Raw genomic sequence first — 144,179 nt, 5'->3', positions numbered from 1 at the left:
TAGCTGGAGGGAACTGTTATTGCACTCTGGGTAACATGGGTTTGATTAGTAGTCTCAGTGCTGGCGGAACTGGCTGTGGATGGATGGGAGTGCCCATCTGAGATTGGCTTACTCATTGTTAGAGAAGGAAGATTGTTTAAATTCTGCCACTGGAGTAAAGCTCTGGGAAAGGTCCAGTATTGCATTCCAGTATCAATGGTCTAGGCACCCATAGACATGATCCTTTCCTGAGGATGTGTGAACTTGGTCTGAATGTCTTGGGTGTGCAAACGTACTTGGCATTGGTAGGTAGCATGGACAGGTACTGATGTGTGCCTTTAGGCTGATGGGAGAAGGGCCGTTAGCAGTGTCAGTCTCCTTACCTGTATGATGGTGGGTATGGTCAGTGGCCCATGCTGCTTCTCCTTCCTGGAATCTTTGGGTGCCAGAAAGGGGAAGGAAGGATTTAATAGCTACAGTATTTGGGGCAAGGCTTGATGATGGTGATGAGGGAATGGGACTCGAGGAAAACATAAAGGATTAAGGCTCTGTAATGAGCTTTATCCTGTATTGCTGGGTTTGAGGTTCTCCATGTCCATTTGATGCTTTGCCTTTCTGAGCAAGTCATCCACCCAGTGCTCTAAGTTACCTCTGAAAAAGAGGGTATTTGGTGACCTTACTCATTTAACAAGACGTGCTTCATTTGTGCATCTTTGCATGAGTTATTTTGTGTTGTAGCTGACTGCCACATATTCAAGGGTTTTGATCATGACATTATGCACTGTGCATCTGCAAATGTTCTTTTAGTCTGTAATGTCAAGTAAAGTTTCAACAACATGTTGAATGAATTTTCTCCAGTGTTTGTTTAATAAGAAAAATTGTCCTACTTGCATACTAAACTTCTGATTTGAGGCGTCTAATGTGTTAGAATAACTACAAGTTGGAGTTATTCTGGAATCTGGAGCAAAAGCTGTTTTTAAGCAGGCTGCTAAATGAATGTGTGCTCAACTGTCATATATACCACCTAAGAGTACCCTGTAATAGAAGTACAAATATGTCATTTGATAATTTCTGCTCCATACCAGTTTATAGGTGAGCAGCTGTCTATGTGGTGGGGTGAGGGTGTAGAAATGAAGTGGAAGCAGAATGTTGGATAAGGTACTACTAAATAATCGGTGGCAGAGAGCCAGGTGATGGAAGGTTGCAACTGTACTGTTTACAAGAGTGCTAGAGGGAGTAAAATCCATGCTTTTAGACTATTCTGAATATCCTTTCTTATGATACTGTTCCTAGATAGACATTGCTCAGCTGTATCTCAACAAGAGGATAGAAAAACTAGTGGTGTCATTAAATCATAGTGCGTTATTGGTCAAATTTGTTTATTAATTTACTCAATTCCACTTGCAAAGCAAAGAATATATTTCCAGCCCTCTCAATGTTTTCACTGCAAAGTGTTTACATTGTTATGTTTTAATAGTTTTGTACTCCCGGGACCCATGGCACAGAGGGATGAAATCCTAACTGCACCCTGGGCAACCTGTGTTTGACAAATGGCATGGGCACTGGATGGACGGGGGAAGGATGGTAGTGAGAGGCCAACACTGGCTTGTCCATTCTGGATGCATTGGTGATATCTGCAGGAATGTCACTGTAGCAGCACAGCATGAAGAGCTCAGTGTACTCACTCTGCAACAAGTGTGCCACGTAGGACGATTCCCATTCATGGGAGTGGGTGTGTACCTACAAAGTATACCTATATATATATATGTGTGTACCTATAGTGACACCCACAGCTTTTGAATGGATAGGGAATAGGATGAGAATAGGACAGTCCACAGACTAGCCTACTCCCACACACCTGACTCTCACCTCCACCTGGGGAATGAATGGGCTGGAGAGCTCTCACCTTGATGAAGGAAAGAACATGTCATTTGTGTACAGGAATGGAAACTTGCAGATAATGTGGACCAAAGAAATTATTTTTCTGGATGTTTGTATTCTTTTCTTATCTGTCTTAATTAGTGGGGCAGTCGATCTGTCTTCCTGGCAAGGCATTTGATTATGGTACCACAGAAAAGGTCAGTGAGCAAATTAGATCAACAAGTGCTTAGGAAATAGCATGAGTACAGCACTAACATGGAAAAAGGGACACAGACATCATAGTAAATGGGGACCACCCAGGTACAAAGATGGGTACCAGAAGGATATCATGTGGGAGCCTTTACATTTAGGTTTACCTTTTTCATTATCTCTATAAGTGACTTTATGAAATTTTTTAAAAGAAGGGTGTGCGTTTCTGATGACAACTCAATATATGCCACAGAGCTGATGCAGAATAAGTTATGCAAAGGATGGGGAGAGACTTGATGAAGTTGGAGACATGGTTTAAACACAGAAGCTTGAATTCTTTGCTAAAACGCTTAATAACTAATGTATGTAAGAAGCAGAAACCCAAGGAGGGAGAACAAAGTTTGGGGGAAATGGTAACCTAGTAACACTTCACTTGACTAAGGCAACTTAAGGAGATAAGATTAGTTAAAGCTGATAATGTAGTGAGAAAGCAGGAAGGAAGGAAGGTTGGGTAGGTGGGATATAGAGGGACAGCAGGAAGGAAGGTTGGGTAGGTGGGATATAGAGGGACAGCCATCATAAATAGAAAACAAGAAGCCTGCAGTCCCTCTCTGTAGTTTGTAACATTCATTCTTGAGTACTGAATATAACTTTGGGTACCTCATCAGAGTGACAGCACAGACAGGACAGAAGTTCTCAGGACAGCAAGAATAGTGGTGTATGGTCTGTGCCAGAATTCATATAAAGAGAGATGCGGGAGACCGATTAAAAAAAAAAATGTAATTCATAGTGTTGGCTTATTACTGGGCATATGATCATAGGAGGTTACTAGCCTAATGACCCTAGGGCCCTTACAACCCTAGCCAAGTTTTACTCTTATTTCCATGATCAGCACCTATCATCCCTGTCCAATAGAGTCATGGGTGGAGCCCCTGGGGTAAATTTACGGTTACCCATCCAGTTGTCCAAATTGCGTTTGAAGAGGGACAATGAGGTGCTCTGCTTGATATGAAGTGGGAGTCTGTTCCAAAGGTGTGGTAAACCTCTGGGAGACTATCTGTCCCTCTGGCAGGTTCTATTAATGTCTCTTACCAGGTTAAGGCCATTAAAGCGAGTAACCCATATACCATTTGACTTACGGTTATGCAGCATTTCCAATAAATCAGGGTCAAAGATTGCCTTATATGGAAGGCAGAGATTGCCTCTGAGTAGTCTGTATGAGACAGAATAAAGTGACAGTGATTTCAGATGATCCTCATAGGATAGATGGTGAAGACCTTGAATTTTCCTTGTGAGGAACCTTTGTGGTCTCTCCAGTTGCTTTAGGTGCTTAGAAAGGTACAAACTAAAAGGGGCATTATACTTCATTCATTATTGGCTCGATGAGGGAAGAGTACAGGGAGGTCATAACTTCCTGAAATCTTAAAGAAGGGCGAACATGGTGAAGTAAAGAGTAAGAAAACACAATTTGGGGATATGAGATGGGTGGTTAATGGAGACTTAGGAAGTACTGCACATATAGGGAGATGGGTGAATGAAGCAACTCTTCCGAGCGAATGATTTGGTCAGAAAAGTAACATATCCGTTCAGCAGGACATATGATAGACATGAGGCAATTCATACAGTACTGGGACTTGTTCTTTAAGTAATGACTTGCCAAAGTAAGTCAAATGCTCCCTTATCCTTGCAGGTTAGAGTTTGCTTTCAACTAGGGGGGGTTAGTTATTTGTTTAGTTGTTTGCTTGTTAACCAGTGTAAGCAATGATCTCACTGCACTATTTTCAGACTCTGTCTGTCCTTTACTTTAGGTGCCATACATTATAATGCAGAGACTGTAGTTGTAGTGCCATCTAGTAATTTGTTTCAATGCTGCCTTATCTTTACATGTACTCCCGTATCCTACATTAATGTGTTTTAAGTTTGCTGCCACTTTCAGTATGTATATGTAATTCTTGTTTTTCGTCTGTGTGTACGAGGGTAGAAATTTCAGTATTAACCATGACTAAACATTTTCTTTTAGGTAATTCCATATATTTTGTTATTGCCCATAAACCGCAATTTTGTTTTTACAGCTTTTAGTACTTTTATGCCAATATCACATTTTGATATTAGCACATTGCCTGCTCTTTGCTTATTGCATATAGACATTCAAACAGGATAGACTAGGGCTTCATACCAAATGCAGTGAATCTCTAGTCTCATAAAACTAGTCTGATACTGATGTTTGCAGTCACCATATATTCCTAGCTTCTAACCATTGTTGCTTGCTGCAAGATTTACTTAACTACAGGTTCACTAACTCTTAAGTTTTTAATGTTTCCAGCTAACACAGAGGAGTAAGGCTGTGAGGTCTTAATGGGCTGTTTTCTAGGAAGGTATACACGTAGACAAAACCAATACATGAAGAGGCATTAGACATGACGTGCCTTAAAGAAGAACTTTTACGGAGATGGATTCAATATGAAGGGTCATGTAACATACTGACTTCAGTTATCAGTAACTCCTTTTAAAGGCACGGTTGCCTTTTTACTTGTCATATTCATATATATGATACATACCCTAATTTTAAGACCGAAATACACTCACAAACCCATATACATATTACTTACACTATTTTCAAATGTACTATTACTATATTGTGGGTGTCATGTGATGTACTTGGATGCATTTGACCAAAGCAGATATTTCATGTGATATTTTTGAGGAACATACAGGAAATTTGTAAGCTGAGCACAATCATGTGGAACTTTTTTTTTTATATCCACCTTCCTTATCTTAAATAGCTATGTACTGGAGTTTGAACAGTATTGTCCCTTACAGCAGCTCATATATTTGATGGAATCTTATCAGGATCTTTTCCGTGCTTGATGCTAACCAAACATTTTGGCTGAAGAAGTTAATGCTATAAAGCTTTCAGTCTTTGAGGAATTATCTCCTACAGACATATTTTCACTTTGAAAAGGTGGTGAAGATTTCTCTGGCTTTGGCACTTTAGATAATTCACTGATTCAAGATGTAGAAGGCTCAGATCTGCAAAAATATATAAAAATACTAATATTGGTGACTGTGTAGATTTTTTCATACCCAGTGTAAGTGATGTGGCTATGGGCTTGAAGCACACTGCAAAACTGTTAGGCGAGTCAGTAGACTCTGTACAAGTTGCAACCATTTCTCAAATGTGTAAAAATTGAAATAAATTGTTGCATCTTGATCCATATGCATTAGAAACAAAGGAGTACAACAAAGAAGAAAAGCTTGAGTGGAGTGAATGCACTTCATACTGGAAGTCGCAGTTGCAATGATATTTTTTCTGGTCAGAAATTCTAATGATTAAAGCATGGCATTTAAGCATGAATACAGTTTATAGTAAATCACAGACTCTTTCTGATGATATGTACAAGTGTCCATGCACTTTTTTGAACAGTTAAGGGCACAGCTGATGGCTATTAGACACTGCTTGACTGCAGGTACCAGTGAAGTTACTGTTACTAGTAGTGTCCTTGGAAAAGTGCTTTCAGGAGCAAACATGTTGTATCGTAAAGCATTTTATTCAGTGGTTAAAATAATTCTATACTGTGCTACTTGCTAACAGAGAATGTATGTATCAAAGATAGAGTAGTAAATCTGATTATATGGAAAAGGCACTAAATCAAACCATGCTCATTGCCCCAAACAAGTACAAAAGACAGCTCACAATTAATGCACTATGCTACTGTAACATGCACTTTTGTCAAGATCAATAAACTGTGTATTAGATTATAAAGGGATGGTAGCAGCAGATGTGATAAGGATTCTCATTAGTACTTCATTAAAAGTTAAAATGTATTACTCCCCAAATTACTGAATATGTATTTGTTGACAGTTACAGATATCTTACAAAAATTCTGATTTTGTTTACTGGTTGGGCTGTATACAAGAACTGTATCTCGGTAACATTCCTCCATGGGCAATACCCAATATCGCATGTTCCAGGAAAAGTTTTTGTTGTGGTTAGAGCAAGAAATGAGCAATAGATGAAGCATGTGGAAAGCTGTATGAGTCAACAGTGCAAACATGCCTAGTAACAGGAAGCAGGACAAATTGCGAATAGCTATTGATCCTTAGGATTTAAACAGATGGCTGAAAAGGGAATAGCACCTGGTTTAAACAATTGTAGAGGCTGCTGCAACTATGTTTAAAGCTAAGCTCTTTTCTGTGCTTGATGCTAACGAAAGATTTTGGCTGAATAGGTTGGAAGAGGCTAGCTCTAATTCGTGGACATTCTGTACACATGTGGATACAGACTCTGAAGTTGGTGTTTAGAATCTCTTCTGCTCCTGAATTTCTTTTGACAGCTGTGGTTGCAATGATTTTAGTGTTGGTTAGTGCAGTCAGTATAATTAATAATCTAATGATAATTGCTCAGCCACACAGCAATATAACTTCATCATCTTCCTACCTAATTTCCATAGATATTACATATCAAGTTTTTCCAAAACAAGAAACCTTTTTCAATTTCTTCCAAACTTTCCAAATACATAGTCACCAGCAGCTATTATTCCTTTATGGCGACATTCATCCTAATCCAGGCCCAAACAACTACCACCTTACTTATCCCCTCAATAAACCAAGCTAATTCTATAAATCCTGCCACCAATCCAAATTCTCTCCAGATAGCCCACCTAAATATTCGCAGCCTGAATAATAAAATAACCCAACTGCATGCCCTTCTTGACCTATATTCCTTCGATATCTTATGCCTAACTGAAACCTGGCTAAAAGCAGAAACCAAGGATAATGACATATTACCACCAGGATATAACATCATTAGACTTGACCGTCACATCAAAAAGGGTGGAGGTGTAGCTATACTTTACAAAACTGAATTACTCGTTACCCTACTAGATACCAAACCACCTTCACAAAGTAATAGTGAAATCTTAAACACCAAACTACAAGTTAATACAAATAAATCAATTTATATCATTTGCTGTTACATCCCCTCAGGTAACAATATTAATACCCTTGAAAGCATACTGAGCTGGCTCTCAACCTCCTTCCCCCAGGAAACTGTACTACTAGGAGACTTTAATATTGATTGGAATTGTTGTATTTCCCAAAATCCTACTTCTCACATAAACCTCTATGGCTTTAATCAAACCATTACCATCCCCACTCTAAACAAAACCAGCTCCAAACAGAGCACCCTGGACTGGATTCTAGTAAATAGCAACCCTATGACTTATATCATAGGCACACTACATGATAATATCAATGACCATCTAATCACTTTTATCACCAGACAAAAAAGCCCTATCTCCAATAATACACAATTCAGAAGTACCAGGAACAAAACCAATTTCAACCAAACTAACTTCCAATTAGAACTCAAAGCTTGTAATTGGTCTCCCCTAAAATACTTACCTCTTGATGAGGCAGTTTTATACTTTAACGACAAATTCCTTCAAATTCTCAACCATCATGCCCCCACTAGATTAATTAAAATCAAAGCAAAGCCTGCTCCTTGGCTAACCAAAGAGACCAAACAAAAAATGTTACTTAGAAATAGAACATGGGACAAATGGCGTAGTACTAAAAACACTTCTGACCACCAAACCTTTAAACAACTTAGAAATGAAACAAAGAAACTAATATTCCTTGATTAAAAAAAAAATTATTATTGGAAATTCCAACACACAATGCCAAAACCCTCAGAAATTCTGGGCAGGTATCAACAAACTACTACATCCAGGTAATTCTAAAACCCCTACTCCTTCTAACCACACTCAGAATACACCTAACCAAATTGCTGATACTTTCAATAAATTTTTCTCAGACACTGTTACTTCCCTAGCTTCAACCTTATCTCCTCAGTCCACACAAGCACCTTACTCCCTTAACAAAAATCCCCCCTTTCAAACTGCAACCAGTCTTGACAGATCTCAACTATACCCTACTTATGAAATTTAAACGTTGTACCCCCTCGGCTGACCTCCTCCCAGCTGAGTACCTTCAAATTGCAGCCAAAGTACTTGCCTTTCCTGTCTCCATTTTAATTAATCAAACCATAACTAAAGGCTTTATCCCAACCCTCTGGAAAGTCTCTCTTATCGTTCCACTTCATAAGGGTGGTAATGCTAACGAGCTCTCCAACTTCCATCCCATAGCCTTACTTTCTCCATTAGCTAAAATCATGGAAAGATGTGTACATAGGCAATTACTTGACCATCTTCTCCAAAACAATTGCCTAGCAGACTGCCAACACGGTTTTAGACCTTATCACAGCACTACTACTGTGCTCTTGTCATTCACTGACCATATTAATAAAAATCGGAACAACAACTTGATGTCCTCAGCTCTATTCTTAGACCTCTCTAAGGCCTTTGATATGGTCAACCATACTCTTACTAAACATCCTTAAATCTTTTGCTTTGGACACTCAGGCTATCCAGTGGTTTAATTCCTACTTAGAAAACAGTCAGCAAGCAGTTCTTTGGGAAAATCACATATCATCTCTTCTTCCCATCAAAATAGGAGTGCCACAAGGCTCAATACTGGGACCTCTCCTCTTTTCTATTTTTATTAACAACCTAAATAAGTCCCTTCCACAAGCCATCTGTATTCAATATGCCGATGACTCAACACTGATATGTTCAGCATCCTCCCCAGTTGAGCTTCAGACTACTACACAAAAAGTCTTCACAGCAGCCGAAAACTGGTTCTGTCAATATTGCTTCTTACTGAATCCCAAAAAGACTAAATTATTACTTTTTACACCTTCACAGAAGTCATCTTCTTTTACCTTCAATATAACTTCTAACAATGGCACGATAATATCCACTGACTCTACTACTAAACTTCTAGGTGTTACAATAGACCACAATCTCAACTTTGATTCACATATTAACTTAACCATCAAGTCAGTCAATAGAAAACTTGGCTCTCTCTATAGGCTTAAACCCTTCCTTACTGCCTCAGCCAGAAGTACTATCGCACAAACGCACCTACTCTCTATCCTTTATGCCTCACCGATTTTTACAAACTTATCTAAATCTAATTTCAATAAACTAGCAACGTCATATAACAATATAGCCAGGTTTGCGACAGGAGCCCCTTTTTGCACCCATCATTGCTCTAATCTTAAACAACTAGGCTGGCTGGAATTACAAAATCAAATAAGACTACAGCAACTAACTATCACCCACAAAATCTTCTATCAGCCTTCTAATACCACAATACGTAGTACCCTTATTACTCCTTATAAAAACCTCTCTTCCTTGCGCTCTGCCACCAAGCTACTAGCTGCCTCCTATAAATCCAACAACAAAGATGGGGACTGTTTGGACAATCTGGAACAAGCGTCTAAGCAAACTTACTGCAATTACTTATTTACCCACTTTCAAGAAGCATCTAAAAACTTTGCTTAATTCCCAATGGCTCTGTCCTTGTACTAACCCTGACTAAACTTTTTATTCCCTCTACCTTATCTTAGTCATTCAAATCTTTACTAGGTTTCTGCAGTGCTATTGTTTTTCTACTCTCTATCAATTCCACTGAACAAAAAAAAAAAAAAAAAAACTGTTTTTTTTTCCACCTATTGTATTTTCTTGGTTATGCTTATGAAACAGTTTATGTACTACTTTTCCATTTGTAAAAATATTTCTTTTTTGTATAACAAGTGGTGTTCTGTATTACTCTTTTTCCTGGAGCTTTTCTCCCCGGGCCTCTACTGAAAATGGACATGTATCCAGCTAGACTAGCCCGGTCAACAAATGTAAAATAAATAAATAAATAAAAAATCTACTGTTTATAGAGTTACAAAGTTGGATCATAACATGCATGTTATTAGGTTGCTAAAAAGCCTGAAGCTGAACAAAAGTAAATGTCAAATCTGTGTAAGTTCTCTAATTTGGGTTGTATGAAAGAAGGAAAAGCTTTCTCAAATGTGATTTTGACAGAACCGCCGTGAATGTGTAAATGATTCATAACTCATATTTTGCAGATCTCTGCTTTGTTTTCCCGTCATTTTCATTTCTATCCTGTATTTTACTCATTTCCAGTTCTTCAGTCACGACGTTTAAGCTGCATGCTTGAAAGGTCAAGTGCTTTATCATGTGACAAGTCAGCTTCTGTTAGTAATCTGCTAATGACATATTTTTGTTTATAAACAGCTATATTTATTCAACACATGGTTGATTTAACATAAACATAAATACATTAATAATAATGAAAGACACAGTAATGCTTTCCTTAACCTTATACATGATTATACACAGTTTCCATCATAGCTCTGTTATTTTATTATTATACATTAGAACATAAGATTCTTATTTTGCAGCATGTCTGAAACCTGACTTTCAAGGTAGAAATCTTGAGTTTTGTCTTTCTCATCAAGGTTCCATTAATTTTATAAACCCACTTCCCAGGGTGAATGTCACAGTGGTAGCAAGCTGAGCAGCACAGCTCAGACTTTTCCATCCCACACAACAGTTTATAAATCATCACGATGGTGCACAGGCATTCTCAGCCCTTTTGAGAGAGATTACTCCAAAATGCCATGGGTCTGCCCCATGGCCTCCTTCAGAGGGATATTCCTGGTATAGATCCTGCAGAAAGATGTCTGAAGGGTAGCCTCAGTAAATGTCCAAATCACCTCAACTGATTTGAACTGTTCCATGGCTAGGATGGAATTTGTATTGTTCCTTCTGAGTTAGAAAGTCAGCTATCGGATGGAGTTTCTTTTTCAGCATCCTGCTTAGGTTTCCATAGGAAGGACAAAGGAGTGTGATCTTTATTGAGCCGAAATACATCCTAGGCTCTCCTTTTTGAAAATGGGGACCGGGTACTACTGTTTACCAGTCTAGAGGTATTTTTCCACTTTGCATGCAACATTAAAAAAGCACGTTAAACATGACAAAATAACATCTACTTCTGAGGAGATCTTACCAACTCATGCAGCCCTGACAGTCTTGGTATTTAGTCACTACATGACCTCATCCACATAATTCCTCTGGGAAGACAATAACATTTGGCACTGTCTTCCCAGAGGAAGGCATGTCAGTCTGGTTCAGGAATTCCTGAAAGAGCTCCTTCTGTTTCCTGACAGACTCCCCTGTCAATGTCGGTATTTCTTCACCCTTGCTGAGAATCGACGTGATGATGCCCCATTCACCCTTCCTGAGTCATCAGAATGTTTGCTGAATGGTTTTGAAGCTGTCTGATGGTCATTCTCCATGGCATCACTGAATCCCTCCTTCATCTGTGGCGACTTCATTAGATGCTTTCTGGTATGTCAGTGTCTATTCGATTAAATCTTGAGCCTCTTTCGAGTACTGAATGCACAGCCTCTTTTGTAGCTTGACCGCTTCTCTGTCTGCTGGTGACTTCGCACAGCAGGTACTGTGAATACAAACATGACAAGCACCAGTCACCTTTTGGCCACAGCTCCTTGCCACTGCCTCAACTTCTGAGATCTTGAACATTGAATAAGGGAGAAGGTGTTATGGAGGTAGGAGTTGAACTCTTCCCATACAGAAGCATCTGATAGGCATTCCCAGGACACTTTCATTGCCTGTTTGAATTTTCTGGATTTGTCCAGTCACCACCCTTTCTATCTGACCCAGATTACCACTGGATATTGAACAACTGACAACTAAACACTTCTCTTTACCTAGTTGTCTAAAATATATGGTAGGTGTAGTGAAGCAGCTAAAAAGTCAACCAAGACCCTTATTCCAAAGTGTTCTAGTAGCAGATGCTCTTATGAGAAGCATAATTTGTGTTCAAACATTGTATTTGTTGTGGACAGTTTGACTTTTACAGAAGTTCAATAACAATTTGACATTCTGTTTTTAGATCATGGAGGCCATTCTTCTTAATTAGGCAATCCATGCAATCCATGAATCCCCATCAGTCTCCACTTGAATATTAAAATCTCCCAGTAGCACTACAATCAGTGGGTGGTGCCTTACTGAGCACCACTGCTATGTGTAGGACTATAGAGTCAGTAGGTGGTACCTTGTCAAACATTACATCCACGGACAGGGCTGCAGAGTCGATAGGTAGTAGCTTATTAATCACCACACACAAGCGCATGTACACACAGTCTCCAAGAAGGCTGAATACACTAATTATATGCACCTATCAAGATATTCCTTTCTAAAATTTGCAGATGCATTTAAGTGAGATTTGCCTTCGCTGGTATAAACTGCAGCTTTATAGTAGCCAGCTATGGGATTGTGAGTATCCCCACTCTTAGCTGAAGCCTCTACTGAAGAGCAGCTCAAGCATAGTTCAGAAAACACCCTTTTTTACACAAACAACATTAACTTGTTCACAATTATAAACCTTGTACATCACATATTGTCCTTTGTACAATTATCATCAATTCAACATTACATGAAGTGATCAATTCCTGCCTTCCCTTAAACATCACTCCTCCTCCAAAATATTGTTTTGCATATATTGCTCCCACAATTGTGAAAAAATACCCATGATTTACAACTCTGGTTCGAAAATCAGTGCTTTTTATAGGGGGAAAGACCAACTAGAGCTTGGTGATACTTCTCCGGCACAATCCAGAGTTCCTTTCTCAGCACTCCACATTCCAAGAGTCAGCTTCTGTTGTCCTCCCCTATTCATCTTAATCTATCATACTCCTGCCTACCTGATGACTGGAGTCAAACATGGCTCTGCAGCCTTGCTTTGGACCATTGTGGAGAACACAAAACCTTAATAGTGTATCTTTGCATTAGTCAAAATGTTTCACTGGCAGCATAATTTGACGCTGCTCATCATTCTGACAGCCCTGGAAGACTGGCCAAATGGTGTTTACCTGACAATAGTTAACATGTATTGGACTATGCTGGAGCTATTGTTGCTGCAGTTATCAGGTATGTGTTTAAGTCAATTCCATTTGTAAGGCTTGGTCAGTGCTCTCCTTGATCCCCACTCTGTCTTAAGCAGAAAGTAGGTGCAGTGGGTAAGGAGGGTGGCAGATGGCTCTGCAAGCATAATTAACCATCTCTATTTGCACATCACTCTGTATTTGTTTCTTTACTTATCTATCAAGCAAGGTAGCTAATCTAATCCATTTATGTTTAAATTAATGTAGGACTGTGTGCGGAGAAAAAATGCCAGCATGGTTGCCAAGCAGCAGACAACACTGTATGCTTGTATAACTGTCTGAGTTGCACTAGTGTATAGTTTGGTGTTCTCTAGGGTTACCTTGCATTGCAGGTGGTTAAGACCACTCAGTGGCTCCATTTATATTTTGTGATTCCTTAAGGTTAAATGTATTTAAGGCATCAATTGTTGCATGCCGGTGGCATGAAAGAGCGTAACACACTTAAGAGAAGTTCACTCAAAGTGAACTACTGCTGAAGCTTCAGAGATGTTCATAGTTGTAACGGACATTTCTGGATGCACACTGAAGTGCAGCATAAGTATTGTTGTCTCACTGGAATGTGAAAAAATATGATGTTCACAAATGCATTCTTTGGCAATCGCTTTTCACTATAAAATATACAAGAATGTAAAAACTGGGACTGGAATTTTGACCTTTTCATTGAAAACTAGAAACAAAACTGGGCTGCTATTGTACATAGATGTAATACAGTAGAGGTGTCCTGAAGTTATTTGTAAAATGTAGAAAACAGGTTAAATGGATCAAAAGTTTAAACAAAATAAAACTGTAAGTGCTGCCAATGTAATTTTAATTCTGACACCGTGTCGTCTGTGTATACCTGAAAAGTATGCACATAGTCAAGATGAATGAGTGAAGCAGTATTAGATTTGATGTGCATGCAACAAGAAAGTTTTGCGAACTACTCAAATGAGACAGGTTACTCAACACACAGATCCCAATATCCACAGCACCTTTTGAAGACAATTATCTATTTACAAATATGTCAAGAGGTTTAATAACTAAAACAGAGACAAGACATGGTATGAACCCCATGAGGTCTGTATTCCAGCAGATTTCCTCAAACCTTGTGTGTACAGCATGAAATACCTGTAACTATACCTATCTCGTTAGACTTTGTAGGTGTGTGTGTGTGTGTGTGTGTGTGTGTGTGTGTGTGTGTGTGTGTGTGTGTGTGTGTGTGTATATATATATATATATATATATATATATATATATATATATATATATATATATATATATATATATCTATATATATATAAATAAAATATGGGTCCACTTTTAAATATCGTTTTCTCGAGTTTTAAAATAATGGACCCAAAACATTAAGATTTCAGTATCTCAACATTTAAAAGTGGAAAAAAAGACCGACAGCTAAACTAAAGTGTTTGCAGGGGGGCAAGCCCCTTACACCCCCCCACTTAAATATACCAACTCCGAGATTGCGCTACAGTGAAGAGAATGGTAATGCTCCTGTGGCACTTACCATTCTCTTCACTGTAGCACGATCTCGGTGTTGATACATTTAAGTAGGGTGGTGCAAGGGGCTCTGTCCCCCTGCAAACACTTTGTTTTAGGTCATTTGTGGGGTTTTTTTTTCACTTTTAAATGTCGAGATACCGAAATCACGGTGTTTTGGGTTCGGGATTTAAAAGTGGACCCGTATGTGTGTGTGTATATATATATATATATATATATATATATATATATATATATATATATATATATATATATATATCTATATAAAGAGCTATACCAATACGCTATCCTGTCTTGAGACGCCTGTAGTCCTCACAACTGGTACCAAGAAAGATAAGAACTTAAATTTCACGAAAGTTACTGTATAAAACTTCTTTTAATAAAATAACAAAAGCACATGAACAGCACGATTTAAACACATGAATCGCACAAATTGAATTCAGTTAAGAGCTTTCACCCGCTGTATTACGGCCTTCCTCAGAACTGAATATCATCATAAAAACGGTAACAATTTAAAAACTTTTTGGCGCCAATAACTGGGCTACAATTTAAAGTAACAGACACATACCTAATAATATAACAGTAACCAATATCCTAATATGTCACACTCTACCTAAATGAATAAATTAAAAACATAATACTCTTTGCGGTAATCAACTATAAATATTAAGCAGTGGTTTAATAGAAACAAAATCGTTTAATCCTGGAAACGTTGAAGCATCAGTTAACAACTGCCACCACATTTCTTTGTATAACAAAGTTGTTTTGAAACCTCCACCCCTGGGATTAGTCTTAACACTGTCTATTATAGCAAATTTAAATATATGACTAACACAGAATCTTTGAATATGCCTATACAAGGCATTTTTCTCATCCTTCTTCTTTATGCAATATAAATAGTCATAGATCCGCTTATTGAACTGCCTTTCTGTCTTTCCTATGTAAAAGGCCATACATATACAGCAATTAGCGATGTATATTATGCCTTTGGATTTGCAGTTCCCTTGCTTAAATTTTATGTCAGTCTTATTAATATTATTTAATTTTAAACCTTCACCTTCATTAATGGTGTGGCATAAATTACACATGCCACACTTCTTAGTATGTCTACTAATAAGATTTGGACCTAATGGACCTCTTTCCAAGTATTTTTTGATATTTGGCCCCATTTTGTTTACAAATAAAGGGTAACATCCCACAATCTTCCTAACCTCTTCATCAGCCAAAATTATTTTCCAATTCGATGTCATAATGTCTTTAATTTTAAATGAATAAGGTCCATATTGTATGACACAAGCTCTACTAAAATTTATTGGTCTCACTACCAGTTTGTTAGAACAATCACCTCCATATTCATTGTTATTTACATTTAAACCTAATAATGGGACATATTTACTTCCCCACTCCTTTTCCACCTGCTTTTTTTACTTTAAACATCATTCGAGCATCATAACCTCTTTCAAGAAATAGTGGTGTGATAAATTCGGTTTCTTCCACCATATAAAGAAGTCATTCTTATGGCTCTGATTAGTTGCCCCCTAAATATATTCATTAACAATTTTTTGGGGTGGTTGCCAGAATATTCAAGGTAGTTGTTTGAAAATGTACTTTTCCTGTATATTCTCGACTGAAAGTTTTTCCCATCTTTGTAAATCCAGGTGTCTAAATACGCCAAACCATCCTTACTGTTTTTAGAAGTAAATTTCAAATAATTACTACTAGAATTTATATATGTTAAGAATCCCTGGAGATTTTCCAAGGTACCTTCCCATAAAATGTAGATGTCATTCAAAAACCTTGAATAGTACTTGATGTATTTCATATATACACTCTGGAATATTATGGATTCTTCCCATTCCAACATTACCAGGTTTGCAAAAATGGGGGCACAAGCCACCCCCATTGCTACACCCCTGGTCTGTTTAAAGTACTCCTCTTCATAAAAAAATATAATTATGTTCAAGGACTATACTCATCGTATCTATGAGAAGGCACGCTTTATCCCATTCAATTTCAGCATACTTGTAGGTGCTGTCAGCAAATGCATTTAAACCCTCAGTTTTCGGTATACAAGAAAATAAGTCGATAACATCAATGGTGACAAATGTGATGTCTTCCTTATATAAATTGATGGGAAAGTTTTTCAAAAATTCCCATGAATCTTTCACAAGATGTGGAATTTTGTTATATATATGTTTCAAAGAGACATCTACTGCAACTCCCAAGGGGAAGGTTTTGGACCGACTACTGGATACTATGGGACAAAATGACGGGTCGACTATCTGTTTATGGATTTTTGGAATACCCACCAAAGAAGCAACTACTGGATGTTCAACTTTCAAATAATTGTAGTTATCAGTAGTTATCCGGTTATCTATCCAAAATTCTTCAATATGTAAATCAATTTTTATATACGCTACATTGAATTCATTTAAAGAAACTGTTTCATAGTTTCCTGATGAATGTAGTATATCAAAAATTTTGGAAGCATATATGATATTGTCAGAAATCATAATACCTCCCCCTTTGTCAGGTTTCATTACTCGGATGGTTTTGTCATTCCTCATGTCATTCAACAATTTTATTTCTTCTCCTGATAGGTTGGACTTCAATTTTCTGTCACCTATCTTATTCTGTAATTCATATATCTGTTTAATAACCACTTTATCATATATTGAGATTGTCTGATTCATCGGTGGCATGAAACTACTTTTCTTTTTTAATACTTGAGTATTTTTGTCTAAATTAAAAGATTGTCCATCTAAGGTGGTCCTATTAAAATTTCGGAACATCACTGCCAAATTTAATTTCCTGATATATAGTTTAATTTCACTAAGGCAATCAACTATTTTGAAAGTAGTAGTTGGTACATATTTCATACCTTTGGAAAAAAAGCTGAAAATGAGTTGGGTTAAGAGGGAGCTCTGTATAGTTGTATATTTTGAAATTTTTATAACAATTGATAACACCATCCTTAATGATAGTGGGCTCATCACTCCTAAACAAGTTAAACACATCCTTGTGAGCCTCTCTTATTGGGGTCACCAATTGTTGTTGAATTTCATATTCCTCTGTGTATTGCCGTTTTGATGGTATTGTTATTTCTTCCAATCCCCCCCCCCCATTTCCAGTCTCTCTGATAGTTTTGTTGCCCTCTGTCCCGAAAATTTGAAAACATTTTCCCTTGTTGAGAATAGTCGTTGTGAACAACCTGAGTAGTGTTATAGCTTGGATCAAAATGTTTTTTTGTCCCAACTATACACTATACCTTTCTTATATTGTTCCTTATCGCTTTGTAATTTTTTGTTTTTCCTACTGTGTGCTTTTTTGCTGTTTAGCGTCAGCTATATTAAATTGTTTAATATATACATTTTACCACTGCAGGAATAATACATCCTTTACAATCAAATCGTTTAACTTTTCTACTTCATGCATCATTTTCACCAACTTTTCATCATTGTATTTAATCAGCTTCTCCATAAATTGAATACCTATCTGGTAAAAAAAACATTGAAATCAGCTTTTATGTCATCATTTAAAACCAAACCCATTGGGTGTTTGAAAAATCTCAACCCCATGGGTACTATACCAGACTTGTTGCATTTCGATAAATACGCATTGTCCAGTTTCACACTATTGATATTGTTAAGTTTCTTGCCCAATGTATAGATAAAATCCTTCAAAGTTCCCTTCGGTAAAATTTCTGTATTAGTAGTGTCTAAATGATTCTTAGTTTCAAATCCACAGTTATTCTCCATTGAAAGTTGAACGTCCAGTAGTTGTTTCTTTAGTGGGTATTCCAAAAATCCATAAACAGATAGTCGACCCGCCATTTTGTCCCATAGTATCCGGTAGTTGGTCCAAAACCTTCCCCTTGGGAGTTGCAGTAGATGTCTCTTTGAAACATATATATAACAAAATTCCACATCTTGTGAAAGATTCATGGGAGTTTTTGAAAAACTTTCCCATCAATTTATATAAGGAAGACATCACATTTGTCATTGATGTTATCGACTTATTTTCTTGTATACCGAAAACTGAGGGTTTAAATGCATTTGCTGACAGCATCTATAAGTATGCTGAAATTGAATGGGATAAAGCATGCCTTCTCATAGATATGATGAGTATAGTCCTTGAACATAATTATATTTTTTACGAAGAGGAGTACTTTAAACAGACCAGGGTGTAGCAATGGGGGCGGCTAGTGCCCCCATTTTTGCAAACCTGGTAATGTTGGAATGGGAAGAATCCATGATATTCCAGAGTGTATATATGAAATACATCAAGTACTATTCAAAGTTTTTGGATGACATCTACATTTTATGGGAAGGTACCTTGGAAAATTTCCAGGAATTCTTAACATATATAAATTCTAGTAGTAATTATTTGAAATTTACTTCTAAAAACAGTAAGGATGGTTTGGCGTATTTAGACAACTAGATTTACAAAGATGGGAAAAACTTTCAGTCGAGAATATACAGGAAAAGTACATTTTCAAACAACTACCTTGAGTATTCTAGCAACCACCCCAAAAAATTGTTAATGAATATATTTAGGGGGCAACTAATTAGAGCCATAGGGATGACTTCTTTGTATAGTGATATGGTGGAAGAAACCAAATTTATCACATCACTATTTCTTGAAAGAGGTTATGATGCTTGAATGATGTTTAAAGTAAAAAAGCAGGTGGAAAAGTTAACAGGTAGTGAGACCAATAAATTTTAGTAGAGCTTGTGTCATACAATATGGACCTTATTCATTTAAAATTAAAGACATTATGGCATTGAATTGGAAAATAATTTTGGCTGATGAAGAGGTTAGGAAGATTGTGGGATGTTACCCTTTATTTGTAAACAAAATGTGGCCAAATTCCAAAAAATACTTGGAAAGAGGTCCATTAGGCCCAAATCTTATTAGTAGACATACTAAGAAGTGTGGCATGTGTAATTTATGCCACACCATTAATGAAGGTAAAGGTTTAAAATGAAATAATATTAATAAGACTGACATAAAATTTAAGAAAGGGAACTGCAAATCCAAAGGCATAATATACATCGCTAATTGCTGTATATGTATGGCCTTTTACATAGGAAAGACAGAAAGGCAGTTCAATAAGCAGATCTATGACCATTTATATTGCATAAAGAAGGATGAGAAAAATGCCTTGTATAGGCATATTCAAAGATTCGGTGTTAGTCATATATTTAAATTTGCTATAATAGACAGTGTTAAGATTAATCCCAGGGGTGAAGATTTCAAAACAACTTTGTTATACAAAGAAATGTGGTGGCAGTTGTTAACTGATGCTTCAACGTTTCCGGGATTAAACGATTTTGTTTCTGTTAAACCACTGGTTAATATTTATAGTTGATTACCACAAAGAGTATTATGTTTTTAATTTTATTCTTTTAGGTAGAGTGTGACATATTAGGATATTGGTTACTGTTATATTATTAGGTATGTGTCTGTTACTTTAAATTGTAGCCCAGTTATTGGTTCTAAAAAGTTTTAAAATTGTTACCGTTTTTATGATTATATTCATTTCTGAGGAAGCCCGTAATACAGTGGGTGAAAGCGCTTAACTGAATTCAATTTGTTAGATTCATGTGTTTAAATCGTGCTGTTCATGTGCTTTTGTTATTTTATTAAAAGAAGTTTTATACAGTAACTTTCTTGAAATTTAAGTTCTCATCTTCCTTGGTACCAGTTGTGAGGACTACAGGTGTCTCAAGACCGGATAGCGTATTGGTATAGCTCTTTCCTTCATTTGGTTCAGTTGTCTTGGATACACCAAACCGTTGTTTATATATATATATATATATATATATATATATATATATATATATATATATATATATAAAATCTGGGTTACCTTTACATTATCGAACGTTCAAATGTTCGACAGTTATATGGCCAAAACCATATCACCAGACATTCAAGGCAGGCAGTCTGTTTCCAGTTGAAAATCCTTTATTAAGTTTATTTATTTATTATATTATTATTATATTATATATTGTATTATTATTATTATTATTATTATTATTATTATCATTTTATTTATTATTATTTAATTAATAAAGGATTTTTGACTGGAAACAGACTGCCTGCCTTGTTTGGATTGCTTTCGAATACTTATTAATTCTGTACAATATTTCAAATTATATATTTTTTTTTTTTTTTTTTTACTTAAGACTAGTTTAAGTTCGCTACTTCTACTACTATTGTCTGATATGATTAATATACAGTTATTAACTAGAGATATATGGAATGAAAATCTTCCACACAGAGAAGTTTCTTACACTGTTTTGTTTTTAGACCCACTGTTTAGTGTGTTATTTGCAACTTCGGGGATACCACGGAGATTGCTTGTTTTTTTTAATAGTACAAATTAAAAGCAAAAATCATTGTACATATTGAAATGTAATCAACACCAATGTGTTTCACAGAAAGCCACAGTTCTGAGTTGCTACAGAACCACAAAAATAGCCAAATATGTAGTGCCAAGGCTACAGGAAATAGCATGCTGTACGAAAGCTACAGATAATGGTGACATGCAGTGCCAAGGCTGGAAGTAATGGTGACATGCAGTGCCATGGCTATGGAAAATGGTGATGTGCAGTCCCAAGGCTACAGGAAATGGCAACATACAGTGCCAAGGCTACAGGAATTGGTGACATACAGTGCCAAGGCTGCGGGAAGTGGTGACATGCAGTGCTAAGGCTACAGGAATTGGTGACATGCAGTGCCATGGCTACAGGAAATGCTGACATGCGTGCCAAGGCTACAGGAAGCGGTAACGTGCAGTGCCATGGCTACAGGAATTGGTGACATTCAGTGCCAAGGCTATAGGAATTGGTGACATTCAGTGCCAAGGCTACAGGAACTGGTGACATACAGTGCCACGACTACAGGAATTGGTGACATGCAGTGCCAAGGCTACCAGTTTTAGAATGGACTTATCATGCATATAAAACAGTAGTGGAAAGTATCTTTATACTCAAGTAGATGTACGATACCTGCAGAAAACATTCCAGTCATTCTACATGTGTATACCAAACTACCACTGTTCCACTAATTTGCCTTCACTCTGGTTAAGCACTAAGGTATAAAAATACGATTTTAGTATTTATTACTATTGGAAAACTGCGACAATCCTGCCATTATTATACCAGTAATGCAGGACATTTTATACAGTGAGAATTGGCTTTTCTGGCTATAAACCTCTCTATATTCTCTGCAGATCCTCTGATATAGGAGGGGTATTACAATTCCTTAACCCATTCTGTCATTCAAAGGATAAAATAATCCATTCTCCAGTGATTGCTCTGATTCCCAGTGACCGTTGTTGCCCCTTCACTCAACAGTCAGTCAAAAAAGCAAACACTTTATTCTAATGTCAAAATAGTTTGGGTAGTGGGTAGGTATAGTAAAATGTTGCCCATTTTTGTTTTTTTTGTGTTTCAGTCTTTTATTTTCAAATTTCTTTTCCATACTGATACTGTTTTCCATCTTGCAAATCAACAAAGACTGGTGTCCTAACAACTTATAGGCCATATAACCAAATATATTTTAATGTTACCCAAAAAGAAAGGCTCGTGTGCACAGAAGTTCATGGTGTTGGCCCTGTTTGCCATTATTCTCTGATGTACTCGGCAATTCTTCACATTGAGACACACCGTGGTGTACATTAGTAACCGTTACCCCAAGTGTGATGTGTGCAGGAAAAATGCTAAATGGAATCATGCCCACTTAAAGAGCTCAAACTATAATTCTTTAAGTTGGAAAATGCACTTAGAAAATGCTGGACTGTCAAACAGAAACTATAGCAATTGACCAAGCATCTCCTTCAAACAAAATTTTATTTGCAACACAGAAAATATGCAGTGGTAGCTCCTTTGCACCATGGTGCTTAATTTACAGTTGTTTTATGCATTAACTGTGGACATTAGCTGTAGTATTCCATCTGTACAAATGGGGCAAGACTGGCATTTTTGGACCTGTTGAATGACACTAATGGTTGTCTCTCTCTCTATAATTTTCAAAGGGCATCCACACATGTCACCACTTCCTTTTATTTCATCTTATCTGTGATTTTCACTGTGGTAACAACCTTTTCGTTGGTTCACCAGGTTGTTCTAAACTTTGGTTAAGAGTGGGTGCAGTAATTGTTGTGGTGTGGTGTTAGCTGTTCAGTCAAGGAAACATCCTTGAAATTAATAAATCATTCTATTTCCCTCATAAATAATGTCTAGAAAAACTCCTATGATGTGAAGAGTTTGAAGATGCTTTTCTGCCTGATTTGATAAAAATAGTTCACTAACAGTTCAGATGTATTTTATCCAGTCTCCACTCTGCATTTCTTGGTCAGGTGGTTAGACTGCATAAAATTCACTGTTTTCACACAAAACTTTCACTAGTAACTGAAGGCAAATCTGGACCCCCCCCCCAAGCTGGTGTTCCTGGAAGCAGATGCACACACAATAGTAAATATGCTTTTATTAGAAATGTATTTCAGATACAGTAAAGTAACTTTTGGAGTATTTATAAGACAGTAGCTTCAGGTGAAATACCGGGTCATTCTGTGTTTGAGAAAGGGTAAAATTATAGGATAAGCGGATTCAAAGATGGCTGCCAGATAGAAAGCACACATTTCTGCCTGCTCTCAAAAATACAAGTCAATCTAATCAAATCAGTTGTGACTACTATATTGAATCGAATCAAAAAGCATTAAGGAACATAAGGGGATTCGTAAATTTACTTACCGGATCTTCAGTTTCCGGGGAAAAAAAAACTTGGATGAACAAATCTCCAATACACAGTGGCACAGTGGTGATCCTGGTTACATGTGCTTGGGCCTACCAATCTTCAAAAATTGCCTAATTAAACAAACAAATAAAAAATCCTTTCTAATCAAAATGGAACAAATGGAGCAACAAACTACTAAATCTAGATTCTCTCTAACTCTCCAGAAAAAGAGGTTTCCTCAAAAAGACAAAAAACAAACTACAATCTGAAGCAACTAAACAGATTCAAATGAACAGCCACTCACACTAGAGGACTTCAAAGAAGATCTAATCCCACTTCAGTCAGAAATACAAACATTCTCTACAAAGCTAACAGCATTCGGAAACAACCTGGAATGCATGATGACAAGAATAGAGCAAAATGAAGCTAAAATACTAAATAATGAGATGAAAATACAATAACTACAAAATGAGGCCTCAGAAAGAGACACCATCATCACAGAAATGAAAGAGAAAATTATTGACCTGGAAGCAAGAGCCAGACGAAATAACATCTTAATTAGAGGAATACCGGAGAAATATGATCAATCACAGCTACTTGGAATTGCAAAAGAAATCATTGACAATGTACTTGGAAAATAAAGATATATCTAAAAAGACTGAAATTGAGAGAATACACAGAGCACTTAGGAAAGCCCAATTATCGGATACTCAGAGACAAGTTTATGCTAGAATCCTAAATGCTGATCATGCACAATCTATAATTGTAAATGCCAAAAAAAAGAAGAGAATCACATGGAATGGCTATAGAATAACCATAGCACAAGATCTACCACTTCCAATTAAGCAGTCAAGACAAGCCCTGTCACCCTTCTGTAGTTACTTGTTAAATAAAAATATTAAATTTCAAATGAAATATCCGGCGACCCTTTGCTTCCAACAAAATAATGTCAACTATTCGATAAAGACTGTGCAAGAAGCCAAATCAACATTTTCAAGTGTCTTTAAAGAACTACCTTCAAATACAGCTTAATTTTAACTCTCCAGCTGAACCTTGTCTAGTGATGGTCATTCGATGCACACTGCTGCTGTTTTAAGGTAACAAATAATCCTTGAAACCGGATTAAGTTGTAATTTTCTACTCAGCGTCTCAAAATTCCACATTTGGGCCTAGATTACAAAGCAAACGATCAAACTCTACCCTCTGACCTCGCAAACTACATCCAGGTTAAATATCGCATCACATCAACCCAAAGAATAATGGTTCCAGAATTACAGCATCTCATTAAAAACAATGTGCAAAAAAGAAAGAATACGGAAAATAAAATAAAATAAATCTGCTTCAAACTCCCTATGATTGCTGAATCAAACTAGAATGGAAGCTCAACTCAAACATTATATTTTAATTAATCTGCCTTAAGTAACAGCTTGACAATAACAATATAACACTACTCTCTTATACTAAAATGAATTTCATCAGGATAAAAATAATGTAAACATTGCACATTTGAACAATAACTACATAAGGACTTCAACGAGGATTATAGCGTATCCTTAAACTAACTCAGACATCAAGCCACTCTCGCTTAAAGTACAAACAATCTAAGAACTGTAACTGAAACAAAATGCCGACAGCTTGGATGAGCAACTGTGCACTTGTATTTAATCTTAGTACAATGTTGTTCTTTTACTCTTAAACCTGGCGACTGCAAAAGCAAATGTTCTTAATAAACAGCAACAACATTTATAGTTACTGTAACTTTTAATTTCAGGTGCAGGTTTGTTCTAATTTCTTAGTGTGTCAACATCTGCTGCTAGTAGCATTCTATGAAAATCGAGAGGTCTACAACAAAAACGCTTATTCTGGTATTGTGACTTACACATTTTGGGTTAAAATCATCCCACTGCCTTAGACCGTAATCTTTGAGTATGTTTCTATGCCACAAACACTAACAAAATACTAAAAACCTTTGAGACTCTCCAAAAGAATATCGGCAAGGCAATTAACAGCTAAACTGCCGGACGACAGAACTCAAGCAAGCAATGTTTTCTTTTTCCCTCGTTCCATAAGCTGAGAAAATAGCACAGTTCTAACTTAATTAAAAATAATATGCCAGAAATTTTGATTAATCAGCGCATACCTGTCATGAATGAAGGAGGTGTAGCTCTTTATCCTAGAATCCGCACAGACTTGTGTACAGTAGTCGAGCAGCGTGTTGAGTGTGCTAATTGGTCTCTGAGGCTCTCCCTTCCTTCTGGGTTCACAAAGAATATCGAGCATAGCTTTGCCCCTCTGTCAAGCTTCATTGCGAAGTGACGCAATTTTGGAAGTCAGAAAGGCGTGGTTTTCACTGGCTGACGGCAGTTTTTTAAATAGTGCGTAGCAGCATGGTCATGACGCTGTGAGGCATTCAGGCTCAATGTCTTGTTTTTTTGCGGCCACCATGAGATGTCCCATGCTCTAATTCAAATATAAAGAAGATAATGAATACATAGGGCAAACTGGAAGGAGGAAAAAGGTGTATTTTAAGGAAAAGGAAGAAATTAAGAGTAAAATTAATCCCCACTACTGCCTCACTAAGGTACAGAAATGGTTTTGAATTGTGACACTGCTAATCCAGTTTCATGTTTTCAGAATAATAGAGGTTTACCTACAGAGCACAGGATCAAATAACCAAAGAAGAAAAAGCTAGCCATTAGCATTGGTATATTTGGAAATTAGAAAAGTGCATATAACATTATGGCACACAAGCACTTCTTAAAGAAAATCAAATAGGGAGACCTTAATGATCCACAAAACAACTGCATTAAGAGTATAATGTCATATATAAGAGATGCTAGAAGCATTACTGACACTCCATGGATGTAAAAAAACAAATACATCATTAATCAACAGCTCATGAGACTTTAACAGAACTTTTTAATATAAAATCTCAACAAACAATCCTTTATTTGTAAATTCCTATACATCTCTCTACATGCTTCTTGGTAATGTCTCACGCTGCAGGAAAAATGACTTGTATAGAGAAACAGCTGAGATTAAAATATTTGATACTACATGGTGCTCTGAAAGGGCACTTGATGTTAAAATGAATCTTAAAAGTATGTAACTTTTTTTTTTTTAATCTTTTGATTTTAAATGCGTTAGTTATTAGTAAATGATATTTTAATGATAAAATAGTTACTAGTTAAACATTACTGTTCTCATGACATACTAATTGAATATTTCTTTTGAAGTAATTTATTTTGCATATTTTACAGAGATGTTTACCAAAAATGTTAGTTTTACTACCAAGTATTGCATTAGAATAATTGGATAATATGTATATGTATGGCAAACTAAGACAAATTACTTCGAGGACGGAATAACATACATTAATCAGTATAAAATATATATAGTGCATAAAACAACTTTAGTATCCTTTTAGACGATATATCACAATTGAGTTATCTGGTTTAAGAGTGGACAATACCTACACTAATACTATTTTAAATAATACCTGGATTTTGCTGTAGTTGGGTCCAAAGATTAGGGAAAGGAAGAAAGGAAGCAGAGAAATAGTGTGTACTGAACTATTCATGGCCTAAGACTTGACTGTCCATATGAATCAAAGATTGTTAATGTTATAACAGGGCGGACAAGATAGGTGTTGTATAAAATACAAAACAGTCTCTTACATTACTTGATCGGGTTAATGGTCTAAGTATCATCCTTTGAACTGAGCTAATTTTATTTTTCAATGAATCAATAAAACTAGTATATAATTAATACACAATAAGCAAATGCAGGCATGGAAGCTAGTATTGTGCTGAATGTCTGATGGATCTTAGAATAACAATAGGCTTTTGTAATATAGTTGGGATTGTATATATGTTTTTATTACCTCTTACAGATAAAAGAAGTTTTGTGGATATGCACGGGTGGGGTCTGCAAGGGGCGGGTTGTCGCTCATTAACTCTTATACTGTCATTAACATTACACTACATTCTCCACACTGTACACTTAAACATACTTATCATTCACACAGGAAAGCTAAAACTCACCTTATATACTGTATTAGCTTTCAAACCCAAATGGTAGTAAAATGACATTAAAGACAAAATGATGTTTCTGGAATCATGGAACGTTAAAGGTCTCAAAAGTTAATCCTACATTTAATATATAAATCTGATGCTAATGTAACGTTTATTCAGGAAACACATATGACTAAAGCTCAATGGGTAAAGGAAGCAAAAAAGAAATGGGTAAAATCAATCATAGCTGCTGGAAACAATGCTGGAGTAGCAATAATAGTTAAAAATTCTTTCATTGGTACTATAAAAGCAAGCGAATGCGACCCCAATGGCAGGTGGTGTTATTTAGAATGTTTCCTTCCCTCTTTCAATAGAAAAATTGTAATATTAAATGTATACGGTCCTTGTATGCACCAGAATGAGTTCATTTATGATATATCCTCAATCCTAGAAAAATTTCCAAATCATCTATACTTAATAGGAGGCGATTGGAATATGACTACCAGACCTGAACTAGACAGAACAAATAAAGATAATATCAACCTATCGATTTAACAAATCTTATAAATGATCTAATAGAAGATTTTAATTTATTAGATCCCTTTGAACTCTTCAGACAAGAATCTGGAATCAGTAAATTTACTTTCTTTCAACCCCCAAATCAACCTAATAATAAATGAGACCAAAATAAACACAGATAAGCAATATAGTATAAACTGGTCCTTAAACCAGAACCTCTTGAAAAACAGGGAACTATGTCAGGAAATAAGAGAACTACTTACACAAACCAACAATAATTTAGAAACAATAAGTATCCCCTTGGACATGCAATGGGCAGCAACCAAGGCAACACTTAGAGGTATATTAATACAAAAAGCATAAATACTCAAAAAACAAGCAAAATCCCATATTGAAAACCTAGAACTTAATTTAAAAAAACTTGAACTACAAATGCAACTTAGACATGATCCGGACCTGGAGAAACGTATCATCTCTGTACAAAAACAAATACAAGAAATACAAATGAATCAGCTCTCTCTCACTGAACTTAGACTTCTACACAAATATTCCGAATGGGCCCAAACTCCCTCTAAAATCCTAGCCAGAATAATCAACATAAACCCCCCTTCTTCCACAATAAAACAAATTAAATATAAAAATAAGTCCTTCAACTCGGATGGGGAAATCATAAAAGTTTTCGAAGAAATTTATCAGGAGATCTATGGCCCACATCCTCTGGAAGATGAGATAGAAACTAATAATTTTTTAGATGACCTGCATTTCCCACATATAACAGACACACAGATAGAGCTTCTCAAAAAATCAATAACTGCTGAAGAAATACTCCTAGCTATCAACAAATTGAAATCAGGAAAGTCCCCAGGCCCTGATGGCTATACACCAGAATTTTATAAATCATTCATGAAACATTTAGTCCCAATCCTACTCAAAGTATACAACTATATAATAAAATTTGGAATCACTGATTTATACATTAATAACGCTAAAACTATCTTTATTCCAAAACCAAATACACCTGGTATTAACCCCAGCGACTACCGTCCAATTACACTAATAAACTTGGACATAAAAATATTAGCAACAATATTGGCCCACAGAATGAATAAAGCAATTTCTTGTATCATATCTGCTGAACAGCTAGGCTTTATGAATAACAGACAAATCTGGTGTAATACATTATCAATAGAAGCTATAATAAATATGACATTCAAAGACACCTCACCGAAGTATGCTCTCTGTGGATGCGCAAAAAGCTTTTGACAGAGTTAATCTAAACTTCTTGTTCAAAATACTAAAACGATTTGCTTTACCTGAGGAGTATATAGCCATGATCAAAGTACTATATAATAAGGCCACCACTACATTACATATAAATAAAAAGAATTCACACCCTATACATATAATAAATGGAACCAGACAAGGCTGTCCGCTTTCCCCATATCTTTTCAACCTCTATTTAGAAGCTCTCCTTTTAAAATTAAGTCAAAAAACATTCAACCACTCTATTTACATTTCAAATGTACTAACTAAATATACAGCATATGCTGACAACCTCAACATCTATTTTCAATATCCCTCTACTGATTTGGTAAAAATTCTAAATTCTATTGACAAGTTTCCTGCAATCTCAAATTATGCTATGAATATAGGTAAATCAAAAATATTCCCGCTATTCCCGCTAAACCCTCGTAATCATAAAGAGATTTTCTTTCCAGACTCAAAAATTAAAATAGAATATTCACTCAAATATTTAGGTGTTACATTTATCCACCCGCATAAGGAAATTATAAAAGAAAATCTGTACATGGTTTGGTCAAAAATTACAAAAGACTTGGCCAGATGGGAAAAATTAAACCTCTCTCCACTCTCCAAGCCATCAATTATAAAAATGAATACACTTCCTAAAATTCTGTACCAATTTCAGGCTATCAACCAATGTGTGACAAACAAATTCTTCGCCAAAATGGAAACAACATTGAGTAAATTGATATGGCACCCGAAAAACATTAAATTAGTTATAAAAAAACTAGCATTACCCAAAGAAAAAGGTGGCTTAAGCCTTCCCGATTTCCAGACATATCATATTATCAATGCTAATCATATTGTACGGCTAACCCACTTTGAGCCCTATGATACCTCTTGGTACCCTCTCTGGATAAAAAATTATTACCAATATTTAAACACCTCTACTATTAACCCAAAAGCTATTCCTTCCTTAGCAGCAAAAACCTAAGAAATCTCAATATACATCCGATAATAATTAATAAAGTAACAAGTTTTCAACTTTTTATCTCTTCTTTAAATATAAAGAACTCCCTAATTATAGCACAACCAATACACATGAATCCTGAAATTAAATGAAATAACTATGTTAAATCTAGAAAAATATCCATATATTAAAAACTGTACAATATGGGATTTCTATCAAATAAAAGATCAACCCCTAGGGTATATCGTTGAGCACTTGGCTCCAAGTAAAAAATATCGCCTGATCATTAAACAAATACAGTATTTAGTAAACTTAAAAACATCATGAATCAGTGTAACTCCACAAGAATTTCAGTTTTATCAATAAATTATTTCTTATTTACTACAAAAACTAAAATGCTTTCAAATACTTATAAACTAATCACCCGATCCAAATATCAAAATGAAATATTATACTCAAATTACTGGATGACCCAAAATGTAAATTTAACAATTGAACAAAAATTAGCAGCGATAGACACAACCACAAAACTCACACCTTTTAAAAAACTAATATATACTCAAATTATGATTAATAACAATGCTTATCATACACCATCTTTTCTCAATAAAATAAATTCCAATTCCTCACCTTTTTGCTCCATATGTCCCAACACAATTGCTGATACTCTCCATATTTTCTGGTCTTGCAAAACTGTCCATAAACTTTGGTGCTCTCTGAGAGTGAAATTGGAGAAATCAGGCTATATGAAATCCACCCTCTCATGGGAGATATCAGTTCTAAATATTTTCCCCAATACCTACACATTAGAATCCAAACATCTTATAGTAACACTAAGTGCACTGCTTAAATCCTACATAGCTCTTAACTGGCTTGACAGAGCTAAAATCTCCTGGTCAGAATTCAAAAATGTAGCTGTCAAATATGTTTTGGCCAACAAATTAAAAACTGTGAGCAAAAAGAAACTGTCCTATTTCAGGAAATATTGGGGAAAACTTACAGAAATTCTATCTTAATCTAAGTTAAAATAGTATATAGTACTTCACTTTTTACTACCCTCAAATCAACTCATAATTAGTCCTTCCTCAAGCACAAAACTGAGATGTGTACAACATAATTATTAAGAAGTTATGTTATGAGCGCTAGGTATACCAATATCCATTAATCACTTTTTTTTCCTCAACTCTAATTCTTACCATAATATACCTTAATGAGTGACAACCCAGTGTAAATATATGTAAATAATGTAAATAGTTTCTGTGATAGATATGGTATAGAATTAAGAATTCTTGTTTTTCTTCTGTCATGCATCAAGTTTATTTTAACACTATCAATATTTACTTTTTCTGTTTAAAGTGAGTTAGGTTCTAAATTGCAGTGATAAGGTCGTAATTTTGTAAATCTACAATATAGTATGTGTTATTTGACCTATGTAAAATCTGTTGCTATCTTGTCTCTTCCATGTATTAACTGTTTATAATATGCAGAAATTTTAGATTTTTTGTGAAATTGAAATAAAAATTTAATTTGAAAAAAAAAATTATAGGATAAGCATCATATAGAAGTATAAGTTATGCATTTTTTAACATATATGGTTCAGTTATTTTCTCAGGTACAGGGGTCAGATTTTACCAGATGTATAGATTCATTTTTTTTTTTTTTTTTTTTTTTAGATGTATGGGGTTATTCTTTTTCTCAGATGTTTGGGTTCATTTTTTCTCTTTGATGTAAAAGTACAGTTTACCCACATGTGTAGGGGTTAAATGTTTTGAAGGTATGGGTTAATTTTTTTCTCAGATGTAAGAGTTCAGTTCCCCCAAATGTATGGGTTCATTTTTTTAGATGTATAGCTTCATTGTTCCTCAGATGTATTAGTTCAGATTTTTTTTCTGATGTATGGGTTCTTTCTAAGATGTAAAGCGTGTAAAGTATATTGATTCCTTTTGGCAGCATTTTTTGTTTTACAGTTGATTCCATTTCCCATAATTTTTCTCATAAAAAAGTTTTGAGTGAGTTTGCAAAAGCAATGAAAATTATAGCGTGCTGTTATTTTTTTACTTTCATTCTTTACTTATTTTTTTCTCTGTAATCAAACCCACAAATGATGGCTTTTTGTGGCTTTATACTACATCACTTGTATTAATTGACAATGTGAGTTGTTTCAGCTGCAAAGAACTAGTTGACTGACAACTTGTCTTTTTGTGAAGTAAGAAACTACTGCTGATGCATATAGGAAGAAAGTGCAGGAGCTTATAGATTAATTTAGTTAGCCATACATTGTGAGTTCACTCTTTCAAGACGCCATGGAAGGAGTTTTCAGCTCTGAGAAAAAAAAAATATAGGGATGCCCTTACCAGTAAAATAAAAAGTGAAAACAACACACTTTTTGCATCAAAAGTTGCATAATTTTGCTCTGTTATTTTAAGGAGGTTATGTCTAACTCCAGGGGTTTATTACTTGTACTTTCTTCAGAACAGGACAGATACACTTTTGAGAGTTTTTTCCTGAGATGAGTGGTATATTTTTCTCTTGATATATATCCATTAATTTTTATGCAGATATGTGGATTCAGTTTCCCTAGATATAAACTGATTAATTTTTTACTGAGATGTTTGAGATTATTATTTTTCTCCTGTGCATTGGCCTTTGTTTTGGAAAAGATGTATGACTTATTTTTTTCTCAGATGTATGCAGTCAACATTTTCATATATTTATGAATTCATTTTTTCTCAGATGTGTTGGTTATTTTGTTTCTCAGAGTTGTCAGCTCATTTTTGTTTCGGATGAGGGGTTTTTTTTTGGCAGATTTATAGGTTCATTTTTTCACAGATGTATTCAGTTTTTTCCGGATATACCAGGGAATTTATTAAATATCCTAATGCAAGCCATGCATCTTGCACCAGAGTGGCCCTTCCAGCACAATGTGTCCATTTGCAATTCAGGAACAACCTAGCCTTGATAAGATCAGACCTCATTATTGGCTAATTTTCATGTTCCCTGAATTGCAGGTCTTACCGTGATGTGCAGATCATGGCTGACCTGCTCATTGTTGTAGTACCCTGCTCCTGTGGAATCCCCCCTCCAGTCACTTTTTTCTCCCGTACATGTACACAATCGCATACACACACAGACGCACTACATTCCCTATACTCATCCCAATCTTCTCATGGTCCCCCCACCCCAGGTAATTCTTTAGTTCCATTATTGCTTCTATTATCTAGGACCTGGTGGTCTCATGTGTCCCCTCGCTCTCCGAACCCCTTTATGATGTTGGTGCTGTTACAGGACTTTAAAGCCTCAATCTCAGTAGTCTAGTGGTTCCTCCCATCCCAACATTCCCTGTATTACTGTTGCTGCCATTATGGCACGCTAGTGTAAATCCTCATGTTTGGTAGTTTACACACCCCCAATCCCAGGCCCTGCTGTGTGTGCCTTACAGTACTTTAAGTAATATTCCCTGGTGTCTGGTGTCTAGTGTATCCCTCCCCCCATCAACATAGTAACATTAGTGCAAGTATGACACTGTACAGTGTGTATCCCTCAAGCTTCTCAGTCCCCACAGGTAACTGGTGCCAGTGTGGCACTTCTATCTGGTATCCACTGGCTCCCCTCATACAGATCCCTGTTTTGATACTAGTGTCATTATGTTGCTTTTACAGTAAGCCCTAGTATCTAAGGGTTTTCCCCACCATGTTCATGTTTGGTGGTTGAATACTGCCTTTCGGCCATTTTCATTACCACAGTGTGGTGGGGATGGTCATGCTGATCTACATGGCAGAGTGCTTTCTTTCATTGATGGGCCTCGTAAATGACTTCCTGGAGGTGGTTCTGTGGAGAGAGCACAAAGCCAATTACCATATTCCTCTCCTCCTTAATGGCTCATAAGCATTCACCACAGTCACTGGGACAGCCCTTAACATATCACAATGTACAACTCTGTGTACAGATTGCAGTGCATTTGTAAATGTGACCCACAGAGTTTCATTTTTTTTATTAGATATTTGTGCTCCTTTTTCATCTGATACATGGAGTTAGTTGCCTCTGTTCACCTGTAGCCTTATTGTAATGTCCAGATGTCCACCTAGTATCACTAAACTGTTGTATGTATTACTGTTCTGAACCCGTTCCATACTTTTGATGACAAGTGTCATCAAATTTCTGGTTTTATGTTTTGTTGACTCTGCCTGTTTTGAAACACTAATTCTGCGCTACTTATTGCATGGTTTGTTTGTCCCTGCTAAATGAGTGACATTATCGTACTGTTTAGTTAAGCTTTTGAACCGTGCATTGTGTTGTATGTATTTGATTAAGGGAACTGTATTTGCACCAAATTATGACTGAACATGTTTCTTCGGAGAAGGTGTGCCTGAAAAGTCTTTGTAACAGTCTGTCTACCCATTTAACATATAAATAAGTAAGTAAATAAATAAAACTTTATAAGATCCACTATAAAAAAACAGTTTCTTTTTAAAAGTGACCCCGTAGCACAATTGCAGAGAGTCGGAGAATGTGCAACTAGAGACTGAAGAAATAACTCAGGACTACAGACAGCACCTACTTATATTTTGGTGATTAGGTGAGTGTGATGATGATAATTTGTAAATAATGTAAAATAAATAAAAATAAATAACCATTTCAGTTTAACAAAGATATTTGGGGGATAGGGGAGGGGGGTTCAGAAATTACTGCCATTTCTGTGAAGAGCTGAGTACCGTGAGCCTTGTTTTGGTTTTTACCTACTTTCATGGAATGTGGCTAGATCTGCACCTCAAATGTATGCTGCAACTTTCTGCTTAATTGCAAAAACATGTATTTGAAATGCATAACTAGCACCTTCAGCCATGGCTACTTTAACTACAGTACATGAAACTGGGCAAAGATGAAAAAAAACACTGACCTGCATTTTTGAATACTCCCCAATATGATTAATGTTTACTGCACGTATTACAGCAGGTGGCTTGAATAGCGATCACTAATGTTAACATTAACTGCAGTAACAAAATATAATTCTCCAACTTTAAATTGACCAGAACTGTAAATTAAATGTAAGAAAGCTTACAAATATATAGGAAATATTTATTTATTTATAGTTCATTTGCTAGGATAGTCCATTGGGCCACGAGGAGGTCTGTTTTCAATGGAGTCCTGGGGAGAAAAGCTCCAGAAAATTACATATTACAGATTTAACATGAGTACGCTATTAGAGAAATGTAATGTGCACAAATGAAGCAAAATTGAACAAATAGAAAAACACATATTAGTAGCGTGCGCATATTAGTGCAATGTAACAAGAGTAATATTTAAGCAATAACCGATGACGTGGTGTTGTATATTGAAGATTTACCCACGGTTGGTGTGGTTTAATCATGAGGGCGAAGCCCTGATCACGTCAGTCTCCCTGCTAGACAGGGGTCCAGGGAAGTAAATAGTGTGGGAAGAAATAACCAGGGAATTATTATGGCTAGGCTTGTATAGGCCCTAGGGCTGATAACCTAGTACCAACCTATGAACCTATACCACAACCACAGAGTAAGTTATTGCTATTATACAATGACATTATTTAAGAAAAAAATACTTTTCTTAAATAATGTCTTTGTATAATGGCGGATTGCTGGTTCTTCCGCCGTTTGTGGTATACTGCTACTGCGTTTTGATGTGCTGCGCATGCTTATGGGATTTGCATTCCCATGCATACCCAGTACATCAAGGCTTTGAAACGGAAGCAACGGAGAAAAGAAAGTGTCTGTTGCTCCGTTTTCTCTCTCTTAAAAAAAAGTTTTGGGGCAGTTTATACCAATGGAAAAAAGTCCGGGCGACTGTAGCTTTTTCCGTTGGTATATTGTGGGATTTACAACAGGCACGCTGGTTGGGCTGGCCAATCGGTGTGCACATTTTAGAATATTAATAGGGAGACGTATAATTACATATAATATTTACATTTAATAAAATGTAAAATATAACAGTTATATCAAGACTGGAAAATGGCAGAATGTTTTGCAAACGTTTTCATAATTAACATTTCTTGTATTTAAAATGTTACTTTATTCTGTTCTTGAAAATTCTCTTCTGTGTGTGTAGTTTTGAAACTTTTATATTCTTAGCTTCATAAGGAAGTACTAGGCTAGCTGCCCTTGTGAGACGTTTTAAGCCTAGACATTTTCCCTTTTTGTGCTCGAAATGACCTGTCCTACTTGGTTATAGATTGGCCTTACCCATCCTATGATTGATGATAATATATTACCCATAATTAGATTAATTGGGATCATACCATAGATAATTTGAGGGGAACCATGCACTGGATAAAGTATTTAGGAGCTGCCTCCACCATTAGTAGTACAGTGGAAAGTCCTGGGGTAAATTTTGTGTGTCCCATCCACAGAGCTAAGTTGTGCTTGAATATGGACAGGGATGAACTTTGTTTTATGTGGATGGGGAGTCTGTTCTAGAGCAGTGGCATCTTCTGTGAGCTGTACCTGTCCCTCTAAACTGTTCTGTTCATGTTGCATAAGGGGTTTAAATCCCTAGACCGAGTATTTCTGATGCCATTTGACTTGCTGATGTGCAGAAAATCTATCAGAAATGGATTAGAGGATGCCTTGTTTGCCAGATACAGGTTACCTATTAGCAGTCTGTAGGATACCAAATATGGTGACAGGGCTTTGAGGCAATGCATGTAGGATACGTTTAGACCTTATATCCTTTTAGTGTGGTACCTTTGTGGGTGTTCCAGTTGTTGCATCTCTTTGGATAGATTCATGCCAAAGGGGGCATTATATTAATTGACTGGCCTTATAAGGGCTGAGTAAAGGGGAACAATTACATCCCTAGATCTGTACAAAATCCTTATATCTATAAGCTGTGCAATATAGAAGGGCTTTCTTACAACAACAGAAACATGCTGGTCAATAGTTGGGTCGCTGTCAACATAAATTCCCAAATCCCAAACAACTAGGTCAACTGTCAGGGGGATAATGTCGGTGTGTTATTTCCCTGGGGTAGATGACTTCCCAAAGGATACAGTAATGCATTTTTTGGCATTTAGTTTCAGTCCATGATTTTGGCATAAGTTATTTATTTGGGACAAACCTTCTTGCAGGATGGCTAAGTAATTTGGGGATTCAGTGACTGCCCCAAGCTTGCAGTCATCTGCAAACTTAGCCATCCAGAACCCTTTGGTATTGGCTTTTTCTTCAGAAAAGTAGATGCCAAACAGGAGAGGTTCCAGTACAGACCCAAGGGGACTCCACTGGTGACTTGTCTTTTTGTGGAGGTAACATCCCTTATTTTATCTGTGTCCTATCTCAGAAACAGGTGGCAATCCAGCTGATAACAAAGGGGGCTTATTCCCATTTTATTTAGCTTTTCTACTATGCTCGAGTGGGGAATTGTGTCAAATGATTTCTAGGTCGAAGTATACAGTGTGCACCATTTTGCCTCTATCCATTGCTTTGGTGACCTATTCAAAAAAAATGCCCCAGGTTGAGAGTAAGCATGACCTGATCTTGACAAATCCAAACCGAGACCAGTCCATTGTTTGGAGGTTCTTTATGTTCTGATTGTTTAATTCCATAATAAGTCTCCTTGGCTTTGCATATTAGGTTGGTTAGACTTGTGAGTCTGTAATTGCCTGGGTCGGTGGTAGGTCTTTGACTCTGCAGGAGAATGACTATAGCTGTTCTCCATTTGCTTGGTATATAACCTGTATGGAGGCTGAGATTCAATAGTGTTGTTATGTGTGTGGCTAAATCATACTTCATGCTATTTAAGATCCGTTCAGGGATATTGTCAGGACCCATCAATGCAGTAGTTTTAGCTTTTGATATCACTTTGTGTGATAGCTTGAGTCACAACAGTTTCAGGTATATCTTGAGGGGCAGATGGAGGGGAGAGAGGGTAAATTTTTTGGCCAGTAGGTTCACTATATCTTCAGCCTCGGCGTAGGTTCACAATTTGCTCAGTGCATTGCTGCATTGTTCTTTTGAGATTATGAACATAACTAAAAATGCCTTGTGATTGTCTTTGGCTTTGGTAACTATTTTAACCTCAGACTTCACTTTGGTGGTTTTTATTAAGCTCCTGAGTTTGTTTATTTCAGTGACATGGGCTGTAACATTCTGGGACTTTTTCTTGCTTTTGGTCAAAATTGATTTCCTTTTTAAGATGAAAAAATATAATGGCAGATTTGTAGTAGTAAGGGGCTACTGGCAAGGGATGAGGATTACCCTGGCATGTATTTATATTCCACTTAAAACTGCTATTACTTATTTCTCCCAAAATTGTTTTTAAAATAATCCGCTTTCAACAGGGAATGTCACTTAACAGGCAGGGACTGGAATTTGATTTACAATAGTGAGGATGTATCTGGGGGCCTAGAAGGAAAAATATAACAAAAAAGGATTTCTGAAGAAATGTATCAAAATATTTGGTATGAAAGACGTGAATTCAGTAGTAGGGGCTCTGATAGAGTTTACATGTAATTCCCCAAGGTACTGTAACTGAGCTAGACTAGATAGAAATTGTATTTCACAGGAACATGTACATTTAATTGAGAACTTTGATACACATCCAGTATCTATTTCGGATCATGCACCAATAATTAGTAAGAAAAAATGTTAGGTATTGAAGTAAAGATGAGACAATGGCACTCCCCTCACCCCACTTATTTAAAAGAAAGGAATTTAAGGAATGGATAGTAGAAAATATCTGAGAGATATTAAAGAAGCTGGTAAGTACTCCATAAGTTATAGCTAGTGAGTGGGATAAATGAAAGTGGAGTTTAAAAATCTGGTAGCGATAAAAGAAAAAAGGGATATGGTTGAGAAGTAATAAAAGTTATTTAGAGGGGCTGACAAAGATTAAAGTATTACAGAATAAGGAGAATCTCACAGAAAAAGAAGAGGCACAACTGCAGAGTGCTAAAGAGAAAATAAGGGATTACCTGGATAATGGGTATGAGTGTAGAAAGTTTACTGTTAAACAACTGTTTTAACTCCAGATGACAAAAACTTTGCAAAATGACTTAGGCAACCAAAAGTAGAAAGGCTTGTTGCCAAACTCGGGGAACCCATAATAAAAATAATCAGAGATCCTGTTGAGGTGTCAGAGATATTTTGAAAATTTGTATGAAGCAGAGAAATGAGAAAATTAAGAAAAAGTACAAATGGAAATATTTGTGGAAGACTTAAATATGCCAAGGTCAGAGGTATATGAGGCTTACCAACTAATAGTTAAAATAGGAGATTAGATAAAATTGTGATGTACAACCAATCTGTAGGAAAGTCTCCAGAAAGAGATGGCATTTCGGTGGAAGTTTGGAAACTAGAAATGAAGAAAGAGCTCAAGATCTGGAATGTTTATTTTAAAAGGAAGGGAGGCACTAACATCCTGGAAAAAAGCTGTGGTGACTGTAATACCTAAAGACGATAAAGACCCATCTGATCAAGCTGCATACAAGCCCATTTCAATTTCAAACCATGATTGTAAAGTGTTTACATGTATAATGCAAAAAAAGAATGGCAAAGATGATACTATAATTGATCGATAATGGACCTGTGTGGTTTTGTGGAGGGAAGACAAACTTTTGACATTAATAGAACAGTGATGATCCAGAGGGTGGAAGAATGTAAAAAGATAGCTATTATTGGTGGGTCTTGATGTAGAGAAAGCATTCAACAGAGTAAGCTGAAAGCAGTGGAAACATTTACATTCCCTGATAAAATAAAATAGTTAATTAGAAGGATTTATATCAAGGATTGGTGGCAAAAATCAGTCAGAGGGTTCCTCTTTGAAAAGTTGGTCAGAATAGAAGGGTGTTCTCTTTCCCCTTTTGCTGTTTGCATTATGTTTAGAACCATTGGCAAAGAAAATAAGGGATTCAGAAATGAAAGGATATATTTGGTATGGTGTTCTAGAAAAGTTGGCGTAATTTGCAGATGATACGTTGTACCTGCCAGAACCAGAAAAAGGACTTCTCAGTGTTGTGGCACATTCTGAGACATCCAGGTTTTTTAGGATATAAAATTAATGATAAAACAAAGGCTGTAGCTATAAACTATGTGCCCATACATGAATTGGTTCAGCAATACCCATATTTCTTTGGACATGGTAAAATTAAGTATTTAAGTGTATGGATTAAAAAGGATTCTGTTATGGCAGCTAAGGATATAAGGGAAGAAACTAAACTAAAAATAATGCAAAAACTGAGGAACTGGAATTTCCCGCTTATGGGTATGGATATGGTTAGCAAGATAAAAGCTGTAAAAATGTTTTAGTCCCTTTAGTTTTATACATAGGTCAGGCATATTTTATCAACCAAAGGAGATGTTGTGGATAGTAATTAATATAGAGTTGAAGGATTGTATTTGGAAGTGGAAGAAGGCAAGAGTCAAGTGAGATAAGTTGATCCTTCCAGTAGAACAAGGAGGTTTAGGATAATGTAATTTGAAGGAATATTTTAGAACTACAAAGTTAAGGCTTTTATACATAACAAAAGCAAAAACCTACAATTCAAAGTGGAAAGAGATAATGAAGCAGGGGGTATTTCAAGAAATAAGGAAATAATGCAATCTTGGACACAGATCCTTAAGGAGACTAACAACGGTTATACAGAATATTATATTCATAAAGTAGCCAAAAGTATACTAAGAAGTAAGCCAACATGGGAATGGAGAAAGGAGAGTCTTCCAGTAGGGATGACTGCAATTAGGGAACAGAATAAACAAGAGGGGGCTGGAATTTACTGGAGAAAACAACTGGCAAAGGAACCAAGTTATTGGCAGTAATAAATTAGAGAGCAAAAGGTAACAGAATGGAAAGAGACTAAGATGTTTTGGATTGCAAGCTAGCAATTGCATTCCCAATCAGGGACTGATATCTGAGTATAGATAAAATGAAAGGAGTAGGGCCTCCTAAACGAAAGACCTGTGGTGATTGAGTTTTTAACTGAATGTAGAACAGAAGCTGCAGTTAAAAAAAGGAATAATTAGTAGGGCATATAAAATATTGCATGATAACTATAGGAATCGGATAGAAGAGGTCTGGAAAGATTTGCAATTCACAAAGAAGCAATAAGAGGACATTTGTATGACTCCGTAATATGCAACAAAATCTAGAAGATGTAGGATTTTTTGCTTGGAAGTGTTTGCACAGATACTTTTACACCCCAAGCAGGCTCCAAAATTTTTTCCCCAGGTAGATGTCAAATGTTGTAACTTGTGTGTATGATGGAGAGGAAAGAGCGAACTGGGAACAGATGATGTTCGTGTTTCACTGTTGCAGCCATCACCTGTGGGGTTATCCCTGCTGTGGTAGGCCTCAGCCTGCCCGAATACCAGAGTCAATGTGGTACTTACACATATACTTTTTGTATGCATCTAACAAGCTCTTTTTTACTTGAGTGGTGTGGTTCACTTTAATTGTAAATAGGCTTGATTGGTTTCAGCTTAATAATGATTTTAGTATTTAAAGAGTGAGTTCATGGTTGTTCTTTGTTTTTCTGATGTAGGCATTCTGACAAATAGTGATTAAGAGTTTTTACACTAAAAGACTTGGTCTTCTGCTGGTTCTATTTGTGTTTTACTTGTTTGCCTTGGTTAACACCTTTTGCCTTGTGGCTGCTGCTGTTCCTGTTTACAATGTGGTACTTAGCTTTAGATGTTTTCAGCTGAAAATTCAATTTCTGGTAGCAGCCGACCAGCACTCATGCGAACTGCTTCTGTTACGGGCTCCATGGCAAGAAAGACTGATGTAATGACGTTGGTTGCCTTGCTTTATAGCACTGACTACCTGACGTCAAACTACAGGCAACTGCAGCTGATGCAAAAAAAACATTGAGACTGGTATTTGGGAATGCCGAAGGCTACAACAGCAAGGATAAGCCCACAGGTGATGACTGCAACAGTGAATACACTCGAACATCTATATTTATGGTAAGTGTACACAACTGTACTTTCTGCGAGTATAATGAGTTGGCAGACTTTAAAAATTCCCTTCAGATTACTCAGTCAGGAATACTGGGCAAGCAAATGAGTAACTATAGAAATGATGTTTTGAGCTGGGATACAGGATCTGAATTACTTGGAGATATAAGGCCATGTTAAATTTAATTCTGGTGGCTGCCAAAAAGGAAATCAAGATCTTAACTGACTGTATTTAAAGTAGTGAATATTTTGACAGAGGTAAAAGAACAGAAAGTGGTCTCTTTAGAAATGGGTAGAAGTAAATAACATATTAAAAAATAGAAATTGTGGGAACAATACATGCAGAAAATTGTTTGAGGAGAAATGAGGTTCAAGAACAATGTGAATATATAACAATATATGTGATGTATAATGCTTGTACATGTGAAATTGTTAATATGGTTTGATTACTTTTATATAAATGAAGTTTGCCTGTGTCTCAAGTGAAAATTCAATAAACATGTTTTCTTTTTATTTAAAGCTCGCTGATATTATGGTTCCACTGTTTGGGTTTGTTTCTGGGGGTTTACCCTACACTTGTTCCTACAGGGCACAGCTGCATCTGTGCAGCTGTTTACATACTGGTATAGTGTGGTTGTGCACATTTGTATATTAACTTCTTTTGGTGGGGATTTGAAGCATGCCAGTGTGTCACTTAGAAGTAGGTAGCTTGTCTTAAAGAAATTTCTGAAGGTAGCTTGGGTGGAGGTTTTCTCTGGTTTTAGTTTTTTCAAATGAGACTGCTTTAGGGTCAGACCTAATAAGTGATGAAGATGGCAAGGGATTTTTTTTTAAAACAAGCAACATCTTTATTAAATTGTCATATATATGACATAAGCAATCATACATTTATATAAATTTAAAAAATATATATTGACATAATTTTAGTTACAAACATTATACATCATAAAAATACCAAGAAAGTGGCACCAAATGACCCGCAAACTGAAAACTCCACAAAGCAGTCTCTTCTGTCCACGAAGAGTGATAAAATGTTTATTAAGTAAACAAACACAATATAAATATATGAGCGTTTGTATGGCTTGAGCAATAGGAAAGAAACAAATGCCATGTATAAACATTCTTGTGTTTGTACCAATTTTAAAAGATTTACTTTTGGTATTAGAAAATATTAGAATTAACTCGAGAGGTGGTGACTGGCAAAGGCTACTTCTGAAAAGGGAGCTAGTCTGGCAGTTGAGGCTGAATGCTATGCTACCTCCTGGCCTTAATGATCAAGTGGCAATTATTTCAGTTTTGAAAGAAAAAGCAGAGGTTTTAATTTAAAATAAAATATATATAAATATACAGAGTTGTCTACTTTATTATTTTTATAGGTGAACAATAAGAATGTCATAGATGTATTTTTTAAGAGGTGACGCATTTTATTTATTTAGTTTGTCTGTTTTATATAAGGTTATAAATTAAGGGGCCATTTAAGAGCTTAATTGTGTATTTGTATAATCAGGTGATTGTAAGCATTTGAATGGTACATAAACTTGTATAAAAGGAATCAGAGGGAAGGGGGTATTTCATCTGATGAGGTCTCTTTTTTGAAGGGACGAAAGCGCTTATGAACATATTTTTGTTTACTTAAACTTACACTCTTCGTGGAGAGTTGTGACTGCTTTGTTGACTTTAATTATACATCATAAACCATGTTGACATAATTGTAGTTGCAAACATTGCACATCACTTATAATCTATCCAGTCATTGTCAGGCAAACATTACATAGCTCATTCAAATCCTGCCTTCTTTCCCTGTTCCTCCTCTGTATGTGTTATTCCCACAATTCCCATTTTTTCTATGTAATTTGCTCCTACCCTTTTTCTAAATATCCCAATTTTAGTCATCTCTGTTACTATATTCACTACTTCTAGTAGTGTTGGTTTAGACTTTGATTTCCATTTTCTAGTAATTGCTTTTTTGGCAGCCACCATAATTAGACTCAGCAAGGCTTTACTTATGTCTACGCAATTCCAATTCTGTATCATAACTTAAAAAAATCAGTTCTTTAGATACACCAATTTGCTCACTCAGTATCTCTGATGGAGCAGTCTGCAGGGAATCTTTAAAATCTGCCAACACATTACACTCCCAGAAAATATGTTCATAGTTGCCTCTTTCTTCCACATGACATCTCCAACATTTGCTGTCTACCTGAGGAAAAATTCTTTGGAGTATACTTGACCATAAAAATACCTATGTAAATACTTCCAAGAAAAGATGCTAAATCTTCTAAACTTTGTTGCATATTTGGGAGATGTACATATATCATATTGTTTCTTTGTAAATTGTTTATCCAATCTCTCTTCCCAATTCTTTCTAACCGCTCTGATCGATTTTTATAGTTATCATGCAATATTTTGTATACTTTACTAATTATTCCTTTAACAGCAGGTTCTGTTCTAGATTTACTAAAAACTCTACCAGTACTGGTCTTTTGCTTAGGATCCCCCATATTTCTGTCTCTTTGTCTGTACTCTGACATCAGTCCTTGATAGGGAAAGCAATTTCTACCCTGCAGTCCAAATTATTTCTTGGCCTCTTCTCATTCTTTTACATTTCCCTCTCTGATTATTTGCTTCCAATACCTTGGTTCTTTTACCAGTTTTCTTCAATAAATTCTAGCCCTGTCTTGTCTATTGTCTGTAATGTCTGTATCCCTAATTGCAGTCATCCCAGTTGGCAGACTCTCCATCATTCCAGTGTTGGCATAATTCTTAGAATAGAAAAATAAACCAAAAAGTCACCAACGAGTCACCAATTGTTGTGCGTATTACCTGCAGAACAAGGTTCCTCGTTGGTGACTTTATAATTCTTAGAATACTTTCTGCTACTTTATAAATATAATAATCTGCATTGTTATTGTTGTTCTCATGGATCTGCATCCAAAATCCCAGTCTCTCCTTGTTTTTGGAGTTTCCCCGTTTCATCATCATCCCTTTCCACTTTGAATTATAGGTTTCTGCTTGTGATTGATACATATAAGAGCCTTAACAGTCTAGCTCTGAAATACCCCTTCAAATCGGATAATCTCAAACCGTCCTGTTAATTGGAAGAATCAGCTTATCCCAGATGATTCTTGCCATCTTCCTCTTCCAGATAAAATCCTTCAGTTCATTAATTGCTACCCACAACTTCTCTGGTTGAACGTGAGTAAAAACATTTTAACTGCTTGTATCTTGCTTTCCTTATCCATATAACAGAGCTAAGATAGCAAGGGATTGTGCAAGATGCCCCCATATTAGTATGGACAAGCTCTAAGATGTTATTTCTCCTAGTGGTACTCTGTCTGACTAATTGTTACAGGGCATTTATATTGACAAAATCCAGGAATTTTTCTTCATTTAAAATGATGTTTTTTAGATTTTTTTTTAATTGTATTTATTTGTTATTGTCTGGATAAACATGTCTAAAAAGCTTATTTTCAAGGCAAGGGAAGATGGTGACTGATATTTTTACAAACAACTTTGAAGGTGCCTTGTCTTTTCGAAATATTTTGGGGCCCCAGTATCCTTGTTGTATTATACCTCATTTAATTATGTGATTGCAAATGTTCTACATTTCAAAATGCTGTTTACAAATTTCCACTAAACTTTCCTGTCCTGACCAAACGTCTTTTGCTTTTTCAATAATTTACCATGTGACCAGATACATTTTGCCTTGCCTAGGTAGTAGCCCAATAAGGAAATGATGTGCCACTTGACCACTCCTGAAGGAGTACCATTTACTGTATCAGTCTTTGATCTAATTAGATATTGTCTGTCTTGTATACATAGAACCATGTTGACGAGACAGAGTTCCATTTGACTGGTCAATTCCCATCAAATGGTGTTTTTGTTGTATCAGTCACTGATCAACCCAGTTACTATTTGTCTTGTACAGGAAAAGGTATGTTAAGGATATTATGTAAAGCTTCTATATCTTTTGGTTATAAATTTAATTGTGGTTAATATGGAGTAGTAATTTAAGATCATTACTAGTATTTGGTTGAAGTACTCTGAAAGAGATTATTTAGAGGACCCCATTTTTGCTTGTGTTGTTATCAAAGGAACTATAAAGCAGTAGCTTGTAAGTGGTAAGTACAGATGGTGGTAATTTATTTTCTCTTATGTACACGAAGTTGATGTGATGTGGAATTTAATTATCCGAGTTCAAACCAATGAAGTTTAAAGTCATTGAGAAGTAACACATGACACTCATTAACAGAGCACACCTATTATCACTGCAAGATGCAGCACTGACTTGTTAACATATCCACAGATATGTTGATTTGTACTTGCCACACCTTATACCATAATATTTTGTTTTGCACATCAGTGTTCATTTCAAAACATTACCAAGAGTAAACATTAACAAATGCATATGCCACATTTTGGTGGAAAATGTAAGTGATAGTAAGACAACTGATAGTTTGTACTCTTGTCCTCTGTTACAAGTCAACTTTGCCTCAAACCTTTAACACCTTTGCTGCTGACTATTTTCAAGAAAGCTGCAGCTCTGTCACAGTTGTAAATATTTTGGTCCCTGTATTGGATGATCTGTAGTTCCAAGACAGTCTGCCATATTCGTATGAACTTTTTAGGTATCTGTAATGGGACATTTGTCTATTAAATGACCTTAGCTCTTGCTCCTTATCTTCAAAAGCAAAGGCGCAAATGCATCTTGAATTTTAATGTAAATATTTTTAATGACATTTGAATGCCGCAGCATTTAAAGAGAGCAGAGTAAATTTTATACAAAAATACACGTCTTTTTAAGACCGAGTAACAGCATGTCTGTATATTTGTGTTTTCGTAGATTGTGGTATATGTTATTCTGAACAGAACTGATAGAAGTACTTTTATTTTAAACTAAATGTTTAAAAATGTTGCAGTTAGTCAACTTGTCTTGAGAGTTTGGACCATGATTTGACCTTGCATACAAATGCCAATACAGTTGTATTGCTTTCACATTTTCATATAAAGACACCTACATTAAGCAACACAGTGCATGAGCTTATAGCACTAAAGACAATGAAACAGCAGTATATGGACCATGTGGATGCTAGTCTGTACTTGTAAAAACTGTGTTCTATTTTAACATTGTTTGTTGGTTTGTTGTAATGGTTAAGGTGTTTACCTCAGAGACACAATGCAAAGGGTTTCATTCTTACATTTGAAAGGGAAATTGGCTAGGCATAAAATGTGCACAAAGGCATCTAGCCTTAGTACTTAAGGTGACATTTTTGTCCTTGTTAACTTATCTGAGGAGTAAACATTTAGTTCTGAATTCATAACATCCCAATAATGATATGATTGCATTTCCTGAGTTTGTTAGACAGAACATGTCACATGTGCGTAGTTGTTATGAAGTACACAGCAAAAGCAGCTTAATGGACGTGTAAGCCTGATTGTGGTACCTATCAGGATGGACCATTTCTGTTAAAGCCTCATAATTTAACAACTTTCTCCAGAAAATATGCAGCTTGGCTGTAGAATGTACTTATTTGGTTCTTTTAGGTATAAAGATTCACTATTACCTTAAAAGAGGGTCACAGTGGAGTAAGGAAGGGAGGATAGCTAGAGTTATGAACTGTATAGGCAGGGTTTAGAAACAACCAAGAGTAGAGTAATATGACATGTTTGTATGAGGAAGGTCTGGAAAAGTGGGGCAAGTAATTTTGGCAGTATGCTGATGAGAATGGAGGCTCAGAGAGGATGGGATGAAAAGTGGAAATTTGCTAGTTGGTGGGGTCTGGAAGAGGTAAGGCTACAGATTTAGGTTTACAAAAATAGGATTTGGTAGGTAGGGATGGAAACTTCAACTCAAGCTTCATCCACTGCTTGATTGCCTTTGGAAAGGTGGATATATGTAGATACGTAATTACGATAAGTGGGGGAAAAGGAATAAGGGAGTATAGCTATAACTCTGGACTGGGCTATTAGTTCTCTGTGATTTGTCACAAGATCATATGTTGGTTTTGTTGTCTTTATTTATTGACGTTATAGATTTGATTGGAATCCTGTGACAGCTTTGGCATGATAAGTTATGGTAATACAGATTTTATGGTATATTTTATTGTAGCCTATTCAATTCTAAGCAATGTTTTGAGTTTTTTTTGTGTGTGTAACAATATAAATAAAACTGATGAAGCTAAAGAAGCTTCATTTAATGTATGCCATTACATATGAGTTTGTATTTGGGATAGTTCATTTTTCTGGAGAAATATGTATGATTATTACTCCCGATACAGTGCCATATTAATACAAATACATTCTCTCCAAGGCTTTGATCCATCTCCCTGAAGTGAATGTCATACATCCACCATAATGGAGATTAAGTGTAATGCATCTTGGTAAACTGTCACTATGTAATGCCTGTAAAAACCTACATTCATTGACTTTGTGTAGGAAGCAATATCAGTGTCACTCACTGTGAATCGACCCTTGTGCATACTACATCTAAGCTTGCAATTCTACCCTTAAGGGCTTAAATGGAGCTCAGCACTGAATTTGGCTCAACTATATAGCCATGGCCAGTACAAAGAGTTTTAGTGGTGGTATATTTCCAGTGACAGACAGTCATTTTATGGAAAAATACATTTAATTTTTGCATAATATCAACTCTCAAATACTTTTGTTCCGGATTGGTACTGCATTTCCCATCCTGCACATTAGTCATATATCAACTAAGTAATGTAAACTGAGTATAATTTAACTCATTCAAGTCTATAGCACAATTTTGTATACTCCCAGTTAACCTTAGCTGTTTATGGCATCCAGACCTTTTTGGGGTTACCGTCTTTAAGTGACATACCAGCTTATAATAGGCAGTATTAGAAACAACATAGAGTTGTTAATAAAATGACACTAAGATTGTTAAGCTACAATGTCCTGTAGTAAGTTGTTCAATGTTTGCCACTTATTCATATTTTTATGTTTATGTTTATATTTATATTTTCATAAATGAGAGACTTACATGCAGGGTGTAGCATGAAATGCCACAGTGGGAGACAGAAAAATTCATTGCCCATGTCCATTTATGTCACACTGTACTGGAAATTGTGTTAATAATTATGAAAATAAGCAATATTTCCATATGTACTTAATACTCCAGTAACCAAGGGAATTGCAAAGCATTGCATGATTTCGGGTGAAACCTTAGGTAGTGTTTAAGAAAACTGTTGTTGTTATCTGAAGTGTAAATTGCATACCTTGAGAGATATTCAGTGTTATTTATATTGCCAATTATACAATTAAGCATATGCTTTCATATTTTTGTAAATATCTTGGTAAGCATGCATTCAGTGAGAGAGAAAATTCTTGCTGTGACATGAAAGCTTATGTCTGGTTAACAAGTGTTCCAACAATATATGTAGGTTGTACAGTTTCCAAGATAATGACAGTTTGAATGTGAAAGTTTAGCAAAAATATATTTCTGGGCTCATGTGCAGTATAATATATAATGTGAAGTTGTTCAATCTCGCCGTTCATTCTTGACTGATACTGGTGGATTCAGAGCCGATCCCTTGGCTCCAATACGGCCATATGCAAAGCTCGAGGTTTTCCAGTAGCTTGAGGCCAAGCCCCCTATCCCATGATGCACTGTGAATTACCTCAGATCTAGTTTGCCGCAGCATCTGATCGGAGGTTCCAGTGTATGCTCGGGCCAGTAACTTTAAATATTTTCTATTTTTAATAGCTTTCAGATATAGCTTTTCTAGTATTTTAAATAACTAGTTAGATGGCTCTTAGCTTCCCCCTTCCTGTGCAATATTCGTATTCCTGCTATATTTAGTCTTTAGATTGTTGGCCTCGTTGTTTTTGGCCTAGTTGAATTGAGTGCATCTTACATCTCAGAGCCCACTACCTTGGTGCGTGAAGGGTTGACGGTTCCCTCGGATCCGTCAGTTCCTTCCCATCATAGCCTTGGTGCCTTCGATGCCATGAGGAGAGCTTTGTCACCCAAGACATCCAAGACTTCAGGCTTAGCTTCCTCGTCCCCTAAAGCGCCTGTGTCTGCTTCTGCTTCCATCATCCAGGCTAAGCGTAGAGACCCAGAGCCTCAGGTAGCCCCACAGGATGCCCCCTACTCTTCCGAGACATCTCCAGAAGCTCCCACTGAGGAGGTTCCTAGGAAGAGATTGTGCAAGAGGAGACACTTGGACTCCCCAGAGGAGTCCTTAACATCTAATACTGACTTGGATGAGTCAGAAGTGTCCCTTTGGTCCCCCTCTGAGGATTCTCCTTTGCTGAGATACTTGAGATCCTTAGGCAGAGGGGTGATTGGCAGTCCAAAAACCCTACTGAGGATGAGTCAGTTCTCCTGAAGGCATTCGGGTCTCAACCCTCCACCTCTTGGGTGTCTCTGCCTTTCGATCAGCTCATGCTGTTGGTTTTTCGAAGGGCGTGGAAGTCACTGGAGTCCATGGAGCCTGTCCCTAGGAGGCCTAACAAGTTTATATCCGCTCCACCAGACAAAACCTTCTTAACCAAAGGAGTCCCAGTTGATGCCATGGTGGGTGGCGGTGGCCACCAAAAAGGAAATGTCTGAGACTTCCTCATCTATCCATCCTCCTAATAGAGAGCATAGGATCATGGATAGATATGGGAAACGCATGTTCAGTTCAGTGACTTTTGCTCTCCATTCACTGAACTACTTAACCCATTTTACTAGGTTTCAAAGAGATCTCCTTAAAGAGTTGGGAGATGCTCTTCAGGGTTCAGTAGCTGCAGGTGCCCCTGACAAAGTGACTGCCCAGCTTTCTACCCTAAATTATATTGTCAACTTGTCCATGCGTCTCGTATGCTATGGAGCTGATTGAATGAGTAGGGCAGCGGGTACAGGAATTGCTCTTAGAAGACATTACTGGATGAGCTTGTGTTCCTTCATGGAGCCCTCCAAGTCATCCTTTGTTAACACCCCATTGGATGGCTCATACCTTTTTGGGCCTAAAGTGAAGGAAACCTTGACCAGGTGTGAACAGGAGGGAAAGACTCTGCCATTTGAGTCCGTTTTTCCACCCCTACCCGACCTTATCCCAAATGTCAAAGAGGAGGGAAGATGTGGTTCTGGAAAGCCCAAGGAGCCTTTCAGGACACACATGGTGAACCCCCTTCCAGGAGCAGGAGAGGGTAATAGTGGAAGATGCCACCCTCGTGGCAGAGGGGGTCTGCAACATCAGGGTGACAGAGATCACTTTTCTCTGGGCAACCCTACCAGCGCTCCTGAAAGGAGGCTTAACTGTCCTGCTCTGGAGGCAGTCAGGGGTCGCTTATCTTTGTACCCAGACGCCTGGCTAGGAATAACAAAAGACAGCTTGGTACAAAGTATCATTTTCAGAGGGTACTTCATACCATTTGCCACCCCCCCCCCATTGATAAGGAGAAATCCCGGATGTTCCACCCAGTTACAGGGAACAAGCAACTATAGAGGTCCAAAAGTTGCTACAAAAAAAGAGTCATCCAGCCAGTCCCACCAGACCAAACAGGATCCGGAACTTACTCAAGATTCTTTTTGGTTCCAAAGAAAATAGGGGACTGGAGACTCATTTTGGACCTCAGCAGACTTAACCATTATGTAGAGAAAGAGAAATTCTGGATGGTCACGCTTCAGTCTATGCTTCCCTTCTTAGGGAAAGACAGTTGGATGTGCTTGATGGAGCTCAAGGATGTGTACTACCACATAAAGTTGGGCAGGCCATCCAGAGATCACCTGCTTTTCCGGCTTGGAACCAATCATTTTCATTTTCAAGCCCTGCCCTTTGGTCTCACTACAGCCCCCAGAGTGTTTACCAAATGCATGGCAGTGGTCACGGCTCACCTGCGGCACCTGAGATTCCAGGTGCTTCCGTACCTAGACGATTGGCTGCTTACCACCACCACCAGGCATCAACTTATTCAGGCAAGGGAGTACACTCTGCAATCATTTAGGTATTACAGTCAACTCAGAAAAGTCTGCCTTGTTGCTATCACAGCATATCGTTTTTATCGGGGCAGAGCTAGACACCTCAACCACCACTCTAAGACTACCAATCGAAAGAGTCTTTCTTCTTCGTGAGCATGTCAGCACATTGGTATCGAAAGACAGAGCACCAGCTTCAGAAGTTCTGAAAGTATTGGGTATGATGGTGCAGCAATCCTAATCGTACCATTAGCAAGAATGCATATGTGGATCCTTCAGTGGCTGTCGTTCACTCAATGGTCTTACCAGGAACTACCCATGGACCACACAATATTGATTACAAGCTCTTGCAAGAAAGATCTCCAGTGGTGGTTGACGTCTCTTCATGTCACCATAGGACGCCCCTTTGTTCTACCCCCTCCAGTAGCTATTGTGACCACGGAGGCTTCCCTGATAGGGTGGGGGGGCATTTTCAGGGAAAGACTGCTCAACAGGGACGTCGGGAGGCATATGCACTGTACTGATTTTAGTACAACTTCTTAGAAGAGGGGGTAGCATTTAAAAAAAAAAAAAAAAAAAGTACGTATTTTTAAAGGTTGTTGGCTCCTTTAAGGGGGATACGAGCCAGTTGGAAGTGAGCTCATGTCATGTCTGGCTGGCCGCGAGCGGGAAATGTGCAGTGGAAGAAGACAATCGCAAATGGATTATCGCGAGTGGGAAATGTGAAGATGGAAGGCAATCGAGTGTCAAACAGATTATCAGGTAAGGTGTGTGTGTGTGTGTGTGTGTGTGTGTGTGTGTGTGTGTGTGTGTGTGTGTGTGTGTGTGTGTGTGTGTGTGAGAAAATGCCCCCACAGAATACACCTGCTTGGCTATAGGTGTGTGTGAAAATGCCCCCACAGAATACACCTGCTGGCTATAGGTGTGTGTGAAAATGCCCCCACAGAATACACCTGCTTGGCTAGGCTCAAACCCTGTACCTTTTCTTCAGGGTAAGAAGAGCCTGAAGTCCTTAACCACCACCATTTCTGAACTTTGTTCAGATTTGTTTTTCTAATGGTTGTTAGCTATGGTGAGAAGTGAGAACTGAGAAATGAAATTGTATTTCCCCGATTATTGTTTTTGATGTGTGTCAAGGTTTTTATGCTAAGGTGTGAAGTGAGAACTGTATTTGTATTCCCTCATTATTGGCTTTGTTTGTCCAGTTTTTTTTATGCTAAGAGGTTGAGAGCTATCTAAATGATAGCCATTAAGTTTGTTTTCCTTTTTGCTAAACTGCTGATTTAGCATAGTGGTATGTTGCACTGACTGTAATGCATATTGTTCTGGGTTCAGGACATGCATGGTGATAACACAGCATTTTATTCTAGCAACTTTCCAAAGTTATACAAGCAATGTTTAAAATGTGCCCCCCCCAATAAATGTTGGCTTTTTCCAGACTTCTTGTGCTGCAAAGTTCAGAGATACAGTTGAGTGTTGACATTTTACAAGGAGCTGAGAGCTGCAGGGGAACTAAAGTTTAGTGCTTCTTATGCGGAGTCTGCTTGCACTGTTAATAGCACAACAGGCAGTGTACTTGCTTTTGATGCAGAAGACTGTGGGTTCTTCTCCCGCAGTAGGTAGATGCATTGCTGATACTGTACTGTGTTGTAAAGGGGGATGGATACTGTAGTCCGTTTTGGCGAAGATATCTAGTAGTAACTATGAACCTGTTATCACTTTGCCATTCATTCCCTATTGCAATATTACTAGCGTATCAATGTTTTTAATGCAACATAGGCAATTTATTCCTCAAGGGCAACAGGCACTTTATTTGTAGATGAAACCATGAAATATAAAGTTGTTTGCTAGCTGCAGCCTCTTCATTAGTTACAGATTTCCTTAATGTGGAATTATGTTGATGGCTTTTGCAAGTTCAGAGATTGTGCATATTTACTGATATTGGTGGACTGTAGAAGTTTGAGTAGACTTTTATGATGGAAATGTTATGGATTGGGCTGCTTTGTCGTTATTGGTGCATGCATTTTGTTTAATTGTTTACTGGAAAAATGTTCAAACCAATAAATTTAAAACGCTCTCTAACAACTATACTGTATTGTACAAGGAATATAATTTAATACAATCAGGAAGGTGTATCAAAGAGCACGTGCATGTTTCATGTGCAAGGGGCCTATGATTTGAAAACAGCCCAAAGTTAATCTTTATCTGCCACTGGCAAAATGTATTTTCTTTGAATGTGGGTTTCAATGCTGTTTCAATGAATGTGAGTTTCAAGGGCAGAGAAGTTTTAATGCTAAGTCTAGTTTCATTGTGAGACTGCATTGCTTTGTTTAACAGATATGTATTGGTGTTTGTGCTGTAAAATGCAAAATAAAACTTTTCTGGCAAATCATTTAGGAATGAAGTCACCAAATAATGACCAACATTTAAGTTTCAGACGTCTTAATCTTCAGAAAAATGCATGCTAAAGCAAGACCTGATATTCTATCAACTGTCTTAAGTTTATACAAGATCAATTTTTAGTACTGTTTGTATGTTCCTCTAATATATTTGGCCTTGTCCAGATTTCCTGCATTAAGAGGTTGAGAGGTATGTGCAAATAAATCGCTTTTATAGAATTAGGAATATCCAAACCTCTCAACTGTCCCCAATTTTGGCTCAAAATGTTACTCTCCCCCTAATAATCTCTCCGCAAAATAGAAATTTTGGAAGAAAACGTGGAGGGTTTACTTTTATAAATAACTGTAATGATCAGAATTATACATTACTTTTATTTCAGAAATGCATGTAGATTCTCTAATTTTGTCAGCTGCTCAAGTTAACTGTGCTCATATTAAAATGGTGTCCCTTCTTTGACAGGTTTCCAGCTGTATTGTCTGGCAATTTTATATTTTTGCATCACATTTTTGGTCCGTTTTTCATAAAATTGTGGATGTTCATCGTGCAGTCATCACACTTTGGTTATCTGCTGTCAGGCGGTTCCACAGTCGGCCCGAGTTCCAAAGTCTTGGTCCGGCGTCGGTTGCTGTCGCTTCTTCCCTGACGTCAGTGCGACAGGGGTATAAAAGAGGCAGCCAACGCCATTTTCTTCAGTCTTTCTTGCCGCACGGTGCCTGAAGCAGAAGCAGTTCGCGAGTGCTGGTCGGCTGAATCCTGAGATTTTCAAATCGAATTTCAGACCGAAGTCTTCAATAAAGCTAAGTACCCTGTTGGGGAACCTTTTCTTGCCTCAGTCCGATGTCAGAAAAAGTTAATAATTGCATTTCTTGTGGGAAGCAAATACCTCATAAGGATTTTCATTCTTATTGTATCCCCTGCCTAGGCCCAGACCACGACGTCACAAGTTGTCGGTTTTGTGCTAGGTTTAACAAACAAACTATTAAACGTCTGTTTGATTTTGCCCGACATTATTTTGGTAGTAAATTTAATTATACCATGCCGTCGGAGCAACCGACGACTGGGATGCATAAAAAGCGCAAAGATAAGGACAGGCATCAGAGACCCAAACCAGACACCGAGGCCTCTGCTAGGCCAGTCGCCGGTTCTCCGGTTTTCAGTGAGGTGCCTACGCAGCCCCTGACGAACGCTGCTTTAGAACCCCAGCCGCATCCAACTCCCAAACAGAGATTGCAGGGCCTCCAGAGCCTTTATCTTTAGGCCCTTCTGACTCCATGGCTGAAGGGGATTCCAGTGCAGTTGAAAGGCTGTCAGTTGCTGAAGGTGTCTTCAGACCGACTACACTTACTATTAAATCCTATGTAAAACTGAAAACTCCATTAAAAGTAAGGAAGCCTATACAGCAGTCTCCAGTGCAAGGCCCCATGCCTAAGAAACAGATGCTTAAGATGGCCGAAGACTTAATTACCCTAATCAGGGGTTCCCATCTCCCACATGACAAAAGGCCTAGACAGGAGGAGGACTACGCTTCCTCTGACCAGGTTTCCATTTCCTCAGATTCTTCTGAGGAAAAGGAGTACTCTTTTCCCCCTTATGAAGACTCTGATGCTAAAGAGTCTATTCCTTCAGCATCTCCCCCAGAAGACTACTCTTTTGGGGGAACTCTACATACCATGAGGGAACATTTCCACTGGGAAGGCCAGGATTACTCTGATCCTAAGAAAAGGCTCCGAGAGTTCCTCTTACTACCCCAGCACAGACCCCTTGCTATTCCACCTGTGTTAGACATTGTGGATGATGTTTATTCAGAATCTAGCCTTAACCCAGATTCATTACCTCCTGCACCAGCCAAACCAGACAGATACTACAGAGTCCCTGACTCTCATAAATTCCTATATAAAAGCCCTGTTGCTGACCCAGAAACCATTTCCCAGGACCCCAAAGGGGTTAAGGCCCCGATTGCTAAAAATCCTGTACCGTCTTAAAGGGATTTCAGAGCACTAGACAGATGGGGAAAGAAAGTATATACCTCAGCTACTCTAGCTATGAGGGCCTTAAATTGCCAGTTTCACATGCTGAAATATCAACAATATTTGATGTCTCAATTAAAACAAAAAATGAGCACACATACAGAGCAGCCTGATTCCAAGGAAATGCAAGATTTGTTGCATGCAGCAGAACAAGTGGGAAAACATACTTTGCAATGTGGATTTGATTCATTGGAAGCTTCTTGCAGAGCAGCTGTAACAGGGTCTGTCATTCGTAGGCATGTTTGGTTAAAAGAACAAACTTTACCTGATCATGTTAAAGCAAAGTTATTGGATGCACCCTTACAGCAGGATGTTTAATTTGGTTTAAAAGGAGAAGAGGTTTTAAAGAAAATGGAGGATAAGGCAAAATCTATGCAGACGGTCAAGGACTTTTTACAGGTTCAACTCCCTCGTTTCAGCAGAAATTGGCCAACCAAAAACTGGCCCTTTCCAACTTCTGACAGACCACAGAGGGGCAAATACAGATGCCCAAGGGGCAGAGGACAGCCACAAGGCTCTTACAAGCCATGACAATGGGGTGCCACAACCCAGAAAGGAGGAGAAGACAGGTCTCAAACTATCAGAAGACAAACACAATGACTTGCCCCTCAGACTGCCAAGCAAATCACTCTTGGCAGCAGCCTTGGGAGGAAAATTTGCACTTTTTGCAGACAACTGGCACATCATCACAAAAGACAAATGGGTTCTAAATATTGTAACTGAAGGATACAGGTTCTACTTTCACACTTTACCAAGGATAAAAGGAATGCCAAACCTGCCATCAAATCAATGGGCAGAGGCTCAAAGACAAATTACAGCACTCATGGACATGAGAGCCATTCAACAGGTTCCTACACAGGAGCAAGGACAAGGATTTTACTCAAGACTCTTTCTGGTTCCCCGACGGGACAAAGCCTGGAGACCCATTCTGGAACTTTCAATTCTAAACACATACCTGGAAGTACCCAAATTCAAGATGCTCACACTACAGCAACTTCTTCCCATGCTGGGCAAGAAGGCTTGGCTAGTAACGTTGGACCTCAAGGAGGCATACCTGCATGTCCCTATCAGACAAAATTGCAGAAGATACCTCCGATTTATAGCAGGTACAATTCATTACCAACTCTCTGCACTGCCCTTTGGCTTATCTACTGCGCAGAGGGTCTTCACAAAATACCTGGCACCAGTAATTGCATACTGCAAACAAAGAGGAATCCAAATATATCCATACTTGGATGACAGACAGCAAGGACATTCTTTTAAAACATCTGGCATTTGTAAAAAACCTAAGTTGCCTAGGGTAGGGTACACAGTAGGCGAAAAGAAGTCAAAACTAGTGCCCTCACAAGACCTAATATTCCTGGGTGCCAACTTAAATACAATGGCCCAGATGGCTTATCTCACGCCAGACAAGCAAGGACAACTGACTCAATACTTCAAAATGATGGCAACAAAGACTCACCTCCCTGAAAGAAAAATTCTGCAGGCCTTGGGATTCATGGCATCTTGCATACTACTAATACCATATGCCAAACTGCATATGAGGAAATTACAATGGTACCTGAAAAACGTATGGACTCAACACAGCCACAGCTTGGAAACAATAATACCACTAATTCCCTGCCTTCAGCAGGAGTTTCTATGGTGGTCACAGGCATGTCACCTCAACAAGGGTCAGCCTTTTACCTTGCCCACAGCCAGGCAAATAGTGACAACAGATGCATCGGATTACGCCTGGGGAGCACACATGGCAGGACAGAGTATTCAGGGCAAATGGTCTGCAGATCAAATGCATCTCCACATCAATCAAAAAGAGATGCTAGCTGTACAAAATGCCCTAACAACTTTCAAGGACCTCCTACATCCAGGACAACTTCTAATAAAGACGGACAACACCACACTGATATAGTACACAAGGGGGCACACATTCCTACCCCCTATGCAGGCAAGCAATGACCTTGTGGAACACAGCACTGACCTACCAAGTTCAACTACAAGCACAATTCCTGCCAGGAAAGAAAAATACATTGGCAGACGAACTAAGCCGAAATATCATGGATCCTCACGAGTGGAAACTAGACCCACAAGTATTCACAATGATAACTCAAAAATGGGGGAGCCCAGACATAGATCTGTTTGCCTCCCCCCAAACTACCAACTGCAAAAGTTTTGCACAAGGATATACCACACACTAGCTTGGAAAGTGGACGCCCTCTCATTCAGTTGGAAAACACTAACAGTGTATGCCTTTCCTCCACTGCCTCTTCTGGCAAAGGTGCTGCTAAAAGCCAGATTAGAGACGCCACAAATGATACTCATTGCTCCAGACTGGCCACGCCAACATTGGTATCCAATATTAAGGAACATGGCTCAAGTCCCACCATGGATTTACCTCAAATTCCTCATCTGCTGACTCAGCAAAACAATCAGATTCTACACAGCCAGCTCAAGACTTTAAATCTGGCTGCATGGCAGATTATCTAAACAACCAGTCAGCACTTCTCTCTACAGCTGTTATGGATGTTATTCTGGAAGCCAGGAGACCTAGCACCAGGAAAACCTACTCAGACAAATGGTAAAGATTCTGCGCCTGGAACCAGGCTAAAGGCCAAAATCCTCTTGTCCCAAATATTCCTCCGATTCTGCAATATTTAACTGAGATGTTGCACAAAGGCCTTTCCTTTTCATCTATAAAGATCCATGCTTCAGCTATTTCAGCTCATTACAACACGGATCCTCCTATTTTTTTCACATCCATTATTAAGACAGTACCTCAGAGGGGCTAAGAACATAAGACTGCCCCGAAGAGCACCAACACCAACTTGGGACCTCAATTTTGTTTTGGAAAAACTTACACTACCGCCCTTCGAGCCAGCTTTTTCAGCTGATTTACAATTTTTATCATGGAAAACTGCCCTGCTGCTAGCAATAACTTCAGCACGAAGAGTCTGAGCTACAGGCCCTAATGGCAGTGGAGCCTTTCATCATTTTTCATCAAGACAGAGTCTCTTTGCGAACTAACCCTTCCTTTATGCCAAAGGTAGTATCCAGTGTGGCTCTAAACCAAACCATTAATTTACCCACCTTTTATTCAAACCCCCAGAATAAAGGGGAAAGGCTCCTACATTCTTTGGACATTCACAGGCAATTACGTTTCTACTTGGATAAAACAAAGGTTTTCAGAAAATCTGATCAGCTCTTTGTATCCTATGCTGCAGGATCTCAAGGAAAGCCTATATCAAAACCGACCATTTCAAAATGGATAGGACATTGTATCTGTTTCTGCTACACACACCATGGGAAACCTGTACCTGGTAACATTAGACCTCATTCCACCAGGGCTACAGCAACATCAGCAATCTTCCTTAGAGGGGGTACCATCCAAGGATATTTTGAAAGCTGCAACTTGGAGTTCAGTGCACACCTTCACCAAGCACTACCACTTACCTCTATACTCAAAAACCAGAGCTGGCTTTGCCACTGCAGCTTCTCTAAACCCTGTTTAGTACCAACCGCCCAGCCTTAGCTTTGGGATTCAACCCAAGTGTGATGACTGCAGCAGTGTAACACGATGAACATAGTACAGTTTTGTACCTACCATAAATGTAGAGAGTGTTCACACTGCTGCAGTCCAGGTTACCCTCCCACCTTCCCCTCTTCTAACCTGGCTTTTATCTATAGCTCCCTGTTTATACAATCTCTAAGATGTATTTCTATATGGTGTATTTGCTTACAGCTGTAGCTATTGTTTTCTACTTATGTAATTTACTTAGGATTATGTATTGCCTTCCTGTTTGGGGGCACCTGACATCTGGGGCAAGAAAAACTGAAGAAAATGGCGTTGTATGCCTCTTTTTTTTATACCCGTCACACTGATGTCAGGGAAGAAGTGACAGCAACCGACGCCGGACCAAGACTTTGGAACTCGGGCCGACTGCGGGACTGCCTGACGGCAGATAACCCAAGTGTGATGACTGCAGCAGTGTGAACACTCAAACATTGAACTACCAGTTTTCTTTCCTAATCATTCCAATGAGTTGGAGTATATGCTGCACAAACCTGATGCTCAGACAGCTCAAATTTTATTTGGATAGAACAAAAGATATCAGGAAATCAGACCAGTTGTTTGTTTCATTCTCTGAATCCAGGAAAGTTAGACCAGTGGCTAAAACAACTTTGTCTAAATGGTTATCTGATAGTATCACCTTTGTCTATTCAGCTGCTAATATGCCTTTGCAACACAAGATTAAAGCTCACTCAACCAGAGCAGTTTCTACTTCCTCTGCGTTTTCAGCCAAACTGCCCTTTGATAACATTTGTGCAGCAGCCACTTGGTCAAAACCTCATACCTTTATCACTCATTACAAAGTTGATAAGGCCTCCAGGGACAGGGCTTCCTTTGGGTCCACGGTCCTGAAAAATGTACTCCCGTGAACCACCCAAGATTGATGGTGCTAGGGACGCTACCCAAGAATGAACAGCGAGATTGAACAACTTCACATTAAGAAGTTATGTACTCACCATAAAGTTCCATGCAAGTTGTTCATCTCGCCTTCATTCTTATGTCCCTCCCTCCTACTCCATCCTGGGTGATAGTTGACCTAGATGTTGCTTCATCCTGTTTGCTCAATGTTTTCTTACCTTCTTTTGTGTGTGTGTGTTAGGGTTACCACCTGTCCCACTTTGGGAGGGACAGTCCCTCTTTGGGCAGTTGTGTCCTGACAGAAAATATTAAAAATGGCAAATGTCCTGAGATTGTAGGACATAATTATGTCCCATATTTTATGTAATAGTTGCATAAAACAGTTATTCTGTATCTAAAATACCTAAATGTTACAAAACATTGCATAAGCAACTAAAATGCTACAAGAATAAGCTTTTATTTAGGCAGAAAAGTTAAGTTCTATCCTTTGTACTGACCGTGGGTATGTGTCGGCCTGTAAAATCTGATGTGTGTCTTGAAAATGTCCCACTTTGGCCATTTGAAAAGGTGGCAACCCTAGTGTGTGTGTGTGTGTGTGTGTGTGTGTGTGTGTGTGTGTGTGTGTGTGTGTGTGTGTGTGTGTATGTGGTTATAGTATATGCAGCAAACAAGATCTGAGGTAATTCACAGTGCATCATGGGATAGGGGGCTTGGCCTCGAGCTACTGGAAAACCTTGAGCTTTGCATATGGCCGTATCGGAGCCGAGGGATCAGCTCCGAACCCATCCGTCAAGAATGAAGGCGAGATGAACAACTCACATGGAGCATTATGGTGAGTACATAACTTCTTATAGTATTTTTGTAAAGACAATGAATTCAATGACTATTACTGTTAAAAATACTTCCTACTCATAGCATTGATATTTGTACAGTTTTGGTAGATTGCATGGCTCAGAAAATATATTTGTTGATCTTATGCTTTTTAAGTTTATTTTTCAGAAACTACTCTGGAATGCAAAAATGTATGTCTGCTGCATAGTCACATAGGAAGGGCTGGACTATGCAAGTCAGTATATAGGACTTGTGTAGGACACAATATCTGAATCACACTTTGACATTTCTTTATTCAAACCTCAGGCAGTTATACAGGGACCTTGAGATATATATACTGCACCTAAGACTGCTATTCCGTTTTTATTTATTTACACTTATAAAATGTTGAGTATCTGCGGTGGTGCAGCGGTAGCATTGTTGCCTCACAGCAAGAGGTTCTCCCGTTCGATTCTCAGCTAGTGTGCGGGGAGTGCCTTCTGTGTGGAGTCTGCATGTCCTCCACGTGGGTCGAGTGGTGTTCCGAATGACATGCGTGAATGGGCATGCCTTCGTTGAAGGTTGGGCGTCGAGCTGGCAACTTGGCACCGTGAAAATCTATTGCCCATCATTAGCGGACCGGAGTTCCGCTGTTGTGACCCCTAACCAGGAAAAGCCGAAAGACAACAACAATAACAACACTTATAAAATGTTGAAGTTGGCTTTGTCAATTTGGCAAGGTAATTTTGGGGATTTATCGTAGTTTCAGTTTTCCACTGACAGCAACAATCACTTTTCAAGAGAAATGTAAATGATTTTTTACTTCTGATTTGAGACCAGTATAATGCAACTATGTTCAAAATTATTTACTCGTATTTTACAGAAGCTAAACCTAATGATATTCAGCACCCATCACATCCAGTAATGTAGGACTTGCCACTTGTCTCTTCCAATCCGGGATTTTACATTGAAACAGTTTAATATTTTCTTGTAAAATTTTTCTGGACAACATATTTGAATATTAAGTTGTAAGTGCAAAGGTAATTGGTATAATTACTGAGCGAGACTAAAGAATATGCACAAGTCTGATATGAACTGAATTTGTTAGCCTTTTCAGACTGTTAGATTCTAATGGATGAAAAATCAAACCAGAACTGATTAACTGTTATAGTAATAAAATGATAATGCTGAAAATTAAATATCTTTAACAAAATACCACAAACACTAGTTTCATCTTCTTTTGCACACTGACTGTGAAGTCTTGGCATAAATTGTCAGCACTTAAAAATTGCAATGACTATTTTTCATAGGAAGTATTTCAAGTTTCACCCCACACACAACAACCTAACAGTTTTGATTCTACTTCTAATGTTTGTCGAACTGAATGAAAATTCTTCCTAATGTAAAATATTTAGAGCAGTTTAACTTGTTTCATGTACATGTACTGCATGCAACTAACAGTCAAGATCCATGACTGTTTAACTATGAACAAGTGAAAGCAGGTTAGTTGCATACATGCAGACTGCTTGCCCCTAGAATGCCCACTTTTGAGAGGGTATTCATCTGATCATAGCCGGCCTTAGGCATAGGCCAACTAAGCAGCCGCCTAGGGTGCCGCTTTAGTGGGGGCACTTTACCAGTATTTATTTGGTGTAGGTAGACCAGGATGGGGCACTGGGTGGTGTGGTGGGGGGTGCCATTGTCCCCTTTGCCTAGGGCACCAGTTAACCTAAGGCCGCTCCTGCATCTGATGGTTTTCTGTGATAAACTGAAGGAAATTTTACTCCTAATAATTCAGTTCAGCCTTCTTACACACACAGACGCACTCCATGATAGTCCAGCTCTTTAATCACTTAACTATAATCAAGTGACAGTTTTGATCACTTGATTTCATACATATTCTAAATCCCAACGCAAGTTGCTAACTTTTTAGTATATATGCATCGTTCTAACAGTGGTCATATAAAATATATTTTGCTAAAAGTATGTATTCAAATTGTGTGACATAAACACTGTGCCCCCTAACAGCCTAGTTCCATGTTCAGCTGTCGTGAAATGGTGGCAGTTCATATGCTTTCACATAAAGACTGCTCCCTCCTTGGAATCCATCTTTTAACTGTTATACCTCCCATGCTTTACTATGATCATTTGAAAGAAATTTTGGTTGTTGGCTTATTATATATTTGTGTACATGTTGTTGGGTCTTTCGGCTTTTCCCGGTTAGGGGTCGCCACAGCGGAACTCCGGTCCGCTAATGATTGGCAGTAGATTTTTACGTGCCGAGTTGCCAGCTCTGACGCACAACCTTCAATGAAGGTACGCCCATTCACGCATGTCTCCACACAGAAGACTCTCTATCTGAGAATCGAACAGGACATCTTATTGTGAGGCGACAATGCTACCGCAGCACCACTACCGCAGTCATATATTTGTGTGCATGTGTATATAAGTAAGTATATACCTATATGTGTGCACGTGTGTGTGAGATATATATATATTTGGCAATGGTCAAGGGAAAGACATTCTTAGTAATGTATTCTGTTTGACATATACACATTGCCTCTGCCAGTCCTGATTCACTGCCATTGTACTATGATCACGTGACAGTAGACCAGCTACTTTAACATAAAGTAGTTCCTCCAAGATAACCACATTTTTAGTAGGCACACTTAGGTTTTACTGTGATCACATGAAGGATGTTCTGTGATTATTAATGAATTCCAGCTTGTTTCTCACCCACACTTACAATTCTGATCATTTAGTTATGATTAGGTGACAATTATCATCAGTTGTTTTCATCCACATACTAACATGCGGCTCATTTGCCACCTCTTAACTGTATACATCTCCGTTATTGTTGCCTAAACAACATCTTAACCAGTCCTGTTCCTGCACATGCTCATCACCAGGTTAAGACTTTGTTCTCACTGTACAATACTCTCCAAATACTCTCCTTAAACAGAAATCTCTCAACCTCTGCAAAACTATTTTTATGCATAAATGATGCCTGTACCGTCCTCTAAGTTGCATGTGGGCTTTCTGTTTAGTAACTTCTACATCTGCACAAACTTAGAATGTATAAATATCACTTCTTTAAGTCTATAAATGTAAATAGAACTGCAACTACTCAGTGTTTGACTGGAACTAAGTATAATGCAGTAAACAAATGGATCTTTTCTCTCCAGGTCTCTGCTGAAAATGGGCATTACCCAGTCTGACTTTCCCAGTAAACCAAGATAAATAATCATTAACAAATGTATTTATTATTTACTTTAGTGAAATTTTGCAAATAGTAATGTATTTAGCTTTTTTCTGTCAACCATCCTCATGATAACATTGTCATTTGCTTTCAGACCCATTACTACCCCCTGCCAAAGACACACATACACATATCCATGGCTCTACACACATCTTCTCAATGGGTCCAGTTTATAATGTTTGATCAAATAAAATGCATTCTGCCTGTAACAATGCATTCAATTTGTTTGACACATGCTACCAAGTCCCTCCCTCACCCACATATGATCGTTTTTAACTGTGCTCAAGTGATCATAAGATAGCTGCTTTCACACACACATTAATCCCCCAGGTGCACACAGATACTAGCCACTTTTTGGCTTTGTAACCCTTTGATGATCGACTTAGTGTAGGAAAAGAAATTAATTTGTAATGAAGTAGTTTTGCTTCTCATACATACTGCAATACATGATTGTATAACTTTAATCAAGGCTAGCTGTCCTCTGTGTTCTGTCGGTTGACTAGGTTAAATCCCCATCATTTCTTTATGGTCAAAAAAGTGCAACGCAACACAGAGTAACATATCCAACTTGACACACACACACACACACACACACACACACACACACACACACACACACACACACACACACACACACACACACACGCAGGCACACAGACCCACACAGGGACAGGCACACAGACCCACACAGGGACAGGCACAGAGACCCACACAGGGACAGGCACAGAGACCCACACAGGGACAGGCACAGGGACCCACACAGGGACAGGCACAGGGACCCACACAGGGACAGGCACAGGGACCCACACAGGGACAGGCACAGGGACCCACACAGGGACAGGTACAGGGACCCACACAGGGACAGGCACAGGGACAGGCGCAGAGACACACACTGGTGTTGCATTGTAAATATCTCACCCCCTAATCAGAACATCACTAAAAATGAAAGTACATGCATTCAGAGGAAATGCACTTGGAATCATGATGACTTGCCAAAGGTAGTTTCGTCAACGATAAAAAGTTCAAAAACTTCCTGTTGAAACTACCTTCACTGAACATAAAACATTTATTTTTTTGCAGGGACCAAGCCCACATCTACCCCCCCCCCCCATGTGGAGTGACACCCCCAGCATCCACCTAACTTGCATATACCTGCTCTGAGGTTGCACAACAGAAGAAAAAGGTAAACTGCACTGTCGGTGAAGTCATTTTCTGTGACTAGCGTTCCCACATTTTATATTTGTCGACATTAACATAGTTGATTTGACATGTTCCCGTGTACTTCACCCTTGATCCTTAATCCACTGACACCTTGATTATTCAACGTGATGTCAGTAATTGGTGGTGATCGTGAACAGTAGCTTGTAATGCACCTAAATCACATGACTTGCTAGTGTGTCAGACCTCGAAGCATGACTATGATGCTGATAGTTTGTACTACAGTACTATTTCTTGGGCTGTCTTTGCCTCCTAATGTTTTAATTACAGGAAAGCTATTTACTGTAACATTTCATTGTCCTAAAAATACACAGCTAGTCAATACGTATTTTAAGTCACAACTTGGTGGTTGTTGTATGAAAATTGAACAGCTTTAATTTTTATTGCACTTGATAAAAAGGGGTTACACGTGGTGACATGTAGACACCTGTTACGATCCTTTAGCAACAGTAGCAAAGCTTCATTAGTGACCTGATCTTAAGGATGGGCTGCATACCACAAAATGGCTGGATTTCATAACTAGGAAATTAGACCTTTGCAGCTTAGTATTAGTTCTGTCAGTATTTGCACATAAACCATCCGTACAGAACTCTGACATCTTTAAACCTGTATAAGTGCCCATCTTGTTCCAAGGCGAGAGTGGTTTTCCCCTTTGGATTACTGACTGTCATGATTTTTAGTTAACATTAGCCGTAAAAGAGAAATGTTCTTATTTGTTGTTGTTGTTGTTGTGTCTTTCGGCTTTTCCCAGTTAGGGGTCACCACAGCGGAACTCCGGTCCGCTAATGATTGGTAGTTGATTTTTACGTGCTGAGTTACCAGCCCTGATGCACAACCTTCAATGAACGTATGCCCATTCATGCATGTCTCCACGCAGAAGACGCTCTAGCTGAGAATCGAACCGGACTGCGTCTTACTGTGAGGCGACAACACTACCGCAGCACCACCACCGCGGGTAAATGTTCTTATTTAAAACATCTTATTCAGCTTTTTGCTTACAATGGGAGATTTTCTTTTCAGGAGCAGAAGTGGTCAAGTTTGTGGTACTCCTGACCTGCCTTGTTACCCAGTGTTAGATCATGGATGCATATGACAGAATGCATTGTGTAATGCACCTCTGCTAGGCTGTGTATAATGGACACTGCCAATAAGTGTACAATGCCACAAATGAATCCAGGATGGCTGTCTTACTCCCTCTGCTCTGCCAGTGCCCAGCATGTCTGGTATGGAGGGCATCAGGTCACTGCGGTGTAAAGAATGTGTGCTGGATTTTCATAATGTGACCTCAGCTAAGGACAGAAAATATCAAAAGGTGACTCCTTTACATTGTATTGTTTGCTGCTGTCAAACTTATTCTGAAACACTAGACCTGAATGATGGGGTCCATTTGCACAAAAACATTAAAGACATCTTTGATACATGGCCTTCTTACTTCTACTCAGAGGTGGCGAAGTCGCATCAAAATAGATGGGGAGAACAGTTCATCACATTATTCAAGTGTATATATGTAGAACAAGTGCTCCACCAGATCAGGGGAATTTTGTCAATGACTGGAGTATGAATGAGCTAATTTGAAGATGATGCAAGGACTCCCAAGCTCCCTTATCTTACTTGCTATAATGCAGAACAGAACTAGGAAGAGAAATGTTCTTTGGCAGGGTGATAAGTCCCTGTCACCTCCATGGTGGTGGTGGGGATGCACTCACCTTGTGAATTCTAACTTCTGAGTTGTGCCACCTTGGGGAAAGGATATACATGTTCTTGCACTTACTGCTTAGAGCACATGACATTGATTTAGACTATATAAGAGGGAGGGCACGGATGGGGCATGTCACCATCCCTGTAAAAAAACACTTGTTAAAAAACTCATGGGTATGACTGCAGTTTGTGAGGCAATATTCAGGTAGTTCCGCAACTTTCAAGCAGGGAATACTTTTCAGTGACTTTGTACCCCATTGTCTACAAAAATGGAGCAATGTGTAGATCATTTTAATAATTTCCATAGTTAAATATATTTGTTTGTGCAAGCTGCTTTATTTTTCTGTGCAACATTTATAACCCTTCAGATATGTTCACTTTCAAAGTGTGAGACACTTTATATATACTTTAAGATATGTTGCATGGTATATTTTAGCAGCATTTTCCTTGGTTACATGGTAGCCTCAATTTAAGTCAGGTCACCTGATCTCATTAAAGGTTTAAATATTTCTTCAGCAGGGACTTGTCATGGAAGTTTAGCTCAAAGCTGTTAAACAAAGGCCCAGACCAAAATGCCTGGGGTGACCATCTTATGGGTTAGTTTGTTAGACTTGGTTAAACTGATTTCACTATAAGATTTTAATGTTAGAAATGGGGGGGAGCATTCAGAGCTGCAGCAAAGAATTCTGACACTCTGTGCTGTTCCCCAATCTGATGCCTCTTCACCTTTCATCTGTACTTAAGGACTGAAAAAAAACTGTTTAAACTTTAAGAAACTGTTGTAGCAAGTGACTTGCTCAACAGCTTAAAACCACACACAAAGTGCGTGCTTCAGTTTGAAATGCAGTTTTGGCATTCATTTCTGAATGCCAGCATTGCACTATTGACCATTTGACATCTGCGATTGTGCCCCTTAACATCTTACACCAGAGATAGCTTCACCCTTTACTCCACCCTAGCTATGCCTCTGGGATCACTCTCTTAACAGGAGGTCGTCAAGAATGCTAAGCCTTCAAGTGCTCCAAAACAGATACAGGAGCATAGTTGAATAGTCTACATGCATCTTCCATTTCCTTGCCTTTTAATTAGTTACTTAGCATTTTCAGGCAGTAACTTTCGTCAGGTTTTGTAGAGAAAGAGGTTCTGCTACTAACTGGATCTAATGCAACACTAAAACTGCCTGCAGTTAACATGCATCAGTATAATACATTAAAAGGCATGACAATTTGAACTAGAAGATCAAAACAGCATTTTCATCTTTGTTACGGCTGTATGTGTTTACTTATAGAATTTTAGCAGTTTCTTGCCAGTTCTCTTCAGTGTGATTTGAACTTGCAGTTTGAGAGTCATCAAATTCTACAACATTCTGAAAATAAATTGTGGGAATGTGAGAATCATTTGTGTGCCTCAAAAACACATGGGATTATATTTTAAGGCCAGTCTAAAGTATGTCTTTATTTCTCTGATTTTATTACCAAGACTTCCAAGTCCCTAGACTTGTTTTGACAATGTTTGAGTGAAGAAGCTCTTAGTTGGTTTTATAACATGTAGTTGGTGCTTGTCTTTTATTTTGCTAGAGTGTGCTGTAATAAATTGATCTCTCAACCTCAAACTGACAAATAGGACAAACTTGCTCACTGGAAATGTGAATCATCCAAACGTACTAACCCACATATTGAATTACATTTGCTTGTAAGTAGCACAGTTTCAAAGTACTGCAACAGTGCAGATATTAACTATTACATTTACTGTTGTTTTTGCCAATGTGTTTTTTTATATGAAAAAAATAAAATATGCTTAAGTTTTGCAGTTTACCTAGTAACAATCATGTTTGGTAGTAAAGGTCTTTGTGTGAAACAGAAAATTTTTTAACAGAAAGATAAAATTATTTGATTTGATGTATTGGTACAGGTATATTGTCAGTTTGAATTAGAAACATGTATGTAGTTTGTGCTTCAATGCTTTTAACATTTTAGGAGTAAGGTTAGTTAACATAGTTCATAAAATGTCATATTTTGATCTGTTTAACTGATCCGTTCTAGAGGTGCTGTCAAACTCTAGAACGGGCTGAAATTAAGCTTTTGTACATTTGCAGATAGATATAATTGCATGATGCATCAAAGCTTGAACAGCACAGTGGGGACATTTTGCATTTCAGAAGGATTGGAAGGCCCAGATTTAAAACCTACCTTGAAATGTTAAAGTTTATGTTCTATTTTCCTGCCAGAAGTGTAGCCAAGGTGGGGTGAAGCAGGAAGCCACCCTGGGTGCAAGGTGTCAGGGGGTGCAATTGGCAAATGCCATTTGAATGGTACAGCAATATCAGCATTCATAAATGGATTTTGATATGCATTTGCAGTGGGGATGAAGCACTTCAGCAGTAGTACAGTGTCTACATTTAGGAATGAATGCCAATATTACATTTGTGGTTAATGCTGAAGCAATTCTTGTATGGTTTTTAGTTGTATCAAGCTGCTTGATAAACTCGCAGCACATGGTCTTCTACAGTCTTTAAAGAAGAGGACCTTTTTTTTTCCTCAGCGTGGAGCTGAAGGTTGCAATAAATTTGAGAACTGCAGAGGGACACCAGAATACCTAACTACAATTTTGTGGTGTATCTTCTGCACACCACTTCTAGCAGGTGCCTAAAGTAGCTAAAGTCACCTGGGTCATAGTCAGGGATTTATCCCTCTACAACAGTGAAGATATGGTGTCAATATCTGATATAAATTCAGGTCAGTCTGAATCCGAGCCTGTGAGCAACTTAAAAACCCAAGAAATCTCGGCTACTGTTTCATTATCAAGTTTTAACTTTAAACACATATCACAGTCATTCCTTTGTCCCAAATATGCCAGCTCTAAATTTGAAGTACAGTTTGAAATCAAAGTGTAAATAATTTTGTGAAAAACGAAGTTATGCACGAAAATATTTTTTATAGGAAAATGAGTAGTGGTGCAATGCACGTGCAAGAATCACAATATATCAGAACAGGAAGAACAGTTCACCGCCATATCTACCATACAATAGTACCAAAAGTCTGCCTGAACTGACACTGAATTGCAAATGGAGAGGGGAAAAGGCATGTGTAGCTTTAAGAAAAGTAGTTGCAGCGACAACTGTTTTGAGAGAAGGTGTTTTTTTTGTTTTTTTTTTTGTATAGTAATCCTAACAGAACATGTATGAAAATATGGAAACAGAGGCAGTGGAAGTATTTTTACCTATCTTCAACCACGTGTAAAGAATTTATGAAGTTATTAGGGTCCAAGTGATAATATCTGAAGTTATAGAAGCTTAAAGTAATGCCACTAGTATATATTCAGATGCGAGTCACACAGATAAGTTTTCCATCATTTATTCTTAATTTATCAAACGATAGTAAAATACGTAGTGAAGTACATGAGTGCTTCATAGTATTTGTTTCTATTGAAAAGCATTATGCAAAATTCCTTTTTGACATGGTGGCCTCTATACTTCAGAAACATGGCGCCAAGTATATCAAACTGCAGAACTCAGTCCTGTGATAACGGCAATAACTTGAATCTGATGTATTCAGGAGTTGAAACCAAACTTGAGAAAGTCAGCATACAAACCAAATTTGAGGAAGTCAGCACACTGGCTGTATGGGTTCCATGTACTGTACACAGCCTTAGTTTACTAGGGACTTCATCAGCATAAAGCTCATTGGCTGCCATTAATTTTGCCAAGATTTTATAGTTGCTGCACTGTGGTCCAGAGAGAGAGAGAACTGTACCATACATTTGTTCTCTATCATGTTTGCAGTCCAGTGATGTTCTTCATCTCACATTGCTGCAGTCCTTACATATGGGTAGTCCGCTGTCCTCGGTCGGCCCGAATACCAAAGTATTAGGCTGACGTCGGTCAAGGCGCTTAAAACTGACATCAGGACGTCAGGGTACAAAAGCGCATGACCGACGTCATATCCCCAGTCTTTTTTGCCGCATGGTCCGATGCAGAAGCAGCGTTGCAAGTGCCGTTCGGCATTCTGAAATTTTTCGAGTTCGGAGTTTCAGACCGAATCCAAGTTGGCTAAGTACCCGTTGGGGATTATTTTGTTTTTTCTTGCCTCAGTGTATTACCGGATGTCAGAAAAGTGAATAATTGTATTTCTTGTGGGAAACAGATACCGCATAGGGATTATCATTCTTTGTGCATTCCTTGTTTGGGGCCTGAGCACGACGTAGTCGGGTGTCGCTTTTGTGCTAGCTTGAATAAGCGCACTATTGCGAAGGTTAGATTGTGCTAGGCTGGTCTTGTAATGGCGGTGCAATTATAATATGCCGCCGGATTCTCCGGCCGCTTCCGAAGAAGCGCAAAGACAAAACAGTTAAACCCAGGCAAGATGAGTCATCCGTTCCGGACGCCGGTTCTTTAGAGGCTTCAGTGGAACCGGTGGGTCCGACGGAGACTTCTCTGGAGTCTCAGGGGGAGACTTTGATTTTGCAGGATGTGGCCTCTCTTGAGGCAGGTCAAGCTGAAGGGGCTTCTCAGGTTACTGTACTCCCCTCCCTTCCCAGGGTGGTTAGGCCCTCTCCTTCTGTTTCCAAGGCTTCTCCCAGAGGCAGGCCAGGTTTAGCTTCTGTTGGTGTCACTCCTAGTTCAGCAGGGTCTGTGCCTAAGAAGCACATGCTTAAAATGGCAGAAGATTTGATTACTCTGATTAGAGGTTCTTTGCCCCCTCCTGATAAGAGGCCTAGGGTGGAGCCAGAGTTGGGAAGTTTTGAACAGGCTTCGGATGTTTCGGAGTCTTTGGCTGAAGACTTGCAGGAGTACTCTCCTTATTCTGATTGTGATGCAGAAGATTCCACTCCTTCTGCTTCTCCTCCAGAGGATTTTTCTTTTTCAGAGACACTTCATTCTATGAGGGAACATTTTAAGTGGGAAGGTCAGGACTTCTCTGATTCACGGAAAAGGCTTAGGGAATTTTTGCTTTTACCTCAACATAGGCCCTTAGCTATACCCCCTGTTCTGGATGTTGTGCAAGATGTGTTTTCAGAGGCTTCACTTAATCCTGATTCTCTGCCTCCTGCGCCTGTTAAACCGGATAGGTATTACAGGGTGCCTGAGGCTCATAAATATCTTTATAAGAGTCCTAGGGCGGACCCAGAAACTATTAGTCAGGGACCTAAGGGTGTCAGGGCCTCTGTTGTAAAAAATCCGGTTCCTCTAGATAAAGAGGCCAGAGCTTTGGATAGATGGGGAAAGAAGGTCTATACTTCTTCTACCTTAGCAATGAGGGCTTTGAATTGCCAGTTTCATATGTTGAAATATCAAAACTTTCTTCTTTCTCAATTGAAATCTAAGGTGGATGCTCTGGCAGAAGGCATTGAGTGTAAAGAATTACAAGATTTGGTGCATGTCTCTGAACAGGTGGGTAAGCATTCTTTACAATGTGGTTTTGATGCTGTGCAGGCCTCGTCTAGGGTGGCTGCCACTGGTTCAGTTCTTCGCAGGCACGCCTGGCTGAAGGATCAGAATTTATCTGACCATGTTAAGACAAGGATTTTGGATGCTCCTTTGCAGTCTGAAGTGTTGTTTGGTCCACCTGTGGAATCAGTCTTGAAGAAAATGGAAGACAAGGCTAAGTCTATGCAGACTGTTAAAGATTTTTTGCATGTTCAGCCTCCGAAGTTTAGTAGGAATTGGCCTGCTAAGGGGTGGACGTATCCTTCTTATGATTCTCAGTCTAGGGGTAGATCTAGACGTGGTAGGGGCAGAGCTCAGAGTTCCTTCAGACCTAGAACAGGGAGTTCACCTGCACAATCTTCGAGTGAGGGTAGGGGCCAGTCCTTTCGTAAACAGGCCCAATGACCTACTTTTTCAACTGCCAGATCCCTCTTGCCTGGCAGCACCTTTGGGAGGACAGTTGGCACTCTTCAAGGAAAATTGGATTTTACTTACCCAGGACAAATGGGTACTGGATATCATACACCGAGGTTACAAGTTTTATTTCCATACCTTGCCTCCTTTCAAAGGCATGCCAGACGTTCCTCCTCAGCAAAGACTAGAGGCTCACAACCAAATTTCTATTCTACTTCAAATAGGAGCTATACAACCGGTCCCTCTGCCAGAAGTGGGCCTAGGATTTTATTCTCGCCTGTTTCTAGTACCAAAGAAAGGGAACACGTGGAGACCAATTTTGGACTTATCTATCCTCAACACATATCTGGACATTCCCAAGTTCAAAATGTTGACGTTACAACAGCTTTTACCTCTGCTGGGCAAAGATCACTGGATGGTGACTCTGGATCTCAAGGAGGCTTACCTTCATGTTCCTATCAGGCCCAGTTGCAGGAAGTATCTGCGTTTTCGGGCTGGGACTTTTCATTATCAGTTCTCTGCATTGCCCTTTGGCTTATCTACTGCACCCAGAGTGTTCACGAAGGTTCTGGCTCCAGTGGTAGCTTTCTTCAGGCTAAGAGGAATACAAATCTATCCTTATTTGGACGATTGCCTGATTCTGGCTCAAGGAAAGGACGAACTTCTTCATCATTTACAGTATGTGATGGCAGTGTTAAGATGCCTAGGGTATTCTGTGAACGAAATAAAGTCCAGTCTAGTACCCTCTCAGGACATGTGCTTTCTGGGTGTGAGACTGAATACAGCATCCCAGATGGCCTTTTTGACCCCGGACAAACAAAAGAATCTTTCTCTTTATTTCCATCAATTGTCTCGTCAGTCCAGGCTGACTGCAAGGACAGTCCTTCAAGCCTTGGGGTTCATGGCATCTTGTATTCTGGTACTTCCCAATGCCAAACTGCATATGAGGAAGCTACAATGGTATCTCAAAAATGTATGGACAACACTGCCAAGATATGGACACTGTCATTCAGATAATACCTTGCATTCAAAAGGAATTTTTGTGGTGGGCTCAGGAATGTCACCTAAACAAGGGACTCTCTGTGACCCGACCAGAGGCGAGTCAGATTCTAACGACAGATGCCTCAGACAAAGCTTGGGGAGCTCATCTAAATGGAAAATGGGTACAAGACACGTGGCCTGCCAAACTTCAACATTTACATATCAACTTGAAGGAGATGTTAGCAGTCCAATTTGCATTGATAGCCTTCAAGGATTTACTTCTTCCAGGGCAGGTGTTGATTCAAACAGACAACACAACTGTCATGTGGTACATCAACAAGCCAGGGGGAACACATTCATACCCTCTATGCAGACAAGCAATGATTTTATGGGAGACTGCTCTCAGGTTACAGCTAAATCTTCAGGCAAGGTTTCTGCCAGGAGCACAGAACTCCTTAGCAGATGTGTTGAGCAGACAAATTATGGATCCCCACGAGTGGAAATTGGATCCTCATGTATTTCAAAAGTTGACAGTGTTATGGGGAACTCCAGACATAGATCTGTTCGCTTCTCCACAGAATTACCAGTTGCCAAAGTTTTGCACAAAAAGGTTTCATCCCACAGCTTGGAAAATGGATGCTCTCTCATTCAGTTGGAGCAATCTTCACGTGTATGCCTTTCCACCACTGCCTCTCCTCCCAAAGGTACTTCTGAAGGTCAGACAGGACAAGCCAACTATGATTTTAATAGCTCCGGATTGGCCTCGACAGCACTGGTACCCATTACTGAGAAGTCTGGTACGGGAGCCTCCATGTCCTTTGCCTTCGATTCCACACCTGCTGTCTCAGGAGAACAGTCATTTACTCAATGTCAAACTTCACTCTCTGCATCTAACAGCCTGGCATATTCGGTTTTAAACCCTGGAGGGTCTCAGCTTCCACAACAAGTTTTGAATGTTATTTTGGAGGCCAGAAGGCCTAGTACAGGGAAAGTTTATGCAGATAAATGGAGGAGATTTTTAATTTGGAGTACAGCAAAGGATTTTGATGTTTCTAAACCTAATTTAAGTGTTGCTCTTCAATACCTTACTGAGTTATTGGACAAAGGTTTGTCCTTCTCCTCTATAAAGGTTCATGCTGCAGCAATTTCTGCTCACTATGACTGTGACCCACCATTATTTTCTCATCCTTTGTTTAAGCAATTCCTTAGAGGGGCAAAGAATGTAAGACCCCCACGTAGAGCTCCTACTCCTGCCTGGGATCTCAATTTTGTGTTGGAGAAACTCACTCTACAACCTTTTGAGCCTGCAGCTACTGCCGAGTTGAAATATTTATCATGGAAGACTGCTTTTTTGTTGGCCATTACCTCTGCGAGAAGGGTTTCTTTATTACAGGCCCTTATGGCGGTTGAGCCTTTCTTAATTTTTCACAAGGATAGGGTGTCTTTGCGTACTAACCCTTCCTTTATGCCTAAAGTGGTTTCTAGTGTGGCTTTAAACCAAACTATTCATTTGCCTACTTTTTATGCAAATCCTCAAAATAAAGGGGAGAAGATTTTGCACACTTTGGATATACACAGACAGTTGCGATATTATTTGAGCAGAACTAAAGGGTTCAGGCAGTCTCAGCAGTTGTTTGTTTCTTTTGCTTTGGGTTCTCAGGGCAAACCTGTTTCAAAACAAACTATTTCTATGTGGATTGGTTTTTGTATTGCTTTCTGTTATTCCCATCATGGTAAGGAGATTCCAGCTGGGATTAGGCCTCACTCCACTAGGGCTACTGCCACTTCTACAGCTTTTTTAAGGGGGGTGGCTACTAAAGATATTTTAGAGGCAGCTACTTGGAGTTCAGTGCATACTTTCTCTAAGCATTACCAGCTTCCACTTTACTCTAAATCTAGGGCTGGTTTTGCCACTGCAATTTTACAGGGCATTTTGGCAGCTCCTAATGCTTTATAGTTTTGCCATCCTCCCTTACCTCTGCTTTGGGATTCTACCCATATGTAAGGACTGCAGCAATGTGAGATGAAGAACATAGTACAGTTTTGTACCTACCATAAATGTAGATGTTCGAAGATCCACATTGCTGCAGTCCAATTACTCCCTCCTTCCCCTCTGTAGTTAGAGGTGGTTGTGTGGTTTGGGTTGTAAATATTGTAAATATGGTTAGTGCAGGGGGGGGTTGGTTGTTCTTTGCTGTTTTTTGGCTTTGGCCTTTATTTTTAGGGCCTTCTGACATCTGGGGCAAGAAAAGACTGGGGATATGACGTCGGTCATGCGCTTTTGTACCCTGACGTCCTGATGTCAGTTTTAAGCGCCTTGACCGACGTCAGCCTAATACTTTGGTATTCGGGCCGACCGAGGACAGCGGACTACCCATATGTAAGGACTGCAGCAATGTGGATCTTCGAACATCTACATTTATGGTAGGTACAAAACTGTACTTTTCTTTAAGTATTGGCCATCTACCACTAGGGGACCTCGTCTTGGGCCAAAATGAAAATGTTCTGCTTACTCTTCCAGACTAAGTTGTCCTTGTGGTGATGGTTGTGGGGTGATCCTAGAACAAAAAGCTCTCACTAAAGTTAACCACTGCAGGATGGGTTATAACCCTCTTGTGTGGTATCATCCACAGTTTCACAAGGGATTATTTTGTATGCTGCCTAATCTCTCCAAATGACAGTTTGCTGAGCATTCGGCTGTAATGAGGACTGCAATGCCAGAGTTATGCACATGTCTGCTTAAACCCACTTGCAGTTCCTGACTGCCTACAATTCCAAACATGTATCCCAACCGTGGGTACCATGAAGACATTTCCCTGGCTTCTGCCCAGCCTTCTTCCCTCAGGATAAGTTAACCAGCATGGGCAACTCACTACCATCCTTCCCATCTTGTTCCTGCTGCACCCAGATTTCCAGTCTATCCCTGGTCATTTGTGCCATAGCTATAGTGCTAGCTTAGCTCCGTACTAAAATGTAAAATGTGCATTTCCAAAGTTGCTGATTATTATAAGATGTATCAAGGTAATACTGCATCATGCAAACACATCTGAATTTGTACATGGCAATAACAAAGCATTATAGTTAATGCCATCCTCTGTTTCATTTAAGTAGCCTAGAAGCAGGGCTCCATTTTCAGATACACTGCACTCTCAAAAGGTAAATTCATATTCCATAACTAATTCAAAAAATAAATATTACATAGTTTCAGCTGTAGAAACCAGACATAAAAGACAAAAGATAGGAAAGGCCTAAACTGACTTCAGTTCCAAATACAAGTATACACAAAGTAAGGAAACAGGAATTCACTGTCACTTGTATCAGTTTTGTGCAGATCGATTCTGAAAGTGAATAGTTAGTTTAACTTTAAACAATAAAAACATATGCTGTGTAATGGTACAGATATTTCTTTCAAATGTAATAAAAACTTGTTTTAGTGAACAGTAGTGACATGCCACTTACATAGCAAATGCAGAAAATTAAATATTTTGTTGAGAGGTGCCAGGTACAAATTTATATTTAGCAATATCAGGACTAATACTACGTACCTGACAAATGTTAGTTTTACTTAGCATTTGTGCCGACAACTGATTTACTAGGAGGAAGTAGATGGGGGTAAACTAAGTATTGCAAATGTTTATGGCTAAGAATAACACACTGATCAGAGTGAAACACCAGATTAGAGAAAATGTTGGGAAATGTTGATATTGTAAACAATCGGTACATAAAACAAGGCACCATTATGGCTGAACAAGAGTCAAATGTGAGTAAATGTGTTTAGAAAGCAAGAAATAATTTTGGAAAAAAAAACAAAATTAGTAACATGTTTGAATATAAAAGTGAAGAAATTAAAAAGATTGACAGACTGAGAAATGAACGCATATGATATGCTGGAGGGATTACAAAAATGGCTGTCTGTTTTTGCAGTTTCCTGTCTTGAGTATTTGTTGCCAGTAATATGTTGCCTACCATTGTGGTGTCCTGCTAAAGATCGTTATCCTTTTTAACGGTAGGGGGACCAGAGTGACATATGCCAAGTGCCTTAGGTAGTTTCAGTTGGAGAAGTTCTCTGACAGTGTGACAGTAAGTGGTACCTTCACGTGTTTCTGTGACATCTTAATTTGTTGTTCTGCACTGATTTTATCTTTTCTTGCTGTGGCCCATTTTAAGTACAGCATGCTATTATTTAAACTTATTGATGGTTCTAGAAATATATATATTTTTTAATAAATCACATGGTAGCTTAAAGAGCATAACACTGAATTTGGATGCAAATAACTTTGGAAAACTGGAAGCAAAGAACACTTAACCTATATTTATTCAACTACAACTTTTAATAGTAGCACCAGTAACACTGGCAGTTTATAAGCTGAGTTATTTATATTTGGAGCAGAGTTGAATAAAATGATTACTTTGCAATTATAAAAATACTGTTATAAATATTACATTAAAATAGTGTATCGGACACTGGTATAGGAAAAGCCATGTGGTATGTACTGGATTAGTGGTATGACAGTATTCAGTCTGAGTGATTTCACATCTACTCTTTTAAAAGACTAAGAATCCATTTCCATAGAAAACTGCTACATGTACAGATGTCATTAGGAGACTCCATATTTATTGTTTTTAACATTTTTCCATGACCATTTTTGAAAGATGCAAATAGACTAGTGACACTGTTTTCACAACATGGAAATTAAGTTGTTTGACCATTGTGTGGGGAACTTTGTACTACCCCGCCTGTTTTAACAGGATGCTAGTCAATGCTGTTTATGTAAATAAAGCACCAATTGTTTGTGAGTGATTCTGGGTCAACAGTAAAGAGAATAGAATAGAATACAATACAATGCATAAATAAATACACACACAAGTGTCTTTAGCAATATGGTCAAGTATATATATATATGCTTATGTAGCAATTAATTGCATCATTCAGAGATTAGTGACACTTTATCTGATTGAAATTGTAGTTATGAAACTTTAATACATTGAATGATGAGCATTTCAAAACTCCTGATTTCAAATATTGCATAATTATGGCAGGTGTTGGCAGATAAGCTGAGCCCACATGTGTTTTCCTTCTCCTCCTTAAAGGTAACTAACCTGGCCATCTTGAAAAATAATGACTGCAAAGCTGTTGTATAAAGTTAGGAGAATTCCAGGCTTGTGCCTATGGCAATACCTGTTTCATATTTTTGGGATAAAAAGTTTTGAACCATTGCTTTCCTCATATACTGATATTGAAATGTCAGATAGTGGCCCCAGGAATTGGGGATCAAAACACTGTACTGTTTATTATGTGCATATTATATATGCCATGCCGATGTGTAGGTACAACCTTAAGACATGTTTTCTGGCAGTGTAATATCATGTACTTTTTATTGTGTTATGTCATTAAGTTTCTGTCCATTTACTCACTCAACAGCATTCTGACTTTAGGGAATATTTTGTCATTGAGCTTTTCAATATACACTAAAGGAAGCATTTTGCTTGTAGTTTGCTAGCATGGCAAAGCCACAAGCAATTTGTAGTCACTTTTCCAAGAGTGGCTGATGGAATGTTGTACTATTTTGTTCAGAGAATCACAGCATATATGAGTATGTGCTTTTAGAATGCTATTTATTCACTTGTTATGTAAAGGAAGATTAGTTACGTTGGAGGGGCAACATTTTATGCCAGTTACTTGCCTCAAACTACACATCCACCACCCCCATGATCCCAAACTTTGTAGCAAGGAGCAACAGTTTGTTGACTCAAGAGTGGCCGTTAAGGATTTCTAAGGAAAGCCATATTGGCTTACCATGTAATCTAGGTCGAAGATAATGTCATTCTGTAGATGCAATACCAAACAATACCCTTGAATTTGGAAAAACAAAGTTTGGCTAATCTTGGGGGATGTTTCATTCAATATGAAATTGAATACGACTTTGTGACATTGCTTAACAATGTTAGAAAAGGTGGCTTGTGGTAATTGCCTAATGATATGGAGAATTTTGATAAAATAAGAATTTTAATTGTCTGTATTTTGTTGAGAAGTGGAATGGATAATTTCTGAAGGCTTTACAGCTCGTCTTATATTGATTTTTCTCAGTGGGTTAGTATTAACTCCTGAAACTTTGAGTGTGTAGCTTGAAGCTTCACTGATTTTTTTTGTATAAGTGTGTTCAGTGACCATGAGAAAAGGATTACAGTAATAGAAAGCAATTTATAATGGACAGGTTTATACAAGGAAAAATACTGGCTTTTTTAGATTAACCTTTAATTGTCAAATGCAAAGTTTTTTTGCGCAGTTAACAAAAAGTTGTTACCTATAAGTAGACTGCATGTTCTGCGGGAAATTTTAATTGAAATTTTTTTTGTCTACTCCACAAAAGACTTTACACTTGATCTTTAAATAGGAGAGATTGACAGCCTCGTGTAAAAATTTAATTATGAGGTCAGTTTTCCATATCACACAATCTTCAGCAAACCATGTTGTCAATTGAATTTATAAACCATTAATTCAGCTTTAAATTTATTTTGCATATAAGTGAGTAACTGAGCTATTATGACAGAAGTTAGGGCAAGTAAGTAAGGACAATACACGCTATTTGTGTCTAGTACCACAATTAAGTTTTATTGGGGGAGGATATAACATTATTAGAGAAAATTTTACCTGTGGAATGCACAAGAACTTTATACTAAATGAATGTTTGAGTGAAATCTAGTTTTTGCATTGACATCCATATAAAGGATCAACGTATGGACCCAAATGCTTTGATAAGATCACTTAATGACCATGACTCATTTGTCAAAACATTTCTTGCAAATTTATCAAAGTTCAACATGTTTACAGTAAATCTGGAAAACTTAATGTATGGGAGTTCACAGTATATACTTCTGAGATGAGTGTTCTGAAATTTTATCCAAAATATTACTAATATGGTGCTATTGAAATTGAAAAAATGTTTACACTAGAGTTGCAAAATGCTGTCTATGGAATCTCCTCATGAACAGCTGTACTGTTTTTTTAATATTTCTGTCCCAAAAAAGTGATTTGAGATGAAAATCGCCATTTCTCTAAGGTACTATGAAATCTGTGGAATCAGTTTGCACAATGATTCTTTGAGTTCTTAATACAGATGGGCATGAAGAGGATAAATGTTCTAAAGGTGTTATCCCAGAATGTTAACCAAGTATGAAATGCTGTGTATCTTCTTTTAATGTGGCTTCAGTAGTTTATTCTGTATTTTGTGAATGAGAAATATTTAAGAAACTGGATCAAATTGTCTTTGCACTAAATTTGTATATTTAATTGCACAATTATTCAATTTAGTAAGTGTATAAAAAGATGCAGCAGTTTGTCTTTTATTATTCCTGTGAAGGCTTTCTATAGCCGAGGTACCAGAAGACAATAAATCGTTTTGCTGTATCCTGGCTCCTGTTTATGGTGTTCTATACTCTACATTTCGTGGTTTTTTATATTTATTTCTTGGAGCTGGTTCAATATGACGGGTCCTGCATTGAATACAGATGGTCTTATGTTTGCTAACCTATTGAAGGAAAGGGAAGATAAGCTGTCACGATCTGATCCTTGGACATTTTCTGTGGATGGTAACTATGACAAGAGATTTAATGACTTAAAAAAACTTATGGTCAAAGGAATTTCTTTGTTCTACGATACCCGTTTGCTTGAAAAATATGTGAGCCTATCGATTACACCGAGAGGTCTTCGAGTAGACAAGTTGCCTGCTTTTAGATCTTGTGATGATGAAAAGGAACTGCTGGATGAATGGAAGGCAGTTTCACTACAATGTACTCTTGGGTGGCTCAAAATTCTGATTAAATGTAATCAGAAAACTCTGGGTGTGATCCAGTCTCAGATTGCTGAAATACAAGGCAGTTTAGTTAATGATTTTTCTAATGAGAGTTTTCATACCACTATGAAGAAAATAAATGATGAAGTTATTAAGGTTGAAACTGAAGTCATTCAACGTAAAAAGAAAAAATTAAATCGGGACATAAATGACTTTAAGAATGATTTAATATATTCTTGGCAACGTAGAAGAAAAAATGGTACAATCCAGGGTAGAAGTACGGAAGCAAGTTCTCATAGTGGGCGGGACTCATCAGTTTCGTCATCAGATACTACTGCAAGCAAGAAGAGCGTGTCCTTTGAACGAGTGGACTTAACAGAAGACTTGGAGACACATTCTGAGACGGAGCAGCAAAGCAGATGGAATTTTCGCCAAAGTAATAGACGCAAGCCGAAAACAAGGGGTCGAAATAGAAGATACTAACTTTTGTATTTCATCCACAGTAGTTGTTGACTCTGTTAGGTTGGAATCTGCTTCTGTGCATAAAATTGTCAGTACTTTAAATTTGCATATCTTAAATTTAAGCGACTTTAATATTACTAGTGATATGAAACCAGTTTTGCTTAAAGGAAGTAAATTTGTTCCTATTAAGATACCTGCCCTTGCTGACATTGTGCTTGACATAAAACGCTTTTGTCGAAAATTATACTTAAGTCTTTTTTGAAGCACAAGATCCTGTTAACAAATTTCTGTTGGATGCTAATAGCAGTAATAGTAATGAAAGCTTTTCTGTCTTAGATGATTCATTATTGAACCTTTCTATTTATGATTATGAGTTGGACAATTCTGTGGATGATAATATGTTTGAATCTATGTCTTGTGACCCAGACCTTGAGTCTAATCGTTTTTTCACTGGGTATGGCAAGTTTGAAGTTCCCTCTTTACCTACTTATAGCACTTTTTATCCACCTAAGAAGTCAGCTATTCTAAATAATTTTGAAAATATTTTACTTAGGAAGGTTGAAACAGAATATGCTTATTTTAGGAAGCAATTCATTGAATTTAATCTAACAAAATCTGAATGGCTAGCTGTTAGAGCTATGCAAAATGCTTCTGATAAATATGTTTTCTGTCAAGCTGATAAGGGAGGTAATTGGGTGATTATGAGCAAACAACATTACCTAAAAATGGTTTTTGATTTGCTATGTGATGAAAGTATTTACACTGAGTTATCTTATAACCCTATTTTGGAATTTAATGGGGCACTTTTGGAGTTGTTAGAACGGGGTGAGAAATTGGGTTTCCTCACACACAAAGATGTGAAAAAATTGCATGTAGATAATCCTAGAGACGCGACCTTTTATGCTTTGCCAAAAATACATCATAATTATAGTGACCCTTCTGGTCGCCCTATAGTCTCTAGTTGTGGCTGTTTTCTTGAGAATGTGGGAATTCTACTGGATAGTTACTGAAAAAAGAACTGAAGAATGTTATCTCTCATATTAGGAATACTAATGATTTCTGTGCCTTGGTTAAAAATATGCACTGGGATAAAGAATTGTATTGGGCTACTGTAGATGTCAAGGCCTTGTATACAAGTATTTCAACTAAATTTGGCCTTGAGGCTATTAGCAACATTTTGGGTGAAGGCCCTCGTACTTCCTTCATTATATTGTTGCTTGAATTTGCACTTACACATAATTATTTTTTATGTGAGGAGAAAATTTTTTTACAAATAGAAGGCACAGCAATGGGGGCTAATTTTGCCCCCACTTATGCAATTTTTATTTATGTCTTTCTTTGAGACTAGTTTTCTCTATACCTTAGAGTTCTTTTATAAATCTGTGGTTTTATACCGTAGGTACATTGATGATCTGATATTCATTTGTAAAGGTAACATTTCGGAATTCAGTGGATTTATTGACAGACTTCATTCCAATAAATTTGGTTTGAAGTTTACCTTTAAAGTTGATTTATATAGCATACAATTCCTTGATATTTTGTTATATGTGGATATACATAATAACATTCAGTTTAGACCTTATAGAAAGGAGACAGCAACAAATAATTTTCTACATGCTTCTAGTGCACATCCAACACATTTAATTGAGGCTCTTCCATTTGGTGAATTCAAACGTACGTTCGAACATACGTCTGAAAAATGTTTCTTGAGAGCAGAATTTAATGATGTAAAAAATAGACTTTTAAGTAGGGGTTACTCTAAAAATAGTGTTATAAATAGTGAACATAAGATTCTTGGCAATAAGAGTTTGAGAGACAATTTGGCACAAAGTTTTAATGAACATAAGAAATTTAACAGCATAAATAATGGTAAAATATTTTTTGTGACTAAATACTCCCCATTTTCTAGTAGACTTAAAAGTATTGTAGACTTTTTGTGGCCTATTGTTTGTGATAGTGATGAAATAGGACATCTCTTTGCCAAAAAGGTTATTTTTTCTTATGGTAGATATTCTAATTTAAAAGAACTTTTGAGTTTAAAATATAATGTGAAACATTTGAATGAAGGTAATGGTATGTTTGAGTGTGGCAGATGTAAAATTTGCCCTAGGGTTAAAAATCTCTCAGGAAATGTTATCAATGGCATTAAATTTAATGCCACAGATAGATTTGACTGTAAATCTTGTGGAGTTGTTTATGTAGTGGGTTGTGGATGTGTTCCACCAAAATACTATATTGGTCAAACTAAACGACAGGTAAAAATACGTATTATGGAGCACATTGGTGATGTTAGGAATTTTAGGACAAAGTCCTATATCGGAACATTTTAATAGAGTTCATAATGGGGTTTTGGACTCTTTGTTTTTTTGTGTTCTTGCCAAACCAAGTGTTATAGGTTCTGGTAACTATTCACAAAAGCTATTAAATTTAGAAAGTAGATTTATTCTTAATTTTGGTACTCTTATGCCCAAGGGATTGAATTTAGAAATGAATATTACTTTATAAATTATTTTATAAGGTATTTAATTTATTTTTTGTACCTATAACTTCAGTAGTTTATTCTGTATTTTGTGAATGAGAAATATTTAAGAAACTGGATCAAATTGTCTTTGCTCTAAATTTGTATATTTAATTGCACAATTATTCAATTTAGTAAGTGTATAAAAAGATGCAGCAGTTTGTCTTTTATTATTCCTGTGAAGGCTTTCTATAGCCGAGGTACCAGAAGACAATAAATCGTTTTGCTGTATCCTGGCTCCTGTTTATGGTGTTCTATACTCTACATTTCATGGTTTATTATATATATGGTTTTTAGTTGTCTCAAGCTGCTTGATAAACTCACAGCACATGGTCTTCTACAGTCTTTAAAGAAGAGGACCTTTTTTTTCCTCCGCTTGGAGCTGAAGGTTGCAATAAATTTGAGAACTGCAGAGGGACACCAGAATACCTAGCTACAATTTTGTGGTTTATCTTCTGCACACCACTTCTAGCAGGTGCCTAAAAAGTCACCTGGGTCATAGTCAGGGATTTATCCCTCTACAACAGTGAAGATATGGTGTCAATATCTGATATAAATTCAGGTCAGTCTGAATCCGAGCCTGTGAGCAACTTAAAAACCCAAGAACTCTCGGCTACTGTTTCATTATCAAGTTTTAACTTTAAACACATATCACATTCATTCCTTTGTCCCAAATATGCCAGCTCTAAATTTGAAGTACAGTTTGAAATCAAAGTGTAAACAATTTTGTGAAAAACGAAGTTATGCACGAAAATATTTTTCATAGGAAAATGAGTAGTGGTGCAATGCACGTGCAAGATTCACAATATATCAGAACAGGAAGAACAGTTCACCCCCATATCTACCATACAATAGTACCAAAAGTCTGCCTGAACTGACATTGAATTGCAAATGGAGAGGGGAAAAGGCATGTGTAGCTTTAAGAAAAGTAGTTGCAGCGACAACTGTTTTGCGAGAAGGTGTTTTTTTTTTTTTTTTTTTGTATAGTAATCCTTACAGAACATGTATGAAAATATGGAAACAGAGGCAGTGGAAGTATTTTTACCTATCTTCAACCACATGTAAAGAATTTATGAAGTTATTAGGGTCCAAGTGATAATATCTGAAGATGTTCTTCATCTCACATTGCTGCAGTCCTAACACTTGGGTAGTCCGCTGTCCCTCGGTCGGCCCGAATATCAGAGTATAAGGCTGACGTCGGTCAAGGCGCATTTGACTGACATCAGAACGTCAGGGTACAAATGCGCATGACCGACGTCATATCCTCAGTCTTTTTTGCCGCATGGTCCGATGCAGAAGCAGTGTTGCAAGTGCCGTTCGGCGTTCTGAATTTTTCGAATTCGGAGTTTCAGACCAAAGTCAGAGTTGGTTAAGTACCCCGTTGGGGAATATTTTGTTTTTTTCTTGCCTCAGTGGTTTACCGGATGTCAGAAAAAGTGAATAACTGTATTTCTTGTGGGAAACAGATACCGCATAGAGATTACCATAATTTGTGTATACCTTGTTTGGGACCTGAGCACGACGTTGTTGGGTGTCGCTTTTGTGCTCGGTTCAATAAATGCACTATAAAGCGTAGGTTGGATTGTGCCAGGTTGGTCTTTGGGAAGCGGTGCAATTACAATATGCCGTCGGATGCTCCGACGCCGGCTTCCTCAAAGAAGCGCAAAGACAAGGCAGTTAAACCTAGGTTAGAGGAGTCGTCCGAACCGGACGCCGGTTCTTTAGAGGCGTCAGTGGAACCGGTGGTTCCGACGGAGGCCTCTCTGGAGTCCCAGGGAGAAACTGTGTTTTTACAGGATGTGGCCTCCCAGGAGGCAGGTCAGGCTGTAGGGGCTTCTCAGGTAACTGTACTCCCCTCCCTTCCTAAGGTGTCTAGGCCCTCTCTTTCTGCTTCCAAGGCTTCTCCTAAAGGCAGGTCTAGTTTTGCTTCTGTGGGTGTCACTCCTAGTTCTTCAGGTTCAGTGCCCAAGAAGCACATGCTTAAAATGGCAGAAGATTTAATTACTTTGATTAGAGGCTCTATGCCCCCTCCTGATAAGAGGCCTAGGATGGAACCTGTGTTGGGGGATTATGAGCAGGCTTCGGATGTGTCTGAGTCTTCGGCTGAAGACTTACAGGAGTATTCTCATTATTCTGATTCTGATGTGGATGATTCTACTCCTTCTGCTTCTCCTCCTGAGGATTTTTCTTTTTCAGAGACCCTTCACTCCATGAGAGAGCATTTTAAATGGGAAGGTCAGGATTTCTCTGATTCCAGGAAAAGGCTTAGGGAATTTTTGTTTTTACCCCAGCATAGGCCTTTAGCTATACCTCCTGTTCTGAATGTGGTGGAAGATGTGTTTGCAGAGGCTTCTCTTAATCCTGATTCTTTGCCTCCTGCTCCTGTTAAACCGGATAGGTATTACAGGGTGCCTGAAGCTCATAAGTATCTTTTAAGAGTCCTAGGGCAGACCCAGAAACTGTTAGTCAGGGGCCTAAGGGTGTTAAGGCTTCTGTTGTCAAGAATCCAGTTCCGGCAGATAAAGAGGCCAGGGCCTTGGATAGGTGGGGAAAGAAAGTTTATACTTCTTCCACTCTAGCCATGAGAGCTTTGAATTGCCAGTTTCACATGTTGAAATATCAAAATTATCTCCTTTCTCAGTTGAAATCTAAGGTTGATGCTCTGGCGGAAGGTATTGATTGTAAAGAGTTACAAGATTTAGTGCATGTTTCTGAACAGGTGGGTAAGCATTCTTTGCAATGTGGTTTTGATGCTGTTCAGGCCTCGTCTAGGGTGGCTACCACTGGGTCAGTTCTTCGCAGGCATGCCTGGCTGAGGGATCAAAATTTATCTGACCATGTTAAAACTAGGATTTTGGATGCCCCTTTGCAATCTGATGTTTTGTTTGGTTCTCCTGTTGAGGCAGTTTTAAAGAAAATGGAAGACAAGGCTAAGTCTATGCAGACTGTTAAAGATTTTTTGCAGGTTCAGCCTCCAAAGTTTAGTAGAAATTGGCCTACTAAAGGGTGGACGTATCCTTCTTATGATTCCCAGTCTAGGGGTAGGTCTAGACGTGGCAGGGGCAGAGGTCAGGGCTCTTTCAGGCCTAGAACAGGGAGCTCTCCTGCACAGTCTTCGGGTGAGGGCAGGGGTCAGTCCTTTCGTAAACAGACCCAATGACCTACCTTTTCAGCTGCCAGAACCTTCTCGCCTGGCAGCACCTTTGGGAGGAAGGTTGGCACTTTTCAAAGAAAATTGGAGTTTGATTACCCAAGACAGATGGGTACTGGATATCATACATCACGGTTACAGGTTTTATTTCCATACCTTGCCTCCTTTCAAAGGCATGCCAGACATTCCTCCTCAACAAAGAATAGAGGCTCACAAGCAAATTTCTCTGTTACTCCAAATAGGGGCCATACAGCCGGTTCCTATGCCAGAAAGGGGCCTAGGATTTTATTCCCGCCTGTTCCTTGTGCCAAAAAAGGGGAACACGTGGAGACCAATTTTGGATTTATCTATCCTCAACACTTATCTGGACATTCCCAAGTTCAAAATGTTGACGTTACAACAGCTTTTACCTCTACTGGGCAAGGATCACTGGATGGTAACTTTGGATCTCAAGGAGGCTTACCTTCATGTTCCTATCAGGCTAAGTTGCAGGAAATATCTGCGTTTTCGGACTGGGACTTCTCACTATCAGTTCTCTGCATTGCCCTTTGGCTTATCTACTGCGCCCAGAGTATTTACCAAAGTTCTGGCTCCAGTGATAGCTTTCTTCAGGCTAAAAGGAATACAAATCTATCCTTATTTGGACGATTGCCTGATTCTGGCTCAAGGAAGGGCCGAGCTTCTTCGTCATTTGGAATATGTGATAGCAGTGCTAAGATGCCTGGGGTATTCTGTGAACGAAATAAAGTCCAGTCTAGTACCCTCTCAAGACATGTGCTTTCTGGGTGTAAGACTGAATACAGCATCCCAGATGGCCTTTCTAACCCCGGACAAACAAAAGAATCTTTCCCTTTACTTCCATCATCTATCTCTTCAGTCCGGGCTGACTGCAAGGACAGTCCTTCAAGCCTTAGGGTTCATGGCATCTTGTATTCTGGTGCTTCCCAATGCCAAACTGCATATGAGGAAGTTGCAATGGTATCTCAAAAATGTATGGGCACAGCACTGCCAGCATCTGGACACTGTCATTCAAATAATACCTTGCATTCAAAAGGAATTTTTGTGGTGGGCTCAGGAATGTCACCTAAACAAGGGACTCTCTGTGACCCGGCCAGAGGCGAGTCAAATTTTAACGACAGATGCCTCAGACAAAGCTTGGGGAGCTCATCTAAATGGAAAGTGGATACAAGACAAGTGGCCTGTCAGACTACAGCATCTACATATCAACTTGAAGGAGATGTTAGCAGTCCCGTTTGCATTAATAGCTTTCAAGGATTTACTTCTTCCAGGGCAGGTGTTGATTCTAACAGACAACACAACTGTCATGTGGTACATCAACAAGCAAGGGGGAATACATTCTTATCCTCTATGCAGGCAAGCAATGATTTTGTGGGAGACTGCTCTCAGTTTACAACTAAGTCTTCAGGCAAGGTTTCTGCCGAGCACAGAACTCCTTAGCAGATGTGTTAAGCAGACAAATCATGGATCCCCACGAGTGGAAACTGGATCTTCATGTATTTCAGAAATTGACAGTGTCCTGGGGAACTCCAGACATAGATCTGTTCGCTTCTCCACTAAACCACCAGCTGCCAAAGTTTTGCACAAAGCGGTTTCATCCCACAGCTTGGAAAGTGGATGCTCTTTCTTTCAGTTGGAAAAATCTTCATGTGTATGCCTTTCCACCTCTGCCTCTCCTCCCAAAGGTACTTCTGAAGGTCAGACAGGACAAGCCAAGGATGATTTTGATAGCTCCAGATTGGCCTCGACAGCACTGGTACCCATTACTGAGAAGTCTAGTACAGAAGCCTCCATGGCCTTTGCCTTTGATTCCACATCTGTTGTCCCAGGAGGACAGTCATTTGCTCAATGTCAAACTTCACTCTCTTCACCTAACAGCATGGCATATTCTGTTTTAAGCCATAGAGGGTCTCAACTTCCACAACAAGTTTTGAATGTGATTTTGGAAGCTAGAAGGCCTAGTACAAGGAAAGTGTACGCAGATAAATGGAAGAGATTTTTATTTTGGAGTGCAGCTAAGGATTTGGATGTTTCTGAGCCTGATTTAAGTGTGGCTCTTCAATTTCTTACTGAGTTATTGGACAAAGGTTTGTCCTTCTCTTCTATTAAGATTCATGCTGCAGCAATTTCAGCTCACTACGACTGTGACCCACCATTGTTTTCTCATCCTTTGTTCAAGCAATTTCTTAGAGGGGCAAAGAATATAAGACCCCCACGAAGGGCTCCTACTCCTGCTTGGGATCTCAATTTTGTGTTGGAGAAACTCACTCTACAACCTTTTGAGCCTGCAGCTACTGCTGAGTTGAAATATTTGTCATGGAAGACTGCTTTTTTGTTGGCCATTACCTCTGCAAGAAGGGTTTCTGAATTGCAGGCCCTTATGTCAGTTGAGCCTTTCTTAATTTTCCATAAGGATAGGGTATCTTTACGTACTAATCCTTCCTTTATGCCTAAAGTGGTTTCTAGTGTGGCTTTAAACCAAACTATTAATTTGCCTACTTTTTATGCAAATCCCCAAACTAAAGGGGAAAATATTTTGCACACTTTAGATGTACACAGGCAGTTGCGATATTATTTGGACAGAACTAAAGGGTTCAGACAATCTCAGCAGTTATTAGTTTCTTTTGCTTTGTGCTCTCAGGGCAAGCCTGTGTCAAAACAAACTATTTCTAAGTGGATTGGATTTTGCATTGCTTTCTGTTATTCCCATCATGGCAAAGAGATTCCAGCTGGGATTAGGCCTCATTCCACTAGGGCTACTGCCACTTCAACAGCTTTTGAGGGGGTGGCTACTAAGGATATTTTGGAGGCAGCCACTTGGAGTTCAGTGCATACCTTCTCTAGGCATTACCACCTTCCACTGTACTCTAAATCCAGGGCTGGTTTTGCCACTGCTGTGTTGCAGGGCATTTTGGCAGCTCCTGCTTCATTATAGTTTAGCCATCCTCCCTTACCTCTGCTTTGGGATTCTACCCAAGTGTTAGGACTGCAGCAATGTGAGATGAAGAACATAGTACAGTTTTGTACCTACCATAAATGTAGATGTTCAAGATCCACATTGCTGCAGTCCAATCCCTCCCTCCTTCCCCTCTGTAGTTTGAGGTGGTTGTGTGGGTTGGGTTATCCATCTGAGGTATAATTGTATAATTGTATATATTGTACATATTTTTGGTGTTAGGCTGGTTAGTTGTTTAGTTGTTGTCTATGGGTTTTGACCTTTCTTTTTAGGGTCTTCTGACATCTGGGGCAAGAAAAGACTGAGGATATGACGTCGGTCATGCGCATTTGTACCCTGACGTTCTGATGTCAGTCAAATGCGCCTTGACCGACGTCAGCCTTATACTCTGATATTCGGGCCGACCGAGGGACAGCGGACTACCCAAGTGTTAGGACTGCAGCAATGTGGATCTTCGAACATCTACATTTATGGTAGGTACAAAACTGTACTTTATAGAAGCTTAAAGTAATGCCACTAGTATATATTCAGATGCGAGTCACACAGATAAGTTTTCCATCATTTATTCTTAATTTATCAAAAGATAGTAAAATACATAGTGAAGTACATGAGTGCTTCATAGTATTTGTTTCTATTGAAAAGCATTATGCAAAATTCCTTTTTGACATGGTGGCCTCTATACTTCAGAAACATGGAGCCAAGTATATCAAACTGCAGAACTCAGTCCTGTGATACTGGCAATAGCATGAATCTGATGTATTCAGGAGTTGAAACCAAACTTGAGAAAGTCAGCATACAAACCAAATTTGAGGAAGTCAGCACACTGGCTGTATGGGTTCCATGTACTGTTCACAGCCTTAATTTAGTAGGGACTTCATCAGCATAAAGCTCATTGGCTGCCATTAATTTTGCCAAGATTTTATAGTTGCTGCAATGTGGCCCAGAGAGAGAGAGAGAAATATACCATACATTTGTTCTCTATCATGTTTGCAGTCCAGTGTTTCTTTAAGTATTGGCCATCTACCACTAGGGGACCTCGTCTTGGGCCAAAATGAAAATGTTCCGCTTACTCTTCCAGACTAAGTTGTCCTTGTGGTGATGGTTGTGGGGTGATCCTAGAACAAAAAGCTCTCACTAAAGTTAACCACTTCAGGATGGGTTATAACCCTCTTGTGTGGTATCATCCAGTTTCACAAGGGATTATTTTGTATGCTGCCTAATCTCTCCAAATGACAGTTTGCTGAGCATTCAGCTGTAATGAGGACTGCAGTGCCAGAGTTATGCACATGTCTGCTTAAACTCACTTGCAGTTCCTGACTGCCTACAATTCCAAACATGTATCCCAACCGTGGGTACCATGAAGACATTTCCCTGGCTTCTGCCCAGCCTTCTTCCCTCAGGATAAGTTAACCAGCATGGACAACTCACTAACATCCTTCCCATCTTGTTCCTGCTGCACCCAGATTTCCAGTCTATCCCTGGTCATTTGTGCCATAGCTATAGTGCTAGCTTAGCTCCGTACTAAAATGTAAAATGTGCATTTCCAAAGTTGCTGATTATTATAAGATGTATCAAGGTAATACTGCATCATGCAAACACATCTGAATTTGTACATGGCAATAACAAAGCATTATAGTTAATGCCATCCTCTGTTTCATTTAAGTAGCTTAGAAGCAGGGCTCCATTTTCAGATACACTGCACTCTCAAAAGGTAAATTCATGTTCCATAACTAATTCAAAAAATAAATATTACATAGTTTCAGCTGTAGAAACCAGACATAAAAGACAAAAGATAGGAAAGGCCTAAACTGACTTCAGTTCCAAATACAAGTATACACAAATTAAGGAAACAGGAATTCACTGTCACTTTTATCAGTTTTGTGCAGATCGATTCTGAAAATGAATAGTTAGTTTAACTTTAAACAATGCTATTATTTAAACTTATTGATGGTTCTAGAAATATATATATTTTTTAATAGATCACATGGTAGCTTAAAGAGCATAACACTGAATTTGGATGCAAATAACTTTGGAAAACTGGAAGCAAAGAACACTTAACCTATATTTATTCAACTACAACTTTTAATAGTAGCACAAGTAACACTGGCAGTTTATAAGCTGAGTTATTTATATTTGGAGCAGAGTTGAATAAAATGATTACTTTGCAATTATAAAAATACTGTTATAAATATTACATTAAAATAGTGTATCGGACACTGGTATAGGAAAAGCCATGTGGTATGTAAAGGATTAGTGGTATGACAGTATTCAGTCTGAGTGATTTCACATCTATTCTTTTAAAAGACTAAAAATCCATTTCCATAGAAAACTGCTACATGTACAGATGTCATTAGGAGACTCCATATTTATTGTTTTTAACATTTTTCCATGATCATTTTTGAAAGATGCAAATAGACTAGTGACACTGTTTTCACAACATGGAAATTAAGTTGTTTGACCATTGTGTGGGGAACTTTGTACTACCCCACCTGTTTTAACAGGATGCTAGTTAATGCTGTTTATGTAAATAAAGCACCAATTGTTTGTGAGTGATTCTGGGTCAACAGTAAAGAGAATAGAATATAATGCAATGCATAAATAAATACACACAAGTGGCTTTAGCTATATGGTCAAGTATATATGCTTATGTAGCAATTAATTGCATCATTCAGAGATGAGTGACACTATCTGATTGAAATTGTAGTTATGAAACTTTAATACATTGAATGATGAGCATTTCAAAACTCCTGATTTCAAATATTGCATAATTATGGCAGGTGTTGGCAGATAAGCTGAGCCCACATGTGTTTTCCTTCTCCTCCTTAAAGGTAACTAACCTGGCCATCCTGAAAAATAATGACTACAAAGCTGTTGTATAAAGTTAGGAGTATTCCAGGCTTGTGCCTATGGCAATACCTGTTTCATATTTTTGGGATAAAAAGTTTTGAACCATTGCTTTCCTCATATACTGATATTGAAATGTCAGATAGTGGCCCCAGGAATTGGGGATCAAAACACTGTACTGTTTATTATGTGCATATTATATATGCCATGCCGATGTGCAGGTACAACCTTAAGACATGTTTTCTGGCAGTGTAATATCATGTACTTTTTATTGTGTTATGTCATTAAGTTTCTGTCCATTTACTCACTCAACAGCATTCTGACTTTAGGGAAGATTTTGTCATTGAGCTTTTCAATATACACTAAAGGAAGAATTTTGCTTGTAGTTTGCTAGCATGGCAAAGCCACAAGCAATTTGTAGTCACTTTTCCAAGAGTGGCTGATGGAATGTTGTACTATTTTGTTCAGAGAATCACAGCATATATGAGTATGTGCTTTTAGAATGCTATTTATTCACTTGTTATGTAAAGGATGATTAGTTACGTTGGAGGGGCAACATTTTATGCCAGTTACTTGCCTCAAACTACACATCCACCACCCCCATGATCCCAAACTTTGTAGCAAGGAGCAACAGTTTTTTGACTCGAGTGGCCGTTAAGGATTTCTAAGGAAAGCCATATTGGCTTGCCATGTAATCTAGGTCTAAGATAATGTCATTCTGTAGATGCAATACCAAACAATACCCTTGAATTTGGAAAAACAAAGTTTGGCTAATCTTGGGGGATGTTTCATTCAATATGAAATTGAATACGACTTTGTGACATTGCTTAACAAGGTTAGAAAAGGTGGCTTGTGGTAATTGCCTACTGATATGGAGAATTTTGATAGAATAAGAATTTTAATTGTCTGTATTTTGTTGAGAAGTGGAAGGGATAATTTTTGAAGGCTTTACAGCTCATCTGAAACTTTGTATGTAGCTTGAAGCTTCACTGTGATTTTTTTTTTTTTGTATAAGTGTGTTCAGTGACCATGAGAAAAGGATTACAGTAATAGAAAGCAATTTATAATGGACAGGTTTATAGAAGGAAAAATACTGGCTTTTTTAGATTAACCTTTAATTGTCAAATGCAAAGTTTTTTTGCGCAGTTAACAAAAAGTTGTTACCTATAAGTAGACTGCATGTTCTGCGGGAAATTTTAATTGAAATTTTTTTTGTCTACTCCACAAAAGACTTTACACTTGATCTTTAAATCAGAGAGATTGACAGCCTCGTGTAAAAATTTAATTATGAGGTCAGTTTTCCATATCACACAATCTTCAGCAAACCACGTTGTCAATTGAATGTATAAACCATTAATTCAGCTTTAAATTTATTTTGCGTATAAGTGAGTAACTGAGCTATTATGACAGAAGTTAGGGCAAGTAAGTAAGGACAATACACGCTATTTGTGTCTAGTACCACAATTAAGTTTTATTGGGGGAGGATATAACATTATTAGAGAAAATTTTACCTGTGGAATGGACCTAAAGAACTTTATACTAAATGAATTTTTGAGTGAAATCTAGTTTTTGCATTGATATCCATATAAAGGATCAACATATGGACCCAAATGCTTTGATAAGATCACTTAATGACCATGACTCATTTGTCAAAACATTTCTTGCAAATTTATCAAAGTTCAACATGTTTACAGTAAATCTGGAAAACTTAATGTATGGGAGTTCACAGTATATACTTCTGAGATGAGTGTTCTGAAATTTTATCCAAAATATTACTAATATGGTGCTATTGAAATTGAAAAAATGTTTACACTAGAGTTGCAAAATGCTGTCTCTGGAATCTCCTCATGAACAGCTGTACTGTTTTTGTTTAATATTTCTGTCCCAAAAAAGTGATTTCAGATGAAAATCGCCATTTCTCTAAGGTACTATGAAATCTGTGGAATCAGTCTGCACAATGATTCTTTGAGTTCTTAATACAGATGGGCATGAAGAGGATAAATGTTCTAAAGGTGTTATCCCAGAATGTTAACCAAGTATGAAATGCTGTGCATCTTCTTTTAATGTGGCAAGCATTTTGGCATACCTTTACTAAAGCTCAGCATTATAACACCCAGCATGCACTGTGCCACCTTTGGTGTTTCACCTGTAAAAAGCTGCAGTGTCCTTGTTACCCCTCCCAACTTCTAATGTCATGTTCATTGATTGGTGTGCAGGGTTTCATCTTCCATATCCTGACATTGTTCATTACTTTTTGTCCAAGGTGACCCTGTTCACCTTTCAAATTTATGTTCAGTATTTGTCGCATGTGGTGCTCCTAAGTTCATGTTCAGTGTTTCCATTGTCTGCGACCTTCTCACCACCTGAATTAATCTTCACTGCTGGTTATCCTACTCATGCCTCACACCTCCTTACTCCCCCTTCACTCATTTCATTAGTTTAATCAATTTCTCTCCCTTTACTCTCTAAACATGCCATAACCCTGTTTTTTCCCTCTCACTACGTATTGCAATTCCTATTTCTATTATACTAATTTGCTTTTAATTTCTGTCAGCTGGCTAACATTTTCTAAATATTAAATCATTGTCATATAATTTGTATCTATTCTTAGTCAGTTTATTCACATCATGTCTAATTTGATACAACTATTTCAACTGTAGATGTTTTTGTATTATTTTTGAAGTTTGTAAAAATAATGTTCTTAAATTGTTTTGAGCTTTTCTCCCTGGGCCTCCAGTGAAAATGGATACCTACCAGTTGGACTTTCCCAGTAATCAAATGTCAGTAAAATAAAATTACCCAGGGCCTGTCTTCCCATTCACTGAATCAGTCCTTTAAAACGTGTTACAGTGTTTAGTGTTGGTGTATCACAACTCCCGCGTCTGCAGTTTGATTTACATGTGCTGTTTTTATTGTTTGTTTATTTACTGGCCTCTGCTGGGTTCATATGAGTAAGCGTCACTACTTTCAACCCCAAAGGTATGCTGTTTGAATGGCTGCTTCAAATGCTTGGTATGCAACTCATCACCTTTGTTTATGCTCTTGCAGCCTAGTTCAGGGCTGAAAATGTCTTGCATTCCATTTATCCACTTATTAACCGATTAATTACATGAACATTTGAACAGAATATGAACAATTTAATTGTAGCACACAGAGATTCTCCAGCATTGTACTGAAATGCATTTTTGTCTTCAAATACAAAATGGCTGTAATGCAAAAATTGCATGCAGTGGTAGTATGCATTTGGTATACTAATATAAGCATCTTTTTGTATGCATTTGTTATACTAATATAAGGGTGTATATTACATGAACGAATGATCAAAATGTCGAGTACAACATAATCGACACACTTTGATCGATCGTTCATGTAATCGAAACCTAAAAACCTTGAAAAATACAAAATCGAAAGATTTTGTTTGTCCCACACCTTCCCTATTCTAACATACAACACACACACATACAACCAATGCATACAAACCCCTACACACTCACATCATTCAAACACTTATACACCTACACAAACCCACATACTTTTTAAAACACCCCCCTAACTAAATATACCAACTCCGAGATCGCTATACATTGGGGAAAGGGCAATTTCCCAGTAATCGCAAAGCAACTTCTTACACAAGCGATTACCGGGAAGTTGCCCTTTCCCCAGTGTACAGCGATCTTGGAGTTGGTATATTAAAGAAAGCAGCCTCTTACCTAGCCATTCCGAACAGTGTAGCATATTTACATCACACGCTATACTCACCCGGAAGGCCGACTAAAACATTTCGGAACTCCAAATTTCAACATTTGGAGTCTCCGATTACATGAATGTTCAAAGTGTGTCGAGTATGTTGTACTCAACATTTTGATCATTCATTCATGTAATATAGACCCCTAATATAAGCATCTTTTTTTTTTTTTTTTTTTTTAACTACTATATGTGTCTGAAGTTTAGAATAATTTTAATACAGATACATGCAGCACACTACTTTCATTTCTAACTTGTATACAGAAAACCAGAAATTCAAATATTTGACAAATCAGACATAAACCCATAGACTTCTGTTTTTTTTTTTTTTTTTGGGGGGGGGGGGGTTGTGCTTTGTGTAAAATGTATAAGGACTGGATTTATAATTTTATTTGAGTTTTATAATGATTGATCCAAGCAAAGCTTGGTTTATGTTTTAAAAAGAGGCAGTTGAGTTATAGGATTAAATTTGCCTGTAGTCCTATGAAATGCCTTGATACAACTTCTTTAGGGAGGGTCACTGTAAAAACACTTGGCTTTACTACATTGTTTTTCCTGGCCAGCATTTTATATAGCTCTGCATTTCATTGTGACAGCCAATACCTAACCTCCTCCAGCATACTGCAGTACCTTTGTTAATATGTAGTATGTGAGACTTTGCTTGGAGACTTCACTTTTTTCTCATAACCCTCAGTACTTCACTTCCCACATCAGCACTGGAGTAGTTTTATCTGCACAATGGCTTGCATTTGTTGTCGGTATTTTTTAAAAGGTCTTTAGTAAAGATTTAATAAAGATTAGATTATGACAAGTGCCTCTTTTGAATAGTACAGTGAAACTGTCTTTATTTGTATATATTTAACCTCCCCTTTTTATTTATTTATTTATTTTTTTAGAAAAAAGTTATTCCTGGGAGTTTGAAAAGAAACAAAACAGGGTAAAGTGATGAAAATCAGCAAAATTAGAAGAACACAAATCTTTCAGTTTCAAGTCTAATTACATGAAAATATCTCCCAAAATCATTAATAAGTATCCAGATTTCTCCATGCCAGTATAATTAATGATATCAATAGTGTTTGGAGGAGTGAGGTTTAAGGGAAGACAGGAACTGAGTAAATTATGTAAGGTTAGATTGATGATAGTTTTACAAAAAAATACATGTAATGTATAATGCTGGTAAATGTACACGTTAATATGATTTGTTTTCTTTTATATAAATGTATGTTTGCGTATGTCTTAATTGAGAATTCAGTGAAGTTGTTAAAAAAAGAATTCTTCCTCTCATTCTTCAAGCTGACCCAAAAGATATTTCCTTTATGGAGGCATTCAGTTTTATGGGAGATTTTTTTTCATTTGGCCAGTAGGGATCGCTTGTCACCAGATAGAGTTACAGAGAGATAACAAGACTCCCAGATACAAAGTGGACAATGCACATTGTATTACAATTGCAAAGCTGTCTAAAAGCAAACAATTACTGACAAGTACGTCTGCAGCCCCTAAAAAATTTGTCAGAATGGAAAGGTCACTCTAGACGGACATGATTTATAAAATTCATATAAGGACAGATCCTACAGTTATTGGATTATCAACATTTAACCATGCTGCCTCTCTTTGTATTCATCCCATGTGGTGAAGATGCTAGGTTACTAGATAAATGTGGTAAAATGTATACATATGGGTTGTGGATGGGTGGGTTGATATGTTTTCATATTAAGGTTCATTTTAGAGCATATTTTTGATCATCTTCATTATATTCCTAGCAATAATGTTACATACAGAGCAAAAAAGGTTACTTGATAAAGTTATTGATGCAGGAATTCATGCGGTGAAATGTACATATAATGCTGTAGATGTGTCATCAAGGGCTGCCATGTTGGGACAATGAAGAGAAAATTGGAAAGCTTGGAACAGATATGTACAATTACAATCTCCGAGCCAGATTACGTAATTCCCAAATAAAATTAAATTTCTCGTGTTGTCAACTGACGGATGATATTATTATTGATTTAAAAGGAAATTTAAAGCAAGGTCTTTATTTGTCCTCAGTATCATAAAAAATTGCTACAAATAATAAACCATCTAATATGACAGCAACTCATCAGTTTCATAAACAAAGTTAATGTAATGGTAAGCAAGTCAGATTCAACTGAAATTTGGCAGGAAAAATGAAGGTACAGTGGCAGACATTAAAACTAACTGCAACTTCCCTTTTGCACCTTCCATCTCACTAATACCCCATGGAGATAAGTTTCAGTCATCTTTCTGCATGGTGATAGATGCGCTTTCCAAATAATTCAGTAGTGTTATGCAGTACAGTTTGGTAAGAAACCTCAAATGAATCTAGTTTCTAGGACAGAATTCTTGCAGTTAATGGATCAATTACTAATATACAAAAAAATGAACAGAAGGTATATTGCAGTCAGAGAGAAGTCCCTGGTTTTACTAGAGGCTGTATATAGTTCCAAAAAAAAAAAAAAACTGCCCCCCCAACTCAGGACAAGTTCTATATGTATCAAATTTGCTCAAGTTCACAAATACAAAATAATATCACTTTCAGTTTTCAGGTCTGTCTTGTGGACTATCCCTAGCCGCCAGTGTTTTCGCCATTTGTTTAACTTCGGCATTTGCACACTTCAAGCAGCCAAACATGTTTATTTTTCTTTGTCTGAATAATTGTGTAAATATAGCAGAAACAATGGAACTGCTGACAGTGCACCTAAACCACACATTCCTGTTTTCTAGTCTCTGGTTAAACCATTAAATTACAAGTCATCTTTGACCCTTCAGGATCCATAACTTAGGTGCAGTGATGCATTTAGTGATTTTTGAGTCTTTTCTGCTAAGGCAATTGAAGAGATTCACACAGTTCTGGCTAAATTGTCTCAGCAATAAGCCATTGCAGCAAGATGGTTTCTGAGAAAAGTACTTGCACAACATCTTAAATTCTAACTCCTCACAAGAATTCATGTTAAAAATCATAACAGCCTCTGAAATCTGTGGAGCCCATCTGTAGATCTTCTGAAGATGATTACCCCTGTCCCTTGTTCATAAAGGATGGTAAAGAGATACGGAAGGCTTAACCATTGGAATCATGTTACTTCTGCCATCCAGAGTCAAGTACCTAACAACAGATTCTTTAGAATATGCTTGAGAAGCCCAGTTCAGCAAACTTTTCATGTCTGATCTGTTGACAAGATAAATCATTTAACAAAACCTTAAAAAGCACAAGTAGTTTACATGGTCCTGACAACCTTTCAGATAATTTTTAGCTAAACTCACATTCAGATCAGTAAACACATTGCTGTAAAGTGGTACATAAATGAGGAGTTAGCTCTTTTCAACTTTGTAGACCGTTTATATTTTCCATCCTACAATATTTTATGATATAATGGATTTGTGCACACTTATTGTAGTCAGGCTTTTATACTTAACATTTTTTCATCTATTTTTCACCTTTACATTTTTCAAGAGCCCTTTTTTCAGAAGTTGTATGGTACATTTTACCAATACAAGTTCCCATTTCTAGAGGCTTTATGGTAGTTTATTATGTAACTAATCGTATGTTTTGCTGTATAAGAAGGAACTGTGTGGATTTTAATCCAGTTCTGAAGAAGTCTTATCACTTGGATGAAAGCGCTAACTGCGTTAAAGTGCGGTTATATGGCAACGTTCTGCGTCCTTTTCTTAGTTTGTTTTAAGTTTGTAGTGTTTTTGCGTCTTTTTTTTTTTTTACAGTTTGTGTTTGGAATAGGTCTTGTGACACAAACTGCAACTATTAGCATCTCATATTTCAAGTTTATGGAATCATTTAGCAAATGCTTTGAAGTTGTAAAATAATGTTGGTTGAGTCTTTTACTTCCTTATGCCTCACAAGACAATTTAAAAATGAGTGCTTGGGCAGAGACCTTAATGAATACTTTCTTCCAAATCAGGAGGTACCAATCGAAGAAAAATCGAGACAGTGGTAGTCTAATCCTGATAGCTTTCTCTTAGCTAAGATAGCATGGTACTCTCTGCTAATGGGCTAGATCACTCACTCACTATGGCCACTCCCTCACCATAAGTCATAATTGGCACAGAAGCAGAGTAAAGTACTACATTCCAACCTTGACTGTCTAAATCTGTCAGCCTGGGGGATGCAGTTTTGATTCATAACATAATTTTTTTCTACACAAGCTTTAAAGATCTTTAAGGAATCTAAAAGCACTACAAGAATCCTACATCTAGAAGTGGAAGAGATTTATTAGCTGGCTTATTCATTGATCAAAGATCATATCTTAGCAAATATTTGCTTGTCTTTTGACTTTTCCACATGTTACAATACTCCTAACCATTAATGCTTTCGTTAAAGGAGGTCTTCAGTGAAGACCAACAAAGAGTCATATCTGCCATCCTTGGGACTTGAACTTTGTGCTGGAGAAACTGATTTTTCTTCCCTGTGGAAAAAACAAACAAACAAAATAACTTAAAGAAACAAACTGGCAAAGGGCATTCACCGTACTAGAACTAATTTAATTTATTGTAAGCGCTTTGAATGTAAAAATTCACAAACTTCCTCAGACAAACACAGTTGTTAACTGACTTAGTTTAAATAGCCCTCCACATCAATGACATCATATCCTGTAAAACATTTAAAAATATATTGTCCATTACATCACAATGTAATCACAAGAACATATTTTATCCTACATAAAGTTCATTTCACCTATAACAAAACTTAATTACATTAATTAACATATAAAAGCATATAAATATATACAAGTATATTAAAACATATAACAATATTAAAACTAGTACACAATTGGTCATTTAACGTCTATTTAAGGCCTTAAGCTTCAAAATACATTTAATGGAACTGTAGTCATTTAAACCAGGATAGGTGTAAGTGTTAGTTAATACTTGCCACCATAATTCTCTAAGTTTTAACTCCACAGATACTGGCCCACCTGTAATATTAGCGTGTATTTGTTCGATAACAAGAAACAAAAATGAATGCTCAGGACATTCAATAATATATTTCGCTAAAGCGTTGTTTACATCTTTCCTATTAATGCTATATAAATGTTCATATATTCTCTTTCTAAAGTGCCTATGAGTCCTGAGCATTCATTTTTAGTCAGTTAACAACTGTGTTTGTCTGAGGAAGTTTGTGAATTTTTACATTTGAAAGCGCTTACAATAAATTGAATTAGTTCTAGTCCGGTGAATGCCCCTTGCCTATTTGTTTCTTTACGTTTTTTTCTTCCCTGTGAACCAGAAGTTAGAGTTAATATACCTTTCATGGAAAATTATTTTCTGTTAGTTTTTTAGAAAGATTATGGAGTTAAAAAGGTCTCATGTTTGAACCATCTTACTTCTTATTCTGTAATAAGAGCATTTTTCAAAACTAAGCCATCTTTTATGCCAGAAGCTAAATCTGCAGTGTCAGTCCATACAACTGCCAGTCTTTTTAGCCAATATACTTGAATGAGCGGACATCTGTTTAATTTGATATTAACATACAGGAAAAAAAAATTAGGACCAGTTAATTCAGACAAAAACAAATGATACTTTTTTTTCATTCAAGAAAGGGAAAGAAGACCTACCAGTCACTTTGCTGACTCCCTTTACAAGTTGCCCCACTGTATTATCTTTTGCTGTGATAACTATAAGAAAACTCTGCAGAGCACACAGTAGGAATGTACTCCACAAGAACAGCAGCTGCATATGCAGCATATTTCAGAAATATGTTTTGCACAAAATTTGTTATAAGTTTCTACATGGTTCACTGCAAATTGAAAGCACAGTCCAGAGGTAATGTAGGTTTTTGGCATACTGTGCTACATGGAATCTTTTAGGTTTCCACTTACCATAGACATACTAACATTGCTTGGGAATCTTGATGTACTCTTAAAATGGTCCTCCTAGAAGAAGATATTGCAGCTGTTTATACAGCTTTTACTGCAACAGTAAATCTTTAAAGAAAGTTCACTTCAACAGTAAAAATACCCTTTCTCTACCCCTTTAAGTGTATAACCATTATATTTCTGTTTTAATAATGTTTTGTTGTACTAAGACAGTGGCTTACTACAAATAGTAGCGCCTTTGACGGATAGCTGAAAATGACCATAGAGGTGCCTGATGGAGATGTATAAGAGCAGCACCACAATTCATTCTCTCTGGCTCTGACATATTACATTGAACAAGCCTAACTCAACTATGTATATTCTGTTTCACAATGCTAGGAATCAAGTCACACTTGCATGATGTATTATACCAGTGACAGAATTGCAAGGGCTGTCTGGGACTTTGTCCAAGATGCAGTAAGGATGGAGGACTGCTGACCGTGAGCAATTTCAGTTCAATTTTGTTTCTCTTATTAGCCTTTTTTTTTTTTTTTAACTTTCATCTTTATTAATACTGAGTTGTACTTGTTCAGTAAAGCATTTCTGTACATTGTAGTTTAAGGGGTGTAACTCACCCTGCATTTTGTTGTTCCCATTTTATTTAATCTTTTGCCCTTTTGTATTTAAGCAGCTCAATGTGTTGACTTGAATGGGATCTTTGCAGTAACGTTCATTGCATTGGTCAAAATTATTCAATATTATATGGCTAATAAGTCTGAGTGATGGATATAGTGAATAATCCATTGAACATGAAAGCTCACAACATATTGTATATTTAAAGTACCCTGCAAGTCATTGTGGGCATAACTGTTCTGCAGTGGGGGGGGGGGGTGACAACAGCAGCTGGCAGCTCAGTTTACAAATGAAGCTCACATCTTGCACCCATTTATGGAATTTAAATGAGTCATCAATTCAAAATTCTGTTGTGTGTTTTTGAATTTGGGGGTCAGATGTCCATAAATACTGCGAGACAGAAGGAGGGTTCATTTTAATGAGTCACTTTCTTGTGGTCAGCTTTTATTGTGAGTCTTTGTATATTTATTACTAATTTGCTTTCATTTTCACATTGTTCAAATAACATTTGGTATATAATGCTGCAATGGGAGAAGCATTTGAAGTATAATATTGATATGGGCAAAGGGGTAATGCATAGCACTGTTTGTTGAGGTTGTGCAATAGAATTAATGTAACATGTAATTACACTACTTGTTTAGAAAAACGGTCAATCTAATGTGCTGCACAGGCAACAATAGGGTCACAGAAACACTGTGACCTATAGTAAGCAAATTCATATAAGGCATGGCACATGCAAGTACAAGGAGGGCGCCTAAAGAGCCGTGGGTGGCGAGACTGATGGATAGATGTGTTGGCCATGCTTGGAAAAGGGAAGTAAGTGGGGTGACATGAATGGGAAGCTTTCGTCCATCACAATGCCTAGGGCTCCATTAAGCTGACGTGGCCATTATTTGACTTTCACACAGCAATCATGGCAGACTTTATTCAGCTGATCTGTTTCTTCATATGACTGCCACGCTCCAGGTGTGGAATTCTGTGGTAAAATACTAAAGAGTTACATGCATGGGTAAGGTGCATGATCCTTGAAGATTATCTGTACATTCTTCCACATTCCATGTTCATGTGCACAAGCTAGGCCTGCTGTCTTGTCTTTGAAGTTGGATATCCACGTCTGCTTCCATGGCGCACGATTTCCCACATTAATGTATTGCCACATTTCCTATTGTGGTAAATGTATGTCTTTTTACCTGCCTCTGGGTCAGATGCACGGTATTAGTCTTCCACATAAAAGGCTGCATTTGGAACAATGCACAATCTGGAATGTTAACGCTGTAACATCTGAATTTTTATTGCTGGTGGGTGGCCCTACCCCTGCCTGCACAGTGAAATGCTGTTGGTATAAGACCCTGACTTTGTTGCAAACCAAACACTTGCAGCCTTTATTACCCGGGACAGGTTTTTGTAAACAATGATATGAATCATATGCATAGTCATGTTCTCATTTGCCTGTATTAGCAGAAGACTGATTCCTTTACTTCCCAGTTGTATATGTCTTCTTCTTCTGGCTGCTCCCGTTAGGGGTCGCCACAGCGGATTAACTGTTTTCATTTCTTCCTGTCCTCTGCATCTTGCTCTGTCACACCAGCCACCTGCATGTCCTGTCTCACCACATCCATAAACCTTATCTTAGGCCTTCCTCTTTTCCTGTTACCTGGCAGCTTCATCCTTAGCATCTTTTTCCCAATATACTCTGCATCCCTCCTCAGCACATGTCCAAACCAAAGTAATCTTGCATCTCTCGCTTTGTCTCCAAACCTTCCAACCTGGGCTGGCCCTGTAATATACTTATTCCTAATCCTGTCCATTCTCGTCACATCCAGTGCAAATCTTAACATCTTCAACTCTGCCACGTCAAGCTCTGACTCCTGTCTTTTTGTCAAAGCCACTGTCTACAACCCATATAACATAGCTGGTCTCACTACCCTCTTGTAGACCTTCCCTTTCACTCTTACTGGTACTCGTCTGTCACAAATCACTTCTGACACTCTTCTCCACCCACTCCATCCTGCCTGTACTCTCTTCTTCACCTCTCTTCCACACTCACCATTACTCTGAACTGTTGATCCCAGGTATTTAAACTCATCCACCTTCACCACCTCTACTCTCTGCATCCTCACCATTCCTCTATCCTCCCTTTCATTCACACACATTTTCTGTCTTAGTCCTGCTGACCTTCATTCCTCTTCTCTCTAGAGCATATCTCCACCTCTCCAGGGTCTTCTCCACCTGTTCCCTACTCTCACTACAGATCACAATGTCATCTGCCAACATCATAGTCCACAGGGACTCCTGTCTGATCTCGTCTGTCAACCTGTCCATCACCATTGCAAATAAGAAAGGGCTCAGAGCTGATCCTTGATTTAATCCCACCTCCACCTTAAACGCATCCGTCACTCCCACCGCAGACCTCACCGCTGTCACACTACCTTCGTACATATCCTGTAGCACTCTTACATACTTCTCTGACACTCCCGACTTCCTCATACAATACCACAACTCCTCTGTAGGCACCCTGTTATATGCTTTCTCTAAGTCCACAAAGACGCAATGCAACTCCTTCTGACCTTCTCTGTACTTCTCCATCAACACTCTCAGAGCAAACATTGCATCTGTAGTGCTCTTTCTTGGCATGAAACCATACTGCTGATCACTAATCATCACCTCCCTTTTTAACCTGGCTTCCACTACTCTTTCCCATAACTTCATGCTGCGACTGATCAGTTTAATCCCTCTGTAGTTGCTACAGCTCTGCGCATCACCCTTATTCTTACAAATCGGTACCAAAACACTTTTTCTCCATTCCTCGGGCATCCTCTCACTTTCCAAGATTTCATTAAACAATCTAGTTAAAAACTCCACTGCCATTTCACCTAAACACCTCCATGCTTCCACAGATATGTCATCTGGGCCAACAGCCTTTCCATTCTTCATCCTCTTCATAGCTATCCTTACTTCCTCCTTGCTAATCCACTGCACTTCATGATTCACTATCTGCACATCATCCAACCTTCTCTCGCTCTCATTCTCTTGAACTCTTCATTCATCAGCCCCTCAAAGTACTATTTCCATCTGCTCAACACACTTCCGAGTACATTTCCCTCATTATCCTTTATCACCCTTACCTGCTGCACATCTTTACTAGCTCGGTCCCTCTGTCTAGCCAATTGGTACAGGTCCTTTTCTCCCTCCATAGTGTCCAACCTTTCATACAAGTCTTCATATGCCTTATCCTTAGCCTTCGCCACCTCTCTTTGCCATGTACCTCATCTCCTTATACTGTTGTCTGCTTTCTTCATCTCTCTGACAATCCCACTTCTTCTTTGCCAGCCTCTTTCTCTGTATACTCTCCTGTACTTCCTCATTCCACCACCAGGTCTCCTTGTCCTTCTTCCTCTGTCCAGATGTCACACCAAGCACCTTTCTAGCCATCTCTCTTACTAGCTCTGCTGTAGTTACCCAGCTATTTGGTAACTCTTCACTGCCACCCAGTGCCTGCCTTAACTCTTCCCTGAACTCCACCTCACAATTACCCTTTTTCAATTTCCACCATTTGATCCTTGGTGCTGCCCTCACACTCATCCTCCTCTTCTTGATCACCAGTGTCATCCTACAAACCACCATCCTATGCTGCCTAACTCCACTTTCCCCTGCCACCACTTTACAGTCTCCAATCTCCTTCAGACTGGCCCTTCTGTATAAGATATAATCCACCTGTGTTGCATCTTCCTCCACTCCTGTATGTCATCCTATGCTCCTCCCTCTTGTTAAAGTACGTATTCCCCACAGCCATGTCCATCCTTTTCACAAAATCCACTACCATCTGACCTTCTGCATGCCTTTGCTTAACACCATACCTACCCATCACTTCCTCATCCTCTCTGTTCCCTTCAACAACATGCCCATCACCAGTCTCTCACCCTTTGGTACGACTACTGCCACCATATTAATTGTGTTCCTGACTTCTGGATGCCACAGCAGTGCCATTTTTCAGTGTATTAGACATGCATCCTGTGCCTGTAAATATTGCCTCAGTTACTGATTTAGATTTAAATTTGAAATACGTCTTTTCAATTTTATTTTCTTTTGAGCGAATTCATTCATGTATCTTGGCATTACCTACAAACAGAACACCACAATGATTGCTTAGCCTTCAGTACAGGGTTTGATCTCTGTTCATTGACACTTGCCTAACCCATATGCATGACACTAATATCACTGTGTTAATTTTTAAAGGGGTTTCTTTTCTAACATTATTGGTTTCTGTTCCATTTCCTGTCACATTCTCACATTTAGCTACTTATGTGAGTCATCTCACATCTCTAACATAATGATTAGCACTCCCCATTTCTAGCTGTTCAGGTATTAGTCATCTCTAATCATTTCATCGTCTCTAACACTGTACCTAACATTTATATAAAGTAATTTTGCCTACTATTGTTGCAGTTTTTTGTTTGTTTTTCTTGGGTCACATCCTACAAGGGTCCATATTAATCAGGTAATCAAATGAAACATTTGTAAGAATAGTTATGTTTAAAGGACAATTTATTAAAAAAATGATGAGGTTAAAATTGTTTTTTCAGTAACAGAATTATTTTAGGGGTTATGTACTTTCTTACTCCCCTGTATGACATAAACTCTAGTAGACTGTAAAATCTATTTGTAATTCTTTAGTTTCTTTCTTTGCAAGAAAAAAGGATGGCAGAAGCATAACTGCAGTTTCAGTGATACCTGATTAAGTTGACAAGAAGAGTTAGGGTGTTTGTACTGTATTTGCAAATTATATTAAAGAAATGGGAGAACCCCTTTATTGAAAAGCAAAATTGACAGCTTTATGTGAAATGGAAAAATTTGCTAAGTAAACGGGATTAGCAGGTTGGCATATTCCATTATTTTATCTTGTTCATAGGTTGATACTATGCTATCTGCCCTAGGGCATTTATAAGCCTAGCCAGAGGGTGTTTGGCTTTCACCACCCTTTTAGATTAGTTGACTGTGCCTCTGTATAGTAGGTCACAGAAGGTAGCCCTTTTAAGGTTAGTTTACTGTACCTCTGTCAAGCAGGGACACAGAAGAGATCCCAGGGGTAAACTTATGAACCCCCATCCACTCGTCAAGATTTCTCTTAAAGAGGGTCATTGAGGGGCTCTGCCTAACATGGATTGGGATTTTGTTCCAGAGTGAGGGGAGCCTCTGGGATATGAATCTGAGCCTCTGGGATATGAATCTGTCCCTCCAGCATGTCCTATTTATTTCTGTGCTGAGGGTCAAGTCCCTGGAGCATGTGGCTCTAAGGGATTTGGATTTCCTGAGATGAAGCATGTCCATTAATTCTGGATTGGACATGGCTTTATACGTCCGACACAGATCGCCTCTGAGTAGGTGGTACGCAACTGAGTAGAGCTGGAGTTTCTTTAGCCGAACCGCATAGGGCATCTGTTTGAGCCCCTTGATCCTCTTGGTGAGATACTTTTGAGGTCTTTCCAGTTGCTGATGGTGTCGGGTAAGGTACATCCCAAATGGGGCATTGTACTCAATTATGGGCCTGATAAGTGATGAGTAGAGGGGCACAATGACCTCTCTTGATCTAGATGTGAACCCTTTCATGATAAGGTGGGCTCTATAGAAGGTCTTTCTAACCACTTTGGCAACGTGATTGTCAAAGGAGAGATTGCTATCTACTTGGGTCCCCAAGTCCCTAATTACTTCTTCTGTACTTAATGGATTACCACCTATGTGGTAATTTGTGGGCACTTTGTTTTTCCCAAGGGGGATGACTATGCACTTTTTGTCATTTAGCTTTGGGCCATGGCTCTGGCACCAGTTATCAGTCTCTGTGAGACCCTTTTGGAGGATGCTTGTGTCAGCCGGAGAGTCTATTACAGCACCCAGTTTGCAGTCATCTGTGAACTTGGTCAGCCATAGTCCACCCATGTTGGCCTGTACCTCTGAGAAATATATACCGAACAAGAGAGGTCCCAGAACTGAGCCTTGTGGGACACTACTTGTAACTGGTTTAGAGTCTGACATGGCACCTACTATTATGACCATGTGGGTTCTATCCCCGAGCCAGTTTGCAACCCATCTTGTGACATAGGGGTTGATATTTAAGCCGGTGAGCTTATTTATGATGCTAGAGTGGGGTATTGTGTCAAAGACCAGGTAGGCTGTGTGGACTACCTTCCCTTCAAGCATGGCTTTGGTAACTGTTTCAAAGAAGTCGACCAGGTTCAAGAGGCAAGATCTGCACTTAACAAAGCTGAATTGGGTAGGATCCAGTGTCTGGAGGTTCCCAATGTCTTTGTTTATGATTTCCATGATGATACGCTCCATAGCTTTGCAGACCAGGCTTATAGGGTGATAGTTTCCGAGGTCTGTTGTGGCACCACCTTTGTGGAGTGGGACCACTGTTGCTGTACGCTATTCCTTGGGTACATATCCTGTAGTAAGGCTGAGATTGAACAGCGACTTTATATGAGGGTTTAATTCTTCTTGGAGCTCCTGTAAGATGCAGCCTGGGACACCGTCTGGTCCCATTGATGCTGTGTTTTTTGCTTTGGAGAGGGTAGCTCTCACCTGTGCATCTGTGATCTCAGGAAGGCTACACTCTGTTGGGATAGACATTTGCTCTTTTTGGGGGGAAGTGGGAGAGAAGTTTGCACTGAACCTTTCTGCCAGGATGTTGGCAATGTCTGTGGGTTCAGTGTATTTCTTTTCATTTTGCACTAACTCGGAGCACATCTGGGAGTTGCCTCCCAGGTTTCTGACATAACTAAAGAAGGCCTTGTGATTATCTTTAGTGTCTTGTGCAATTTTTCTTTCGAAGCTGGCCTTAGATGATTTTATGAGGGATCATAGTTTCTTGCTAGTACTGATCAGTGACGCCTTCCCTTTTTGGAATTTTGCTGTGTCATATAGTAGCTTTCTCCTTCTGTTGTATAGCTTATTTATGGCCGGGGTCCACCAGACAGGTCTCCTGCCTTTGGAGGCATGAGTCTTGGTTTTATTTGGGATAGCATGCTCCATGCATTCCTGTAGGTGTCCATAGAATGCTTTTGTAAAGGATTCTGCGTTTTGGGCCGTATTTTCCACTGGCCCGGGGACTTTGAATGATTCCACCTCAGTTTTGAGAAGTGTGAAGTTTGCTTTTGAGAAATTCTTCACCGTGGTCTCCTTGGCTAGGGGTGGGGATGGAATATGGATGTCCAGTGAGATTTGTTTATGGTCTGATCTTACCAATGAGGGGTATACGTCTGGTGTGGAACATAGAGACCCCATGTTGGTGATGACCAGATCCAATACGTTTTCCCCTCTTGTGGGAGTGGTTACCAGTTGTTCCATAGCATTTGAGTTTATAAATTCTAGGAACCATTGGGCAAGAGTGTTTGGGCTTGAGTAGTTTTCCCAATCGATGTTTGGGTAGTTGAGGTCACCCAATATAATGGTGTTTGGAGAGACCTTCATATTCCCCAGCATTCTCAGGAAAGCTGAGTGAGGTTCCTGTGTTTGGGAGGGTGGTCTGTAGCAGGCTATAAACTGAAAGGCAGTTTTTCCCACTGTTAGTTGCACATGGATGGTCTCTGATGCTTCGTGCAGTGCCACTAACCTGGAGGTGTGGGTATCTTTGATAAATATGGATACTCCCCCTCCTTTTGTGGTTCGGTCCGAGTTTTGGGGCCGGAAAGCATGGTATGAAGTATAACCTGTTAGTGCTGGGGTGCTCTCTGGAGCCTTGAACCAGGTTTCTGTTACTGCACAGATATCGATATTCTCCATACTGAGGAGAGTCTCGAGTGCATGCATCTTGAGGTTTAGACTTCTGGCATTGAGCAGCATTACCCTTAGTTTTTTTTTTCTTTGTGTTGTCTATGGGGATGGGTTTGTCTTTTGAGCCTTGCCTAAAAAGGCACTATGGGGGAGGCAAGAGCCTGTGCCAGTATTCGAAAACCCAGGGGTGACAGGTGCAAGCCGTCCCTAGCGAAGCAACGTGGCTTGTCGAGCATGTCATCCCAGGCTGACAGACACTGGATCCCCTTTGAATGACACCAGTACTTTAGCCAATTTTTAAAATTGATCATTTTGTCTTTATACTTGGCATCATTCTTGGTGAGGGTAAGATGCTACTCAAGGTCAGGGTCATATAGGCCTGGGCTACATGATGAAAGAGCTCCTGTATGTCTTTTTTCATGTAGTCCAGGGAGGTACATCTCAGGTCATTCACACCAGCATGGACAATGACAGAGTCATATTTGTACTTGCTTTGGAGTGACCTGAGTGCTTGTGTTATGTGGTGGATCCTGGCACCCGACAGGCAGCTTACAGTAACCTTCTCCTTGTTCAACCTGGTGAGTGGGACGTCAGTGTGTCTGACAATAGAGCCACCTATTACAAGTGTATTAGGCGTGTTGTTTAGCCTTAAGGGCTGTGACTGTGTGGCACACTGACTTTGTGAGCTATGTGCTATGTGGATATTGTTTCGTGGTAGGTGTTGCTTGGATATCTGCTTTGGAGGTCTCTGCTGCTTAGGCAGATTTTTATTTAGAGCCTCCAAGTATGTCTTTGTGTGTTTATGTGTTTGGTTTGCTGATGCGATAGGTCTATGTGAGACTGGATTTGTGGTGTGTGTGGTTACCGTCTCCTCCTGACAGGCTGTGACAGTACTGGGTTGAGAGAGCTTAGCCTCCAGTTTGGCTATATAGTTGCATCTCTCACATATATTTGAGCTTGTTGGGAGGAGAAGAGGGTGGTCTGTATACATGAGGCAGTTGTAACATTACCTCAATTCCCAGATTCACCAGCTGGACTGGAGAGTAAACTCAAAATTGACCTTTGGACATGCCTGAATAATATAGGGAACTACTTATTGACTGATCAGAAAGAACCAGGGCGCAAGTACTTAAAAGGAGTATAAGAGGATGTAGTGCTTTAGTTTGTGTTTACCTATGAGATTACTTATATGAGCAAGTGCAGGGCTTTAGAATGAAAATAGAGTGCTTAATTAGAGATTTAGAGCAGTTCTAAGGGAAAAACTGAAGAGCAGACTTTGTGGAGCCGGGAATAGTTTAAACCTGTTTAAGCGGCGTTGCCCGGCACTGCTCTGTGCACAAGACCGCGCAAAAAGACAGTTGCAGGGTTTTAACGGAGAGATCAAGGAGTTTAGAATTGACCCAAAATGGCCAATAAAACTACAGCTTCTAGGCAGCAACCACTCCTACAGGGACAGGCAGGCTGCTCAGTGTTAACCACTGCCACTGGTAAACACAGAGACTTCCTTTTAGCCCAAGAAGCACTGGCCTCCAAGAAACTTATAAACAGATCAGAACAGCAAATCTGTAACTGAACTTTCTTAAATTTCAGAAAGTGGGGAAAAAAGCAAGATTTTTTTTTTGTTTTTTTCTTTTTTTGTTTTAGTTTAAAGGTAGCAGAGATACACAAGTAGCAAAATATTCACAACAGTGCAATAAATGTGTTGTATATATGTTTTATAGCGTGTTGTACTTTGTCTATTTCAAGCCCTGGCGATATGGGGGGGGGGCTAATTCCATTTTAAGTAATGCTTAAGTTTACCTAGGGCTTAACTGAATTCATAATATTGATGAGCTCCATTGTGTAGGTCTAAAAGAGTTAAAGACAGAAGAAGCGGAACAGGTTAAATAAATCTAGCAAGATCTGAAATGAAATCCAGGAAACTGAAAGAAATACAGAAAGGATTAGTAGAAGAAGAGGGGGTGAGATTATTTACTGAAGTGACAAAGTAAAATGAAAATTTCACTTTACACATGGACCTTGATTGGAACAAAAAGAAAAAAATGACACCAACAGCAGCAATAACTTCAATATTTAAAAGAAATCAGAAATAAGGTTGTAATACAAAGTGAAAACAAAACAAAAGTTCACAGCAAGAGTAACGACACAAAATTGTGATTTACAACAGCACAAAAAATCATATTAAGAGTAACAAAAATTAAAGTGGAAAAAAACAATGAACAGAGTTGCAGGTAGTCTGTCAAGAGGAAAAAGAAAACCAAGTTAGGATAGATATGCATTGTACTGTAACAAAACAAGAGAGCTGCAAAAATAATGCAAACGTAGGAGAGGAAAACAATTCATTGCAGGACTCCTTAAAAAATGAACCATGAAGAAGTTGGAGTGTGTGCAAGGAGCTTATGCAATATCTGGGGTGGAGAAGGTTAAGGATGATGATTTGCTATTAAATAAATAAAAACAAATACATTCTTGAAGGAGTAATTGGGCACTGGTGGGCTACAGTTGCAAAGCCTGCTTTGTGGGATACGTTTCCTAAGAGAGGTCTTAAATGAGCTAGAGCTTGAAATGCATTTTAGCTGTGGTAATAGTAGGGTCTGAATGTAGTAATAAAGAAACTAGAGTGAATGTGCCAGTTTTTAGCTTGTAGAGAGTTGGCTAAGGATTTGTTGGCATACTGGAAAAGTTGAGTGGTGTGATATTGAATGAGTGGATGCTGTGAGGTACATATATAGGAGTTGTGGATTACTGAGTGGGAAATTATTATGGTTGAAATGGTCAGCATGTTTTAAAGTTTGTACCAGTTGTTTGATTTTGGTGAAGTACAGGGATGCGTATAGAGTAGCTGCTTAGAGGCAGATCATGAAGTTTGAACTTGGCAACAAAAGTTGAGCTTAGATTACTGAGGAGGAATGAGCAGTCGAAAAGGATGGGGTAGAGAAAAGGAGCAGTGTTGAGTCCTACAGAAATGCTAAACAAATTCCTAATTCCTTACAGAGAGCCAGGCTTACATTACAGTAACATACAATGTTTGTAGTATGGAGGTCAAATTTTGTAAGACAGCCAAAGGTAAAATAAACTGAAACAAAACTTTAAATTAGTTTAAGTAGTGTCATATATTTGTAAGTCTGTTGAAGTGATGAGGGAGATGGGGTGGTGGATGGAGAAGTTAGGGTAAAAAGGCATGAGTTTTGTTTTTCTAGGATTTAGTTTAAGGGTAGAATTTTTTTTTTAGTTCACATTCATTCTTTCTGGCTTGTACTAGTGCCCTCATTAATCATTGGGTCTACCAGCCTCTTCTGCATCCCCTACACTAAGGACATCCTGGAGGGCTGGGGGTGTGGATCATGCCATTGACTGATATGGCCAGGGGATTTTATTTTCATTTATGACCTACCCCTAAATCCCCCCTCCCCTGCATTTGTCCGTTACACTGAAGGCTATTGCCTTATATGGATCATGCCTCCCTGCAGTGAATGCCTGTACGGATGCCCTTCTCCTAAGATGGGCACATCCATCTCTCCCTGCCAGTGCCTCGGATGTCAGAGTTGCTAATCATACCCACGTTGCCTGAGCCATCGTAATGGCTTTATCCCTCTACACCATAGCACTGGCACTAGTTTAAGGGTAGAATTGTTAATCCATTTCTGATTGGAACAAATGGTATTTTGGAGGGATTGTTTAAGATGAGAGAACTAGAGTTCCTTTTGAAAGTTTGAGAACCACAATTCTAAATATTAGAAATGTTTACTAGATATGTATTTCTGCTAACTATATTAAGTCTGTCATTGCAGTTTGCAGTACCTAGTTGTATTTCCCTTATTCTGTGGTACAACAGTCTTGGAGCGTGTGTGTGTGCGTATACGGGGTAAAATCTCTTTGCAAAAATGAGTTCTTATCTTTAGAGTGAGTTTTTTGTCAGTTCTAGTTAGGTGTGAAAAACTTTTTTTTTCTGTTTGTGTGACTTACTTACAGCTCTTAAAGTTTCAAAGGGGGAGGCTTATGGAGTGAGAAGAATCCGAGGGACTTCATCAGCATTTTAATAATGTCTCCAGGATGACTAGCTTTGCACATGTCATTAATGAAAATAAAAAGTAAGAGGCCTAGAATAGTGCTCTGAGATATTCCTAAATGAACAGGTACCGGGCGGCAGATGTGCTTTATTTTACATATTGAAGGCTGGTAAGGTAACTATGGAACCATTTGACAATGGATGGTGCTGGGTACATTTTTAATAACCTAGAGATTAAAACCGTATCTTTCAACCTGCAAACACTGAAAATAGGAACAAAGGCCCTTGAAAAGTAGATAAATCCAGGTAAAAATCTGATTAGCATAAAGTTTTAGTATCAAACCAACTCTTCCTGCTTGCAGTAGAAATGTGGTATACTGCTCAAAAATACATTTAAAAACAGAGCATGGCAAAAATGATTGTCTCTTTGGTAATGCATATGTAGGTTTTCAGTGTAAAATCTTTACACTTTAATGAACTGTACTGCGAAATTCTTCCACAGTTCATTCATTTTTGCTTCAGAAAAAGGGAAATGTAAGATGGTGTCCTGTTTCCTTAAATTGTTGTCACTTGCATATTGGTTATATAATGTGATTTTCCGTGGAGTAAATTGCTTAAAAAAATGTGACTGGGGGGATTCAGAAAATTATGTGAAGGGGTAAACCAAGCCTGGAAATGGGGATATACCACCAAAAATAGGAACATCCTGTGCAGAGGTAAATCAAGCCTGAAAATAGGAACGATCCTCCAAAATAGGGACATTTGAGAAGTCTGATTAAAAGGTTGTGACAGAGCTAACTAAATATTTTACCAACATAGTATTTCTTAAGTTGTAATTTGTAGTGAAAATTGGTAGGACAATTTCAGTTCTATGCCTGAAAACATACTGGGCACCTGAGAGGGAGGTTATTGTTAGTCAGGTAATGGATTAATTGTTGGTGGATGCAGTTGTTGAATCTTTGACAGGGTTGGAACGATTGCTGAGAGCATATATAATTTTAGGCAAGTGGAGGGTTCACCTTTATGAAGAGATACTGTTTTTCCAACAACTGGGAAGCTTGCATTCTCAACTACATTTATTTCTAAGTGTGAAAACTGAATAGGCCACAGTACTGATACTAAATATGAAATCTACAAAAGGTTCCCTCCTATACCCTTGTTATACTGTATGTTGTATTGTTATTATAGTTTTAGAAGCTGTTATTATTTCCTTATTGCAAATCTAATTTCCTTAATTCTTGTTGACTGTTATATAGCTAACAAAATGATTTCTTCTGAGGTTATGGAGGTCACGTTAAGTGTTTTAGTGATTTAAAGTTAGCTGTCACTGGTACTTCTGATACTGTTATTCTGTTGCTAGGGTTTGTTGTTTCTATGACACATGGACAGAAGTCAGATTAGTCTATGGTATTTCAGGTGGAGACCATTTGTGCTAAGGTCGAAAAATCCCAGCAAAATTATATTTCTACTTCTATTGGGCAGCCATTTGGAAAGGGATTAAGGCTAGATGATTTCACTTGAAGATAATGGAGTTAATGATTGCCAGAATGTTTGGCAATTTTTAGTGTGGATTTTTGCTGGTTGATATAAAAATCATTTTGCTATTTATTATTAAGAATTTAACCTGTTGCACTCAGTTACAGAGTTGTTGTTGCTCAGTTTATATGTTTCTTGATTAGTACTTTTAAGTTTTTTCCACATATAGACTCACTCATTGATGAGTTTAGTTTTTCATACAGTTCTGTAGGAAGTTGTGGCATAATGTCTTCGTCTCAGTTTGGCCATGCTGCTTGAGTTGCTGAGGAAATATATTTTAAAGCTTTGTGTTTGCTGTTGCTTTATCTCCCAGGCATTGTACTTGTGAAAGTCACCTGCTTAGTTGTCTAAACGTATGTGTTAGTGGTGACCTCTACTTCCTGTGAAGTGACATGAATGTGCTCTGGCTTCATTGAAGGTGTGGTAATCTAACTAGACCTTAATTAGAAAGTGAAAGTGGAATTGTGAAATATCTTGCTGCTTTGTGAGCCCATCACAGTGAAAAAAATGTGCAAAGTTTCAGACTTTTAAAATGTAGAAATGTAGTTTATTGAACTAAACAATTTTTTGGAGTGTATATAGTTTATATAAGCAATTATTTGAAAAGGGGATCTGATATACTGGTTGTTCAGTGTTTAATTCTAACTGGTCCAGTATATTTCAGCTCTGAAGAACTTGTAATTAGCATGTTAAATTTGTATAGGCCATCTCCTTTCATTGGTGTCACTTTTTTTTTTTTTTTTTTTTTTTTATTTGTAAACTAAGCAAGCTCGTTCTTGAAATGTGATGCGTGTCCACTGGGCTTAGAGTACTCTCAGGTTAAGTACCTTGCACTGCATTACACAGTAGGCACATGGAGGTGGAAGGAATCAAACCTTGTCCTCTTACCCAGGAAGCAGCTTGTTAACAGCTCAAAGCCTTGTTCCTCTGTACTATCATACTCACTGTACTGTGGGTCTTGAAATTTGTAGTTACTGCGCTATACACGCACTGCATTAGTAACTGCAGCTGATCTTTTCATTTATGACTACTTGTTTATCTTATTTCTTACTTTATTTATGTTTGCTAACCAGGCATGTGGGCTTGGCCCATAGAGAAACCCTTTTCAGCAGGACGTGGGCTACAACTGCAAGGATAAATTCTACATGTTTGTGTTCATCTATGAGGAAACTGGAATACCTGGAGAAAAACGTACAGACAAAGGGAAACATGTAAAGTCCACAAAAACACTGAGCAGAAGACAGGCTTGAACACCAAACGATGAAGCTGTGAGGCAGAGATCCTGACACGGAGCTAGCATGATGACCCTCATTAAACCCTCAAAACTTTGTGTACACTTCTACTTCCAAGTTTTAACAGGCAAAGTATAGAAGGCTTCCACAAACACAACTATGTGCAAATGGATGAACCCCCCCCCTTATAGTGCGCATATTCATCAAAATATAGGAGGCCAGAATGTATTCCTTGCACACTTTGGTCTTTGACTACAGATGCTTAAGACTGAAGACTCTACCATCCCTTCTGTGCTGTTTACCAGTGCCAGGAGAAAGTACGCCTTTGTTAAGGTCTGATGTGACTACAGGACAGAAGGAGAACTTTGCTTGAGAACATTCATACTCTTCCTTGTTTGTTCCTAATTTGGATGCAAAATAGTTTTATGTTTGAATTGTTCTGGAGAATTCTGCAAGTCATGAGCCCTCTTGTCACTTTTTTGTTGTAGCGCTAAATACATTTGCGCAGTGCTAGAAAACAAAGGGCTACATTAAGACGAGTAATTTCTACAAATTAATTTAGTATATGTACAGAATGAATGTATGTGTGTATCCTTAGGTATATTTTTCAGTAAATCAGTGTCATTTTACCTTTCTGTTGTGTTATCATAATACAGTCATGTATTCCCCATAAATATTACTTTTATTAACAGGGAGATCATTTAAGATGCAAAATCCCCCTGATGAACTGTGGAAATAAGATATTTGTCACAAGACAAGTGGATGCTGTATAGAAACAACTTCCCTAATAAAGTATTCTCATAATATTTTCGTGTCTGGTAAAATGCCTGTGTCTGGAGCTCATCCATTTTACAACCACTTGTGAATACTGCCTTGGTTGCAGTGAAACAAGGCAGGCGTTATGAATGTCAGCTTTTTCTTCCAAGTGGTTTGCTGAAATGCTGGGTGAGATAACTTTCAGACACAGCACTTGTGATTGCTATACTAGGCTTGCTTGCTGTCAGGGGAATGTTTCTGCCTTTCAGTGATCCACCTTAATCTTCCATATAAGTAGTAGCAAGACATCATGGCCAGAATACTTCATTTAAATGGCAGAAATAAATGTACGGTTTACCTAGGTTCTGATGCTGTGTTGCTTAGTTTGGGTGTTTGCCCTCCCTGTGAGGTGATGAGGTAACAGCAAAGTAACTGTACCATTTTCATGTATGACTTTATCCAGTGCTACTTTTTAAAGCAAGAACAGTATCCGTTAACAGTCAAACTATGGCAGAGATAGTGTAGCTCAGACTGTAGTGTTATGGACATTTGTTGAATGTTACTGCTGTGAACAATGGCATCATTCTAAACTATGTCAAGTGTGTAAAGTATGCAGTAGGTATATTTTGCAAGAAATAGTATATTAAGGTTTGTGCTGAAAATAAATTTCTGACAAAAGTGAGATGCTGATTCTTGTAATCTTAGCTGGTTTGCTCTATAAGGATATAACTGCTATACACATCTGTCCTCTTTATGCCACTATGCTGTCTTTGCGATGTACATAATCACTACTGTCCGCACACTGGTTTTAACACTTGACCAGTCAGTCACTATGGAAAGCGTTGCCTGGTATCCAAGTTTTATACACGTGGTCGACATGTAAAGTAACAGTAACTGACCTGACAGCAGAAGGTATATATTTACTACATTAAGCTTTTATTACAGAGGTAAGAGTATGGTGTCATAGATGGTCCTCATGATTTACGTTCCAGGGTAGAAGCAGAAAGTAGCCAGAATACAAGGTTTCTACATCTGTGGGCCCCTTCTTACTGAAACAGAACAGCAGAAGAATAAAATAGCTAATAGAGAGCTATGGAGTTTAATGCACTGCCGTTTTTTTTCCTGGTATGCTGTACTGATGAGCCTATAAAAACGGAAAATATGTTGTGTATACATCTAGTGGGGTTTTGCATTATCATCCTGACTGCATTAACAAGGGCTTATAAAAATGTAAAGTTCATAGACATTCTAAAGGCGTGACGCTGGAACAATTGTATGTACTTAAGGGGTCATTTGTGTATTTCTCATAGGTTTCCTTCAAAGAAGGTTTGAGGTATTACTCAGTGGAAACTCTAGTTTGCCTGAGTAATTTTGTTCAATGACTGTAAGAATAAGCTTTGGTCACACGTGTATGAAAAGTCTTTTTGTCAAAGTCAATCCAGCATCAGCCCCAAAGCCACCACTATTTTGACATATAAGCTGTTTCCGTCTGCTTTGATGTCGACTTCTCTCGTATCAGGAAAGAAGGGAAGGATACAACATAAGTTTAAAATGTATCTAGTTTTAAAGTCCAAATCTAGCAAAATGAATGATGGTGTCTCTTCTGTTATTTTACAAATGATTTAGGACAGATCTGTTCTGATGTCAGAGTCTAGCATATTTAGTTGACGGAAATCAAGTCAAATACTTGTGTTTGATTATGATGAGCTGGTAGACAGGAGGTTGTCTGTAGCCTCATCCCCAATTTGCTTTGGGGTGAATAAGGGCCTTTTTCTCTACGATTTCCCCTCTTCCAAGTTCTTCTGAGCATTCCTTACTGGTGTCCTTTCTCTTAGCACTGGCCTGAAAGTGCCAAAATTGACCCAGCAGGCACTGCTGTTAATATTGGATGATCTCTTGGTGTCAGCTGCAGTTTCTGTTCTTGAACCGCAGTCTTCATTGCCAGTGTCTTCATTGTCGACCTTGTCTTTGATGTTGATGCTGACACCATCTCAGCAGGCCATAGTGAATTTCTTGGCTGTGATGCTCAATGTTGGGACATCAACTCACAATTTAATTCTGATCTTTTCATTGCTGCTGCAGCTGCTGATAAGCTCAGCCCACAGTTGTTGCTGCCAGGCTTTATTTTGCTGAGTTTGCAGATATTGCCAGTTTTTGGTGTTCTGTTTGCAAGCAGCCTTGCAATAACTTGTATCCCATCTGGTCTATTCTCATGTAAATTTCCATCTTTCCAGTAGCTCAACCACTTCAGATACCTTCTGCTGTCCCCCTCCTTGGTCTGCAGGACAGCAGGATCCAAGGTCTGATATAGTGTTTCTCCATGACATCCATTCAGAAGTGTTTTTCATTTTAACGCTCATCAGCAGCAAGTGGAAGCAGCTTGACTCCCCCACTGTGCCGGTCATAACTGATGTTCTGTACAATGAGGATGTTAATGTCACCTCATTCCTCTGTTCACCTCCAAATTTTGGAGAGTCTTGAAAATGGTATGCCGGGGGGATAACTCACACGACCCATTTCTTCCTTGCAGAGGACATTACAAAGGGACTTTTGGTCCATGCAGTTGTTTTGCTGTGTGGTTCTTCCTTTAATGATTGTATTAGAAATAACTGTGATGTCCATTGTCTGGGCCAGTAATCAAAGAGCCTGACTCCTCACCAGTGACACTGTAGAGGAACATTTACTTGGAACAAAATTGTATACACCCAGTATTTTCAGATGAAGCTCTCTGCATCAAGCACAATTTCCCCTAAGGGCACATAGGGAGCACACTCAGCCCGGGGTCTGAGTTTCTGTCACACAGGGAGCACACTCAGCCCGGGGTCTGAGTTTCTGTCACACAGGGAGCACACTCATCCCGGGGTCTGAGTTTCTGTCTCTGTCTCTCCCCAGTTCACCAGTAAGGCTCTTCACTGGGACAAATGTAGAGTTAAGTCCTCAGATGAGTGTCCAAGTCAAGTCCTCCACCACTCTCTCTCTCTCTCTCTCTGAAACCAGTGCTTTGTGTCCCTGCTCCAAGTAACGGACACACACACTCTGTTTGAGAAATGATTTACACGCACACAAAATAAGGTAGTTACTGACACCAGACACTTTCAAGCCATTTACTCTAAGGCTCTTACAAGGGTAACCAAGTACACTGAGTGAAATTAATATTAATACGAATGGTAATTTGACCAATGCTGTAAGGCTTTCAAGAGTGGCCACAGAGTCGCCAAACAGATACGAGTACTCTGAAAGTTTAAAATATTCTCTACAGGATCAGCCACAATGAAAAGTTTAAATATATTTAATAATACATAATAAAAGAACATGAAAATCTAAATAGCTATTTACAATAAACACCAGACTTCAACCACAAGAAATATTAAAATAACAGAGGAATAGATTCATACAGATACAGAAAAACAATACATAACTCGTATCATTATATTTTCCTGACTAATCTAAAGAGTTACTGTTCCCTTGTCACTTATTAGCACGAGGCAAGATGAAGTAGGTGAAGGGTCCTTCTGTGTCAAGTTCCAAGAAACAGACTGCCCTGAGACTTCAAGCATTTTATGCTTAGCTAGTTTCCCTTTTTGTGCTCAAAATAACCTATTCCTTATGGTTTATAGACTGGTCTTACCTATTCTATGGTCAATAATTATATATTACTACTAATAAGAACAACTGGCATCATACTGTAGATAATTTGAGGGGACCTATGCATTTAAGAGCTGCCTCTGTCCATTAGCAGTCCTAGGTAAATTTTCTGTTTCCCATCTGTAGATCCAAGTTGTGCTTGAATTTGGACAGGGATGAACTTTTTTTATGTGGATGGAGTATCTGTTCCAGACCAGCAGTACTCTCTGTGAGATATACCTGTGCCTACAAACCCTTCTATTGATGTCACAGAATATATTTAGATTCCTAGAATGATGCACATTTCTGATGCCATTTGACTTGCTGATGTGGAGTAAATCCATCAGTATTGAATTGGAAGATGTTTTGTGTACCAGACACAGGTCATTTCATAGCAGTCTGTAGAATACAGAGTATAGTGACAGGTTTTTGAGTCGGTCCATGTAGGACATATTGTTTAGGCCTTGTATCCTTTTACTAAGGTGTCTCTGTGGACGTTCCAGTTGTTGCATGTGTCTGGACAGATGCATGCCAAAGGGAGTGTGTTATTCAGTGACTGGCCTAATGAGAGCTGAGTAAAGGGGAACAATGACGGCATTGGATCTAGACACAATCCCTTTGTTTACAAGGTGTGCAATATAGAAGGACTTTATTACAACAATGGACACATGTTGGTCAAAAGTTGGGTCGCTGTCCACTTATGTTCCCAAATCCCAAACAACTGAGTCAGCTGTTGGTCATTATTGTCAGAGTGGTAGTTCCCTCAGGTAGATGACTTTCCAATGGATACAGTAATGCATTTTTTAACATTTAGTTTCAGTCCGTGATTTGGGCACCAGTTATTTATCTGGGACAAGCCTTCCAGCAGGATGGCTAAGTCATTTGGGGATTCAGTGACTGCTCCTAGCTTGCAGTCATCTGCAAACTTTGTCAGCATCTTAGGTAGAGTTAACGAAGTCTAACTTGGTTAAACTGATTTCCCTCATTTACTGCCTTGACTACTATCTTGTCTGTGTTCTATTTTATTCCATGTGCCTTCAGTTTTAGATTCCATTCCCCTGTCATTTACTGAAGTTCCTGTTCAGAATCTTTACATTTGTTCAGAAGCACTACCTACAGGCAGTTCACCAAATGTATGCCCCTAAGCAGCCAGTTAAAGGCTGTAGGGAGTCAGGATAATCCCTTGCTTGGATAGCTTGCTCCTGGTTTCTCCATCTGCACTGTATTTGATGTTTGCCCAAGGGAAGTTTATCATTCTGTTCCCGTCAGTACTTTATGAAGTCACAGCTGGTTCCCTTCGATGTGCTCTTCTTTCTTGTTAGCAGTCTGCGCTCTTTAGAAAGGGATCTGTCTGTTCAGCACAGGGTATCCCAGTCTATGGTTGTTTCTGATTCTATGTCACGGAAAAGTTGAGACTTTAAGAGTCAGAGAACATTTGCCTTCCTGGATGTGCATTCCTGGTCTCACTTAAGGGAAATTGTTTAAACTTCTGACCCCATCAGCTGCAGTAACCATGCCATAAGGAGTGGATGGGGGCACTGCCTGTGGCAAATTGTGCAAGGTGTCAGGAACAGTAGAGAGGCTAGTCTTCATATGAGTATACCGGAGATGCCTGTGCCAGTGGAGTAGAGGGATAAAGTCCTGATTACGACCCAGATTAGCCAAGCTCAAATAGTAGCACAGATGCTTGCTAGCCCAGGGTGTGTGTGTGTACACATGCTTGGATGCACCTTGATTGTTGATCCCTGATGGAGGTCAGGGATGAGAGGGGTGGGGTGTTGTTTCCAGGGTTGAGGCAGTGCTGTGGTTGACTCGCATGTAGAGTTGTCGCTTGTGTGTGTTATTAGATGCCTTTCCCTGGGATGGTATGGGCTCGTGCAGGGACCAGGCCCTTGGGAGAAAAATACTTGTTTGCAGCAGTATGATGGTGTATATTAAATCAGCGAACGCTGATTTATTGACCCCATGTAAGTGAAAAGTGAAAGCTTACAATCCCGAACACTTGGAACAGTGATCCCCCCCCCCCCCCAGGGAAAAAAAATCGCTGTTCCACAAAAAATAAAATAAAAACTTCAAAACATTACATAAAGTGGGGGGGGGGGGCTTTGCCCCCACACCCCCCACTTCAGTATACCAACTCCGAGATCGCACTACAGTGAGGAAAATGGCAAAGTAATGGAGGCGGCCAAGTGATTTCTTTTCCAGGGAAAGAAATCGCTTATATGCAGTTTTGCTATTCTGCTTTTTCGTGCTTTTAAGTTCGATCAAGATGCATTTGAAGAATTGCGTCTTCATTTATATAAGAACCCATAGGAAGTTGTACCAGGAAGACTTCATTTCTTCACTGGCCCTGAACATGGGTCAGAGTTAGTCTAGGGGTGACTAGTTCAGGTCAGTACACCTGGTAGGTGGGGAGAGTCCATGAGGAGAACTGGGGTTAGTTGTGTGGAGTCAAAACTGGCTGCAGGCTTGTCTTTTCCTTGCAGATGCTCCTTAACGCCTTTGGTTGGCATTGTAACTTTTCTGTTATCAGGGTTAAACCCTGTTACAACCTAGATTAACCCCTTTACAACAGCAAATGCAGCATCTTCTTCTGTATCATCCCCCACTGAGTGGGATAATATAAGAGAAGCTGCTGAATTTTTCCACTGAGACAATGCCCCCCCCCTCCCCGACTACTCTGTACTTTGTTCTCATTGTCTGTAACAATGCGATTCCTCCAGAATGTTAAACAGAACAAGTTCATTTTTATTCTAATAAACCCCTTTTGGCTTTAAAAAAAAAAATATAATTCTCCTCTTATTGGATACTTTCACTGTTTAGGATGCCCCTCTTCCATATCTGTCTCTCCCGTGTAAAACCCATTCAGATCTCCACTTCCCACAACAAACTGCATGGCTTCACCACTGCCAGAAATGTCTCTTAACCTTTCCTTTGCTTTTAGGATTATTGAGACTATTGCATCTTTCCAGACAGAAGCTTTGTAGCAGGAATAGCATGCAAAAGTGACTGAAACACTAGATGAAGGTCAGTCCTTGAACACTTCCTACATGGATCTCGATAAGGCCTTTGACACTATTCCATCTGTAACCCACTGGATAGCTGATTGTTTCAATGACCGAACCCACACAGTGATGGCTGGTAGCACACTTTCCTCTAAGACTTGTTACTAGTAGCATCATGCAGAGCTCTGTTTAGGAAAACCTCATACATAAAAGATCTGTGGCTGTCATTAACCCTCTACGTAATACATTTGTATGTATTTCAAGAGGATTTAAGCTGCACTAGCACCTGGTGTCATGACCATGAGCTCAAGTTAAGTGTTAAAACATGTAGTACAGTACTCTTCAGGAAACAAGAACACTCCTGTACCCATCACGTAAAAGATACCCCCACGCAATACTGGTACTGTTATTAGGGACCTTGGCTGGTTCATGGGTAGCGAACTGTCATTTTTCCACTACATATCAACTTTAGTTAAGAGATTACTCTGCCTCTCCTCACTAATTACAAAAGGCATATTTTCCAAAGATATTGTCCCTCTATGCTTTTCCCTAATCACATCCATAATGAAATGCCTCCTTTGATATATGCTTGTCAAAGCACTTTACCCAATTAGGAAGTCTGAAGTGATTCCTAAGAAAACAAATGTCAAGTTGCACAGAATTACAGAGAGCCCTATCACTTCACTCTGTCTCCTTTAGTCTATTGTGTGGCATCCTGTGCTTGGCCTACTGTGCTGTCTGACACCTCCAAAAAGCTGAAAATGTCACCAATACCTGCTTTAAGGTCTTGTCTATATCACAGTATAAACAGAACCTACTGGCATGATAAATCTCTCTCCCTCTCTCTCAAAGGAACTTGTACCAATGGAACAAGCTTCCATTCTACATCAGACAAATTAGCTCCATGGCTGTATTTAAAACCAGCCTTACTGAGTGGAAGATAATCTGCAAATTCTCCTCCCTGAGCTGTGTACTCAGAATGTTATAGTTAGAAGTAACAAGTGAAAGGACATTACTTAGGCTCCTGAGTCTACTGGACTAATTGCATATTAATAGTCGATGAGCCAAAAATAAATAGCAGTATAACATAACCAAGGAAATTCTGTACCAAAACTATAAATGTATTCATCTGATCCCCTACAGTCTTTATACATATATACATAGCCTTAAAATATGTACTATGCTTCGTTTTGGATTAGTTATTTGATTCATTTACGTATTGTATGTATTTTTTTAATATGGCTTATGTTAACTGTTTTTGTTATTGTATGGAACTTTTCTTCCTGGGTTAGTGCTGAAAAGGAGCAATGCCTAGTTGGACTATCTCAGTAACAAATGCAATAAATCAAAAACTAAATAACGTGAACTTAGAAAAATGGAAGTTCTTTTCTTTTGTGAGCGATATCTAGAAGTCTGGACCGCTGTACTGCCTCAGTCATGTGTGTCCTGCAGTAGCAAGTGCACAGTTTTTACTCTGGGTGGTATCTCATTTTTAATCAAGATGCAAACTCATCCTCTCTAGCATAATTACAAATTTGCAAAGTCTCTCTAAAAGGTACCTTACTGTTAAGACTGACAGTTAAGGATCTATTTCCTCTTTGCTGTCAGTGTTTTGTGCTGAAGAACTTGACTCTCACCTGTTTCAAACAAGCAACCTCTGTTGAAGTAAACGTTTTGTCATGGAAAACTTTCTTGTGGCTTTTTTGGCAGACGAGTTTCTGAATTGCAGGTACCATCAGTGTAACCATGTTACTTGGTCTTCCACAATAGTATACGATCTCTGTACACAAACCTATTTTCACTTCCTACCTGGTGGAGCATAGCTCTTATTCACATAAAACATCAATTCCCAAAAGGCTTCCCGACTTCAGTTTTTTTGTGGAGCATAGCTCTTAGTCTGTTAATCCCAAAAACTGAGGATAGAGTCAAAAATAATCAGAGACAACAGCCCTACATCACTGAGAGTTAGTACTCAACTAGATGAGTGAGAGAGTAAATGCATTTTATTGTGTGTGTGTGTGTGTGTGTGTGTGTGTGTGTGTGTGTGTGTGTGTGTGCATACATGTATGTCTGTAAGCTTTCATTCCCATAGACATCTTTCAGGTAATTACTGTAAGCTTTGCAGTTTACTCACAAAGCTGTAGGTTATGAGCGACAAAGTACAATTCTGAGGGAAAATGTGGGACTTTCCTGTAAATCAGATTATTTGAAAGGCAAGCCGTTGTAGAGACCTTGGTTAGACACATGTCAGCACAGTGTGAGGAACTATTCAAATATGAGTGGGAGAGTAATATCGAAAGAACTTTGCTGACTTGTATTCTAGGAAACAAATGACCGAATGCTGTAGAGGAACAAGGTGAAGGTTCTGTCAAATGTCCGTAATCTATTAACACACATCCTATTACTGAAATATGTGCTTTAAAAGTGCTGCTTGAGCTGAGGTCGGGAAAGCTTTGTGACTTGCACAGTTTCATCACGCTTATTAATTGACAATGTCAGTTGGATTTCGTAGCGATAAGATTGGAAAGTTATGTAAACCTTTGGATTGCATCATTCCAAAGCAACATGCAATATCTAATCTTGAAATTGTATGTGGAAGTGGTACTTGACTTGTGACTGATTTTGTGAAAGTAATGAACAAAACCATTTGATTGTGTACTATAGGAGAATCTATGGTGGTTGTTAAGCTACAAAGCAAAAACAAAACTGTTCAACAGGCAGACAAACAAAATGGGGCGTTGCTTTTAATGAACTGTATTGAAACAGTTTTTGAGTTACTGTCTGACACTGTGGGCAGTGAATATACAGTGGTTCTGTTAAGGTCTAGTACCAGGATTTACATATTAATAAGGAGGGTGGGGAAAATCCACCCACACAGGGGGGTGCCAGTGGAGTGGTTTACTTAACTGCAAAAATTAGTGTCAATGTATGTTTGTTGTAAACTCTATATTGTAATTACTCTTCATTCAAACATGTTTCTGTTTGCTTTCAGTCACATGACATTCAGTCTGCTGTCATTTATGCTAACTCTCATTTATCCAAATGACCTATCAGCACAGCACAAGGAGAGTTCTAGCTTTGCTGAAGTTTTCATTTTGTTTTTACTGATTGTTTTTTCAGTGACCTTCTCACTCATTGTTTTAGTTTGTTGTTTGGGATATTTTTGCAGTGACCCTAATGATAATGGACATCAGCTGGGTATAACAGCCCTGTGTTTCTAATGCTTAGTCAAACACTCTGCTTGTGCTGTGCTGACAAGGTCAAAACAAGGCCAAAATATGCATATCCACAGCTAGTGGGGTTTGGCTTTAATGGCCTGAAATTGCCCAGTAAAATGACAAAACAAGTCATGGGTATTCAGAATCTCCAGTGAGCTGAAATACCTGATGTTCATAAGGATCATTTGCATATAGCCCATGTGCCTCTGATACAAGAGGTTTGGGAGGTCACTCTTTGTGGAAGTTCTAGCTTTGCTGGAGTTTTCATTTTGTTTTTTACAAATGAAAGTACTTGGACGTGAGCTTTGCAGGAGAACTGTAGAGCTGTATGAAATACTATGGGCACTTAGATGGCATGCCTATACTGCTGAGGCTAGGTTTTTCAAGTAGTTTTTTTTTTGCTGTTTTGTTTGTTTTTTTCTTTCTTTCTTTTTAATTGGACATGCAGTTATGTGGCACGAGTGGACAGTGCACTCCACTGGGCTTCAATTAAGCAGTATAGGGGTAAAGCCCCTATAAGCGTGCATGGAAGCAATCCTCCAGGGCAAAAATCATTTTCTGATATTTTAGATCCTGTACAATATGTTTGCGTGTTTTTAGGCATATTCAAGTTATGTTTCTTGATGGAAAAATGAACCGTAACTTATTTTTGGATGACTTAGTGAAAAGTAGGGAAAGCAAGCAAGATGTGGTAGTGGGCTGACTAGTCAGGCAAGAAGGGACAGAGGGAGACTGATGAGAAGGGAAGTACTGGAGGATAGAAGACCAGATGCACCTTTCAGAAGGTAGGATGAGGTAAGATAAAGGAATAGACTGTCGATAAAAATGGTCAGAGGATGAAGTGAAAAAATAAATAGAAAACAGGACAAGTAAAATGAGAGATTAGTTCGCTAGATGATAGCTGACAGGTTAAGCAGACTGAGTAGAAAGTGGTGGAAATGGCCAAGAGATGAGGCTGAGAGTTGACGAGGAGCAGGTAGTTGAGGTAGATAGGCTAGTGCTAGTGTAAAGATGACTAGAAAAGGATGAACAGCAGTATCAGAAGGTGGCCAGGTAGACATGTCTGACTTTACTGAAACTTATTTTGGTCCCAGATGGAATTCTGAACAAAAACTTCTGAGAGGTGTGTGTGTGTGTGTGTGTGTGTGTGTGTGTGTGTGTGTGTGTGTGTGTGTGTGTGTGGCATACAAAGAGCAAGAACCTAAATTATCTATCCATACCACCACTTGTGATTTGTCTTACAGAATGTCTGGAATGTTTTGCTCATACGTTTGTTCTGTTCCTCTTAAATTTGTGGTTTTATGCCAAATCAGTGAGAACTGAATTCACTAAGTAATTATAGCCATTTAAGTTTCAGTCTTCTGTCTTTCAAGAAATACATGGTAACAAAACATTTTATTCTAGCAACTTTCATAATATTATACAAGCAATGTTTAAAATGTGTCCCTGGTTTGGGGCCTTTGTCCTCCCCAATAAATGTTGTCTTTTTCTAGATTTCTTGTGCTGCATAGCTCTTCAGGGGGCTACTTATGCCAAATCTGTTTGTCTGTTTTGTTAGTAGCACAACAGGTAGAATATTTGCTTTTGAAGCAGAAGGCTGTGGGTTCCACTCCCACAATATGTAGATGGATTGCTGATACTGTAGTGTGTTGTACTTTTAAAGGGGGTGGATACTGCAATCCTTAGAATGTCCTCTTTGGCAGAGATAACCTAGTAACTATGAACCTGTTATCAATTTGCCATCCATTCCCTAATGCAATATTATTAGCTTATTTTTTTTAATCTAACAGGCAATTTATTCCTCAAGGGCAACAAGCACTTTATTTGCAGATGAAACAGTGAAATGTAAAGTTATTTGCTAGCAGCAACCTGTTAGTTACATATCTCTTTAATGTGGAATTATTTAGATGACTTTTACTTCTGCAGAGATTGTGCATAATTACTGATACTGGTGGATTGTAGAAGTTTGAGTATACTTTTATGACAGAAATGTTCTGAACTGGGCAGTTTTGTCAGTATTGGTTTATGCATTTTGTTTCATTGCTTACTGTAAAAAAATGTTCAAAACAATACATTTAAAATGCACTCCAACAAGTGTGCTGTATTACACAAGGAATATAATTTAATACAATCAAGGAAGGTGCATCAAAGAACACATGCATGTTTTGTGTGCAAGGGGCGTATGATTTGAAAACAGCCCAAAGGTAATCTTTATCTGCCACTGGTCGGATGCATTTTCTTTGAGTGTGGGTTTCAGTGCTGTTTCACTAAATGTGAGTTTCAAGGGCAGAAAAGTTTTAATGCTAAGTCTATTTTCATTGTGACTGTATTGCTTTGTTTAGCAGATGTCTATTGGTGTTTGTGCTATAAAATGTAAAATAAAAGTTTTAAATGAATTACAAATCCTTGTAGAAGTAAAGGAAGTAGGCACTTTACAGTGTTTATGGTAAATGGGGTGAAATAGCCAAGTATTGGGACATTGGAATGGCTGCAGGGGGGGAGGGCTGTGTTGTGTATGGGGGGGCCCCATTCGACCATGATTTTGTGAGAGGGGAAGGGTGGCATACTCAGACAGCCCTGGGTGGCACAAACTCTAGCTATGCCACTGATCAGTAGGCCATGGAGAATGAATTTTGGAGGTCCTATCAAACTATAATATTCTCTTGCTAAGAAAGTTAGTATCCCACAATTCCATCGGAGTGGGTGGGGTTACTTAATTCTGTATGCAGATTTTATGTTAATCAGTGTACAGATTTGTACCTATTTTTCATGGGCCTTTGTCCAGATTTTTGATGATTCAACGATGAGAGGTATGTGTGGACATGGTGCTGTTATCCTCTGATTACCATTGCATTTGACAATGGCCACTGCCTGACACATTTCTACTATATGCAGAATTCTTAAGAATTTATTTTGCATGTTGAGAGTTGTATAAATGAACTCTTTTTCTATGGCTGAGAGGAGCAGTGAGTTGTGTCTGGCACACTCAACTTTACTGTTTAACATTCTTATCATGCGGGTGGGTTGTAACCATTAAGGAGCTTCCAAGTACCAGGTCATAATTGCTCATCTTAGAATGTTATGTTATTCATTGAAATAACTGAAAGGAACACCTTTTTGTGTCTTTCTTCATATCCCTGTTGGTTTTCTAACCCTTTTCACTACAGTTTCCCATTCATTCCGTCCTGCACCTTAGCTGCTGCACAGCTTGGGAAAACTAACATTTCTGCAAATGGACTGCAGTCAGTGACGATCAGCGGGTAAATGAGGTGTGTAGACTGTCGCATACTGGGTGACAGTATCATAACTAGGTTAAGATCTACGTGAATTCCCTCCTTCAGTTTGTAGCTGAACATAGAGATTGTCTGCATCTGTTTACAGGCTGCACCTTATGCCCTGTTTAGTTGGTGCACTTTGCAACACCTTTACTTAGGGAAGGAGAGCAAGCTTTCAGCAGCTCTTCCTTTCCTCACCAGTGGCACAGCTGGCACCTCTATCTATGACTGCAGACCAATTAAGGACATCTACCACAAACAGCTGTCCACTGTAACCTTTGGTTTTGCTAGTGCGTGTATGACACTTGGAAACAGAAGTATGTAATCAACTGCAAAGCATAGGAGAGTAGAAGTTATTTAGAGGTTTACTCATTTAATGTAATGTACAGATGCACAGTTATGTTACTCAATCATATGAAAATAATGATATATAGGCAGTTGTTGCCTTCTTGTGGGCCCAGCAGCATTTGACTTAATGCTAGTCTAGCTTTAAAGTGCTACAGAAATTCTTTAGTTTAAGCTTTCTTATCCATGAATTGTGTCCTCTTTTGTTACTTTAGGAATGTAAAACAAAACAAAATGTTTAATAAACTTTTAAATCCTGTTTCATGCTGCCGTTGTACTCTGCTGTATTTGAAATGTGTACCACATACTTTTCCATTGCTATGTAAACACTACAGTTAAACACTACAGTTAAAGTTAACACTACACCGTGTAGGATAACCAGCTGTAATATATGTGTTTTCCTTTTTCAGATGAAATCTTTGACTATTTCTTTCTCAGCTACTTGCTTCCAACCTGTGCTGTGTGTATGTGAGAAAAACATGTACCTGTGTGTACATATCATTAAACAAATCTCAGTTTTGTGATAACTCACTGTAATAATTTCACTGTATTTACACTTGTTTTTGTACATTTGGAGCTTTTCTCCCCGGGCCACCGCTGAAAATGGACCTGTATCCAGTCGGACTTTCCTGGTTAATAAATGTAAAATAAATAAGTAAATGTGTTGACATGCTAATCTATCACTTCTAAGATTTTCCATCACACTTTAACATAGTTGCTTAGACTATAAATGTTTTATCTGCTACTTTTCCTGCCTGTTTGTACTGTGTATTTGGAGCTTCCCCCGGCTTCCAGTTAAAATGGGATCTGCCCAACTGGACCATTCTTGCTATCAAAGAAAAATAAAATCATCATCATCATTTTCTTTTGGCTGTTCCCGTTAGGGATCACCACAGCGAATCATCTGTTTCCATTTCTTCCTGTCCTCTGCATCTTGCTCTGTCACACCAACCACCTGCATGTCCTCTCTCACCACATCCATAAACCTTATCTTAGGCCTTCCTCTTTTCCTGTTACCTGGTAGCTTCATCCTTAGCATCTTTTTCCCAATATACTCAGCATCCCTCCTCAGCACATGTCCAAACCAATGTAACCCTGCCTCTCTGGCTTTGTCTCCAAACCTTCCAACCTGGGCTGACCCTCTAATATACTCATTCTTAATCCTGTCCACCCTCGTCACACCCAGTGCAAATCATAGCATCTTTAACTCTGCCACATCCAGCTCTAACTCCTGCCTTTTTGTCAATGCTACTGTCTCCAACCCGTATAACATAGCTGGTCTCACTGCCCTTTTGTAGACCTTCCCTTTCACTCTTACTGGTACTCGTCTGTCACAAATCACTCCTGACACTCTTCTCCACCCACTCCATCCTGCCTGTACTCTCTTCTTCATCTCTCTTCCACACTCACCATTACTCTGAACTATTGATCCCAAGTATTTAAACTTATCCACCTTCGCCACCACTACTCCTTGCATCCTCACCTTTCCTCTATCCTCTCTCTCATTCACACGCATATATTTTGTCTTAGTCTTGCTGACCTTCATTCCTCTTCTCTCTAGAGCATATCTCCATCTCTTCAGGGTATTTTACACCTGTTCCCTACTCTCACTACAGATTACAATGTCATCCGCAAACATCGTAGTCCACGGGGACTCCTGTCTGATCTCGTCTGTCAACCTGTCAATTACCATTGCAAATAAGAAAGGGCTCAGAGCTTATCCTTGATGTAATCCCACCTCCACCTTAAACGCATCCGTCACTCCCACCGCAGACCTTGCCGCTGTCACACTACCCTTGTACATATCCTGTACCACTCTCCAAAGAAAAATAAATAAATGCATAAAATAAATAAATAATGAAGCAAGATTTGAATACATTCCTCTGTCTCTCCTATAATGGTCTGCCAAAATGGCATTATATAGTGAGCCTTTGCTTAAAACATATTTAATTGTTTGTTATATAATAAGCCTCTTTAATTGTGAGTTCCTCCAGCCTTTGTCTTTACCACAGAATATGCTTAAACCATCAAAGTTAAAGGATGTTATACCCCAAAATGCATAATTAACAATAATCCATTTGCATTTCAATTGTTGTTTTTGAGATGTATTTTTTTTATAGATTCATGAGTATATACTAGGCTATCAACCATTGGGGCCCTTTTTAGCCTAGCTATGCATCCCAAATTTATGACAAGTTCTGGTACCTTTGATACTGTAAGCAGGGGCTTGGGAGATGAAACATTTACAAACATATGAGAACATAATTTCTCCTTTCTCATTGGAGTTACAGGTAAATGGTTCCTCTTTAACTTTTGATTTTAAAAGTAAATCAGTGTTTCATTGGATTCTGTGATTTTGAAATACAAGAAAGTCTGAGCCTGTTTTAAGTTAAAGGCTATCTATGAAAACATTGGCAAAAGCATATTTGGAATGTAGCGTTTGTAATTCTATACAAATGTTGAGATATTTCCAAATGTTGGTCTCAAATGATGTCTAGGAGCAGAACCAATAAAGAAGACCTTTTAGCTGTGGAAAATGCAATCAAACATCTATGGAGAAAAAAAAATCTTAGTGCCATCGTTGAAAATGCTGTTTTTTTTCTCATTTGTTAATCAGTAAGTGAGCTGATCATCGTAGACCTTTTTAGGCCAAGGTTATCCAAAATGTATATCAACAGTTGAGAGTAACCAGTCAATCTGCCTGTTGATCTAAGAGTACCTGGGGAAAACCTGCACAGACATTGGGAGAACATACAAACTCCACACAGACAATTGCAGGAGATCATGACTGAACTCCAGATCATGGAGCTGTGAGGCAGAGGTCATACCAGTAGTAAGTGGTATTAATAGTGATAAAGTAAAACATTTTTTTCAAACAAAATAAATAAAATGGCGGAGTCAAATAATTCTCTGAGAATTGCTGTCTGGCATATAAAATGAAGCCTGTTGAATAATCAGATGACCTTATGGGGGTAGCGAAGGAATACTAGTATATTTTGTATGAAGTTATAGGTGAGACTGAGAGACCTATCATTTTCATGTGAGCTAAATGAAATTGTGAAGGAAAAACTACTATTCCTTGTTGTGCTAACATAGGTTGAATCCATCTAGAGGAACTTCACACTTATAAATGTTCTTACTTGAAATATGTACACTATACATATTAACACTGTATCTCATTGGGTGTCTTCATATAGTTTTATATTGCCAAAACTAAACATAAATTTTAATTAAAGGATTTATAACCGTATTTGTTGTTTAAAAAGGAAACAATAAAATTATGTGTACAGATGCACTGTGAAATATGATCTACATTCAGATTCAAATTTCAGATTTGGCAAGTTTACAAAACAACACTGAATCAAAGGTACAGAGAATAAATTATGTTCTGAAACTGTTGGATCCTGTAGAATGGATGCTGACATGTCGTGGGGGTTTAGTAACGGGTTCTTTTTGAAACCTTTATATATATATATATATATATATATATATATATATATATATATAAAAATAAAAGTGTGTATAATGAAGATTGTGTTCAAACATAACAGCTATTTATACCCCACCTCCCAAAAAAATGTCTCTGTTTCTGCTTTTCACACAATTTTTTGCTCTCTGTTTTTTTATACAGTGGTAATTATTGTGAATTCAGTCATAATTCGGAGAGGGTATACAAAATTCTATGAATGTTATGCTCGTAGTTTTGTATACCATGATCTGTCAACCCTTGGTTCCACCACATTTATGTCCGTTGCAAAAATAATGAAGGTTTTTCATTTCAGCTGATGTAAGTCTCAAAGTAGGGGCACATAAAAAAAAAATGTATTTGTTATTGATAATGTCTTTTATACCTCAGGCCCTTGGATCATTCTGTATTGTGGTGGTTTTGTGTTTTGCTAAGCTTATTCACATCAGCATGCTTCTGTTTGTGAGCCTACTTGTTTTTGGGATTTTGACATGTTTCTGACCATTTTTACTGTATTGCAGTCAGTGGTATTTGTTTCTTGGTTTTATAATAGGATTTTTCATAGGTTCATAGGTAGGTACTAGGCTATCTGCCCGAGGGCATTTATAAGCCTAGCCAGAGTGTGTCGGCTTTTGCCGCCCCATTGATTAATTAACTGAGCCTCCGTCAAGCAGAGTCAATGAAGTGATCCCAGGGGTGTACTTTCTGTTACATCAAGGCTTCTCTTGAAGAGTGTTGATGAGGGGCTCTGCCTAAATGTAGTTAGGAATTTTGTTCCAAAGCATGGGGAGTCTCTGTGACAGGAATCTATCCCTCCAGCATGTTCTATTTATTGTTGTGGCGAGGTTTAGCTCACTAGAGCACGTGGCTTGCAGTGACTTGGATTTCTTTAGGTGGAGCATGTCCATCAATTCTGAGTTGAACATGGCTTTGTAAGTCAGGCAGAGATCACCTCTTGAGTAATGGCGATATGCCACTGAGTACAGCCGGAGGTTTTTCAGTCTGGCTGCATAGGACATATGTTTGAGGCCAGTAATCCTCTTGGTGAGGTGCTTTTGTGGTCTTTCAAGCTGTTGGAAGTGTCTTGTGAGGTACATCCCAAATGGGACATTGTACTCTATGATGGGTCTGATGAGTGACGAGTCGAGTGTGATTAATTTTGTTTAGCAACTGATTATTTATTTGATTTTTTTAGATCCTTTATCGTTTCTCCAAGTAGTTTTTTTGCTGACTGTTGATTCCAGACCACCTCAGTGCAGAAGCCTTTCTTATTGTATTTCTCCCACCTGAAATCATAGCACATTGACATACATTTTAAGTACTCTAAACCTTATCTCCTTCATTTCAGTCAGGCATTGCTTTCAGGTGTATACTGTCACTTTGACCCAGCTTTCTTAGTCCAAAAAGTTGTCCTCTCCAGTATTCTAATCTCCCTCTCTCTGTCTGCCTGCCTTTACATTTTGTATTTCTAGTTGTCGCCATCTACTTGGCAAATTGTATTTTCCCATCTTGCACTTCTTTTTTCCCAGTAAAGGAATACTGTGCTTCCATGAGCCCTGAAACTCTTGAGTTTACAAAAAGTCACATCCTGCTAGCTGTTTTTGATTAACTCAGTGAATTTTCTTATAAACTGCTCGGAAAAACATTGGTGTGGCCTTCACCATTGTTTGTGTATATATGAGAAGTAATGCTTTATTTGGAGCAAAGTGCGCCTGTTATATTATAACTAAATATTAGTTTGGCTACACTGATCTGGAGAGTAACAAATCTGCTTTATCGCTTACAAATCCTTCCACAGTCCAGAGCTCATGATTAAACTCACTTGTATCAATCATTCAATCATGTGTTTATTCAGTATCACTTTCCAACCTCCATTATGCGTATTACTGTAGTATCAACTATTTTAAGTTGTACTGTCATCTGTGTATACTTGTTACTTATGTCATGACAGAAAAGGATCTCTGCGTAGTTCTTCCACTCTTTTAATACAATGAAATAAATAAATACATAGACATACTGAGATGATTTATCCCTCAGAGATGTAGTGTGCTTAACCAGCAAGTGGCTTTTGGAAGTTCATAGGGTACATTTTAAGAGTGTGCTGTAGATAATTTGCATTTATAGCCCTTGCTCTATGGAACTCTGTACTGTCCTGTATACTGTATGAGATTCTGTCATGCTACCTTCTTTCAAAAGTGCCTTTAAAATATTTCTGTTCTTTTAGATCTTTGGGAGAATTATTTGATATTGGAAATATCAGGCTTCATTTGTACATTTTGCTCCAAAATGCTTGCATGTTTTAGAATGCTTATAGATAAAGAAAATTGTTTATTATTCTGGATAACAAAGTTGTTACAGTAATAAGTAAAGCTGACCATCTTGTTATGAAAAGAATGGAAGAGACAAACGAGCAATGATGATGAATGTTCATAGGTATGTAAGAAAGTACTTTGTGATCAACCAAGAAAAGTTCAGTCTAGCTTTGAAGAGAACAACACAAGGGTGCTCTGTCTGGTATGTAGTTGACGTTTGCTCCATAGGTGAGGAAGGAAACTTCCCGTTGCTTTTTTTTAATTAGCTTAGAGTGGGCACTCTGGTCTGCATTCATCACTACTTTGCACTCCATCCTTGTTCCTCTCACATCTCAGAGACTTGTATGCCTTACTTCATTACTACTCTAATCCAATTGCCTACAGCCTGTCTGACCTCCTGCTTTTCAGATCTCCAGCTGCATTATATTCTTTTGTCTATGATGATTCCTCCTGTTAAGTTTTTCTACTGTCTTGCAGTCTGTAATGCCTGTCTTTGTACCTTGGAATATGTTTAACTTTATACTTCAGTTTGGAGCATTTATGAAACAAATAAATAATGTAAAGGATTTATATAAAAATGAGTCCGAATTTTTTTTCATATTGTTGCGTGACTTGCACTGGGAAGCATTAATGTACATGATCACATTTGAGGAAGCACTGCTTTGTAGTATTATGTATTTTTGGTGTTGTTAGCTAAGGATTTACATCACTATTTGTATATGATCACTTTCATTTCTTATATTTTGATGAAAGTGTATTCGCTTCCTAAAATGAGGTTTCATATTCGTAATGTAAAAGTGTAATCCAGACAGTACAAGACTGTGTTTGGATGCAAGAAACATTTCTTCTGTTGCTATGTAAGGTTGATTTACTGGAATATGTGTTATTGCACAACATATGACAGTTTCTACTAGCATAAATTGTTTGAAATGATATAAAGTGTGTGTTGCAAAAAAAAAAAAATCAAAATGAGACGTATCTAGTCTTGTGATTTATATCACAGTATACACTGGCCATTATAATGAAGCCATCTGACTCGTTTGGCAGTCTTTTTAGTTGTCAATAGATATGGACAGTCAGCTCTTAACAGCACCGTCAATTCTGGCACAAAAGTTGACTATTGAAATATACAAGTAAAACTGCACCTTTACTTCAGGTTTGATTATTTGAATTCTCAAAGTGATTGATTTTATATATATATATATATATATATATATATATATATATATATATATATATATATATATATATATATATATATATATATATATATATATATATATACACACACACGCACACACACACACAAAGAGCTATATCTAGGGGGCAGGGCCAAAGGGCCATCTAACCGACACACAAGCTGATATACACCACAGTCGTCAGGTGTTCCTAGTGCAGGAGTTCAGTACCTGTATTGCTTTATGAATCCAAGAGGATTTTGCAGCTTCATAAGTGAATGTTGATGCCACACTTGTTGTGATGGTTGAAGCAGTGAAGCGCTGACTGTGCACTGATTTAACTTTTGCAAACTGCTTGCTGACAGTTTCAAAGCAGTAAAAAGAGCATTTTTTAAAATCTTTTGTTGTTGTTTTTGTTTTGCTTGTCAAATTTGGGTAGAGAGGGGGTTCATACCTCTCAACCTACCAGCACAAGAACTCTGAACAAAGGAAATAAAAATAATTGGGGGGAGGTCAAAGACCCAAAAATAAGGATGGATTTTAAGTATTGCTCTTATAAACTTAGAAAGTTGCTAGAATAACATATTTTGTGTTGGCATACATTTTCTGAAGGATATGAAATCCGTAACTCGAATATCTGTTATTTAGTGACTTAAATCCCCAATAGTTTGCCAGAAAAACTAAAAGTTTTTTAGGAAAAAGACCGAAAATATGAGGAAAAAATCTGGACAGGTGAAAGGTATAAGAGGGGTGCGATTTTTGTTTAGGGCACCAGATCTACTTTTGCAACAAGTTTGCCAACTGTATGTCTCTAAGTCACTTAGCCAGACAGTTTTCCAGGTTTAATTCTGAAAAGAGATGCTTGTTTCCATTGACCTTACCTAGTTAACAAGTGTATGTATAAGTAAATAAATAAATAAGTCTTCCCCAACATGGATCAGAAACAAATCTGGGAGGCTAACCAGGTTTGATAGACCAAGTGAATGAGGAGAAACCCCTGGAGGCAGTTGACTGTCAGCTACGGGGCGCTCCAAAAAAAAAAAAAAAAACCTAACTATTGTCTGTCAGCATAGCTGACTTTTCTGCTTGTGTAGTAGATGGGGTGCTTATCTATAGTCTGAGAAAATAATGCACCAATGTCTACATTAGAGACACCTAGATGCTCTGAGAATTGCTTAGAAAAGTCTAGAGCTAGTCCTATTGGTTCTGATCACAGCATATCTTTTAGTTATGTGAAGACTTGTTTTTTTTTTCAGCTCTGTACTCATCCCTTGAGAGCAAGCACTGGTCATAAAATTAGAGTAAATTTACAATAGTAGCTAGCTAGACCTAAAAAAGCCTTAACTTGTTTCTTATTGGTTGGCATCCAGTTTTGTACATTTTCAATTTTTTAAGCATGTAGTTTCAAGATTCTTCAGCCTGTTACATCACAGAAATAGCAAGCTGATTCCATGCCTACCTTGCACTTAGCTGAGTTGGCAGGTAACTCATCTTGATACAAAGAATGTAAAATGACTGAATGTTATAACTGTCCTGTCCTTTTGAAAGTATTACTACATCATCTGTCTGAGCCTGAAAATGATCCACCTACATAGGTGCTTTATCCTGATTAGCAAGGAATAAATAAAATAAGTAGGCTGCTCTGTATTGGGTATGGTGTTTAAAAAATTTGTCGGTCAACATCTGGAATGCAGCATGTGTAGCTTGGATGCCAAATGAAAGTCCTCTGTAGTGGAAGAGTGCTTTTGGTGTGGAAAATGCCATATCCTTAGCTTTTGGTAACAGCTGTATTTACCAGTAACTTTTGGTTAGGTCCAGAATTGACAGAAACTTAGCCTTGCCCAATCTTTCACTCATTTCTTCCACTCTGTGCATGGGGTATGAGTCAAAGTTAGGTATAGTGTTTAATTTTATGAAATCATTACAATGCAAGACCCATAAGGCTTATATTGTAATGATTTCAGTACAGTAGAGCTTTCCCATTCCATTCACTTTGGGATTATTCTGTGACATCCAAGTTTGAGAATTTTTTTTTAACCTGGTTCTTGTTAGCTTGGCATTGGGATTAGATTCAAAGTTAAGTACTAAGCAATCAGTCTGCAGACCATTACAAATCTAGCCAAAACACTTATTCAAAAGCTGCCTCAAGAAGAGCAACACAAGGCAGATCAGGGGAGAATTTGAAGGGTCCATACAATTGTCTAGGGATTCTGGTATCTGATATGGTTTCAAATTACTTTCTGACTAGGCATATGCTAGTCATCTCTGAAAATATAGCTCCATTCCCAGAGTACAAACCCCTTTGCTTCTTTTTTCTGAGGCATGGATAATGCCTTATCTTTCAGGATGTGCATTGAAGGTCTTAAATTCATTTGTAAACCTACTTACTACCAAACTTTCCTTTCTCTGTAAGGATTCAGAACATTGATGTGGTATTAATGGTTCTAGTTGTTGTCTCACTGTATAATTTACCTCACATACTTTTCCTATAGTTTCTTGGGCAGTACTTACTCTACAAAACGCAGTACTAGTTATTTTGCTATAGGCTTTGCATTAACTCTTCGTTGAGGTACTATTTTTGTAAATTGACTGATCAGTGATTACCAGGATGTACTGAATTTGCAAGTGGACTTACAATGTCCATTACTATTCTCTCAAATGGGACTTCCATTATAGGTAAGGGTATCAGAAGGCTCTTAAACTCTACATTTTGGTGCTGTCCTCTAAAATTCTAGATGGGTTGCATAAGCATTTTTATGTCTTTCATAACACTAGCCCAGAAAAACTAGCCCAGAAAAATCTAAGCAAAATCCTAGCTGTTGTCTTATCCATTCTAAGTGACCATTTAAAGTATATTTATGTGCCAATATCAGTATTCTAAAAGGCCTCGGAACTAATCTGTGCTAGTTTCTTAGTTTAATGTGCGAGTGTAAAGTGAGGTTATTTCCTTTGTTTTCTTATATATTCTTGCTGTATTCTCTGTAGCAGTACTTAAAGTATTGTCTTCCAACTGGACCTGTTTGAAACTGACATGGCTTATTTGGAAGTTAAAGTCAGCATTATGTTCATTGGTATTCTGATAGGTGGAGGACCTCATCTCTTCTCTGAATACAGGTACAGGCTTGTTGCCTCCATGTACTGCATCTTCTGTAAAAGGTAACTCACAAAAATAATTTTCTTTTAACTAGGGGTATGTTTAGTGTCCCTTACTCCTCCTCAGCAGTTTTCTTGCTCTGTCCAATTCCTCATTTCTTTAGTATGATATTTATCTATTATTTCTCATAGTGTATTCTTAACTATGGACCCTTTTCTGTCTGTTTCCACACTGATTTATTTTATTATTTGAATAACCAGGGTCTTTTGGCAAGACTCTGTATCAGAACCATCTAGCCCTTTCACTGAGATCCAAATCTTAGTTCTTTCTGTCGCTTCTATTCCTGTACCTTTCTTTTTACTGGAGCTATGTATTTCTGGTAAGGTATGCAATTGAACTCTTTCTCCATTGCTTCTATAATTCTTTAAACTGGAAAAAGTATTGAAGTATTGGCAAATTATTGCATTTATTATGTTAGGCACTAGAGCTACTGGGTATGAACTTTGCTAATAGGGTTTGTGTTTCTGGGTAGTCCCGTGTATCTCCTTCTACATACTCAGTTTTCTATTTACCAGTTCTGTGTTATGCTTCTACTCATATTGCTATCTTGTAATCATGTTCCCTGACTCCCAACAATCCTTGCATCTCTTATTCCTCTGTCTCACTGTTACATGTTATGAGTTTAGTAACATCACAATGACAAAAAAAAGACTCTCCAGTTTTACTAGTTAAACATTCGGCATCATCACATTCTGTAGGCATTCCTGTATGTACAGCTTATTGGCTAGTGTTAATAGTTTTTACAGGTACATTGTTGACATCAGTAACTGTGTAGTAATTTGCTATGTTCCAGTTTCTAGAACTTTCAAAACAAACCAAATCAGATGGTAACATTTTTTTCTTGTTTGTAGGTAAACAAGCATGCGTGGTTGAAGGCTTATTATTAACTACTGGTATATGCAAGTAAGACGTATGGTTTTCATTCCATTTAGCCACA

Source organism: Protopterus annectens, chromosome 11.part0 (assembly GCF_019279795.1).
Source record: "Protopterus annectens isolate FY-2018-M chromosome 11.part0, PAN1.0, whole genome shotgun sequence".
NCBI classification, from domain to species: domain Eukaryota; kingdom Metazoa; phylum Chordata; order Ceratodontiformes; family Protopteridae; genus Protopterus; species Protopterus annectens.
The sequence above is the reverse complement of the archived record's forward strand: the minus strand, read 5'-3'. Positions refer to the sequence as shown.